The 124,944-nt window shown below is 39.3% G+C and overlaps 2 protein-coding genes across 10 annotated transcripts; one reads left to right on the forward strand and one right to left on the reverse strand.

Annotated features, from left to right (window-relative positions):
• Positions 1–2,200: 2,200 nt before the first annotated feature.
• gabrd (gamma-aminobutyric acid type A receptor subunit delta) lies at positions 2,201–25,745 on the reverse strand. The gene is made up of 9 exons (XM_067394118.1): positions 25,496–25,745; positions 23,439–23,554; positions 16,426–16,493; positions 14,146–14,366; positions 13,606–13,688; positions 12,988–13,125; positions 12,675–12,830; positions 11,876–12,084; positions 2,201–3,248 (listed from the first exon to the last, which is right to left on the reverse strand). Exons 1-9 carry the CDS (start codon positions 25,561–25,563, stop codon positions 2,937–2,939), a joined length of 1,371 nt encoding a protein of 456 aa, XP_067250219.1. The 5' UTR covers positions 25,564–25,745; the 3' UTR covers positions 2,201–2,936.
• A 4,316-nt stretch (positions 25,746–30,061) lies between these two features.
• Positions 30,062–116,252, forward strand: cfap74 (cilia and flagella associated protein 74). 9 transcript variants are annotated; one of them, XM_067394121.1, is made up of 40 exons: positions 30,062–30,151; positions 31,911–32,022; positions 32,858–32,949; positions 35,350–35,428; positions 35,946–36,089; positions 39,140–39,238; positions 39,321–39,425; positions 41,525–41,698; positions 42,393–42,503; positions 42,637–42,739; positions 45,287–45,444; positions 45,526–45,697; positions 48,843–49,037; positions 50,752–50,901; positions 50,984–51,102; positions 56,965–57,031; positions 57,521–57,610; positions 57,728–57,886; positions 60,530–60,617; positions 61,143–61,258; positions 62,144–62,266; positions 62,376–62,497; positions 64,481–64,609; positions 77,743–77,830; positions 92,338–92,511; positions 93,677–93,810; positions 94,749–94,965; positions 99,616–99,744; positions 99,832–99,938; positions 100,024–100,143; positions 103,103–103,206; positions 103,281–103,336; positions 106,257–106,376; positions 107,004–107,156; positions 108,324–108,414; positions 111,072–111,226; positions 111,938–112,067; positions 115,122–115,237; positions 115,323–115,457; positions 115,985–116,252. In XM_067394121.1, exons 1-40 carry the CDS (start codon positions 30,148–30,150, stop codon positions 116,102–116,104), a joined length of 4,860 nt encoding a protein of 1,619 aa, XP_067250222.1. In that variant the 5' UTR covers positions 30,062–30,147; the 3' UTR covers positions 116,105–116,252. The 9 variants fall into 9 exon arrangements, with proteins under 9 accessions (XP_067250222.1, XP_067250223.1, XP_067250220.1 ...); XM_067394122.1 differs by having other exon boundaries at positions 116,009–116,252; XM_067394119.1 differs by having other exon boundaries at positions 99,616–99,938.
• Positions 116,253–124,944: the final 8,692 nt, after the last annotated feature.

The following is a 124,944-nucleotide window of genomic DNA, read 5'->3' on the forward strand; positions in this document are numbered from 1 at the left end:
CAGTGCAGCTTCAAAGAGCTCTACATGATCCCAGACGAGGAATAAGAATCTTATCTAGAGAAACCATTGGTCATTTTCTAAAAAAATGTAAATGTATATGCTTTATAAACACAAATGATTGCATTGCATGTGCTTCCGCCAAAACCGCATTTTCGTATTCTCCAAAAAAGCTTACGCTGTATGTCCTACCCCTTTCCTATTCTACTTATGGAACGAACGCAGCGCTACTTAAATTTTTTCCGTAAGTAGAAGAGGGAAGGCGTAGGACATACAGCGTAAGCTTTTTGGAGAATACGAAAGTGTGTTTTTGGCGGAATCACTTGGAAGATGATCATTTGTTTATAAAAAGTATATATACATTTACATTTTTTTCGAAAATGATAATCATGTTTGTGGCATGATCCAGGGGATTAAAACTTGCAATGTATTTTTAGACATAGTGGAGTAATAATTGTGGAGTACATTAATCCACTAGGCCTGAAATATACGTTTTAATCTCCTGGATCACGCTAAACATAATGATCTTATAGAACATGATGCATTGCTGTGTCTGTTATACTTTTGGACACAGTGTCTGTGTATTTTTGTTGACATAGTCTTGCTTTAACGGACATTAGACAACACTGCATAAACAGTTTACTGTCAAGCTGTTATTTTTGTGTCATATATTTATTGTCCAACATTCCCAATTTTTCTGATGCATGTCCTTAATTTAATTTCATATGTTGGTATTAATTCAGTGTTTATAATGCTAATACTTGAACTTCAAAGAATTTTAACCCAAACTGACTGGGTTTCTAGAGAGCAAATATTTTGTGAAAAAAAGTGGAAGACTTAAACACAAAAAAATTGTGTAAAATTAACTGTTAAAAGGATTTAATGATCACTAGTGATAGTATTTTATTCTGTTGTCATCATTCAGGTTGGATTTTAGCTTTAGTGTACATTTTTGTTTTTTAACAAAGCAGCTGATATCACCAACTGGTGGACTGCTGAGTCGCTGGTGTTGCAATGGAACGTTCTATTGAGTTTCGCTTCTTGACAGTATAAGTTCTTTGATCCAGTTTAGCACCACATATTAGGCCTGTTATTTACCTATTACATGTCACAAGCCACTCGGTGGGCGGGGCTAAACAGGCAGTGATGAAGTAGGCGTTCATCTTCTACTGCAGAGACGGTGCTTGCTGCCCTTTGACGTCATCCCACTTTGAAAAACCTGTCATTCGCTGGATCTGGTGTCAATAAAAGCTTTTATTGGACCAACAAGGAAGTTTTCAGTTCTGAAACTTACAGGATATGCTTATAGTATGATGACCTGTTATATGTCAAAATTTGATTTCTTAGTTCATCACCCCTTTAAAACTTGCCATTTCATCTTTGGACAATGCATTACTCAACACATTTGAAAACGTATTATAACATAACATTATAAAAATGTGTGAAACATATCATGAAAAAAACTTGAATTGCTATGTTTGTATGTTAACTGGAACTCTCCCGCCATCTACTTTTAAAAAGAATGAATCTTGAGTATATTCACTGGGTGACGACCATAAATAATAAAATTACTTCCTTGAAGTGACCATCGCATGTTCCCTTAGCTAACGGCCTCGTGGAAGGGCCCTTCGTGAAGGGATTCAGTTTCGTTTGGAAAACCCCTACAAATGACGTCCCCTTCAAGGGTGCAAAAATGTCATTTGGAATTTGCCCTTTATTGAATGGCTTAAAATCACTTGACAAGACTTAAAAACATGTGAAAACAATAAACTTTATTAAGCAGGCAGCATTAGCCCGATTATTATGATTATTTTAGGAGGGCTGAGACGACATATTGGGGGGCTAAATGGCCTCGAACAGCCCCTGGATCCAATCAATTTCTGAAGGATGAAATCAAATCCTGCCCTACATTTCTAGAATCTGTTAGAATGATCATTAAAATATTGTTGAATTTTCCAATAAAATGTGCATTTCTTCATACAATATCAAGACATTTGGTGGCAAGAACAGTTTTATTTATCAACTTTGTCCCTAAGGACATTAATCATGTCATTATCCTACCCTACGGTACAGAGGCCCTCCTCTCAGACTTGGTTACACCACATATTAGTGGCATTAATGTATTTACAAAGAAATTAAAATGTCAGAAAACAATAAATCACATGCTAATGTATGTTTGTTTTAATGCACAAAAACTGCTGACTGATAAGTTTTGCGTAATTTCAGAAGAAAGGTAGCTTTAGAGCTGCCTCTAACAAAAGAAAAGGCGAAATAAAGAGAAGTTTCAAAAGAGGGATAACATCGCTATCTTCATCAGCGATACTGATACGAACTCTCATGCATAACAACATTACTTGTAGGCCGGATTCCCATGAATCAGGTAGTATTTTTCAACAACACAAAGTAGTAATTGCTCATATTTATATGCTGAGGATGATAAACAGAATGCATACTGAAACATTTCTGTTCATTTAGACTGCTCAGTTTTATTTGAGCACATTTTTAACAGCAATGTCTGCAACAACAACAACAACAATAAAAAAACTTTTCAGCCAGGAAAGATTTAAAGATGGAGAAGATAAGATAGAAGACAATAATCATTCAATAAAGTTGTGCTTTAGTTCCTTCATACCAGAAGGCTATTCTGGTGCAAATATGATTAAAAAGCAAACAATGCAACTTCATTGTAAAGCATCAAAGACTTAACTGTAAAAATGCAGAGGTATGTATCAGTCTTCTTCAAATGCAACGCACCGCTCTCCTTCCGAACAATTTAATTCAAGATAATGCATTTAACACATTCTAAAAGCCTGCCTTATCATTATATTGATAAGCATACAATAAATGATTCTTAGCTTAATAATCCAGATATTCTAATAATAATCTTATAATTACATCGATCAGTTTATTGATTTATATACATGCAGAACTCAAATCATTTACATTGTGTATGCCACCCAGTAGATGACATTGACCACGGCGAAGGTGAAAGGGAAGACAGCGCGAGCGTAGATATCGATGGTGTCGGCGTCAATGGGTTTACACTTGCAGCATTTCTTCTCTTCACCGCTTTCCTTCTGCGCCCGACGGGATTGAGTGCCACGAACCTCTGTCTCTTCGCGCGGATCTCCAGAAGGGTCGGTGGTCCGCTGGGACCTGCTTTGCCTGTTTGAGATGAGCAGGCCCTGGTTCATGCCAGTCACAGAGAGCGAAAAGAGAACCATGGCCTGCTTCCCATTTTTCACCATGGTCTAAAAAAGATGAGAGGAAAATGTCACGTTGTTTAAAACAATTTAATCATTCATAAAAAGTCATTAATTTTGAACTGTATTCCACTCTAAACTTGTGAAGTTGAATACGGCCTGTTGTGGCCTTTCACCTTGACTCCAGACCTACATAGGTCATCTGACATTTCATACAGATGATTGATGACGAACATGATGCAGGGTAACAACTCCCTGCATGATGGAGCCTATAGAATGCAGTTAGAATGACCCTAAAAGTCAAGATATCAGGGGGAAAAAGCCTGAGGATTTGTCTCATATTTATATCATATGATATAGTTAAAGGTGTCGTAGAACGTGTTTTCAAAACATGTAATATAAGTAAATGTGTCTGTGAAGTTTCAGCTCATTAATTTTTTTTAAATTCATTTTTTTAACTGCCTATTTTGGGGCATCATTAAATATGCGCCGATTTAGGCTGCGGCCCCTTTAAATTCTCGTGCTCCCCGCCCCCCGAGCTCTCGACTGCCTTAAACAGCATAAACAAAGTTCACCCAGCTAATATAACCCTCAAAATGGATCTTTACAAAGTGTTTGTCATGCAGCATGTCTAATCGCGCAAGTATGGTATTTATTTGGATGTTTACATTTGATTCTGAATGAGTTTGATAGTGCTAAAGCTAACATTACACACTGTTGAAGAGATTTATAAAGATTGAAGTTGTGTTTATGAATTATACACACTGCAAGTGTTTAATAATGAAAATAGTGACGGCTCTTGTCTCCGTGAATACAGTAAGAAACGATGGTAACTTTAACCACATTTAACAGTACATTAGCAACATGCTAATGAAACATTTAGAAAGACAATTCACTAAAAATATCATGTAATCATGGATCATGTCAGTTATTATTGCTCCATCTGCCGTTTTTCACTATTGTTCTTGCTTGCTTACCTAGTCTGATGATTCAGCTGTGCACAGATCCAGACGTTAATACTGGCTGCCCTTGTCTAATGCCTTGAACATGGGCTGGCATATGCAAATATTGGGGTCGTACATATTAATGATCCTGACTGTTACGTAACAGTCAGTGTTATGTTGAGATTCGCCTGTTTTCCGGAGGTCTTTTAAACAAATGAGATTTACATAAGGAGGAGGAAACGATGGAGTTTGAGACTCACTGTATGTAATTTCCATGTACTGAACTCTTGTTATTCAACTATGCCGAGGTAAATTCAATTTTCCATTCTACGACACCTTTAAGTAATATCACACGAGTAACGACTGCAATATCACACGAGTGCTTTTTTTGTCCCGAATAACTTGAGTACAAATGTGATATTGATTTTAAGTTAATATTGTGTTTTTACTCAATTTTGCCCATTAAAACAGAACTTTTGTGCGAGCAACACACAATGGTGTTTCTTTTCTGTTTTGAGCAAATGAATTCAGTGAACCAATGATTCAATAGTCCATTCATAAAGAGAGCCATTTACTTAATTCCTTAATGAATCAGCCATTTGACTCAATGATTTACTCATTTAGACATTTACCGCCACCTACTGGCAGTTTTAGTTTCTTATTTAGAGTATCATTTCATTAAAAAAATTATTTCATATTTTGGGTGAAGTTTTCAGAAAAATGAAAATTCGGTGGAATGGGGAACACGTTCACTATTAACTACGACTTTTGCGTAAATAAACTCTTAATTTACTGCTTATTAATAGTTAGTAAAGGTATTTGTTGTAGCTGTTAAGTTCAGGTATTGTGTAGGATTAAGGGATGTAGAATAAGGTCATGCAGAATAAGGCATTAATATGTGCTTTATAAGTACTAATAAACAGCCAATATGCAAGCTAATAAGCAACTAGTTAAAAGTGAGAATTGTTCCCCATACTAAAGTGTTACTGAAAATTCAGCTTATTTACATTTACTCGTGCTCATGTCGTTTCAGACCTGTATGACTTTGTTTCTTTTGCGGAACATAAAATAAGATATTTTGAAGAATGTTGGTAACCAAACTATTTTGAAAAAAGAAAAAAGAAAAAAATCATGGCCATTGTAACAAGCATTAATGTGTAATAAATTTTATATTGAATCAAATACAATATTTTATTCTTTCTAAAGCTACTTTTTTTAATGTCTATTTGATGTTCCCTTTCAGTCGGTCACGTTCGACGTACGTCAGTAGTGACCGACGAATTGGGATATCGCTTAGAGAGCCCTATCATCTTCGTGTAAACTAAAACAAGCCAATGGAATTGGCGTGCGATATTTGCATAATGCGCACCGCCCCCGACAGGTGTATATAAATAGGAAGCAGATGCAATCGCACTCTGTCTTTCGCTTCGGAGCCATTCACTGGTGTCCTATTTAGAAGACTCCTTTCTTCGTGTGTTTTTCTCACTAAAACACTGCCTCAGAAGAGGATCTGCAGCGAGCTTTGGTGCTGGTGAAGAGGGCACGTGCAGCGAGGTCGCGAGTGTCTGAGGAGCCGAGCTATAAGCTCTAAACTGCTGTTTTCACAGCAACACAAAAAAGAGTGTGTGTGAGGCAGCGATTTGGGCCGGTTCCTCGGTGTGTCAGGGAGTGGTGTACCTGACACATCGCGTCGCTCCCTGGGTGCTTCAGCACGAGTGAGTTGACTTCCCCTTCTAAAAGAGCTTTACAGACGAACCCTGACAGTATGTCATTTCGTCTGTGCGTTACTGGGTGCGGTCGTTCCCTGGTCCCTGCTGATGGGCACAATCGCTGCATCTCGTGTTTGGGGAGGATAACGGTCAGGGCTCCCCCGTCGAGCGGAAACGCTCCGCGGGCCCCTGCCCCCTCATCAGCACCGCAACCCATCCTGCCGCCGTTGGTTTCCGCTGGGCCCTCTTCGGACTGTCCAGCCGTTACCTTTGGTGCGCCGGCGGAGGATCAGATGTCGATCGCTGCGTCGGAAGGCGAGTTTGAGTGTTCGGGGGAGGAAGATCCGGACGCGCTGCCGCCCTCCGGGTCGGCAGCGTTGCCCGAATCGGATCCCGAACTCTCGGCTGTGCTCTCCCGGGCCGCCTTGTGTGTCGGGCTCGAGTGGAACCCTCCACCCTGTCCCGGCCCATCGCGGCTGGATGATTGGTATTTGGGGGCGGGTCGCGCTGGCCAGCCCCAGCGTCCCGCCCCAATGCCTTTCTTCCCGGAGGTGCACGATGAGGTGACCAGGTCTTGGCAGACACCGTATAGTGTTCGTTCGAGGCCTGGCCCCCCGTCCGCCTTCACCTCCCTGGACGGCGGGGCAGCCAGGGGGTACGCGAGGATCCCGCCAGTCGAGCGGTCTGTTGCGATGCAACTGTGTCCAACGGCCGCTGGCTGGCGTGGTGAGCCGCGTCTCCCGTCCCGGGCCTGTAAATTCTCAGCCGGTCTGACTGAGAAAGCTTACAGTTCCTGTGGGCAGGCTGCCTCTGCCCTGCATGCGATGGCGCTTTTGCAGGTCTACCAGGCAAAAGCGCTGTCGGAAATGCCCCAGGAAGGTCCTGACCAACAGCTGCTGGGGGAGCTGCGCGCTGCCACCGACCTCGCCCTCCGAGCGACGAAGGTGACAGCACGCGCTGTTGGTCATGCGATGTCTACCTTGGTAGTCCAGCAACGCCATCTCTGGCTGACCCTGGCGGACATGCGGGATGCCGACAAGCAGAGGTTCCTAAATTCCCCCGTGTCCCCGGTCGGCCTATTCGGCGACGCGGTGGAGAGCTTCGCCCATCAGTTCTCCGCTGCACAGAAGCAGGCTGAGGCTATCAGTCACGTTATGCCACGGCGGTCCGCTGCTGCCTCCACCCAGCCGCCCGTGGCTCAGCCTCAGCCCGCTCGTCGCCGAGGGCGCCCGCCTGCATCGTCCTCCGCCCCTGCTAAGACGGCAAAGCAGCAGCCTACACCAGCCAGACAGCAGGGTGCCGGTCGCGGGCGTGGTGCCCAGCCCGTCTCCGCTAAGCCCGGTGGTAAGCGTAAGAGCAAAACACGGCACTGAGACGGGCAACCTGGAGGGGAAGGATCTTGCTCTTCGGGAGAGTTTTCCACCATCTCTCCCACCCCCGGAGGAGGGCCGGGGGGAATTTGTGTTTGTCTGTCTACCGCCGCTGGCTCTCCGGAGTCCAGCGGTACCCACTTTTTCACAAAAAGAGCAGTTTCCTCAAACTCCAGGTCACAACAAGGGGTGTCTGTCAGTGCGCCAGGCTCCGCCTCGCCGCTGACAGCTCCCCCCCCATTCGCCAGCAGGTGGCAGTGTGACGGTGCAGACCGCGTCCCGTGCGCGGTCTCCCATGCACACTGCTGCCTCGCAGAGTCTGACCCCACTCCGGGCCGCCCCCAAGCTGTCCGGGTCGGGTCCCTCTCTGCCTTGCTGCCCCACCCCCGGTGCGTCTGTGGTGCCTTTGGTCCTGCTGGCTCAGTGTCTGGAAGCGTGGAGCACGCTCCCCAGCCTGTCCAGTTGGCTCATTCGTACTATCAGACTCGGCTATGCGATTCAGTTCGCCCGGCGTCCCCCGGTCTTCAGGGCTGTCCACTTCACTCCGGTGTCGTTGGACAGTGCTCCTGTTCTCCGGGTGGAGATTGCTGTCCTCCTGGCGAAGGGTACAATCAAGCCGGTCCCTCCAGCCGATATGAAGTCGGGGTTTCACAGCCCCTACTTCATTGTACCATAAAAGGGCGGTGGGCTACGGCCAATCCTGGACCGTCCCCAGGATTGGTTTGCAGCAATAGACCTGAAGGACGCATACTTTCATGTCTCGATTCTGCCTCGACGCAGACCCTTCCTAGGTCGGTCTGCGTTCGAGGGTCGGGCATGTCAGTACAAAGTCCTACCCGACATGGTTGTTGCTCCCAACCGGTTGGGTCTTCAGGTCAACTGGGACAAGAGCAAACTCGCCCCCGGGTAGAGGATCTCTTGTTTCGGTCTCGAGCTAGACTCGGTCGCACGGACTGCGCGTCTCACCGAGGTGCGCGTCCAGTCGGTGTTGAACTGCCTGAGCTCGCTCAAGTGCAGGACAGCGGCTCCACTGAAAGGTTTTCAGAGGCTCCTGGGGCATATGGCATCTGCAGCCGCGGTAACGCCGCTCGGATTGCTTCATATGAGACCGCTTCAACACTGGCTCCGCGGCCGGGTCCCGAGATGGGCGTGGCAGTGCGGCACGCTCCGTGTCCCCGTGACACCGAGCTGCCGTCGCACCCTTATCCGGTGGTTGGACCCTTCGTTTCTGTGGGCCGGAGTACCCCTCGAACGAGTGTCCAGGCACGCTGTGGTCTCCACAGATGTCTCTGCCACGGGATGGGGGGCCACGTACAACGGGCATGCAGTGACAGGTCTTTGGACGGGGCCTCAGCTGCATTGGCATACCAATTGCCTCGAGTTGCTAGCGGTTCGTCTTGCGCTGGCCCGCTTCAAGGAGCTGTTGTCAGGCAAGCACGTTCTAGTCCGCTCACTAAGCATTGCGGCCGTTGCGTACACCTACCGTCAAGGTGGTCTACGCTTCCGTCGCATGTTGCAACTCGCCCGCCATCTCTTGTTGTGGAGTCAGAAGGATCTGAGGTCCCTTCGGGCCACTCGTGTCTCAGGTGTGCTCAACCGTGCAGCCGACGAGCTGTCACGGCAGCATCTACTTGCGGGCGAGTGGCGGCTCCACCCCCAGGCGGTCCAGCTGATTTGGCAGCGGTTCGGCGAGGCCCAGGTAGTCCTGCTTGCCTCCCCGGAAACTGCCCTCCGCCAGTGGTTTTATTCCCTGACCGGCGGCACGCTCGGCACGGATGCCCTGGCACACAGCTGGCCCCCGGGTCTGCGCAAACATGCGCTTCCCCCAGTGAGCCTTCTCGCACTATTCATGTGCAAGGTCAGGGAGGACGGGGAGCAGGTTCTGTTAGTGGCTCCGTACTGGCCCACTCGGACCTGATTCTCAGACCTCATTCTCCTCGTGACAGCACCTCCCTGGCCGATTCCTCTGAGGAAGGACACCCTGACTCAGAGACGGGGCACCCTGTGGCACCCGCCTCCCGATCTGTGGAACCTCCACGTGTGGTCCCTGGACGGGATGCGGAGGTTCTGAGTGATCTCCCGCAAGCGGTCGTAGACACCATCACTTCCGCTAGAGCTCCTTCTACTAGGAATCTCTACGCGCTGAAGTGGAACCTGTTCGTCGAATGGTGCGCCTCTCGCCGAGAGGACCCCCGATCATGTTCGGTCGGATCCGTGCTTTCCTTTCTGCAAGATGGGTTGGAGCGAAGGCTGTCTCCCTCCACCCTCAAGGTGTATGTTGCCGCCATTGCCGCACATCACCATGCAGTTGAGGGTAAGTCCCTGGGGAAACACGATCTGATCGTCAGATTCCTGAGGGGGGCCAGGAGACTGAATCCTCCTCGCCCTTCCTCCGTACCCTCTTGGGATTTGACCCTGGTTCTCACAGCTCTCCGGGGTCATCCCTTCGAACCTTTGCAATCAGTCGACCTGAAACTAATGTCTCTTAAGACGGTTCTTCTGGTTGCATTGGCTTCCCTGAAGAGGGTAGGGGATCTGCATGCATTTTCGGTCGACGAAACGTGCCTAGAATTCGGGCCCGGTGCTTCTCACGTCATCCTGAGACCCCGGCCTGGATACGTGCCCAAGGTTCCTACCACTCCCTTCAGAGATCAGGTAGTGAACCTGCAAGCGCTGCCCTCGGAGGAGGCAGACCCAGCCCTAGCTTTGCTCTGTCCCGTCCGCGCTCTGCGCGTTTACGTGGACAGAACGCGAAGCTTTAGGACCTCAGATCAGCTCTTCATCTGTTACGGAGGCCAGCAGAAGGGAAAGGCTGTCTCCAAGCAGAGGATGGCCCACTGGATAGTGGATGCCATCGCCTTGGCGTACGAATCCCAGGGCGTGCCTTGCCCGCTCGGGTTGAGAGCCCACTCCACCAGAGGGGTGGCCTCTTCCTGGGCGCTGGCTCATGGCGCCTCGCTGACAGATATCTGTAGAGCTGCGGGCTGGGCGACACCTAACACGTTCGCTAGGTTTTATAGCCTACGTGTAGAGCCGGTATCCTCGCGTGTACTCGCATCCACTAGTCGGTAGACGTGTTGTACCCACTCTAAGTGTCGGCTTGCAATGCCATTCCCGCCTCTGGCCGGATACGTGCATACTTTCACTCCAGTCGCGTTCCCCGCTTGGCGAACCCTGTCGAGTTCCTCCGCCTCCCCCTTCGGCTCGGACATTGCGGAGTGTCTGATGCCAGGCCTACATCCGTCGCTGACGCTGTCTGTTGGCTGGGGCCCATATGTCGTGACCCCTCTACGTGAGCGGTCCCATATGTGTATTTTCCACGGTTTAAAACTCCCTACGGGCCGAGTCCGTGTCTTTCCCTTAGCAGAGCCAGCTCTGCTGTCACCTGTCAGATGAGTCTCCCCCTAACCAGGTGGAGCCATCCCAGGGACTCCATATGCGTACTGCCCCGGGGCCAGTCCATATGTGTATTCCCACGTAAACTCCTCCCCCGTTGGGTAGGTAGTGGTCTCCGCAGCGTCCCTTCGGGTTCGCTTTCCCAGTGTGTCTAGTTTACTTAGTGGGTAGTGGTAGACAGCAGTAGACTCTCTCGGTGTAAGCTCGCCCCCTTCACCGCCAGCCGGTGCTATGGGCGGCTGAGCTTGCGCTGGGCACTGGAAGGGGTTTCGTAACTGTGGCGCTTTAGTTGGGATCCCAATTCGTCGGTCACTACTGACGTACGTCGAACGTGACCGACTGAAAGGGAACGTCTCGGTTACGTATGTAACCCTCGTTCCCTGAAGGAGGGAACGGAGACGTACGTCCCGTCGCCACAGTTTCTGTACCCTCGCTGTAGTGCGGACACCAGTTGTCTCCTCAGCGAAAAACAGAGTGCGATTGCATCTGCTTCCTATTTATATACACCTGTCGGGGGCGGTGCGCATTATGCAAATATCGCACGCCAATTCCATTGGCTTGTTTTAGTTTACACGAAGATGATAGGGCTCTCTAAGCGATATCCCAATTCGTCGGTCACTACTGACGTACGTCTCCGTTCCCTCCTTCAGGGAACGAGGGTTACATACGTAACCGAGACGTTTTTCCTCATTTAACACAATCATGACTTTAAATTATTTTAGGGTAATTTCTTAGCCAAATTTGATGCACAATTAATATGTGATTAATTTGATTAATTAATCGGCACATCATGTAATTAACTGGATTAAAATTTTAATTGCTTGAAAGCCCTATTTCAAATACTTGCTCGAAACTTGGGGCCAGATTTACTAAACAATGCCATAAAAGCGCAGACGGGAGTGGACGTTTTTTTTTTTTTGCATTAAATAATGGCACAAATACCAGTAAATTGACTAACGCAAACCATAGTAAATAATGTTGCGTGATTTATTTAAATACTCTCCTCACATGAATTTGTGTCTGAAAGGGAAACTCCTACAAATGCATATGCAATAAGTTCAGCTACAAATATAACTTATTTTCATCGCTACTTTTTCACTTCATGTCTTCAGTAAATCCTGACAGTAGGTTTTTTTTTAATGCCAAAAGAGGGTTGTTAGTAAATCTGGCCCTTAGTGTTCTGAAATGAGTCAATAATAGCACAGACTTAGTACACAGTTTCACCCTTCTAAGCAAAATTAATCTTCTTCTTGTACCTCTGTGTTTTTATTCGTCTTGACTTTGGCTTTCTCCTTTTTGCTGTAGTCTGCATTATAGTGAGCAAAAGCGTATTCGATCAAGGCAGCGAAGACAAAGACGTAGCAGATCCAGAAATACACGTCCAGAGCTTTAATGGCAGAAGCGCGAGGCAATGATGAACGAGCGCTGACCATCAGCGTTGTCATGGTGAGCACCGTTGTGATTCCTAAGTTGAATGGACACACAGAACACAATATTCATTTCACTAATCAGGTTCATTTGTGTGTGTGTGTGATTGTGTTAAATGTTCTCATTTAATTTGACTGATTTTTAAAAAATACTTTAGTGAAGTTTACATTTTATAAACTGTAAATGTTATAAAATTCCCAGCTAACAAAAATATGTTCTAAGAATGTTTTGCTAACGTCCCTATTAAGTTCTTTATGTTCTCTGAATGTTTAAAACATCAAATTTTTTAATTTTTAATGTTCTAAAAATGTTTTTTCTTGGTAATGAGAACGTTAAGGGACCATTCCATTTGATCATTCTTCAAACGTTATCGGAACGTTACATTTTAGAATGTTCTGAAACAAGTAGTAACATTTAAAAAATGTTACACGAACGTTCTACTTTTAAATGTTTTAAAAAAAAAACATTCCATGGACGACGTATAAATAATGTTTTTGTGTACATTATTAAAGATCAGATATTGTCATTGAATGAATATTCTATTAATGGAAGAATGTTTGTTTAACATTAAGAGAATTAATTAGCTAAAGTTCTGAGAACATTCCCCGTTAACACTTCAACACAGACCTAAAGACACTCTTGCAGGCACAGCTGATTGGCTGATCCAGAATGAAACCCATGACATGGCAACCAGTAGGATGGAGGGCATGTAGGACTGGATGATGTAAACTCCTCGGTTTCGCCTTAGTTGGAATCGTAAGCTGAGACGTGGAAATCTCCCGGCTGTTTCAAGAATGACAAAACTTGGCTTTTAAATATTAGATCACTTTTGAGTTAACAAAACTGATTAAAACCATTCAAAACAACAGTTGCCACAGCATTAGCAAATAATATTTTGGTAGAGTTTAGTTATATCAGATGAAAAGCCTCAAAGCCTCACCGGATTTAAAGTTCAGCAGCTCCGTGACAAAGCGATAATCTGTGATGGTGAACTGGGACAGCTCCAGTTTGTCCAGCCCATGAATGATTTTCTGACTCTCTGACCAGTGATACACAATGTCCTCTGAAGAGTAGCCGTCTGCAAACCCAACAACAGGAAAAAAACATCTCAGTTTGCCTACAGCGGTACATGACATTTCAAACATGCTGCTCTTATAAGGTTATGTTCATATGAGAACAGGAATGAAAGAAATATGTAAGAAATCACTAGTAGAAAATATACAATTTTAGTCAAAAGCATCATTATCACAGTTTGTTTTTGTGCAGGGATATCTTTTGCTGTTGTGGACACTTGCATGATCATTGTAAATGTAGATTTTGAGGTCAAAATGTAATTGTATCGTGTGGGACAAGAAAAGGCAGGCGGAGATGAGGATCTAAATGTCGTTAAGTTTTAATGAAAAGAGCAAAACAATATATAATAATATTATATAATAATATAAAAAATGATATATGGGAGTTTTTGTAAAATTGACGTGTTTTCAATTCACAATTTCAATTTGCGTAATTTCTGGCCACTGATGATAAACATAAATACTATAAATTAAGATGAACTCACAGCTTTCCAAGTCCAGCATGCATTCCTGTTCATCCATGGGGTATTTGGTGAGGTCCATATCACATGCAACTGTAGATGTAATTCTGAAAGCGAAAACATCATGATAATCATTTCGAACATGGAGAGGGTCACAGAGGAGAAATATACCATCTGTTAAGACACTGGAAAGCTTATAAAATAAATGATCCTTTTAAATCCTCTCTCTTCGAGGGAATTGTTGGATAAATTCAATTTTTATCAATGTATTTTTACATATTTTGTCATGCAGTTAATACACAGCTCTTAGAAATACCTGATTGTGATTGGCCAATGGTGGCCTTTATTTAAATATTTATTAAGTAGATAGGTAGATTTATTTGGTAATAAAATAATGAAAAGACCACTTTGCACATTATAACTTTAATAATAACCATTAGTGTTGTGAATGTGATTGTTTTGCTTGAATTTTCTTCCCTTTTACAGTAAACTGTCAACATTCTAGCTTCGCTGTTCTGCCCATTATTGCCAGTACAAAAACACAAACTAATCTGAAACACGAACCGACTGCTGTAGAGAATGACTCCATCAGGCTGCAGACGTATGAGTTTGTTCTCCACAGTAACATCATGAAACCAGGCTGATTTGGCGTTAACAATGAATGTGTCTGGCACCCAGAGTTTGTCTACGAAGCGGCTGTCCAGGCCCAGCGTTTTGTTCGTGTGGTTGTAGGACAGACGGTCATCTCTCCAACTCTGCCGCAGAAATACTGTCATGGTGTATTCCTGTCAACACAAATGCACACAAACAAAACATCTGCGGTTTTATGTTGTTGACTTATTGTTGTGCATTGTCCAAGTTTACTTTAAATCAAAAGATAAATAAGCCACTATGCATTACAATGATTTTACCATGAGTATGTGGTGTACTTGTTCTTCCTAAAAGAATTATCAGGGCATGCACACCAACTGCAGAAATAAACAATTAAAGAAATTTGGAGATGATTTTGCGCCAAATGGTTGAAAAACTATAAATACAATAGCTTATTACTTTTAAAAAATGGCGTAGACAAAATTGATGTGGTCTCACAGAGTTTGGTGTCAATATGCCAGAACACTGCAGAGATACAGCCTCAGATTCAGTTTAGTATCATGACATCAATTTAGCTGATGCATTAAATGATAATGGTTTGATCTAGGAACACAAAATATTGCTGGCATGATCTGAAGATGGATTGACTAAGCAACTTGAATTCTTTATCTTTTTAACAGTGTAGACATGTGCCGATATTCGGTAATGCAATATATCACGATAATGAATATACACTATATTGTTATCATGGGCACCTTGAAATACCGTGAATAATTATTTATTACGAATTCTTCGAATTCAGCCATATAAAATCCACAACATCGCTGTATGCTGCGTCAAAGAGGCACGAGCACTATGTAAACAAGCCCAACGAGAAGCACATGGTGGAACGAGTGAAGGAGACGCGCTGAATGAAAGTGCACGTTCACTCTCTGACAGCAGAGGGCGCTGATGGAACAGCAGAAATGCAGCGGTTACCCCGGAAACTTTGCAAACAAATGTATTGTAGCTGCGCTACTACAGTTTTTAAAATGCTTCAAACAGCCATCCAATTTTTTTTTGTAATCTCAATGTTGTTCATCACAGCACCAAAAACTTAATATTTAAAGACTTAATAGGCTATTTATTTTCACACTTAAACATTTTATATTTTAATCTGGACTACAACATGCCCTTTAATGATTGAAAATTTTCTGATTATTTGTTATTGTTCAGTAACACTTGATGACATAAGGCTTCATTAGTTAACATGTTAATTCATTATTACAAAACTGACAATGAAAAAATACATTTATTATAGCATTTATTAGCATTTAAAACAGCATTTATTAATCTTAGTTAATTTCTAGTTCATGTTTATTAACATTACTAAAATCAAAAGTTGCAATTATTATTTAATGGAACTAAAACTAACAATGATCAGTTGCATTTTTAACTAATATTAACAAAAATAATATTAAAATAAATAATTCTGTATCAAATGTATCTATTGCTCATTCTTAATCTTAGTTAATGCATTAACTAACGTTAAATAGTGTTACCTGTTTTAAACAGTTTTAAACATTTTCCTTTACAATTTGTGTACTGCGTTATTGTATTGAAATGTTCAGAGATTGTTTTTTTTTTCTTAAACCTGTTATCTGACAACACTTTTTTTGCAACTTATGTCAATATCGTGATAATGCCGTATACCGTGATAAAAGCTTCAGCAATTATCGCAACATGAATATTTGATACTGTCACATGCCTATAACAGTGTGATTTTAAGTTTGTGTTTTGTATTTTTTTTGTATATTTTTGTTGTTGTTGTTATAATTAAAAGGAAATGTCACATTTTAATCACATGTGCACACATTTTTGTGTCAGTGATCACAGGTGTATTCATTTTTGATGCTTTGAGTTTCTATCTTAGGGTCTGTATTTTCATTATAGTCTGAAGTATTTGCTTTTAACTGTTCAGGAGAAATGCTGTACTTGTCATCTAGAAATAATGCAATTAATAAGAAGTGATTAAATGTTGACATTTTTATTATATTGCACCGGATTCGCTCCTACTGTTAATTTTACTTTTCTTTCTGGAATTGAATCCACTCCATTTGGAAAAGAAAATATATATTCAAAGGATAATTTTAGCAAATGCAAAACTTGAGATTTGTTACATTAATGACAGAAATATAATTGTCCAATATAATAACCATACAAATCCAATATAATAAAACATAAATGTGAAATAGGGTGAATTTCAAACATTACCATGTTGGCTTCTGAGATATGGTCGATACTGGCTACTTCAATAGCCATGGAGACATTCACTGGGGGTCCTGTGAAGAGACGTGTGAGGAAATCAAATAAATTATCCATCTTCATCTAAATCAGTGGTATCAAATTTTTCTCAAAAACGTCCCCCTCTACCCCTAAAAAAAAAAAAACAACCAGTCTGGACGGGACTGTGTGAGAGGAGAGAAGATGCAAGAGCTGAACAGGGTCAGGAAAGGACCTTCAGTCAGGACTCGAACTCAGATCACCTCAAGCAATATATGGCTCTGACATGAACGTCATGACTGAAAGTGCCTCAATATACAAATTTGGTAAGCGACAGAGGAACTTTAATGCCTGGATTTTGCTTGACGCACATGGACTTTTAATTGCATATTAATATTTCATATTCATTGTTCTGGTTTGACTGATGAGCTGTTGCGATATTAAACTAGTCTTCAGTTTGAACGATATTGCATAGGCAATATCAAGTGCTAATTCGAATCTTTTATAATTATAGTTTAATAATAAATAGCCAACAAAATAAAGGCTAAAAGGCCATGTTGAGTATATTGTGAAGAGTCTGTCTGCTTTCTGGAGCACAGCCCTAGAAGTCACACTAATCTTTTCAAGTACATTCTTTTATGGGTTATGTATGAAATGTTTGTAAGGCAAAATCACATTAATGTTATGAAATAACAGCTATTAGTGACACATACAATATATCATACAATCAAATACAAACCTATTGTATGGTACAGAGCCCCGCACATGACATGCAAGGAAAAAAAAATTAATCGTGCACACAATTTACTATGCGCATGATTTATAAATCGAGGGAACTGAATAGTAAATCATTTGAATGATTTAGTAAATTGAGGGAACGAATTAATAAATCATGCGCACGATTTAGCCTACTATTTTTTTCCTGCATGTCATGTCCAGGGCTCCGTACTCAGTAGTATGATAAATATACCTACAAAACCTGCCCCAACCCTAAATATAACTATTCCCCTTCAATAAAATTAAAAATGACTGTATACACTTTAAAAAATAAACGTTCCAAAAAGAGTTTTCAAAGCAATGCAATAAAATAATTTTGGAATCTTTCCGTAAACACATTTTTATCTTCATGTAAAGAACATTTTAATAATCTAAAGAACCTTTTCCCACTATAATGAACCTTTTCCATGGATTTTAAAGGTTCTTCATGTCATGTAAGAGTGTAGTTTCATGCGTAAAATACGTTAGGGTTAAGATTAAGGTTCAAATCCCTGGCTCAAAACAAACTAAGACAGACCGGCAGGCAGTTGTTGTTGATAAGACTGTGTCTTCAGAACTAGTCTGACCAACTAGCAGTTAAAGGTACAATATGTAAAATTTTTGCAGTAAAATATCCAAAAACCACTAAGCTAGTGTTATATATTTTGTCCAGCTGATTACAAACAATATCTCTAATGTTTTCAACTACTTTAAATTCCCATTCTAAACAGTGACACGGGGCAGTTGTTACGGGTGGCTGGTAGAGAGATGAGGCAGATACGGATTTCCACGATAATAGAGACTTTACTTCAAACAATGGCAATGAACAACAGACAGACACCTTAACAAAACAGAGAACGGACGAGGAGTGAAGGGAGTGAGTGCAATATATGGGGAGTGCTGACAATAGAGTCCAGGTGCAGGTGATGAGTGACGATGAGGAGCTGACGAGGGAAGTGAGTGCAGGTGTGGAGAACAGGAGGATACTGGGAAATGGAGTCCAGGGAAACAAGGGATCTTTAACAGTACCTCCCCCTCCCGGTAGGCGCGTCCTCGCGCCGTAGATGTAACAACCGGGAGGGGGGCGGGCGCCCTGGAGACCTCAAACCGGAGCAGGGGGAGGAGCAAACTGGAGTGGAGGTCTCCAGGGCAGGTTCAAAAGCCATGGCAGGTCAAGGGCTGAAGGCAGCCATGGCGGGTCAGGGGCTGAAGGCATCCATGGCGGGTCAGGGGCTGAAGGCATCCATGGCGGGTCAGGGGCTGAAGGCAGCCATGGCGGGTCAGGGGCTGAAGGCAGCCATGGCGGGTCAGGGGCTGAAGGCAGCCATGGCGGGTCAGGTGCAGCGGGCAGCCATGGCGGGTCAGGTGCAGCGGGCAGCCATGGCGGGTCAGGAGCCGAAGCCTTCGAGGCGTTGAGCCCAGGCGTCGCTGAAGGACTGGCGGGTGATGGCGGAACCGAAGGCTCCGCCGACCGAAGCGCAGCCGGGGCTCCAGAAGGCCGCAGTGAAAGCAGAAGGACAGCCAACAAAACGAACACCGGGGGGAGTGAGGAGGCCAACTGAATCCGAGGGACGGAGTGACGGAGCGGAGACGGAGGAGTGAAGTCCAGAGGGGAGGGCAGGCTGATGAATGACCAAGGTGTGAGTGGAGGCAGGATGGAGACTGGTGAAGCTGGAGGACTGATGGGCAACGGTGGAGCAGAGGGAGGTTGGAGCCGGGGTGAAGGTAATCGCCCAGAGGTCCGAGGTGGAGATCTGGGCGAGGGGGCTTGAGGTGGAGGTGCAGTATAGACATGACTTGGAGGAGGCGGGAGAGGGAGGCAGGGAGGGAAAACAGTCTTTGGGCTGGAGGGTTCAAAAACACAGTTCATAGGAGCAGTAGGTTCGGCGGCGGCGGCTGGAGCGGCTGGCTCGGCGGCGGCGGCTGGAGCGGCTGGCTCGGCGGCGGCGGCTGGAGTTGAGGGCTCGGCGGCGGCGGCTGGAGCTGAGGGCTCGTAGGCGGCGGCTGGAGCTGAGGGCTCGTAGGCGGCGGCTGGCGCTGAGGGCTCGTAGGCGTCGGAGACTGGAGAACTTTGCTTGGCGGCGGAGACTGGAGAATTTTGCTCGGCGGCGGAGACTGGAGAACTTTGCTCGGCGGCGGAGACTGGAGAACTTTGCTCGGCGGCGGAGACTGGAGAACTTTGCTCGGCGGCGGAGACTGGAGAACTTTGCTCGGCGGCGGAGACTGGAGAACTTTGCTCGGCGGCGGAGACTGGCGCTGCTTGCTCGGCGGAGACTGGCGCTGCTTGCTCGGCGGAGACTGGAGAACTTGGCTCGGAGGAGACTGGAGAACTTGGCTCGGAGGAGACTGGAGAACTTGGCTCGGAGGAGACTGGAGAACTTGGCTCGGAGGAGACTGGAGAACTTGGCTCGGAGGAGACTGGAGAACTTGGCTCGGAGGAGACTGGAGAACTTGGCTCGGAGGAGACTGGAGAACTTGGCTCGGAGGAGACTGGAGAACTTGGCTCGGAGGAGACTGGGGTTGAGGGCCATTTCATCCCCTCAAATACAATTAAAATCCCCACAGGCACTGGAGCTGGCTCTGTGGGGACTGGAGCTGGCTCTGGAGATACTGGAGCTGGCTCTGGAGATACTGGAGCTGGCTCTGGAGATACTGGAGCTGGCTCTGGAGATACTGGAGCGGGCTCTGGAGATACTGGAGCGGGCTCTGGAGATACTGGAGCGGGCTCTGGAGATACTGGAGCGGGCTCTGGAGACACTGGAGCGGGCTCTGGAGACACTGGAGCGGGCTCTGGAGATACTGGAGCGGGCTCTGGAGATACTGGAGCGGGCTCTGGAGATACTGGAGCGGGCTCTGGAGATACTGGAGCGGGCTCTGGAGATACTGGAGCGGGCTCTGGAGACACTGGAGCGGGCTCTGGAGATACTGGAGCGGGCTCTGGAGATACTGGAGCGGGCTCTGGAGATACTGGAGCGGGCTCTGGAGATACTGGAGCGGGCTCTGGAGATACTGGAGCGGGCTCTGGAGACATTGGGGCCGCTTTCTTCCTCCTCCTCCGCTTACTGGGCCCAGTAGCGGAATATGGGTCAAGCCTGGGGCAGGCAGGGAGTTCGCTGGAGCGGTATGCGGAGGAAGCCGGAGGTTGACTGACTGGCCCGGCCAACCGTGTTTCTGGATGGACCGGACGACAACACTGATCCTGAACCTCTTCTACTAAGAAATTGGAGCCATTCAACCACAAAATTAAATTGATAGTGTCGCTTAAGGAGAAACAAAAAACAGGTTCATCAAAACGGATAGTGTCGTCATCCAATCCATCCAAAAACAAGGAGATCAACTGAGCATCAGGCCAGTCAGACAAGTAAGCAAGCTCAACGAACTCCTCCACATACCTCTCCAGCGAACGTCCTACCTGCAGGAGCCCGATAATGCGTTCGCTGGCTGTTAGGGTGAGAGGCGATGGAGGAGCTGGATCCAGGGAGCTGGGGAAAGTCTCCATTTTTTTTTTCATGGAAAATCCGGTCGGTTTAGGTCCGTTCTTCTGTTACGGGTGGCTGGTAGAGAGATGAGGCAGATACGGATTTCCACGATAATAGAGACTTTACTTCAAACAATGGCAATGAACAACAGACAGACACCTTAACAAAACAGAGAACGGACGAGGAGTGAAGGGAGTGAGTGCAATATATGGGGAGTGCTGACAATAGAGTCCAGGTGCAGGTGATGAGTGACGATGAGGAGCTGACGAGGGAAGTGAGTGCAGGTGTGGAGAACAGGAGGATACTGGGAAATGGAGTCCAGGGAAACAAGGGATCTTTAACAGCAGTGCAGTCGCCTGTCAATGACGTCAGTTACCTTTGTTACCGCCTTTATTGACGTAGAAACCACATGACAACAGTGCCGTGGACAAATGCGGAAGTAGAGTCTAGCGTCCAGCAAACCACTAGCTCGCTTCAAGCAGTTCCTTATTTACTTCTTGCACGTTTTATGGTGGATTGTGTAACTTATTTATGGAACATAATTACTGTTTACCATCTGCCGCTGGTTCTGTCGACAAGGACAGTTCCTGTAAACTCATGACCGGAAAAGCGGAAGCGGCGCTGGCGACTGTGTCATAATAAAAGTCCCGCTGCTCATGAGGCGTGTGTTGATCAATCGCTCCAGCTCCTCGTTCAGCTCCCGCAACACTCGGTCCTGCTCTGCTTCATACTACAGTAACGTTAATAATCACATCCATGAACATGAGTTCTTCCAGACTCCAATCCCTATTCTTTTGCACCGTTGAGATGGAGACCACATGTCCCAAGTTTCCGCTCTAAAACTTGGCGTCATCAAACTAACGTTACGCCTTTGTTTTGAATAGGCTTCTAGCGACCTCTAGAATTGTACCTTTAACCAGCATTTTGGATTCAAATTGGACCAATCTATCTTTTTACGTTACCGACTTTAAAAAGTTGTGACCAGTCTTGAAGAAAAAAAAAGACTTGTAACTTGTAAGACTAGTCTAAGCAGTTTTTGCAGCTGGTCACGGATGAGTTCGGCCATCTGTGATCTCTTGCACCGGTTATCATCCGACACACTCATGCCCTGTCCAAATACCCACATTTGCAGTCTTGGCCACTTGAGAGACAGGAAGTAAGTGTGCAAGACTGTTGGCACTGCCCCAGTGCAGTGCCCTTAATGTGCCCTTAATCTTGAATACCACTTCTGAGCAGTATTTTAGGCTAACCATATCCCATCATGCATTATGTTCGGGAACTTACATGCCTTGAAATTGCGAGATGTCAAGGAAAACATTCGACTGTAGGTTAAATCAATTATATTTTACATATAATTTGGTAGTAAAATATAAAGTGTTGCACATTTTATTGATGCAAAGATGAGTAGGTTATGTTGTACATCATTTGCAACTGCTTTTTATCACTTTAAAGGTGCAGTATGTAAGATTTCTGTCCGCTAGAGGCCTATTCAAAACAAAGGCATAGCTTGATGAAAGCATGAAATCTTGGGACATGTGGTCTTCACCTCACATGACACAGTCGCCGGCGCCGCTTCCACTTTTCCGGTCATGAGTATGAGGTAACGCAGCTCTGTTTATCATATTAGATACATTTGAGTGTGTTGAAAATGATGTTATAACGTTACTCTGTGCGTTCGCTCGGCGGCTGCTGTGAGACACTGTTACACACTGCAGTAAGATAGATCCATTTTACAATATCATATTAAATACTGGATGATTGTGTTGATAAATGACATGCAATTCATTTTAAAACGTATTGTATGATGGAGAAAATGCTGCATTACTGTTACTAAAAATAAAGCTGCATCTGATTATGTTATATTAGCTACTTCACACAATAGTGTTTTTCTCTGAGGCATGGTAAAGCATGAGACTCGCAAAAAATCAAGAAAATTAGATTTAAACAATAAGACTACAATAATTAGTTTCTGTCTATAAATTTATCAAAACAGTTGTCTATTAAAACATGTAAATATCAAAGCGTCTTGGTGTTTCCATGGTTTCTACAAAATAAACCGGAAACCGAGGGTAACGCGGGTATGACGCCATTGACAGGCGACTCCTCACACGTCCCGCAGCCTTGCTTAAAATTGCAATTTTCTCATGATTTACAAATAGTTGCAAACATTTGGGATATTGTAAGTACTCAAGTGAACAAAATATATTTGGCCTAGTGGTTTTTGGATATTTTACTGCAAAAATATTACATATTGCACCTTTAAAGAAGCACAACAATTTTAAAATTGTGTCTTCTGTTAGTTACATAGCGACTACAGAACAGACATTTAGAAGTGTATTTTAAAATGCAAAGTATTGAAAATAATATTTTTTTAAAAAAAGAAGAAGCTGTAAACACATTTTTTGCAAGACTATAAGTGTGATCAAAAGTTCTACACACACTTGTGGTCTTCACGCCCACTTGAACACTTGAGCTATATACAGGAAGTACGTCATGCAAGTAGACAAGTGATCAAGTGAAAGACTGCAAGTGTGAGTATTTGGACAGAGCATCAGTTTAGTTCAAAGAGCTGATGATCTGAATCAGATGTGAAGAGCGCAGCTGAGAACCACTCATCTATTTAATATGACGCTTTCACTAAAAATAGACTGTAGAAATTAGGGCGCTGTTTTGGCAGGAACACTTAGCGTGAGGTTTGTTCTGCAGAGAACCAAAAAGGCTAAATCCTGATGGTTGAGCAGTGTAGTGATCTGAAGATGTCAAACTCACCTCCGATCCCTGGCCGAAAGTTTCGAGCATAACCTTTCATCAGATCATCCAGATTAGGCAACCAGGATATTTCAATGTCTGTGCCAACATAGTCACCGATATCACTCAGCATGGCCCTGTGGGACAAAACATAAACACATGATCTTCACTTTCTCTTGAAAACAGGTACAAATTTCTTTCAGGATTCTTTGATGAATAGCCTTCGCTCCCCACATGCATCAATGATCTCGGCCGCCCATGATCCTTCCTTGAATCCCTTTCGATAGATACTGACCACTGCAGACCGGGAACACCCCACAAGAGCTGCAGTTTTGGAGATGCTCTGACCCAGTCGTCTAGCATCACAATTTTTAGTCCTTGTCAAACTCACTCAAATCCTTACGTTTGCCCATTTCTCCTGCTTCTAAAACATCAACTTTGAGGACAAAATGTTCATTTGCTGCCTAATATATCCACCCACTAACAGGTGCCGTGATGAAGAGATATTAAACAAGATTAAACATACTAAATTTGAAAAAGAAAGCTGCACCAACACACTCAAATAAGAAGGATGCAATGAAACATTTGGAGCCAAGTGTAATTCTCCCTGAAAAATTTAATAAATAATGATATCATATATTTAAACAAAGAACATCATATGTATTGCTTGCCCAACACTATGTAAAGTATGCATATATATAAACTATACATCAGAGAAAGTAGATATGTTATACCGTACTACAAGCTGCATTATTAATTTATTTGATTGTGCAAAACATTAAAAATAGTAAAGCTGTAATCTGTTCAAATATGATTAAAAATTCAATTATTGTGTAAATCTTATTGTGTTTTTATTATTTCTTGGATGAAACAGCAATGTAAGAGATCATCAAAGATTAATTACCAGCATTGAGAACATAAAGCTGTCGCTGCGGCGCGATATTCACACTTATTTGCAGCATATTCATTTGGTTAAACTTGAAAAAAAGAAGATGTGAAACCCTGTGAAGTTAGATTAAAGGCAATGACTCCTGCTGTATCAGTAAGCCTGTAGTTATTCATAGGAAAACATTCAATTTATTTTTTATTTTCAATAATCATTTTATGTTACATTTTTGGTGTGTTTTATGGTAATTATTTTGAATCGCAGCATATTGATAAAATGCCAAAATGAAGTTGAAAGGGATTTTTTTTATTATATTTTAAGTGTAAAGGTTCCTTCAGAAGCCAGATCACATCATGTTTGAGTGTTTTGATGACAGCGTACAGTCGTGTGATGCACAAATATATAAACAATCTGTCTCATTAGGTACACTAAATTAAAACGTAAACATAATTTCTTTACAACATAGTTGTGTTTGTTGGGATGGTCCTAAAACAGGCATGTATAGATTAGGCCTAAATCACATTTTTGATTTGAAGATGTGAACTACAGTCATGTTTTCGTTAGATTCATCCCAAAAAAAGAACAGAAAAGCTAACAAGTGAACTGAACACAAGGGGGCAAAAGACCCTAATGTGTTGACATGCATCTAAGTGAGATGAACTGAACTGATAAATAATAAATAAATACATGCACACTGTAAAAGAGCACCTCACTGAAATGTATTAATATTAAATATATGCATAACAACAACGATCTATTAATAAACCAGGACGCGCACGTGAACAACTGCCCCATTTCCAAGCAACAACGAGAATATGAGACAAGCTTACTGTGTGTGAATATATAATAATGATAAGATACAATAATCTAGCTGCTCAGTATTTTTTATGATGTCCACGAGAATTAAGACTTTAAGCTAAAATCTACATGTTTAACATCATTTAACAGCGGGTATGCTCGTTTCTGTGTCAAGTTGGAGGCTTGTGCACATGATGATCTCTGAGCCTCACTGTAAAAGATGGATGTTCACAGATCAGATGCGTTTATTCACTGCTTGAAGCAGATTTTACTCAATGAGCAATATATTGAAAATCAATTAAGCTGCACTCAGAGATATGTGTGTGTGCGCGTGCATGGATGTGTCTGCAGCATCCTCATCCTCATCCTGACGTGAAGGACACGCGCATCTCACCTGCTCATTCTGTTCCCCCCGATGAACACAAACCAGAAGATCGTCACGGAGAAACTCAATCCATCCATTTTGCGCAAAGATGGTTCGGACTGAAAGCAGATCAGACAGATTCAAACAGGTTTTCACCGCCTCCTGGGAGAATCGCATGATCCAAAATATTATCCATATTTTAGCCTGTGTCTTATCCCGACTGCGGAGAAAACGACACGCAAATCTCGCTCTCAGAGATCTCTCTCACCCTCTCTAAAGTCTGAACCATCACGAGGTCCGTTAAACCATCGACCGAATCGTTCTAATGAGTCGGTTCGTTTGAATGATTCTGTCGATTCGCCAAGCGTTCGTGAATCTCTCAACTGCTTAGTACTTACTGAATGCTGTACAGCTACGGTAAACTGGCTACTATATATAAAAACTCCCCTTACAGTGTATGGAAGGCCATTTCAGCATAAAAACGTTCCAGCGTTACTCGTCGTAATTATATTTACTTGTAACAATTAAATTAAAGAGCTCTATAATTTAATTTTTACTAGTAACAATTATAATTGTAGAGCTCTCTAATTGAATTCTTACTAGTAACAATTACAATTATAGAGCTCTATAATTCAATTTTTACTAGTAACAATTATGATTATAGAGCTCTCTAATTGAATTCTTACTAGTAACAATTACAATTAGAGAGCTCTACAATTAATTTATTACTAGTCATATGTCTCCATTGACTTCCATTCATTTTTAATTATAGAGCTTTGTAATTCAATTTTTACTAGTAACAATTACAATTATAGAGCTCTCTAATTCAGTTCTTACTAGTAACAATTACAATTATAGAGCTCTCTAATTCAATTTTTACTAGTAACAATTACAATTATAGAGCTCTCTAATTCAATTTTTACTAGTAACAACAATTATAGAGCTCTCTAATTCAATTTTTACTAGTAACAATTACAATTATAGAGCTCTCTAATTCAATTCTTACTAGTAACAATTACAATTATAGAGCTCTCTAATTCAATTTTTACTAGTAACAATTACAATTATAGAGCTCTGTAATTCAATTCTTACTAGTAACAATTACAATTATAGAGCTATCTAATTCAATTTTTACTAGTAACAATTACAATTATAGAGCTCTCTAATTCAATTTTTACTAGTAACAATTACAATTATAGAGCTCTCTAATTCAATTTTTACTAGTAACAATTACAATTATAGAGCTCTCTAATTCAATTCTTACTAGTAACAATTACAATTATAGAGCTCTCTAATTCAATTCTTATTAGTAACAATTACAATTATAGAGCTATCTAATTCAATTTTTACTAGTAACAATTACAATTATAGAGCTCTCTAATTCAATTTTTACTAGTAACAATTACAATTATAGAGCTCTCTAATTCAATTTTTACTAGTAACAATTACAATTATAGAGCTCTATAATTCAATTCTTACTAGTAACAATTACAATTATAGAGCTATCTAATTCAATTTTTACTAGTAACAATTACAATTATAGAGCTCTCTAATTCAATTTTTACTAGTAACAATTACAATTATAGAGCTCTCTAATTCAATTTTTACTAGTAACAATTACAATTATAGAGCTCTCTAATTCAATTTTTACTAGTAACAATTACAATTATAGAGCTCTCTAATTAAATTCTTACTAGTAACAATTACAATTATAGAGCTCTCTAATTTAATTCTTACTAGTAACAATTACAATTATAGAGCTCTCTAATTGATTTATTACTAGTAAAAATACACATTAAAGATATGTGTAATTGCAGAGCTCTAATTGAATTACAGAGCTCTCTAATTCAATTTTTACTAGTAACAATTACAATTATAGAGCTCTCTAATTCAATTCTTACTAGTAACAATTACAATTATAGAGCTCTCTAATTCAATTTTTACTAGTAACAATTACAATTATAGAGCTCTGTAATTCAATTCTTACTAGTAACAATTACAATTATAGAGCTATCTAATTCAATTTTTACTAGTAACAATTACAATTATAGAGCTCTCTAATTCAATTTTTACTAGTAACAATTACAATTATAGAGCTCTCTAATTCAATTTTTACTAGTAACAATTACAATTATAGAGCTCTCTAATTCAATTCTTACTAGTAACAATTACAATTATAGAGCTCTCTAATTCAATTCTTATTAGTAACAATTACAATTATAGAGCTATCTAATTCAATTTTTACTAGTAACAATTACAATTATAGAGCTCTCTAATTCAATTTTTACTAGTAACAATTACAATTATAGAGCTCTCTAATTCAATTTTTACTAGTAACAATTACAATTATAGAGCTCTATAATTCAATTCTTACTAGTAACAATTACAATTATAGAGCTATCTAATTCAATTTTTACTAGTAACAATTACAATTATAGAGCTCTCTAATTCAATTTTTACTAGTAACAATTACAATTATAGAGCTCTCTAATTCAATTTTTACTAGTAACAATTACAATTATAGAGCTCTCTAATTCAATTTTTACTAGTAACAATTACAATTATAGAGCTCTCTAATTAAATTCTTACTAGTAACAATTACAATTATAGAGCTCTCTAATTTAATTCTTACTAGTAACAATTACAATTATAGAGCTCTCTAATTGATTTATTACTAGTAAAAATACACATTAAAGATATGTGTAATTGCAGAGCTCTAATTGAATTACAGAGCTCTCTAATTCAATTGTTACTAGTAAGAATTCAATTGTAGAGCTCTCTAATTGCAATTCTTACTAGTAAGAATTAAGTTACAGAGCTCCATAATTCAGTTCTTACTAGTAACAATTAGAATTAGAGAAAAGTGAAGTTATTAAAAAAAATATTATTTTATATTTTATTTTTAAATCATGTAACTATATTTAAACAAATGTGTTCATGTCATTTACCGAAAGAGAGTGTGTTTGAGTCATTGTCTGAGATTGTCTGAGTGATTGTCTGTCTCTTTCACAGCAGATAAATCATCATTCTGAGTTAAATGTGTTCAAAAGTCTGAAAATCTGAGTGCAACTTTAAGGAACGTCACTAACAAACACCTTTTTCTGCAATTAAGCAAACCTTTTTGGGTGTTATTCCATTAAATGTAGTTTTAATGTGTGTGTAAAACTGTTCAGAACTGTGCTAGATAACCATGTGCTGATTAGCATCTTTTGAAAAATATCAAAAATTGTCACTACCGAAACAGTCACGACTGAAACATGTGGTGAAGTTTTGGTAGTGACATCATTGTTTAGTTGGTGACAAAAGGAAACACATAATCATTTATTTGGGGGAAATAAACTAAATTTTAGTACAGTAATTGAAATCATTAGTATTTTAGTATGTTTTATTATGCAAATCATTAATGTTTTAGTATGTGAGTTAAATTGTGTCATGTTTTGTGGTCACTACCAACACATTACTGTCAAAAATGTGCAGTCATGACCGAAACATGGGATGATTTGTCAAAAATGAAGTATATTGAATGATCAACTAAAAGATGTTATTGTAGTGTTTGGTTCATTGCTTATTCAAACTAATGAATCCTTCACTTTCAAATGATAAACTTTGACTTTTACAACAAAAGATTGGATTCAAAATACAACAAATCTCATAAATTACACTTGAAATATTGGTAAAATTGTAATTGTTATTGATTTACTATGGTGAAAACTTTTTTTTTTTTTTTAAATAGCAAAATATATATTTACAAAGTAAACAAAATCTTAAGAAGTCAATGTAACTCTTCTTATTAAATTATTTATTATTGTGTTTCGGTAGTGACAAATTCTGGAAGAGGAAAAATATTTCAAAACTTTCTGAAAATACAATATGAGAATTAAATATACATTCTACTAGAAATGTATGGAAATTATACAATTTGCATACATACAACATTTGTGGGAAAAGACTTTTTTTCAAGACATTTCAACTCGTGAGTTTGAACCAATTCTGTAGTAAAGGATATAAAAATATAGGATATAAAATACACGACAAAGACAAATGTCAATGTACCAGCAAAAGAACGGAAATAACATGCAGTGCCAGTCCAACAGTTCTGATCCTTGCAAAACTAACCGTTCGAACGAACCGATTCATCTGAATGAATCAGATTCCCCAACATCACACTATAGCCGCGACTCCCTCCTCTTCTTCACATCAGATTAAATCCCCCGCACTCGCATGATAAAACAATGTTCTTATGTAACATCAACCCTGCTCTACAGTCATCTGTATCACTGTGAATGCTCTTATGAGGAGGTTTGTAAGGCATCAAACACGCATACACCCACGTTTATAGTCTTTGTTCAGTCATTTGCACTCTGTTTAACTGTTTGTTTGTTAATATCCTGTCAGATGAGTTTTTCTGTGTTGTCTGACATATATAAAGGCCATGAGCTCACAGGACTGAAGTGATGTAATGGTGTGTTCAGTGACGGTGACTGCATAAGCTCTTCTAGTAAATGACTTACATGACTAAAGCTGAATCACCATAAGAAACCCTTCATGCTAAACATGTTCAGTCTGATTAAGAACAATATAGTCAGCTGTAAACAGGCCAAGTGTTGAATAAGCTGTTGTTCTGGGAGTTTGTGATGCCGAGGGAAGAGAGAGGGAAGACAGCAGAATAGAGATGGATTGAGATGGGTTAGTTAATGACACACACACACACACACACACACACACACACACACACACACACACACACACACACACACACACACACACACACACACACACACACACACACACACACACACACACACACACACACACACACACACACACTCACGCACAGGGTTTCCATGTTTAATGGGGACTTTCCATAGACATAATTGTTTGTATACTGTACAAACTGAATATACACTACCAGCCAAAAGTTTGGAAACATTACTTTTTTTAATGTTTTTGAACAAAGTCTCTTCTGCTCATAAAGGCTGTATTTATTTCATAATAAATACAGAAAAAACAGTAATATTGTGAAATATTATTACAATTTAAAATGATGTTTTTCTATTTTAATATACTTTAAAATGTAATTTATTCCTGTGATCAAAGCTGAATTTTCAGCATCATTACTCCAGCCTTCAGTGTCACATGATCCTTCAGAAATCATGATGATTTATTATCAATGTTGAAAACACATATTAATTTATAACCTGTGATACTTTTTTCAATAGATTGTTAAAAAGAACAGCATTTGTTCAAAATAGAAATGTTTTCTAACAATATAAATCTTTACTATCACTTTTTATCAATTTAACACATCCGTGCTGAATAAAAGTATTAATTTCTTTAAAAAAGAAAGAAAGAAAAAAAAATCACTGACCCCAAACTTTTGAACAGTATATATTGTTACAAAAGATTTCTATTTTAAATAAATGCTGATATTTTTACACTTTTTATTCATCAATGAATCCTGAAAAAGTATCACAGGTTATAAAATAATTTTAAGCAGCACAACTGTTTCCAACATTTATTATAATTCATCATATCAGAATGATTTCTGAAGGATCATGTGACACTGAAGACTGGAGTAATGATGCTGAAAATTCAGCTTTGATCACAGGAATAAATTATATTTTAAAGTATATTAAAATAGAAAAACATCATTTTAAATTGTAATAATATTGTTTTTTTTTTTTCCTTAATCCTTAATGAGCAGAAGAGACTTCGTTCAAAAACATTAAAAATAGTAATGTTTCCACACTTTTGACTGGTAGTGTATTATATCCCCTAAATCTACCCATCACAGAAAAAATTCTGCATTTTTACATTTTCAAAAAACATTGCTTAGCTGTTTTCCTCATGAGGACTAAATAAACGTGGGATTTCGGATATTGCCATCTATTGCTATCTTACCTGAACCACACATTTGTTCTCTATGTACCCCGTCCTACAGTTGTTCTTTTTCCAGAAGCGTTTCACTCAGATATATGTCAGAATAGGGAAGAAAAATTTCTGTTTTATTGTCGACTTTAAGCAACAGGCACAAGAGGCTGTGCTATATTACTAATATAGTCACAGCAGACAGTCTTTTCCCTGTTATGAACTAGATCCAGGTGAAGCGCTTCTCAAACAAGAACAAATGTAGGGCGGGGCTTGGTTTTGCCCATGGGGAATTGATTGTGGTTTGCTATTGGTGGATCTCATGTGAGTGACAGGTTGCCTCGCCCTCGTCATCAGAGAAGAGCTGCAGTTATCTGTTTCAAGATTACGATCCACATAAATTTAAAACAATAAAGATGTGCACCGATAAATCATTTATAATAGACACTGCAATATTACATAAAAAAACAAGTATTATCTAATTTGATGTCATGATGACTTTAAGGAAACAGCTGTTTGACTCATAAAATGATTTAATTTGTGAGTCGGATAACACAGGCATGTTGTTTACTTGCAGCCACTACATTTCCCAGGGTACAGCGCGAATCTGTCGCCATGGAAACGCAACAACAGAAGGCTCGCGCTGGTTTGACACGCTGCGACTCCAGACAGAAAGTTGACAGGAAAAAGTAGGTAATGTTTGCAAATTCTGTAACACGAATATCTCTTCAGGCAGTGGATATGACTCGTGTGCATCGAATACTTTATTATATGACAGAGAAGCAGCCAAACAAATACTAACAAACACGGGAAAGTTTAGTATCAAATACGACGGCTAATACAGCCCGTTTTAATATTTTTTATTTTCTGATCTGCATATGGCGATTGATTATTAGGCCTAATGAATATTAGTATATTCACAGCTAACAGGAACGTTTTAGGAAGGTTCTCTCAAAGTTATGAACGTTCTTCTAATAACGTTAATAGAACGTTCTTTTTATGTTATGTTCTAAAAACATAAACAAAAACACTATTTATAATATACGTTTTTTTCCTGAAATATTTTAGTTGGACGTTCATCTATTTTCCGAAACGTTCACATGATGTTTGCAAAATGGTCATTTTGTTCCTTTAAAGGGATAGTTCACCCAAAAATGAAAATTATCCCATGATTTACTCACCCTCAAGCCATCCTAGATGTATATGACTTTCTTCTTTCAGACGAACACAATCTGAGATATATTAAAAAATATCCTGGCTCTTCCAGGGTTTATAATGGCAGTGAATGGGGCTCGAGAATTTGAAGCCCAAAAAAGCACATCCATCCATCATAAAAATAATCCATACGACTCCAGCGGGTTAATAAAAGCCTTCTGAAGTGAAGCAATGTGTTTTTGTAAGAAAAATATCCATATTTAAAACTTTATGAACTATAATAACGGTCGTATACATCGAGTTACAGCAGAATAGAAGGTTAGCAAAACATTCATAGATCATATTTTTGTTATCTGGATTCTCCTGCAGCTCACGTGGAGACATGGAGATGGCGAACAGTGCTGATCTCTCAACACCTACAACTGAACATGAGCCTCATAGTATTGGCACACACACAGAAGGTAAAGACACACACACACATTAAGACCACCACAAGTTATTATTAGCGGGCCATAACCACCATAGACCCCTAATAATTAGAAATGGATAAATTGTCCCCGTAAACATTTGATATAGAGGGTATGCACGGGACGTCACCGTCGACCATTATGACTGCGGTTTCGGCCACCGAGTGGCACTGAGCGGCACCATTGGTTGTCAGTGTGAATGCCGCGCAAAACACACAAAACACATTCAAAACGGGAAAAAGCTTTGTGATTGACTGTACAAATAGCTTTGACACAAACCCTGAGGTATATATTTAAACACTGCCGAAAGCTACAGAAAAAAGAAGCAAATGTATCGCTGCAATCCACAGAAACAGCTGGACTCCAGCAGAGAAACATGTTTTGCAGTTATCATTTTGTGACAAAATGTTGGATTTTGAGGTAAAATCATACCGTATATATTGTATTGTTATATATTATGTTGACAAATCATCGATTAAATATTTACCATTAGGGTTGCAAAATTCTGTGAATTTTCAAAGCTGGAAACTTTCCATGGGAATTAACGGCAATATATGGGAATTAACAGGAATTAATGGGAATAAACAGGGAATTTGCAAAATTAGCCTATGACAGGGTACTTAATTGTAGTTGAAAAGAACATCTTGCAACATAATTTTTGCAATAACAACCATATTTAATGCAATTTTAGTTTATTTTTTACCCTGACATTCACACAGCACATGACTTACTGCAGGGATATTGAGGATATTGAGTCATTTCTCCAGTCTTCAGTGTCACATGATCCTTCAGAAATCATTCTGATATGCTGATTTGATACTCCGTTATCAATGTTGGAAACAGTTGTGCTGCTTAATATTTTTTATAACCTGTGATACTTGTTTCAGGATTCATTGATGAATAAAAATTTAAAGAACAGCATTTATTTAAAATAGAAATATTTTGTAACAATATACACTACCGTTCAAAATTTGGGGGTCAGTAATTATTTTTTTTCAGCAAGGATGTGTGAAATTGTTAAATAAAAGTGATATTCAAGTGATATTGAGTGATATATAAAGATTTCTATTTTGAATAAATTCTATTCTTTTTAACATTTTATTAATAAGTGAATCCTGAAAATAGTATTACAGGTTCCAAAAAATATTAAGCAGCACAACCGTTTCCAACATTGATGATAACGGAGTATCAAATCAGCATATTAGAATGATTTCTGAAGGATCATGTGACACTGAAATAAATAACACATAACAATTGTTGCAATAAATTTTTTTTTTTTTTTTTTTACATATTTACGAAATTAGAATGAATTATATGTAAAAATAAATAACTGTTATTTTATGTTATGACCAAACAAAATGTTTATATTTGTTTTTATATGATATTTTTTATGTAAATATTATACATTTATATAAATTTCCCCAAATTTCCAATTAATTCTCATAAATTCCCATAAATGCCTGTTAAGTTTCCAAATTGGTATATTTCCAAAATTCCCCAGGTTAAGTTCCCGTGGAAAGTTTCCGGAAATTTACCGCAAACTTTCCGCCCCTTTGCAACCCTATTTAACATCTTATATTCTGCATAATTGGGTGTTTTTCAAAAAACACTGACAAAAGTTTTAGGGCTGGACGATATAAAATATTCACAGGCAGATTTTCCCTGGCGTCAAATCAGGCACATATAAATGTCAGGAAACACGACTCCTGGCTGCATGTCAATATCCATGGATTAGGTTTATTTGACAAGTTGTAAGGAACACTTTCTAGCCCAACCTTTAGTGTAATTAGTTTGTTTTACTCGCGTTTTCTCAGTTTCCTCTATTAAATCCAGTCATGCTGCAGGTTCTTCTGCCACTCGGTCCAGCTGATGGAGCGTGTTTCGGCGGGAAAGTGACGTCAATGCACCCTTTTGCAATAGCCAATCAAACCAATACTTACTGTTGATAGAAGACGAGGGTGAATTACAACGCGATGCTTTAGTTTTACCTGTGAGAGAGTGCATGGTAAGATGTAAGTAGCTAAACATGTATATTTGACAACATGATTATGACAGAAATGTCAAACCACCGATACTGATGCAAACTACTTAACTTTTTTTAAATAAAATTTACCTTTTTTGAATGGAAAATTTACATTGTACATGTATGTTTATTCATAAATGAATGTGACGAGACAAGATATTTTACATATTTTAAAATAAACTATTATTAGTAAATAGTTTACATTGATTAGCTTCTTCTCACCCAAAAAAATGGTCCCCAAAAATTTGGGCCCCCTCATGTTCAGAACATGGTTACTGCCTTGATTATTAGCAGTAGTATATCATAACTCAAATATCAAATGTTTACTGTATTTTACAAGTTTTGTATGCCTGATGTTATATTTCCTCTAGAGGAAGGCACTATGGATGACATCTTCAGGTTTGAGGATGACTTCCCTGATTGGTCCACAGGGTTTGACAGCTCTGAGTGGTAGGTGTTAAAATGCATGTTTGTTATTTAATTTGACGTCTTTTTCATCACAGAAGCTACAACTGGACATGGAGACATAAATGCATGTTTAAATTAATGAATTGAATCTAATGCATCCGTCAACTTGATTTCATCTTATTTGTTTTACATTGATTTTTAAACACATTTTATCCCAAATTAATTTTCACCACAAAGATGAATGCTATAAAATATGGCAATATCAGGTTAACTGATACAAGGTGACATCCCTAAAGTAAATATGACATACACAATTACTCAAATGTTTGGGGTTGGTAAGAATTTTTAATATTATTTAAAAAAAATCTCTTCTGCTGACCAAGGCTGCACTTTTTTTGAGTAAAAATACAGGTCCTCTTTAATGTTAATTTTGCTATTTAATGCATGTTTGATGAATAAAATAATAAATTCTTTCTTTAAAAAAAACCCTTACTTTTAATAAATATACAAACCTTTGAACAGTAGTGTCTATCCATTACTGGCTCTTGTCTACTTTAAGGGAAGTGAGTGACGGTGAAGATGGAACTGACACAGGTGAGGAGAAGCCATACACCGACAAGAAACGCATGTTCAAACTAAAAGGGTTTCTGGGCCAACTGGACACCTTTTACCAGCAGAAGAAACTGAATTTGCTAGAAGCCAGGTCTGTATCCTCATTTAATGTTATAACGTGGCTCTTCTCATAACCGTTAGCAGATAAATCTGTGTCAGCCTCTCAGGGTGTGAAGGTTTTTACACTGAATCTCTGCCTCCCACTGTGTTTTCAAATGTACATCATGGTGTGAGCACATGCCATAGGAAAGCTGTTGGGTAGGTGAACTGAGCAGTTCAGAGCTGTAAACACAGGCTGAACGCCTTCTCCACTGAAAACAGTGCAATGTATAACTTTACAATTCTAAGTGCACATCATGATTATGAGATTTTTTTTTTTGTAATTCAGGGATGCAAACCGCTCACTCCTTTCAAAATTCAAAATTAAAAAACTTTCAAATTAAAAAATTAGCTCAAGCTTTACTCACCCTCAAGCCATCCTAGGTGTATATGACTTTCTTCTTTCTGATGAACACAATCAGTTATATTAATGAATATCCATATTCATATTTAACAATTTATGAAGTAAAATATCTAGCTTCCACCAGACCCGCCTTCCGTATTCAACTTACGAAGAAAATGTAAAACTCTCGCAGTTCAAAACGGCCATTTCACACTGGAGGTGTTTGTACAGCGTCACAGCAGCGGCTCCAAGCTACATATAAAGTGACCATTTCTTTACAAAGACAAATATAAATTTGTTTTTATAAGTTGGTTATTTATAAACTTGATAGTCTGGGAAGTTTGTTAACATAGGGAGGTATACAACTTTCACATGTAAATGGTAAACAAACAAACAAACAAAAAAACTTCAAAAAAATTGTTGGAAACGAATGAGGTGTGTTTACATCATCTGCCGTGTGTACAGGAAACGACTGCAAGCTCTGGTTTGATTTGGGTAGTGCAAGAGCCTGTCTGTGTAGTAACTAACAGAATATTTATATTATATTTTCTGGCTAGTTTACTTTAGTGTTTTATAATACACCATACTTTCACCCAAACTGAATAATTAAAAACAAGTTTAAATGGGTCAATCTTCTATAAATATTTTGGATTCTTAATTTTCTTTTCTGACATACTCCAATTCTTGTTAAAACACACTAGAAATGCTTATTTTGTGCATTTTGAGCACTTTTTGTGTGAAATCATATTTATTTTGTCCATCAAAAGTGTGCTTTCACTTTAAAGGTGCCCTAGAATCAAAAATTGAATTTACCTTTGGCATAGTCGAATAGCAAGAGTTCAGTATATGGAAATGACATACAGTGAGTCTCAAACTCCATTGTTTCCTCCTTCTTATATAAATCTCATTTGTTTAAAAGACCTCAGAAGAACAGGCGAATCTCAACATAACACCGACTGTGACGTAACAGTCAGGATCATTAATATGTACGCCCCCAATATTTGCATATGCCAGCTCATGTTCAAGGCATTACACAAGGGCAGAACGTCTGGATCTGTGCACAGACAAGGTAAGCAAGCAAGAACAATAGGGAAAAATGGCAGATGGAGCGATAATAACTGACATGATCCATGATTACATGATATTTTTAGTGATATTTGTAAATTGTCTTTCTAAATGTTTCGTTAGCATGTTGCTAATGTACTGTTAAATGTGGTTAAAGTTACCATAGTTTCTTACTGTATTCACGGAGACAAGAGAGCAGTCGCTATTTTCATTATTAAACACTTGCAGTCTGTATAATTCATAAACACAACTTCATTCTTTATAAATCTCTCCAACAGTGTGTAATGTTAGCTTTAGCCACGGAGCACTATCAAACTCATTCAGAATCAAATGTAAACATCCAAATAAATACTATACTCACATGATCCGAAGCATGCATGCAGTATGCATGACGAACACTTTGTAAAGATCCATTTTGAGGGTTATATTAGCTGTGTGAACTTTGTTTATGCACTGTATAACTGCACTTATAGTCGAGAGCTCAGGGGTGGGGAGCGAGAGATTTAAAGGGGCCGCAGCCTGAATCGGTGCATAGTTAATGATGCCCCAAAATAGGCAGTTAAAAATATTACATAAAAAAAACCTATGGGGTATTTTGAGCTGAAACTTCACAGACACATTCAGGAGACACCTTAGACTTATATTACATCTTGTAAAAACTGGTTCTAGGACACCTTTAATTGAGCATAAGCAGCGCAGCAAAAATAGACTCGGCGGCAAACCCCCGCTTCACTGCTGCTCATGCGCTGCTCCTGCTCCCGGTGTGAATGCAGTCATTGGTTAACATGTACAGCGAAAAAAAATATGTGCTGCTCACACGCCGCTGACGCTTGGGTGTGAAACGGCCGTTAAACTACGTCCTACGCCTTTCGTATTCAACTTACAAAAAAAGCGTAACTGACGCGACAGGAAGAGGTGGTCTGGTGGAAGCTAGATATTTTACTTCATAACTTGTTAAATATGGATATTTTTCTTACACATATGCATCGCTTCCCTTCAGAAGACCTTTATGACACTTTCTTCAGCTCATACTCGGTATCGCTCACTGCCATTATAAAGCTCAGGATATTTATTAATATAACTCAGATTGTGTTCATCAGAAAGAAGAAAGTCATATAGGATGGCTTGAGGTGTGAGTAAAGCTTATGCTAATTTTCATTTGAAAGTGAACTAATCCTTTAATACAACGGACATAACAATATAAAGCTGAATGTTAACTGCAGTTGGTTACATGAAGCAAAAAACTGTGGAAAAAGCAAAATGTCAGTTCTTTAAACATTAATGTTATGATAAAAATATTATGTAATGCTATTATAAATGTCATTTAATGTTACACTTGATATGTGAATTACTTTGAAAACTTTCAGTTCAATAAATAGTTCTTTAAATTCAAAGACCTCTGCTTGTCCTGCTGGATTAAGCTGGTCTGACCAGCCTGACCAGCTGAAAAGTGTTGCAAACCCCTCTAAACTTGACCAACAGATTCAGCCTGTTCAATTAGAGAAAAAAAGTTTGTATGAATACATTATTTTCATTGACTTGTTAAATGAAGATAGTATTTCATTTTTTATCTTCTGAAATAACACAAAAATGTATTGGAAATCTGAATTTGTACAAAATGTATTTTCTTCAAGGGAGGAACTAAAAGCATTTCACCTTCATGTGACTGAGCTGGAGGAAAATAGAGACAAGATTGAGTTGGATATAGAAAGAGAGAAACAAGCTGAGAACAGGTAAATCAAATTCAAAATTCAAATTTTGTGGATGAAGGTCCCTGAAGAAGAGAAGTCTCAAATTGTGCATTGTCGCGTGCAGCGTGGCTCTGCTCCGGCTACGTGCTCAGCACAAGCGTGTGTGCGCCGAACTGCTGGCGGAAGAAGATCTGGGCGCCCATTTAGCCATGATCGTGAAAGAGCATGAGTGAGTTTCATATCTGCAATAATGTTACACTTAATACTTGTTGATTTTATCTTGATACTGTAACTTGCATTCTTGTCTTGATATTTGTTTTTATTGTAATCTTTTTTATTTGTTTATTTTCTTTAACTCTGCTTTAAACTTCTGCAGATATAGTGGTTGTTTTGCTCATCAGCAAGCAATAGTGGAAATTCTCCAGGGGCCTGTACCATGATGGTAGATGAACAAACTCAGGGTTATAGGATTAGTTTCAAGTTGACAAAACTAAACCACTCCAATCCGGCTTTGTTGGTACCATGATGCTGATCATCAACTTTCTCTGTCAACTCAGGCTTTGATCCTGAGTTTGTGGAGCGCGTGCACATGAATCCGTGACATCAGTGGCAAACAGCCAATCACATGCCTTGCAACAGAGATAAACTGTGATTCACTTCTCGCGAGAGAGCCAGCATGATTCAAAACTCTTTCGCTGAAAATGAAGAATTTAAATGCATTTACACTGATGGAAAATACTTGTCTGTGAAAGAGGACAAATAAAAGAAATGATCTTTCTCTATCAGTGCAAGTGAAAGTTGTGAAGTTAGTTTATATAGTTGATAATGTATAGCGATAGAGAATTAAACATACAAGGTCACATGTAGTAATTTTTAAGGAGTATATTTACTCCTTATTTAGGCCTATATTACATATGATCTATATATATTAATATTCATTGAAACTAAGTGCTTAATAACTACTGTTACACTAAACTTGCGTGTGTGTGTAATGGATTAATAAAAATATAGATCATATAATTATACAAATCATATATAAATAATAAAATAATAATTAAAAATAATAGTAATTATCATTAAAACCAGACAATTTCATCATTAAATATTTGTTTTTACTATATAATAAGCTTTAATTTGGAGGAAGAGAAACTGGGGGGGTGACTTTATTGCATTGGGTGTGTCAGTGTCACTTTGCTCACATCTGATTGGTCCAATTTCAGTTTGAGATCTGAGCCAGAACATAACCTGCCCTGGAGCAGGTTAGCCGTGGAGCGTAGGTTACCATGGTGATGAACACCGCTAAAAGTCAAGTTACTTTCATGGTGCCTAAAACCCAGGATTGGCGCAAACTAATCTGAAACTTACCTGGCTAGCCAGCTAATCCAGCTTCATGGTACAGGCCCCTGTTCATTGTGTAATTTCTAAATTGTTTACAATTTTACATTCTTTTAAAGTGCCTCTATTTTAAAGTTTTTTTTTTGTTTTGTTTTATAGTCTCTTACAATAGGTTCACATGCATCCAAGGTCAAAAAACACTTTAATTTTCTCATAATATACATTGCACATCACCTCGTTTCTCAGAGTCTGAAAATGGTTTGTTTGAAGATTCGTGGTCAGACGGCCCAGTCTGTTGTGATTGGTCGACCGCTTACAGCGCCTGTCAGAAACGAAACGCCCATTACCATATATGAATTTCAGCTCCGGATCTTCCTCAATGCTTGATACACAGTGATACGAACAGTAATGATGGCATCGGTCTTACTTTATCACTTCCAGCACGAGTCCTCATCCTTTGGAAGTTCAGCAGAGTGGATTTGCAGCGTCTTCTCATCACAAACTAAACTCTTCCAGTCTCAGCTACAGTGTTTGAGGGCGGGGAAAAGTAGACGTTGTTCGCAGGTAGCCAATGAAGACCATAGGCTGGCATTATGCAAATTCGTAACAAACCTGTATGCCACCCCTGCACAATACTTGCCAGTTTGTTTTGCAAGAGTCCCTCATGACATTTTTAATCATTTGTCTCCTTGACTCTTTTTTTAGTCAAGTGGCTCTAAAACTTACTACACCTCAGTATGGTAGTTCATGTTGTTCATCCTGACGCGTTGAATACTGAATATTTGATATGTTTGTGTGGTCATGATTTGATGTTTTGTTTCAGTAAATGTTCTGGATGGATTGAAGAGGAAGTCTTGAGTTTTTATGCAATGTTCATCAAACTCTCTTATTTAATTCAAACAAGAAATCCTGTTTTACCCAGCATGATTTAATCTAATAATATCTAATATGTTGTTGTTGGGGATGTAGAGTGTAATTGGCCCTTCTTTTCAGGCTGGAGCTGTGTCAGGTGGAGGTCGAGCTGGGTCACTTCTTGGCTCTGCGTCAGGAGCTTGAGCTGGAGGAGAAGAACATCCAGTCTCAGGACAAGAAGAAACAAAAGCTCAGATTCCAGAGAGAGAAGAGCATTATCAAACAACGTAGACACAAAGCACAACACGACAAAATGTACGAGCTTCATGTGAAATGTGTCACACAATTGCACAACGCTTTTATCACATCCACTGCAGTTTTCTTGGAACAGAGAGCCATTTAATGGTGCAGCTTTCTGGTAAATGCTTTTGAAAACTGAAATCAACATCCAAACATACTACTTTGGGAATATTTTTAGATGTCTGTTCTGTGTGTGTGCTGAAAAAAATTGTGTTTGATAATTGACAGGGAAGGCCTGAAGGTCTTGCTTTGATTATGCTTGATACTTGATATTTGTGATATTATATATACGTGATTTGCTGTTGTATGCTGTTCAGCCATTTTTGGGCTTCCTGTTAGAGCTTGCTTGTGTTGCATAGCGTGTTCTTTATATTGGGGGTGGAGCAGTGAAGGGAAGGGTGCGCATGTTTGGGTATTGATTTCAAATAACATTGTTTCTCAGAAATTGCATGCACATTTAACAGTCTAAATCATGTCATAATTAGACTTAGGATGGTAAAATGGGTAAAAAAATCTGATTTTCAAATGAAGAAATGCAACACATTTGAACATATTTAAATTTAGTTGACGTTTTTTCCATAGTGACTTGCAATGGAGTAGAAGCTATTATTATTTCTTGCCAAAAGAACAATTTAAGTAAAATCTTAAATGATTTATTGAATGTTTATTCAAATTTTTCAGACAACAGTGTTATTTGTGTATGTGACAGTGAACGTGAAAAGGTTTTGCAACAGCAGGCAGAAGTTCACAGGAAACAACAGGAACAGGCTCTTGCTAGCCATCTCAAAGCAGCTGTCTACCTCAAACAGACTCTACAGAGGTGACATACACACATGCACGTTCTAGTTGAATTGCAACTTTCAATTTTCTGCTTTCATAATAGCTCCCAGTCTAATAAACTGTATTTAAAAGAAGATAATAAAGAACTTATTCTTAGAGCTCTTGTGTTTTAGGATGAAACAGAAAGAGGCTGAGGCTGAAGAGAGGAGGAAGGAGCTAATGAAGAAGAGGCAGACAGCAGCGATGACACTTAAAGCCAGTTTTGCTGCCAGTCAGGTACAGTTAATCAAACGTAAGGTTTATGAGTTCAGTTGGGAGGCGTGACATGTGGAATTCTGCATTATGAATAAAGTGTAATATGTGTGTGTCATGAGGCCTAGTCAGGCTCAGCCCAAACAATCAACATGGGGACACCTCTCTGTGGGCTCACCACCTGCAAGGAGAAGCTTAGGTGACTGATGCAATGCACAACTAACAGATGTAGAGAGAGGCTCATGCGGACAGGACCTTGGTTGAGGAAACAAGTTTTTTTGATGCATAGAATGAGGGGAAGGAGCCAGAGTTGGTGTGAGAGGTTGAGAGATACTTGCTATAGTTTGCTTCACTTTCACACACATCTCAGGTTCTAGAACCAAACTCCTGGATAACGGAAAAGGCTCTGATTATATTACTCATATGTTATGAGTATTCAGACTTATTCTAAAGTCCAAATGGTCAGCAGCACGAGAGATATCCGAGATCAGTGAATTCTGGAGAGGAACAGGAAACCGCAGCACAACTGGGCAGAGAAAAAAATAAGATAAAAAAAAGAAACAAACCAAATTAAATCACAAAACTAAACAAGGAAAAACAGGCAGCTGAACAGCAAAACAGCACAGAACACACTAGCAGGAAACAAAGGAAAAGGAAGGATAGATATAGCAGAGAAATAAAGGGAGACAGGTGAGTGCTAACGAGTGCGAATGCGCTGATTGCGAAACACAGCCGTGCGTAAATGCACATGAAAAAGATAGAAACACACAAAGAAAAATAAGAAAACAAGAAAGATCAAACACTTTTGGATGGAAGTCGGGATGGAAACTTACTGAGTTTGGAGGTGGAAGGAAAACTTTGAGGATCTTCTGAACCTGGAGGGCACACCCCTCTTCACAAGAAGATGCAGATTTAGTGGATTTGAGGAAGTCATCGCTCATTTTATTGGCGGAAGTCACTGGGTAGTTAAAAAGCTCAGAAACAGCAAGGCGTCGGGGTGGATGAAATTCACACTGAGATACTGAAGACCCTGGATGTAGTCAGGCTGTCTTGACTGACATGCCAACATTGCATGGGAATCAAGGACAGCGCCTGGTGATTGGCAGATGGGTGTGGTGGTTCCCTTTTATATTTATATTAAATTACAATTCTGACATTATTTTCTCAGTCGCATATCATTGCACCTCAAATGATTTCTTTCTTTTGAAGAACAAAGTAGAAAATATGTAAAGAATGTTTCGGCTGCTTGTGTTGTGCGGACCCCAGTGTTCTCCAGAATATTTTCTTTTATGTTCTGTAAAAAAAAATGTAATTCAGGATGACAGATTTTTCTTTTTTTGGATGAAATATCCCTTTAGTAAGAAAGAATTTAAAGGAGAATAAGATTTAAATAATGCTGTAGTGAAAGAATGTTGATGGAGCAAACGTAAATATGTACAGAATAAAGACAAAAAAATATTGATGGTGATAATTGTATGTCTCAGACAGGGCAAACGTTTGATATGTGTATCCGCTGCAGCACTGGAGAAGTGACCCGAAGAACTTTATTGCTATGCTAATTAGGGCTGGGTATTGACACAATTTTCATGTGATTACTATTCACATGCTTTCAATTCGATTTGATTATTTTGGATGTAGTATTTCAGTTTTAGTACATGGCAAATTTTCTACAGGACAAAAATCTCTCAACTAATGCTGTAAACTACACATGAGAGTCAGCTGGTACTACTATAATAATACTGAAGGTTAAATTAACTTATTTATATACAAACACTTAAATGACACTCAGTGATGTTTTTATTATAAATAACGTTTAGAATTACATAATCATATTTCTACTCCAATTCGTTTTTTGAAATCTAAACATTTAAATCGCGGCTGTCATAACTGATTTATTCAAACATGCATTAAATATTGAAGAACATTATAATGAATATGTAACGGTGCATAGCTATATTTATCTTTTTAGAGCACTTTTCTAGCTGACTAATGAGTTTATGGTCACTGAATGTGTTTTTCTGAGGTAAATGTGACGTCACGTGACATTGTTTACTGTTTTATTGACGTCTTTCCGAGGTTGAAGCACTGATTGAGCGATTACACGAGACATGATACGGATTTCAGTAAGTTGTACTGTATATTTTAACATACCTTCAGATGTTCATGTTTATTTCGCTGTAACTGGTATTAAAGCGGAGGAGAGGATGATCACATGCTTCTCTTTAACTGAGGCGCTAAAGCGATCCGTCACGCCACATTAAACAGCGCCAAAACGGTGTTTGTTTTTTGAATCTCATAATAAGATGGACGTCATTTGAAATCTGAGACTTTGCTTCATATCAAAAGTAACAAAGATTATTGTGATTTATTGGATGGGAGGCGCTACATATTCTGCTCATTCATCAACTGAAAACAGACTAGACTAATCAATTTTTGGGATTTAAGAATCGATATCAGTTCGTAAAAATGAGAATCCATTAAAATTGAGAAATCAATATTTTTTTACCCAGCCCTAATGCTAATGTTTGCATCTGTGTATAAGCCATTGATGGATCTTCTCCATGTACGTAGGAAACTATGTTCACTAGAAAACAACGACAGAAAGCGTATGAACAGAAACAGAGAGAGCAAGAGCAACACATGAAAGAGTCTCTGGAGGCCAAAGGATTGAATAGCATTGAATACATCCACAGACTGAGACTGCAGGAGCGCTTCAACAAGAAAAAAGCGTGAGAATTTCCCATAAATATTTATTGTGAATGCTCAAAAGGTTTGAGGACAGCTATTATACTGTATCTTTTTTATTGAAGGGAATTTGAAGATACACAGAGAGTTGGGAAAATGAAGATTGTGGCTAAATTGCTCTCGGAAAGCAACATGAAGGAGAGGCGTAGAAAATCTCCTGTACTGAGCCGTGAGAAAAAACGTGATGAGAAACTCTTGCAGAACATACTGCCTCCAAATGCACACACAAGGAGAGAGGTACGAGAGATTGCTTAGCGTGACACTCACATTTATCATTAAAACAATGAATGAAATGATTGTATGTTCTGCGCTCCTCAAAGAGAAAGTGCAGTAAGCTTGTCACATTATCACATTGCATCATGCCATGATAAACCATAATGTGTCTGCAGCATATTAAAAGGGTCTTATCAAGAGACATCACAATACACAATTTCAATTCAGTTCAATTTACATTTAATTGTATAGTGTTTTTTTACAAAACAGATGTTGAGCTTTGTTTCAAAAAATCTTTCAGTGTTAGTGTTATTTGGCCCTAATGAACAGGGAAAATAGCATGAAATAAAAAAATTTCCTTAAGAGTTGAATCTAGATTTAAACTGAAAGAGTGTGTCGGAGCCCAGAACATTTTCAAGAAGGCTACATCTTTGTATTTCACCGGTCATGTATCACGATACAGTCCATCATGCTCATTCAGATCATAAAAATCTACTATTGATATTACCTGAGATAACAAATTCCACAAAAAGAGTTAAAGCTTTTTTTCTGTTTGGCTCCTAAACTCTGATGTACCCTTCCTGAAAATGTTCTGGGCTCAGAAATGATGAAGGCTGTTCCAATTCCAAGGCTTCTTCAAATGTGGCCTACAAATGCGTCCTTCGTTTCTTAAGCCACAAAGGATAGAATCAATGGATCCTTCGCAGTCTAGCCTATCCCAAGATTCACTGCTCGCTGGTGACGACTGGATTTTTTGAAGAGAAAATGCTTGATTACCCTTTTAACTTACTCAAATATCTAATGATACAAATGTAAAAATGAACAAACAAAAAAAAATGTTTTAAACCAGTTCAAATGTTTTCTTGTATCTTACTAAGATGTGATGTGAACCCTGTTTTGTTTTTAGACAGTTGAATATAACTTTCAAAAGTCAAAAGTAACTCTTCAAATCAATGGGACAAACACAGTAAATTAAGTTTATTCAATTTTAATGAATTAAAGTTAATTTAGTTTGCTAAAATCAAAAATGTTTTTTTATATCCCACTAAACATTGGACGTTGGATAGACGTGCAGATCATGTCTATATTAGGTCCGTCGGTCCATGACCATTTCTGAACATCTATTCGACGTCCAAACTAGGTCCACTATTTGGACGTCCAACCATGACCCAACTAGACGTTCAACATTTGACCTTGAACTGGGTAATTTTTTTGGACGTCATTTGGACGTCTATAACAGGTGCAGGAAATTTACATGATTAATATGTAATATTTGTTTATAGGGCCGATCAACATGATTAATACATGAAGAGTTCAGATGCAAAAGCCTCTGAAAGTGCCATCTGAAATTTTCTTATAGAATGATCATTTTTATCAAGCTTGTATATTTAAGCTCAATAATTTCACTTAAATGGCAATGCAAATTACCTATTAATTGTCATTTAAGTGAAAGTACTTAATTATACAGGCTTTATAAAAATGATCATTCTAGAAGAATTTCAGATGGCACTTAGAGGCTTTTGCATCTGAACTCTTCACATACAGATTATTTAGAAACAAACACGATTTATTATGTTTGTTTTTTTTGTTTTTTTTACATTTTCCTGTTTTTCTTTAACTGGTTTATTTAAAATAGCCTAATCAAGTTATTTCTTTATGCATACATGTATTTTTGCATGTATCTGTTTATTTATTTGGAAATGCAATTTGTGGGAAATTATAGTTCAGAAAATAATTTCATGGTAGCGTATATTAGGCCTATCCTCCTTATTTCTAATTTAAAAAGAACGAACAGCAGCTAAAGGACAGGTGAGGACAACTCTCTATCAAGGGCTTTGGATTTCAACCAAAGAGACAAAAACCAGTCAACATCACTCTGATTGGTCGAGGCTGCACATCATCATAACCCAGCCAGTAAACGCCACTTTGATTGGCCGAGGCAACACGACAGGCATTTCGCACGAGTGTTCAACCATTGCAAAATGACGGCACAGCTTTTCAGCATTTATTTTTGAATAAAGATGAAATTGGTGATATTGAATTGTAATTTATTTGTATTTGTATAAGTATAAGAGGGTGGAGGACATGTTTTCTGTGCCAGTTAATTTTCCTGTAGCTTTGTTTGGCTCAACAGCTAGTTGTTATCCTCCACCCTCTGGAAACATGGAAACACAGTTATAGAAGTTATAAAAATGACGTCCAAAATAAGTCTAAATTTGATGTTGAAAAGACGTCCACAAACGACCACATTTGGACTATAAATAGCCCTTACACGGAGGTCCCAACATTAGACGTGCGGAAGACGTCGAAAAAAGACGTCACCTGGTGTTACAAAACAACCTCTTCAATGGACTGAATTTGGACATCCAAAAATTACATGAAAAAGACGTCACTCCGATGTCACATTGCGCAGTGGGATAGTGTATGAGTGCATTCCACTCTTGAGGTCATGAATGCAGATTTTCTACATCAGAAACAGGTCAAATATTTCGTAACTTGGAATTGTTTCTAAGGTGGAAGAATGCATTTATTGTAACATACAAAATATGATTTTCAAGAGATTTTCAAGTTGCTGTCTAATAAACACCCAGGTCTTTAATTGTAGAGGCTGGAGTAACAGAACATAGATGCAAAATGTATTGTTAAGACGTTACGTGAACAGGTTTTTGGTCAAATTAATAAAATCATTGTTTCATCAGGATTTAATAGAAGGAAAGAAAGGAATGAATTAGTAAAACATACTTGTGATTGATATCTTTTTACTCTTATGTCATGGACGGGTTGTATCGTAACCCTTGTACTGTGAAACACATTTAGCTCTGGTTTTGATTTTATGCTAATCAGCCATAAACAGCATACTAACTGAACAGAGATTTGTCGTCAGTTTCTCTGTGATGTGCTATTTTGTGTACATCTAGACGATGTCCACATGCAACTGGTTAAATAAAGTTCCACAGCTGAATGTTCCTTGTGCTGTTCTCAAGCCTACCTACACTATTTGAAGTTTTGAAAGCCATCCTTAATGAACACTATTTCTGTGTGCATAACATCATAGAGCCATATTGTTTATAACTAAATATACAACTGACCCCAAATCAAAAGATGTCGATGGAAGCAACATACTGGTTCACTAACAATCACTTTTTTCCACTTGTTGTGTTTAATTCAGGAAAAGCATGTAATGTCAAGTCCCAGAGCATCTTGCGTCAGGTCCTACAGTGACAGTGATGTCAGTTCCTCTTCAGACTCTGCAGAGCTGAAGTTGGGCGAGTGTGTAGAAATGGAGGTTGAAGATAAAAGAGAGATGAGCCTGGCCCAGCCCGAGTTCACCGGCCTTTGGGAACACAAACACAAAGATGATATGGTAACAATTTCAGTAAAATACATAAGCATGTGACACTTATAGAGCACGTTTTTTCATCTCTTTGCACTGCTTTTCCATTGTTTCTCTATGCTAGATGGACGTGCTTGACCATTGTGCTCGAGTGTTTTGCAACACCTTGTTCATGACACTTTGTTCTAAAAATGGGCCACTAAAGTTAAAAGAAGTTAAAATTTTATACAACACAAAAAAAAATGTTCATTCCACTGACCTGCATCTCACATTTTTAACATATTCTGTGTGAATGACCCCTGATGAATTCATTTTCTTCAGAACTCATTTTACTATATGTAACCCTTAAATGCATGACTGTTTCACCAATCATTCTTACATATTCGGGTCTTTATCGACCCGGAACTATATCTAACATGGAAGGATCTCTACCTGTCGCGATAATATAAAACTCCTCTGATATTAGAGTAACAATTACAGAAGAATAAAATAAATCGTATTTTGTTACCTTTTGAAGCTTGAAAGGGCTCATTCTGAGCAGATGTTTTATGCCATCATCACTGTCCTCATCAGAGCTCATTTCCCAGTACATTCAGCAAATAATAGGCTAGTTTTATGTTTCTGGTCACGAATATGAGCCCATTCACGATCTCAAACGTATTCTCAAAACTATTTCATTTTCAACATCTTCAAAATCAATATTTCTATCACTAACAGCTTCACCAGATTCATCCTGTAACAGTTACAGTCATATTTCATTGCGTTCAGTACTTACTCTGCAGTAAATCACTGAGCCATTTCATGTTGTTATTATTATTTCGTTTTCTGTCTGAATGAGTCCTCACTTCAGCATTGTGTATCAGACACTGCCACCTTGTGGAATAAAGGTGAATCGCACTTATTCCGTCATCTAACATTCAATTATTGTTGTGCAGAAAAATATATGTACACTCATACACACCTCGGGTCGTTTGCGACCCTATACAATTTTTACAAAAAATGAATACAAAAATAGGTATTCTTTTATAATTTTTTTCTTGTTATATTCTTTATAATGAATTGATTGAGGAATACCAAGAAAGTTGATGTCTAACTTTAAAAAATGAATGAAGAGGAGGGTAGTGAATGACGTCCCGGGTCACTAACGACCCGAGGTATGCATTTAAGGGTTAAGACTGATGTGAGTTATTTTTTCAGTATGTAATGCTTTTGCCCAGTTCATCACACAATGGCTCAACCAATGGAGTGAGCTTTGGTCGGGACTATCTGTTAAGACGAGAAGAGACAGCCACTCAATGCTGAGTGTTGCAGTTTCTACCATTGGCGTATCTCAAAAGCACACTGTTTTTGCTCCAAGATTGCAACAGTGATCTACTGCAGACTACATTTGAAAACAGTTGAACAAAAGCAGTAGGTATGCAGGAGTGGAGCAAGGGCGGTCTGGTAATAACAATCAGTAGTAGTTGCATAAACTGAAAAATCTGAAATCTGAAAAAGTAAGACAGATGACCTCTTGGCTAACTGCTAGCTGGTCAGACTAGTTCTTAGGACATGATCTTAACATAGTAGCTATGTTTACGCTACTGCCCATAGTTTGCTACACATAGTAATCACTCATTTTTATTTTACTCTTCCCTCAATGCTGCTTTTATTACGCTATAGTAAAATAAATATTCTTTCATTTACAGCTACAAATCGTTGTTGTTTGTGTTTGTTTTAATATCTGTCATATCTGTTCCCCTAGGCCACATCAGAAGATCTTGAAACATCTTACACCACCATGAAGACTGACATGAACAAAGGTTTGGTTTCAAAAGCAGCAAAAAAGACTATAAAGGGTAGAGAATCAAAAGGACCACCATTCATCAGCAAACCAGAGATTATTCTGTTTAAGGTACCGAATGCAGATTTTTTTCCAAATCAGAAGAACGATAAGAATGAATAAATTGCATGTTGCTTCTGAACTGTGTTTGCAGGATTGCGATGTTGGGAAGGTCTACAAGAAGAAAGTCACACTCACCAATGTCACATACACGACTAATTACTGTAAGCTGTTGGGAGTGTCACAGAATCTTAAAGATCATGTGACAGTGAGGTAGGCTGATTTTTTAGCATGTCACATAAACATCTTACATTTAGGGGTTTGCTTATCAGTCTCAATTTGATAGAAGGGATGTTCTTTTGAAGCCAGAGCAGTTTGGCACATGGTACTGGCATCCTTTGCTGGCTCTCTCTGTTTGTCTTGAAAAGACTGAAAAATTTCTATCATCATTTCCAAACCTGAATGGCTTTATTCTGTGGAACAGAAAATGTTCTCCTTTTTGATCTTTTCTCTTGGGTCCATTGATGTTTGGGCTCCAGTGTTCTTCAAAATAATTTATTTTGTGTTCCACAGAAAAAAAGAAACACATGCAGGTTTCGAATGACCTGTGAGTGAGTAAATAATGACAGAATTTTTTAGTTTTGGACAGAATATTCCTGAGTATGACTGTGGGAGTGAGTTTTCTTTTGCCTAAGCCAGATTTGAGCCACATTGACTACGTTTACATGTGCACCAATAATGCGATTTATTTCTCATAATCAGAGTAAGGATCCAGAGCGGGAATAATGCGATTAAGGTGTTTACATGCCTATTTATCGGCTTACACCACCTAGTTTAATGTGATTATGGTTACTACGATTATGAGCTTAATCGCATTACTTTAATCGAAGATATGAGGTAAAATTTAATCTCAATATTGTGATTATGAGGGTTCGTGTAAACAAATACACACGTATACATTTGTTTTTCTATCATGATGGGGACTTAACAGTGACTGTTTTTTATCCCCTAACCCTCCCAGAAACATTTAAAAATTTTTACTGAATTAATTTGAATATAAAAAATGACGATATAATTGCACAGCTTTCTGTAATTAGTTCTAATCGCAATTAATTGCACCTAGCATTAAAATGTGCAATCATAAATATCATTTCACATTGAGGGCCCTATTTTAACGATCTGAAACGCAAGTGTCAAAGCGCGAAGCGCAAGTAACTTTGTGGGCGGGTCTCGGCGCTGTTGCTATTTTCCCGGCGGGATAAATGGCTCTTGCGCCCGGCGCAAATCTAAAATGGGTTGGTCTGAAGTAGCTTCATTATTCATAGGTGTGGTTTAGGCGTAACGTGAAATAAACCAATCAGAGCGTCATCCAACATTCCCTTTAAAAGCAGGTGCGCAAGTTCCATTATGGATTGCTATTATTATGGCGTATTTACCAGGCGCACGCCAGGAGCGGTTCACAGCCGAGGAGACTGATGTTCTTGTAAGAGCAGTGAAAGACAGAGAAGTTGTGTTGTATGGGGATGGGAGAAACCCACCCAAAAAAGCGTCGGTTAAACAGGTTTTTTCACATCTTCGTGGCACACCACAATGATTTCCGTCATCTCATGTGTTAATATTTTTTTAGTGTAACATATGATTTGCAAAAATAACTGTTGAATCTGTGTAGATTACATGAGCAAAGTGTATGCGCGTTGTGCACGCTATACATTATGGTCAAGCATGCACCCTTAAAATAGCATAATGAACAACGCGCAACGCGCCACTGACTTTAGACTAGGTTTTTTCTGGTCAGTGGAGCAAGTGTTTAATGGAACAGCAAAAAAGCACCAGGGATTGTTTGCGCCGGAACACGCCTCCTTTTTTGCGCTGAACCGCCCAGGGAGCGCAAGTTCATTCACTAGTTTAGCGACGTGCTTCTGTGGAGGGAAAAGCGCGCTTTGCGCGGGTGGAAAATAGGAATGACACATGCGTCTGTGTACAAAGTCAATTGCGCTCGGTGCAAGATAGGGCCCAAAATCTGCAAATGAAAAATACTGTATTTGTTATTTTATATTTGTTTAATGACATCTTTTACTAAGTATTGTGAATGAATGTAAGTGTCACTTGTTATTTATCAGTTCTTAAAGGGTTAGTTCATCCAAAAATTAAATTCTGTCATTAAAAGTGAAAAATTAGCGTTTTGAAATCGCCCATCACTAGATATTGTTGAATAAAGACGTTATTTATTTTTGTTTTTTTTGGCGCACAAAATGCTCGATGAGATTCTGCTCTTTTGGAGCCTGTCCCTAGCGGCCAGTCGATGAATCACAGTTTAAGTCACTTCCGTATTTGCTTCAAGAGAAACTGGGGGAGGTTTCCGCTTGGTCATGACACATTGGGAACATACAGAATCTCTATAGACTATAGAATCAAGCCAGTTCATTGGCTGATGCCACAAAAGCCCAAAAGCAAAGTCCATATTCACAGGACTGACTTACAAGGCATGCAAGTCACCAACCCTCTTAAATGCCTAGAGTAGGGCAACATTAAGACATCTTCAGATAGAAATAAAACAGGCTCAAACAGGATCAACATGTTTTTTCTGAGAACCATTTGTGAGACGGCCACTATGAAGACACCTGCTGAATTTGCACACAACCACGTATATGCAACTTCCGGTTCACATGAGCTGTGTCCCAGTTCAGATGCTGCATACTTTGAAGTCAGTTAAGGTCGAACCAAGCATTGTTAAATGGGTTGTCTAGCCTACGGGGATTGCTGTTGTGGCCTAGCAACTGTTACAGCTGTCGTTGACGAGTGGCAGAAACATTTGTACTGGTCTTTTTAAAAAACAAAACGGGGTTCACAACCTGTATAAATACAGTGGGTACGGAAAGTATTCAGACCCCCTTAAATTTTTCACTCTTTGTTATATTGCAGCCATTTGCTAAAATCATTTAAGTTAATATTTTTCCTTATTAATGTACACACAGCACCCCATATTGACAGAAAAACACAGAATTGTTGACATTTTTGCAGATTTATTAAAAAAGAAAAACTGAAATATCACATGGTCTTAAGTATTCAGACCCTTTGCTCAGTATTTAGTAGAAGCACCCTTTGATCTAATACAGCCATGAGTCTTTTTGGGAAAGATGCAACAAGTTTTTCACACCTGGATTTGGGGATCCTCTGCCATTCCTCCTTGCAGATCCTCTCCAGTTCTGTCAGGTTGGATGGTAAACGTTGGTGGACAGCCATTTTTATGTCTCTCCAGAGATGCTCAATTGGGTTTAAGTCAGGGCTCTGGCTGGGCCATTAAAGAACAGTCACAGAGTTGTTGTGAAGCCACTCCTTCGTTATTTTAGCTGTGTGCTTAGGGTCATTGTCTTGTTGGAAGGTAAACCTTCGGCCCAGTCTGAGGTCCTGAGCACTCTGGAGAAGGTTTTCGTCCAGGATATCCCTGTAGTTGGCCGCATTCATCTTTACCTCGATTGCAACCAGTCGTCCTGTCCCTGCAGCTGAAAAACACCCCCACAGCATGATGCTGCCACCACCATGTTTCACTGTTGGGACTGTATTGGACAGGTGATGAGCAGTGCCTGGTTTTCTCCACACATACCGCTTAGAATTAAGGTCAAAAAGTTCTATCTTGGTCTCATCAGAGCAGAGAATCTTATTTCTCACCATCTTGGCAAACTCCATGCAGGCTTTCATGTGTCTTGCACTGAGGAGAGGCTTCCGTCGGGCCACTCTGCCATAAAGCCCAGACTGGTGGAGGGCTGCAGTGACTTTCTACAACTTTCTCCCATCTCCCGACTGCATCTCTGGAGCTCAGCCACAGTGATCTTTGGGTTCTTCTTTACCTCTCTCACCAAGGCTCTTCTCCCCCGATAGCTCAGTTTGGCCGGACGGCCAGCTCTAGGAAGGGTTCTGGTCGTCCCAAAGTCTTCCATTTAAGGATTATGGAGGCCACTGTGCTCTTAGGAACCTTAAGTGCAGCAGAAATTTTTTTGTAACCTTGGCCAGATCTGTGCCTTGCCACAATTCTGTCTCTGAGCTCTTCAGGCAGTTCCTTTGACCTCATGATTCTCATTTGCTCTAACATGCACTGTGAGCTGTAAGGTCTTATATAGACAGGTGTGTGGCTTTCCTAATCAAGTCCAATCAGTATAATCAAACACAGTTGGACTCAAATGAAGGTGTAGAACCATCTCAAGGATGATCAGAAGAAATGGACAGCACCTGAGTTAAATATATGAGTGTCACAGCAAAGGGTCAGTGCCCGGTTGCATAAAGCACCTTAAGTTTTTCCCTTAAGTATGACACTTAAGGCGTGATTTCCCCTTAACTAAGGGAATGACTTAAGGGTGTTGCATATAATCTCTTAAACTGTTCTCTTAGGTAAGGGAAACCGTTAAGTGTTTAACGACAGCATCCCAGGTTTTGCCGTTAAAAAATTCTACTGTTGCCATGGACACGTTATTTGTTAATACGTATCGTGGTAAGTTTTCACAGAAAACAACATAATATGGATAAGGAAAACAAAAAAGAAAACCAAATATGAAAGAGACGAGAAACTCAAATTGATTGTTTACTCAAAATTGAGATTTCTGCCGTCATTCACTCACCCTGACACCCTCATGTCGTTCCAAACCCATAAGACTTTCATTCATCTTTGGATAACAAATAAAGATATTTTTAATATTCTCTCATCATTTATGTCCATTTATTGAAAGATATCCATATGATTACGGCTGTGTCGGAAGCTCAAATGTGCACGCAAGAACCAATGAGGTTTGTTTTTGCGTGTGATGCACACACGTTTGCGCTTCCGTTGACCATATAAGATATGTTATAAGATATGTTATATTTCATCAATGTTTATGTGAATAAACCGCTAAAGTACAATTTGTCTATCATATAAAGCGGCCGATCGTGGCACGTTATACGACTTGGATTGAACCTGCTCATTCTGTGTAACACTTAAGGTGAAGTTTTACGAACCTTACGATATACTTAGGGAAATGAAGGTTAAGGGGCTTTATGCAACACTTACGCATTGCTTAAATGAAAAATATATACTTAAGGGAAATTCTTAGGGGTTTACGACGTTTCGCCTAAAGAAACCCTTAAGTAACACTTAACGGTTATTTTCTGCAACACCCTTAAGTTTAAGGGAAACATAAGGGCGATCTTAAGGGAAAATTACACTTAAGGTGCTTTATGCAACCGGGCACTGAATACTTAGGACCATGTGATATTTCAGTTTTTCTTTTTTAATAAATCTGCAAAAAATGTCAACAATTCTGTATTTTTCTTTCAATATGGGGTGCTGTGTGTACATTAATGAGGAAAAAAATGAACTTAAATGATTTTATTAAATGGCTGCAATATAACAAAGAGTGAAAAATTTAAGGGGGTCTGAATACTTTCTGTACCAACTGTATGTTCAGCTTGCTCCATTTATGTACATAATAAAGTGTATAAACTATTTGTAAAATCGCATCTTAGTAAGATATGTCAACATTTGAACCTTTAAAAGGTTTATTTGTACATTTGTTTCGTTCAAGTAAGATGAAATCTAATACTTACATTCAAAAGTGTAATTGGCATTTTCTCTGAAAAAAATCCAGTTGTCACTGGCGTGCAGTGAAGCTTGGTATAGGCTAGGCTGTGAAGGATCCAGTCATTCAATTCTTCGCGGCTCAGAGAAAGGAGGCTGTATATGAAGGTGCCTTTGAATTAAGACAACCTTAGTCGTACCGCTGTGATGCTTTCGCCCTTTGAGCGCAGCTTTCGCAGGATGCAGCCTCTGAATTGGGACGCAGCTATAGACTTTAAACTGTTCTTCTAATTTGAACATTGGCTGCTTCCCACAGTGTAGTTGATTTTAGCTTTTACTCTCATTTGGTTCCCAAAATCACACAAACACACCATAGTTTACCAAAACCAGAAAACAGACTACTTAGCTTTTGTCTCTTAATAGGAATTATTTTTTATTTCAATATTATCAACCTTTTAGCATACGCTAACTACAAAGTTTGATGCAAATGCAATCTGTAGTTGTTGCAAAGAATTTCAAATTAGTCACTATCAAGCCGTGTCCTTTTATTTACTAATTTAATAAGTGTGTGACCTCTTTTCTTGCAGTTTCGAGCCACCAGGGCCCATGTCTGCAGGCATGGCTTGTGAACTGGAGGCTATATTTAGACCTTTGGTAAGGTTTTTCCCTACTCCATACTTGTATCACATCTGGTGTTTGTCACAGGAATAATATATCTTTGCTTCACTCTGTAGGTCCCATGAGATGCTTTGGCAGAAAAAATAAGATGAATTCTGTTTTAACATGTTTTTATTATATCCCTGCATGTGGGTAGAGATAAACCATAGAGAACAGTGAAATTGCTCACAGCAACATGAGACGGATCACATGAGCGCAGCTAATTTTACTCTCATTGGTAGTTGCTTTGTCACAAACAGTTATTTGTTTGGCACTTTTCACAATATACATCATTTCAGAAAATCATAGTATTATGTCTATAGTGCCTTACTGCTAAACACAGAGCAGATTTAGGGCTAAGAAGTTTAATCAGTAATTTAAAAAAAGAAAAAGAAATGCAATACAATGTTTTTTTTACCCTCTTTAAATATAATGAAAATTATCAGTGAATGCTCCATAGTAATAAATATTCAATATTTATCATAGCTGGATGTGGATTTGGATGGTGAGATTCACTTTCAGTCGGCTACTGGACCTTTTTCTGTGGCCATAAAGTGCTCCAAGAAAAAGTGTGAGGTAGGAGTTTTTGTATAGTAATTTATGACATGATTAATTTCACAACAAATAAGCATTTTTGAGGTGTTGGTGGGTTGTTATTGTGTTTTCTCAAATCTTATATCCCTTTTTTCCCAGATGGTTGTTGATCACTGTCTTGTGGACTTTGGCACTCATGTGGTCGGACAGACAGTTTCACGAGTAATCACCATGACCAACAGAGGGGCTCTAGGCACTCGTTACACGCTGACACCCGCCTCCACCCGTCCCCTGCAGCAAACCTTCACGAGCACACTGGTGAATATCACTGATACGTCTACAGACAGTTTCCTCACCTCTGTGGTCATAAATGAACTGAGTGAGGGAGATAGTCCTGTTATTTATATCTAGTTATTCTGGTTATGTTAACTCTTCTAAAAGGGTGAATCTCACAAAGGGTTGCCATCTTTGCACCCACAAAATATGCTACAGGAGGTGAATAATGCTTTCATCGTGATTTCAGCCTACATCTAATGTCATGCATGATATGAGTTTAGTAATCTAAAAAACACCATCTGTAACGGAGGCTTATCTGATTGCAATTTATTTGTTGTTTTTATGGAACGAAAGATGAATCACAGGAGACAGCGGTCCATGCCTTCATGTAACAAACAGTAATCAGTGTATGGAAAATGCATGAGCTTTTTTAGCAAATATAAAGAGAGATCATACAAACACAAATTTTGGGGGTGTTGAGATGAAATGTAGAGGGACTGAAGCCCACCTAAATAGGGTCTAACAATATGTATGCTTGGTACTCATATTGTATGCTCAAGTGTTACATATTTGACTTTGAAAAAAGAAAACAAGACGTTCACTGATTGTCATGACAAGTACATTTTACACAGGATTTAATTTACACATAATGGGGGATATGAGACTCCAACTATGATAAAATCATTTCGGCCAAAAAAAATCCCAGCTAACACAAGACAGTTGGCAACCCTATGATCAGGTCCCATTTTACTAAGAAACCAAGGGCCAGAAACAGCTAGCACCAGCGTAAACCCTCTTTTGGTGTTAAAAAACTACTGACGGAATTTATTAAAGACACGCTGTTTTTGCAGCTGACCTTATTGCATATGCATTTGTAGGAGTTTCCCTTTCAGATGCAAAATTTATGGGAGGAGAGTATTTAAAGAAATCATGCAACGTAATTTACTAATGTTTGTGCTTGTCAGTTTACTGGTATATGTGCCATTATTTAACCCCCCCCAGAAAAGCATGTCTTAGCCCATTTTGTGACATGTCTGCAATTGTTGCTGTTAGGAGGAGACACATATTTTCCACTCTTTTGAATGCCAGAGAAAGACGTTATCCATATATTACACGCGACAAGTTGAGCATCAGATCTGCTTATTTGTGACCCAACGCTAATTTGTACTGCTCTTGGTAGATTGTGTTGGTCATTTTGTAAATGATTTGACTGCGTCTGTGTTCTTTAATTTGCGTGTCAACAGTAGATCAAGCGCAAACGTGCCACTCCCATCGGCGCATCTGTGGACTTGCGCTCTCACACTAATTTGCTCCGTTTAGTAAATCTGGCTCCAAAAGTAAAAATAAGAAATTATATTACGTTACATTGTGACATTACTTTCATGAGAGTTAATGTGATATAATACAGAAAAATATGTGTCATTACTGTAACTGACCAGGCGTTTTATTGTAATTCTCATTTTTAATTGTGATTCTGATTAGATTTTCATTATTGTAATGCAATCTTATTTACTGCCTAAAGGCCAATTCAAACCTCACTGACGGACGGCAACAGGCGTCGGGTTTTGTTGCATCAGTGTGTTTCTCCTGTTGGCAACTTTTGGTGTTTGTCTGTGAAAATTGATGTTTATCTGCTTACCCCCAGCGCATCCAAGATGAAGGTGACTTTGTTTCTTCAGTAGAACACAAATGATGATTTTTAACTCCAACCGTTGCCGTCTGTCAGTCGTATAATGCATGTCAATGGGAACTTTGTCTATAAGAGTTAAAAAAACTTGCACAGACAAAATCCAGATTAAGACTAAGACACGAAACGATCGGTTTGTGCGAGAAACCGAACAGTATTTATATAATTTTTTATCTCTAATACACAACTATGTCCAACTGCCCTCCAAATCCGGTTGGTGAGGTCAGAAAACATGTTCTGATGACGGAAGTGATCGCTCGCGCTTTGCTTCAATGAGAGCGAGAGATCATTTCCATTGTCAGAGCGCGATCAGACCTCACTAACCGGATGCTGAACGCAGATGGACATAGTGGTGTATTAGAGGTAAAAAATTATATAAATACGGTTCGGTTTCTCACACAAACCGATCGTTTCATGTTTTAGGACATCAATGTGTCGTCACAAGATGCAGGGTTTAATTTGGATTTGTCTGAACAAGTTTTTTCGACTCTTATTGTTCGAGTTCCCATCCACTCCCATTATTTGACTGACTGACGGCAACGGTTGGAGTTAAAAATCATCATTTGTGTTCTACTGAAGAAACAAAGTCACCTACATCTTGGATGCGCTGGGGGTAAGCAGATAAACATGAAATTTTTGGGTGAACTATCCCTTTAATAGTGATAGTTCACCCAAAAATGAAAATTCTGTCATCATTTAATCTCCCTTGTGTCGTTTCAAACCTGTATGACTTTCTTTCTTCTGTGGAACACAAAAGATAATTTGAGAAATGTCTCAGTTTTTTGTTTTTTCATACATTGGAAGTCAGTGGTAACCAAACAGGTTAACAACTTTCTATCAACATTCTTCAAAATATCTTCTTTCATGTTCTGCAAAATAAAGTAAGTCATAAAAGTTTGAAACGACACATTTTTAGGTGAACTATTCCTTTGATACTGATTAACAGTTGTGCAAAGTGCAGGTAAGATTTTGAGCTGTTAAGATCTCTCTCTGCCCAGGATTCTGGTAAAACCGGTAGTTTAGAGATGCCCAGTCTGAATGCAGAAAACACAGCAGACATCCCATCAGGCATAGATCTCGGACCAGGTAAGACAATGCTTCTCATGTGGTACAGTGCTTTTTCTATAATACATTTTTAGTTGCAGACATGTAAAAACAATAACCATGCCAACATGTACTCAGTGTTGACGTGACCTGTTTCATTTCAAATAGGACCTGGGTTTTTACTAGGCTCTTTGAACAATGACTTCATGGCATCCAAAACATAATCAGCATAATTACACTGCCTTTTAACACGCCGTTTTGACAGAGAAGACAATTACAGAATCCATTGTGAAAACTTGACGAGTCTATAGAAATGGCGAATATGAAAGCATTCTTGTATTTTATTAAATTTTAAAAGTACTGATAGAAAAAGTTTAGTCTCAACTTTTTTATGCTTCTTAGCTTTAACAATTGACTTATTTCTATAAAAAGAAACAGAATTGTATCTTAATTGGACATAATTGTATATATATATATATATATAGTATGTATGTATGTATCATGTATGTGTATGTAACATACATGTGTATATTTTATACAATTTTTTGTCCTTGTCTGTAATGTCAGGTGCGTCTCCAGTCAGCAGTCACAGTCCTGATGAGGTTTTGACCGCTGATCTAGGATCAGTGGCTACTAAAGCGGAGCAGAGCACCTATGAGCCTGCTGAGTTTAGTATTGAGGAGGTATGAACACACTGATTTGTTTACACACATTTAAGAAATCAAATCTAGAAAGGAAAAAATCAAGTCTGGTTCTCAAAGTTAGAATTTATTTATTGTGCAGACACATTTATGCAAATTGACTTAGTGTAACGTTCAGGTCCAGTAGAGAGAGAAGCTAGAGTAACAATCTCTGTCTGTTTAGTTTCATTGTATTTTGGTTTCGTTTGCTACTTAGTTCCCTTAGTTACTGATTACATTCACCTGTTGTTCATTTAGTTCCCTCGTTATCTCTGTATATTTAAGTCCTCAGTTTCCTCTGTTCTGGGTTCAGTGTCATATGAGTTTATTTGGTTGTTATTCTCCTGATGAATCTCCTACGTTGTATCTGTCATCTACTCTTTTTCATACATTTCATCACAGCTACCAACTGTTACAGACAGAAAACACAAATAAACCAAGGAGTATAAATACACAGGATAATAATGAATCAAACTAGAAACAGGTGGAGAACATAATCAGTAACTACAGTAACAAACAAGGGAATATTTGGTAACTTTGGTTGTGCCCGAAATTGCATACCATCTTGAGTAGGTACTAGTACTTACTTTGCGACTGCTGAAAAAGTACATTTTATATAGTATGGCTGTGTGTAGTATGAAAGTAATCCACCTGAACTGTCAGCGTCAGTTGCATCGCTTCAGTGCCAAATCCTCTCTCGTTTAATGAGTTCTGAGTACTAAACACAGGAACTGTGAAATTAAAATCAAAATAAGAGTCCTTCAACAGAAATAGTTGTGACGCTTACAATTGAGTAATACAACAAAGAGCTTTACCTGAATGGGGGCAGAACCATGAGAAGTGTTTCACGTTAAATGGAAATGTGACATACAGGTCTTCTCTTTGCAGGCTTATGAAGGTGATGTCGGCCCATTTATGAGTGTTAAAATACCCATCATCTTCACACCAACCATTCCAGGAGAGGCAAAACTGGATTTCCAAATCATGTTTTCTCAACCTGGTTGTGAACCGGTAGAGTTTTCACATAATTATAAACAATGTTTTACATTTACATACTTTATATTTGCTTTAACAGCACAAAATATTAACTTGACTTTCTCCTTGTTTTCTGAATGCATAGATTGCGGTTTCAGTTTGTGGGGTGGCAGAGAGCGCACCTGTGTGGGTGACCAAGCCAAATATTGACCTGAAAATCTGCATGTATGATCGCCTTTATCAGGACAGCATCGAAGTTCAAAGCAGGTGAAATGCATCAGTTAGATTTTTATCAAAGACAAGATCCACATTAGCCACTGAATTCTATATATCACTGGATTACTGACTGGATACTAAATTCCTGTGGGAGGTGGAGTTGTGACCTGTTGTGCTGCCTATCAGTAGGATGACATTACTTTGCAGGACATAATGCCTGTGTAAAGTAATTGTTACTGTTCATGCCAGTAATATTTATCGTCAGTTCAAGCAGGATAAATGATATAAAGCTAGAGTTTCTGTCAGGACCACTACTGTCAATGATTGACAACAGGAGTAGGGAGCGCAGTGATAACCCCCTTTGGGTTAAAGGAACAGAACCATCATAAATTTATTGCAAATATCATTGACGTTCTTAATGACAATAAATTGATGTAACAGAATAAATCACTTCAATTCAATCCACATTTATTTGTATAGCGCTTTTCATGATACATATCGTTTCAAAGCAGCTTTACAGAGAATGCATGTCAACATTACAATTTAAAGAATGCAATTAGCAAATAATGTAATAATTTAGGCAATAAATTTACAATCACTGTTAGCAGTTTAACTGAAGATAGAAGCAATGAGCTTCTGGTAAAATGAATTACATATTAACAATAATTAGGATATATAGAAATTTGGGAATGTGCATGTTGATACAGATGATTGCGTCTTCTGAAGTCCTCGCAGGAGTTGGCGCCAAAATCAAAATAAATGACAGCGTGATTCGAAGAGGAATATCAAAGGGCCAAGTCCTGACTGTGGACGAGAGGAGGAGCTATGGATAGAGGAGGGTATTTAGCTCCTGAGCAGTGATAAAGCTGAAGGAAAGGAGTGAGACACAGGTCATTCTATAGGGAATTGTGCAACGTAACCTTGGTTCCCTGAGAAGAAGGAATGAGATATTGTGTACTTTGCCATGTATCTTAGCTCAGAGTCTTTCTCGAGCTTCGCTCTACTTCAGTCGAAAGATTCTCAGGCAGTGTCGTTCAATGTCGCATTATATATCGGATCCAGCCTATATTTCACGCTACTCAATAAGGCTTGATTCAATAAGGCTTCAGTATTTCTGGAGAAAGGTGGTTTCCTCGTAGTGTCAGCAACTGATGCGGGTATGTGGCGAGCAGGACGGGGCCAAGAGCTGTGGGAACGGAGCGAAGCCCATGGCATGAGTGCTAATGAGCATCACCTGCGCACCACACCAGTCTCGAGTCTCAAAGAGGAGCTCCAGAAGGATAAAAGGAGGAGGGACGACAGTGAAGGGCGAGAGAGGACCAAGCCTGGAATTTATGTTGTTGATTTATGTTTATATGTGCCGCTTTACTTTTGTTTTGTTGTTTGTTTTGTCGGTTCCCTCCTCCTTCCCTGAACACAAACCTTGCTACAAACATAAATATTTCTTTGATGCTTGATGGCTTGGGCATTTATTAATTGATCAGTTGATCTGAAGCTGCTTCACCAAATGTAGAACCTCCTCAAAACACCAGCCCACATCTTGTAAGCGTCAGTTGAATGGTCTGATGCGCTCAGTGTAGCTCTGCATAGTCTGATTATTTAAAGAATTCCCAGGATGGACTTCCATTATATCTGCTGCTCTGGAAGCTTCTTGCTGCAGGCAACATTGGGGAAAATGGGTCATCTGTTCTAGATCCATATACATAGTGGGGTACTGCATATTTTACAGCCCTGCTGAATGAGTGGCATACACAGATCTCATCTGCTTCCCCTATTTTATGTTTTTATTTTGTTGGTTGTGCTTTTATGCTTTGTGTTGCTGAGAATGTTTGTTTGTGATTACACATACACCATGGATATTGCATTGTACAATGCTGACAATGCTGTGTAATTGTGTTTGACTTCAAATTGAGAATGAGTCCACTTTTAGATATAAATATATTGGTTCTTTCTGTTAACCCAATGTCTTCTTTCAGCCTGTTTTCTTGACTATTGAGAATTTTAATATTTGGTGGTGTTTTTTTCTTTTTCCAGGGCCAGCTCAGCTCTCAGATTGACATTCAAGGTGTGTAAAGAGATGAGGAACCACATGTCTGTCCTGCCTAAAACAGGATTTATACAGGCCAAATCCAGCTTCAGTGCTCAGCTGAAATTTCTGCCCAGGTAGACCTCAATAACACTTAATTTGATAAATAATACTATACTTAAATCTTTGCTTGATGGGGTGGATTTCATGCTGGTTTTTTTCTGTTAATTTCTCATTATTTAAACAAAGTTGGGAAGAGGTTGGTGCGCACTGCGCATGGTCTAATAGGGTTGTCCCTATTCTCTTAATTAGTAATGGGTGTGTTTTGGCTGTAACCAACCAGAGTCTCATCTCCCATTCCCTTTAAAAGCCAGTTGCGCTCACGCCATGGCAGATTCACTATTTACAAGGTGGAATTTGCAAGCGGAAAAACTGAACGCGTCGGATCTGCTCGTGCCCGAGGTTAAAGAGTGCAAGCAGACCATCTACGGGAAAAGCCAGATTCCACCAAAGCATTTTTATCTTTATGCACCCAATAATAATCTTTTAAATTGTAATCCTTTTATTCTGAATATTTGGCATGTTTGTGTGCTTCTGCGCATCCCTGTGTGTGTAACAAGCAGAATGTGCGCACGTTGTTACATATTACAAACACGCTCTTTAAATAATAAAAAAATACTGCGCCATAGACATTAGACCAGGTTTCAGTTAGTCAATGGCGCAGTTGTTTTCAGTTGCCTCAAAATAGTAACGCGCCTGAACAAACCTCGTTTTCAGACCAGCATGCAGATGGGCGCAAATGCATTTGCTATTTAAACAACATGGCACAGGACGTGAAAATGACAACTGCGTCGGGCTGAAACTAGCAAAAAACACTTGAGTCGCGCATTGCGCCGGGTGAATAATAGGGCCTGAAGTGAATTTACAGGCTCTGGACAAAAATCTGGAACAATTCCACCAGGTGGCGGCATTCTGCAGGTATAAATGCATTGCAATCGCATGCACCACCTGTGGAACCAATGTACATCCCCTGGCCGCCCTACCGTCAAGGGTAGTGAGGGTGGAAGAGCTCATGAAATGGGCCCTGGCAGTAAAAGGTGCCTTCCACGACTTCACAAGCTCCTTATGCACTTCCTGAAAGAAGGGCACTGGTGTACGGTGCAGCTGTGAGTCACGCTTCGAACCCAAATACCAATTAATCAGCCGCAAATTCTCGGGACAGGGCGGAAGATTCCACTCCAGCCCGCTGTTTGCGGTGGCCCGGGCAAACATGGCTGCCAGCTCTTCATCAGACTCACCCAAGGGTGGGAGTCCAGTCTTCAGCATCGGAAGGCAAAAGCCTGCCCTCGGGTGTTGCAATCAAAAGTTCATCCTCTTCTCAAGCCCCCAATGAGAAATTATGTTTTCACTGAAAAGAACCACGCAACTCATCCAAGGGCTCAACCAGGCGCAGCGGCCGAGAGGTCTGTGGAGATTGACCCAGTGGAAAGGCTCCATAAATGAACCATCCATAAACGCTGTCTCAGCATGGGTATGACCCAAACACGTGAGGCAGCAATTGTGGCCTTCTAAGGACGAGATATATTGACCACACCCAGAAACACACAGGTGGAAAGAAAGCTTTTAAAAAGACACTCTCTGCCAGTGCTTTGCTCTTTTAGATCACTGAAACGCCCAGGGGAAGCTCTCTGCACTTATCTGTGCAAGGTGTGGAGAGAGACTACTGAACTGCTCTGTAACACCAGCAATCCGTCAGTCGAGGCGAATGAAATGAGCTTGTGTATAGGTGACACTTGCTCGGCTCCAAAGAACAAATCTGAATCTGAAAAATCTCCTGTTCATACCCATATGTCCGCATGCAAATTCCACTCGCCAGTTTTCATTGGTCATTATTGTGTATATCTAACATGTACACTGTTACTTTATTACATATTATGTCAATAAGGCCTGTTATTTGTAACATAATACCCCCAACCCTGTTTAATTTCAAATTTCTGCTGATTACCACTAAATGCTTCATAAATCATAAAATTATGCTTGCCTCAAACATTACTATGATGGATTAAGGATGGATCTAGTGATATACACAGAGAAAGTTACAAACAACAAACATCAAACATGACGGTTGTGAAAAATGAATCATTCCCTTCCTTGAAAAATGTAACTTGTGTCATAGGAACATCTCGAACCATCAATAAAAGCTCCCGAGAGAAGCTTGTGGACATTTAGGAGGAGCTGAATTTGAATGAGGCAGCTGAGATATTTTTAAACCTGAACTGTAACGTGCTGTGCTGCAGTGCCGTCGGATCCTGAGAGCGAGGCTGAGAAGCGTGTGTGTGGTGCCCTTCTCCTCGCCCACATTTATCATCTGACAGAGCGTCATATTGATAGCTAAGCTGATTTGAGGTCAGATGAAGCTGCATTACATGATAAAAGTTAATGGAACATTTCGTGGGCCTGACGTGCTGCAGTGAAGGAAGTGAAACTGCATTAATCTGCTTTAGAGGGCTTAAAATGCAGATTAAAACTGCATTAATAGCGTCCGCACCATTTCACTCATCTCTCTCTCTCTCTCCTGTGATCCAAACCCACAGATCTGTCTTGACTCCTGCTTATGTAATGCTCTTCACATGGCTCATTCTCAGTGGAGCCTTTTGTGGGCCGTTGTTGTTGGATATTATTGCACAATCAGTACTGAATGGCAGGATCCTGTGGTCAAATAAATAAGGGATAACATGCAGTCATGCCATTTTTGCTAATTAAACCCTGACAGAGTGATTGGGATCTTTTATCTCTCTAAAGAGGTTTATTTTGCGATAATCATTTTTGATCTCTATCATTCTATATTATTTCATGAAATACGTCCATTCATCCATCCATGTATCAGAGGTTTTATATATTATATATATTAAAATAAATTGTGTCTTTTGAGGCCTATTTTTATTACAATCATTTGCAGTAGTACAGACAACATATGAGATATAAGAAAATAATATGTTGGTAAAAAGTTCAATACCAAGACTGACCAATCAGAATCAAGTGGAGTTGTGTAATAATAATGTAAAATAATATTTTTTGTTGTTGTTGTTTTAAGCATAACTCAAGCATAACACTAATTTGTTAACACAAGTTATTGCATCAGCTAATATAAACTAACAATAAGCAATAGATTTTTTTCACAACTGAACAATCTTTGTTAAAGGGGTCATGAACTGTGTTTTATTGTTTTATAATGTTTCCTGGGGTGCACTTATAATGTTAGTATGCTTTTTTACATCCCAAATTGTCATAATTTAGAAATAAAAGGCATTTTTCCTACCCTGATTTTAGCCTCTGGTTTGAATACTCTGTTTTAAGGGGCGTGTCTGCTGCGAGACTTCAGTGGAAACGCCCACTGCTGTGATTGGCTGACATCTTTTCATTTGAAATAGCCACGTATTACTCTCTCTTTTAGTGCGTTTTTACCTTTACAGTTTAGATCTATGGCATTATATTTTGATCGTGGCATGAAAGGTTGCAGTGATGAACATGTAGTTGATCACAGACATGTTGTTGAGCTCATGAAAGCAGTGATCTCGTCATTATAAACTCAATTTCTGCACACTAACAAATGCTTTCATCTTCACTAACAGAGCAAACGCGATATAACTAAGAGATTCGTTGAATTTAATGGTAGTTTTACGCGTCAGTCACTGATAAACTCATCATCGGTGTTTGATTGACAGCTTCAGCGTGCACCAGTGTTAATTTCGTTGACGAATAATTTTCGTCATAATTTTCGTCAACTACATTTTTTCACAGACGGAAACGAGATGATGACTAAATAAAAATAAGTTTTGAATGACTAAAACTATGACTAAAATCTGCTCTAATTTTCGTCAACGAATAAAAACGAGACAGACTGCTGTCCTGTGTGGAAGATGCGCACATTTGAATTGTAATGTGCTGATCTGTTGCGCCCTCTACAGGCGCGTCCAGCAGCACATCTGACTGCTGCGCAATTAATGAATAGCACACATTTATGCCAAACAACTGCTTATGAGCTGATGTTGATGAATTATGACAACATTTACTAAACAATGTTTATATGGTAGCATGTTTTAGACAATTGTAAGAATGCATATTTATCTCCCTCATGAGCTGCTTGCTACAGTGCAGACTGCAGACATTTCAGAATAAGAGTCATGGTGTATTTCGGGATGGTTTATAATTATTTTTTTTCCTGGTCATTATTGTTATTTTGTTTAAACAATAAACTGTATTTAATTTAATTTCTGTTTAATTCATAGTAAACTACTGTATCTTCTGTCATAGGAAGGAAAGACTAAGAACATTGTTTGACACATTATTCAATATATTTTACAAGTATAAGGGTTATTATTAACTAAACCTAAAACCAAAGAAATCTTCATTACTTGAAATAAACATTAACTGAAATAAAAGATAAATATATAAAAATGTAAACTTAATAGTTTCTAAGCTTTAGCTTAACCTAAGGTATTAAAATAAACAAAAAAATAAAAAAGTTATAGACATTTAAAAGCAAAAACTAAAAGACAAAACACAAAAAATTACTAAAACTTTTAACTAAAATTACAATGAAAGCAGGAAAAACTAAAAATCAAATCTAATACAATTTTTTAAATGAAATCTATAATAGTAGCCTACCTCAATGATAAGTGTGTCAATCCCTGAAAAGAACTGAATTTTGCTCTTTAGCGTGTTTTTGCACTTGAACGGTCAAAAACCGTCTGCTTTGGTGAGCAAAGTACAGTTGGGTGAACATAAACAGTTTGGGGAATATCAGATGTATATCAGTTTATAGGATCTGTGTATTGTTAGAGAAATGCTTAATGCATTACAATTTAAACTAAATTAGATTTTAGTCAACTAATTCTACTGTAGATTTAGTCGACTAAAATCTTATGATATTTAGTCGACTAAAACTAGACTAAAACTAAAACAATTTCCAATGACTAAAATATGACTAAAACTAAATGGTATTTTAGTCAAGACTATGACTAAAACTAAATCAAAATTTGCTGTCAAAATTAACACTGGCGTGCACTGCTCCAACGATTGCAAAGGGAGCTTTCTTTGATCGTTTTCTTTATATAATTTAATCACATTTAAATAACAGATTAGTTTTATCCTACTAAGAGAAACAACGCAAGTTGACATTTAGTCACAGGTTTGATTTACTGACACACAGAAAAAGATCACCTGACTGAACATAAATCATTAATATCAGATCAGGCATTAGAATGAACACAGTTACTCACATGTTGTTGCATTACTGTCGAATCCAGGCACTGCCCAATATTTTGTAATCCTCAATGGCATGTTTATTGCTTGGTAGCTCGATCCGGTTTAGCACCACATAGGCCTATGTTACTATTGCATGTCATGTGTGAATCGGTGGGCGGGGCTAAACAGGCAGTGATGAGGCGTTGATCTTCTTGTGCAGAGGCGGTGCTTGCTGCCCTTTGACGTCATAGATCCCCACTTTGTAAATCCTGTCATTTTCTGGGTCTGGTGTCAATTAAAGCTTTTATTGGACAAACAAAGAAGTTTTCAGCTCTGAAACTTACAGGATATTCTTATAGTACGATGACCTCTTATATGTCAAAAGCTCAAGGACAATTTGATACCTCAGTTAGTTGCAATTGTTCTTTGTTCATTTAAGTTCACAGTGCATTAACTAATGTTAACAGATACAAATATGATTTTGAAATTGATTTATCAGTAATTGTTGATATTAACTGAGATTAATAAATGCTGCAGAAGTATTGTTCATTGTTGGTTCATGTTACTGTCAGTGGCTGTGAGTGTTAACACTCCCCCGCTGAGAGACACACACACCGACTCACTCCGATTCCCCAGCGTCTGTGTAAACAAGCCTTAAGACTGAACATTCAGCTTGCAAGACAGACATTTCTTAACACAGTGTACATTAAAATGATAGTTACTTTATGTTTCTTATTCTCTTAGTGCGGATAACTGTGTGATAGCACTTCATTCTGAAATCTCACTATGATTTCTACTGTCAGTCTGAAGGCAAATATAATATAATTTTATAATAACAATATAATTTGTTGGTTCCTTCTTTTGTTTTGGTTTTTAAAGGGATAGTTCACTCGAAAATACAAATTTGATGTTTATCTGCTTACCCCAGCGCATTCAAGATGTAGGTGACTTTGTTTCTTCAGTAGAACACAAATGATGATTTTTAACTCCAACCGTTGCCGTCTGTCAGTCGTATAATGCATGTCAATGGGAACTTCGTCTATAAGAGTAAATAAAACATGCACAGACAAATCCAAATTAAACCCTGCGGCTTGTGACGACACATTGATGTCCTAAAACACAAAACAATCGGTTTGTGCGAGAAACAGTATTTATATAATTTTTTACCTCTAAAACACCACTATGTCCAACTGCGTTCAGCACTCGCTTAGTGAGGTCTGATCGCGCTCTGACAACGGCAGTGATGTCTCGCGCTTACACTTCAATCAGAGCACGATCAGACCTCACTAACCGAGTGCTGAACGCAGACAAACCGATCGTTTCGTGTGTTAGGACATCAATGTGCCGTCACGAGCCGCAGGGTTTAATTTGGATTTGTCTATGCATGTTCCCATTCAGTCGGTCACGTTCGACGTACGTCGGACAGACCAACGAATAGGAATCTCGCTAGAGAGCCAATGCACATTGGCATGCAATCATATGCATCAGCTGCTTACCTCGCAGCGCAGATATATAATGAGCAGCAGGTGCGTTGCATCTTCAGCTTTTCGCTTTGGAGCCAAACCTTCCATGAAGACAGCTACTGAAAGCGAGTGTGGTGAACGAGTCTCTCTTCAAGACGTCTCTTTGTTGCGAGGTGCAGGCGGACAGCGCAGCAGCGGGGCCGATTCTCCTTTTGTTTTTGTTTTTGCCTTTTGTTTGATTGAGCAAAGCTGTAATCAGCGTGAAGGCCGTTCTCACGGCTGGTGAAACGGTGCGCCTAGAGCGCTAAAAAGCTGTTGTTACAGCTGGTAAGAGGAGCGCCTTCAAGGAGAGTGCACACGACAGGCTGCACATTCCCTGTCTGTGCTGCAGCGGCTATTCCCCTGCGTGCTTCAGCACCTAAAAGAGTCAGTCCTTGAAAGAGCTAACACGAGTAGACCGCTTCAGCACTGGCTTCACGGCCGAGTCCCGAGATGGGCGTGGCAACGCGGCACGTTCCGGGTGCCAATCACTCAGGAGTGCCGCCATACCTTCAGCCCGTGGTCGGACCCCTTGTTTCTTCGGGCAGGAGTCCCTCTAGAACAGGTGTCCCGGCATGCTGTGGTCTTCACAGATGCTTCTACCACCGGCTGGGGTGCCACGTACAACGGGCATGCAGTCTCAGGGGTTTGGACGGGACCCCATCTGCATTGGCACATCAATTGCCTCGAGTTGCTGGCAGTACACCTTGCTCTGAGCCGCCTCAAAGGCCTGCTTCAGGGCAAGCATGTACTGGTCCGTACGGACAACACTGCGACCGTTGCGTACATCAACCGTCAAGGTGGTCTACGCTCCCGTCGCATGTCGCAACTTGCCCGCCATCTCCTCCTGTGGAGTCGGAAGCATCTGAGGTCGCTTCGCGCCATTCATGTCCCCGGTGTGATCAACCGTGTGGCCGACGAGCTATCACGAGCTGCGCTGCCAGGAGAATGGCGACTCCACCCCCAGGTGGTTCAGCTGATCTGGAGAGAGTTCGGAGAGGCTCAGGTAGACCTGTTTGCCTCACCAGAAACCTCCCACTGCCAGTTGTTTTACTCTCTGACCGAGGGAACACTCGGGACAGATGCACTGGCTCACAGCTGGCCCCGGGGCCTGCGCAAATATGCGTTTCCCCCAGTGAGTCTTGTTAGTTGCGCCTTACTGGCCCAACCGGACCTGTTTCCCAGAACTCTCACTCCTCGCGACAGCCCCTCCCTGGCCCATCCCTCTGATGAAGGACCTCCTCTCTCAGAGACGGGGCACTCTTTGGCACCCGCGTCCAGACCTCTGGAAACTCCATGTCTGGTCCCTGGACGGGACGCGGAGGTTCTAGGTGACTTACCCCCTGAGGTACTTAACACCATCACTTCGGCACGTGCACTGTCTATGAGACGTGCTTACGCCTCGAAGTGGAACCTGTTCTGGTGCACTCAGAGCACTCCAGATTGCTCCCTTTGAGCCTTTGCCATCAGCAGACTTAAAGATTCTCTCTATGAAGACTTTGCTGCTGGTGGCATTGGCCTCCATCAAGAGGGTAGGGGACCTGCAGTCATTTTCGGTCGACGAATCGTGCCTAGAGTTCGGGCCGGGTGACAGCCACGTGGTACTGAGACCCCGGCCTGGCTACGTGCCCAAGGTTCCTACCACTCCCTTCAGGGACCAGGTAGTGAGCCTGCAAGCGCTGCCCTCGGAGGAGGCAGACCCAGCCCCGGCTTTGCTCTGTCCAGTTCGCGCCTTGCGACTGTACTTAGACAGAACTCGAAGCTTCAGGACCTCAGACCAGCTCTTTGTCTGTTACGGAGGCCAGCAGAAGGGAAAGGCTGTCTCCAAGCAGAGGATGGCCCACTGGATAGTGGATGCCATCGCCCTGGCTTACCAAGCTCAGGGCGTGCCCTGTCCGCTCAGGTTGCATGCCCACTCCACGAGAGGTGTGGCATCCTCCTGGGCGCTGGCTCGTGGCGCCTCGCTAACAGACATTTGTAGAGCTGCGGGCTGGGCGACACCTAACACGTTCGCTAGATACTATAGCCTTCGTGTCGAGCCGGTCTCCTCCCGTGTTCTCGCCTCAGGTCAGAGGCACGAAGAGGCCCCGGCTTAGTGTCGGCTTGCTGCGCTACATGCGCATTCTATTCTCCAGAGAGTCCCTACGGGCAGACCCTGTTGAGTCATCCGGTTACCCTTCGGCAGCCGACGTGGCGGAGCGTCTGGTGCCAGGCCTATACTCCGTTGTATCCTTGAGAACCGGATTTAGGGCTGGGTTCCATATGTGTGACCCTACGGGGATCCCATATGGCTTTTTCCACGGCTGCTCCTAAACGAAGCCTGTGTCTTTCCCTCTGGGAGAACCCATCTCTCATCGAGTGGAGTCACCCCAGTTCTTTCATATGTTGTACAACCTACAAGGTTAGTCCATATGTACTTATCCATATAACTCCTTCGGGGAAGGATATGGCTTCTGCAGCGTTCCTTATTGCATGTAAGGCTACGCTTCCCAGCATTATCCAATTGTCGCACTGAGTGGGTTTTGGGAACAACAGTGATCAACCTTCTCTGTGTGAGCCTGGTCCCACCGTCCTTAGGCAAGGGGGTTCAGGTGGCTCACATCAGAGCGCTGGAAGGGGGCAGCTCCTGTGGCGCTTTGGTAGGGATTCCTATTCGTCGGTCTGTCCGACGTACGTCGAACGTGACCGACTGAATGGGAACGTCTCGGTTACATAGGTAACCCTCGTTCCCCGAAGGAGGGAACGGAGATGTACGTCCCGTCGGCCCAGGCGTTGTCCTGCTGATGCTGCCGCCTGCTGGGTTCGGCTCCTCAGCGAAAACCTGAAGATGCAACGCACCTGCTGCTCATTATATATCCGCGCTGCGAGGTAAGCAGCTGATGCATATGATTGCATGCCAATGTGCATTGGCTCGTTTAGTTACACTCGAAGTAGATTGGCCTCTCTAGCGAGATTCCTATTCGTCGGTCTGTCCGACGTACGTCTCCGTTCCCTCCTTCAGGGAACGAGGGTTACCTATGTAACCGAGACGTTTTTTTGACTCTTATAGATGAAGTTCCCATTTACATGCATTATACGACAGACAGATGGCAACAGTTGGAGTTAAAAATCATAATTTGTGTTCTACTGAAGAAACAAAGTCACCTACATCTTGGATGCACTGGGGGTAAGCAGATAAACATCACATTTTCATTTTTGGGTGAACTATCCCTTTAAATAAGAGCCATTGTGTTCTTGACAGGTTTCTTGAGATTCACTCCATAGTTTTTCATAGCGTCGTCATATGTTTTTTTTCTCAAATCTCTGAGAATGTGTTTGTGCCAATGCAGCTTTGCAAAATGCAAAAACAGCTTTGCTGAGCGCTCTACTCATGCCTCTCATCTGCACTGTGATAGATAGCATGTAAACCGCTAGACTGTGTTTGTGGAGGAGTGCACACCAACATTTGTGTGTGGATGCTTAATCCTTGTGTTGCACAAATTATGTGTAAAAGAAAACAAAGTTCATTGACAGATGTCATTTGTTCATTTGAGATGCGGATGGTAAATCCTCTTTATTGTTGTAGTAATCCTTCACACACAAACATAGGTTTGATATAAGAGCTTTATGACATTTCAGTGCACAGGGAGCCACAGTTTCAACAGAATAACCAAATAAGAACTTTTCTTTTTCTCATTGTTTAATTCCCAACACATTCCTCGTAATTTCGACTAAAGACATGAATCAGTTAATTAAATCGCACTGGACTGTATTTCCCAATAACAATGCTCTTTAGCGTGTTCTCTTTTGTGCAAGATTATAAATGTTCCAAAGTGATATAACAGCCCATTTTCAACACGCTTTGTAATGTTACGATGTTGGTGGTATATGTAAATGAACAATGTTCACTCTTTCTTCGTATTACCTCATGACACAAAACACGCAGGCAGACTTGACAGATTCAGGGCTTTCATGAGACTACAGCTTATTTTTTATGCTCGCCCACGAACAGTCGGATCGACAGAGGGTTATTAACAAAGCAACTATTGTAATCACTGAAAATTGTATCGTGCTCTTTAAACAGCATTATGATAAAAAATACTATGCAACAGCTTTCTTACCTGTATGAGAAGGTGTTTTGCTTTGGGCCGAACTGACGGATCAGCTTTTTCCCCTTTTAAAACACTGTACTCATGGACATCCAGTTTGAAATGTTGACTACAAACACAGAGGTTTTTCACATTGTGAGTAAAAGTTTGCTAAGAAGTATTTCTTGGACTGGGAGTGGCCCACCTTGGACTAGTTTTTCTACCTATTTAGCAAAAGGGTTTCTTTAGTATAGCACCAATCTTTTTTCACCTTTCTACCACATAGGCAGTCATGTTTTATTGAAAGCCTGAAAGTCTGTTAATGAAGCATTGAATGTCAATCATTCAGCCTATAGCTTTTTCCTTAACAGTGCAGATTGATCTATGTCTTATATAAAATTACCGCATTGTTCATCTAATTGCAATTTGCAATGTTTTATTTTTGCAAATTCACCTGCGGATGGAGGCACAAGCTTTCAGGATCAGTGAAGACAGCGCTTCACTGAGCGATTGCCCTGTGGCTGATCTTGGCAATGACAAGAATACTGAATAATGAGGTTCACAGTGCTGCCAGTATTGCAGAGCGCAAAGTGGAAGCTGTGCTTTAGTGACATTTACCAATGAAGTGGTGGTCTACTCTTTACCGCACAAAAGGGATAATGTTGATATCGGTGCTTAACAACATTGCAGAGCAGGTGGTAGCATACATAGGTGTCAGAGAGTAAGATAAAGTGGGTGTTAATGAGGAAGATGTCACTGGCAAGTCATTTTGGTGAGCCAAGGTGTACAATATATGGCCTGTTTTAATGCGTGGCAGCAAGTCATTGACATGTTTCCCCCTGTTTTGTTTTTAGTTTGTTCTGGCGTGAGGGCGGGGCAACCTGTCACTCACATGAGATCCACCAATAGCAAACCACAACCATCCAATCAATTCCCCACAGACAAAATCAAGCCCCGCCCCACATTTGTTCTTGTTCCTTAAGCCGTTTCATTAACAATCAATTACTTTTGTACATTTATTTAAATAAAATTGAATAGTAGTACTTTTACTACAGTTATATATATTATTTCTATATTATATTATAAGCATATGTACTTTTACTCAAGTACTTCGTCTACCACTGTGTGGAGTAGTGTGTTTTAGTTTGGCTTAAGTCGGCTAAAAATAGCTTTTTAGAGCAGGGGATGTGTCAGGATGTGTTCACAAGCAGGATCCAATCAGATTCCCGTTAGGGGTGTTTGTTCCATCGACAGATGGGCCGTGTGGCATCCCACAAAGCTGTTCCACAGTGCTGTGCCAAGCCAATTCTAGAGCACCGCTCCCACTGATTCCATTAACTCGGAAGAAGCCATTCCTGAACGTCTCTGCTGGAATGAGATAAAAGTCTTGATTGCATAGATCAGAACATTTACATTGATATTGAAAAGATGGAGATGTAAATGACAGTATCCTGCCCTACAATATGAATCCACCTGATTTTATTAAAACCACATCAGCCCATAGAACTTGATTTATCATACAGAAGAACAAATATCTACACTTTTGTGGTTACTGCCCATTTTAGGGTGATCACACCCTGAGCGAATGGCCATCAGGTATAGAATGGGTTCAGGTGTGTCTGAGCTTTATTAACATACAGCACACAACTGTTACAGCAGGAGCAACTTCATTTACATTAGGGACACTAAACTGGCTTATAATTTTTGAGATTAGGATGTTCTGTGTTCATTCTGACTCTTAAATCTTGTTTCACGTACTTTGTCAATAATGCACAGCAAGTGTAGAGCACATGCATCAGCAGCCAAGACACATCTCCAACATGGCATCCTTTTTTGCTTTGCATTTATGTTTAATCTAAATGTATAAATGTCATTATGCAATAAATAATACAGTATTTATTTACTTCAAGCATCAGTTTTATCAGGTGCATTTTGCGGCAATTATCATTGCAACAGCAGTCCTCGTCATTAAGCACTACCACAGATTATTTTCCATCATGCAGGTGTCTCTCATAAGCATTTGCTCCTCATTTCACTCTCGGCTCCGTCCTGCTTCATACCACAGCAACGTTAGTAAAACTTTAAAACATGAGCTCATACATGAGTCCCGGCAGATTGTTTTCCATTAGCTGTGGAGATGAAGATGACAACTCCCATGATTCCACACTCATTCACGGCATCATCAAGCTACTCCTTTGTTATTGTTTTGAATATGCGACCTATTGCGGCGAAACTTACATACTGTGCCTTAAAATGATTTCTTTTGAAATTTCAGTTCAGTTGATCAGGCTTTTTTAGGTGTAAATCATTATGTGTATCACTCTGAAATATCCAAATAAATTTTAATATAGCAATCAAAAATATGCTCATAGAAGAGTTGTGTTCAGGTCAAAGATCATGACATTTCATATTTAATATTAATAAAAAGGTTGTTTTTTTCCCTTCTCTTCATAGACAGAGCTTGTTTGCGGATGCCAAAAGCTTCTTCAATAAGGACACGGGAGTTCTGGAGGTTCCCCTGACTGTACAGGTGGCAGATCAGGTAGGAAGTCTCATTCTCAATGTAAGGTTTCGGATCCACACATTTCTTTGTCCAGTGGCTCATTGTCAGTCAGCATTCTATATTCGTGTGTGCTCATTAAGCCTGAATGCACATGTAATAACTCTCACTCTTTGAAAGGTTATAATTATTCTAATATATATGTGTGTGTGTGTGTGTGTGTGTGTGTGTGTGTGTATATATATATATATATATATATATATATATATATATATATATAGAGAGAGAGAGAGAGAGAGAGAGAGAATATGTTTGAAAGCCTGAAAAGGGAATGGAATGTGTATATGGATTGTTTGTAACACTTTAATTCTCACTATTAACTAGTTGCTTATTAGCATGCATATTACTAAGATATTGGCTGTTTATTAGTACTTATAAAGCACATAGTAATATCTTATTCTGCATGATCATATTATACTTCCCTTAAAGGATTAGTTCACTTCAAAATGAATATTACCCCAAGCTATACTCACCCTCAAGCCATCCTAGGTGTAAATGACTTTCTTCTTTCTGATGAACACAATCAGAGTTATATTCATAAATATCCTGAAGCATCCAAGCTTTATAATGGCAGTGAATGGCATCAACGAGTTTGAAGCTCAAGAAAGTGCATCCATCCATCATAAATGTGCTCCACACGGCTCCAGGGGGTTAACACTCTTGGGTCGGCGGTAACGCCGGCGTGATCACCGCGTTTTTTTTCTAACCAGTGTGAAAGAGACTCAAAATACTCTGTCAATGTTGCACATACAATTAAGAGTTATACACCATTTTAATCTGTGGAATATCTTCTTTCATTTGTGTACACTCAGAGTAAAAACAAAATGTTGTGCTTTTTGTAAAATAAAGAAAACTAACATGATGCGTGATCTCTCATCTCCCTCTGAACAAAGTCCAATCTGATAGTTCTCAGAAAATGAACTGTAACTTAGTGAATACGAATGACAAAAAAATTAGACTTGTGTCTAAAGAAACGTTGAAATGTCAGGTTTTAAATCATGCAAGTCAAATCAAAAACAACATTCTGTATTTATGTAATCTGTATGAAAAGAGAGCCATGTCAGAAGTCCGAGATTCAGCTCATTATCCGCTAATGCGGCCACGCCCACGGAGCCAGCGCTATTCAGACGCAAATTCAGAGTCAATGCATGCATTCATCGTCTCAATCGTGTATTTATTGTCTTGAAAAGTGTTTTGAATAGCCATAGTTAGTGATCTCTGGCCTCTGTTAGTTCGGCTATTTCCTAGATTGTCTATTCTTCTTTAGCAGGCATTTGTGGACTAAAGATGTACAGAGCGCCCTCCGGCTGCAAGTATGAATTCAAAACACATTATCCAGCACTCACAGTAATGACTATAAATCCTGAATAAATATTACTCCTCTGTATAGAAAATTGACAAACATATGAGAATCCATCAGTATTTCTCCAAATGTGCATGCTTTTAAGCTAAAAGCCTACATGAAATGCCATAGAGGTAACATAATTGTTCAGACACTTTGCATCACAGAAATACATTATATTTTAAAGAATATAATGGAATACCATTATTTTAAATTGTAATATTTCACAGTATTGCTATTTTTTCTGTATGTTTGATTTACACCATGATGAGATTTGAGACATGATCAACAGAGGGTTTTTTCACAGCCTACCTGTCTGAAAGAGCTCATTATTTATGCAGCTCATTAGAGCTCTTTATGCGATTCTTTTGTCTTCTCAGGTGAGAATCACCCATTATTCATGATTATTCACGCCTCCACGCATACTGTGTTTCTTGACCAAAGATGTTTTAGAAAATTTAAATCTCTCTATTGTTTTATATGAACAAGCAGGCAGCATATTTTTTACCTCATTTTGAAGCAAAAACTCTAGTTTACAACCTCAAATACCCAGAAGTCTTGTGAACATAGATTTAATATATTTTTTTTGGCTTTATTTCAGTGACTTAAGTTTTTTGTTTTTTCAATAACCACGCATAAACGTTATTCCTTCAAAAACACAAACATGTACATACATGTTCCTCACATATTATTGTAGCCTAGTATGTGCTGAATACAGTGTAATGACCAAGCGGCAACCTCCCCCTTTCTCTCGTGAAGCCAATACGGAAGTAACTTAAACTGCGATTCATCGACTGGCCGCCAGGGACAGGCTCCAAAAGAGAGCAGAATCTCATAGAGTCCCATGTTAAATTGGCCAAGTTTATAGCAGAAAAAAACATGTTTACAAGTTGGTTCAAATTGTGGTTTTGGTCTATACTGCTATTTTTGCCCTTCATGACAACTCTGAGGGGGGTGAATTTTTTTATAACTTATCCGTTTAAATTATATTAAGCCTTAAAGTTCTGCATAATTAAGGGCGTGGTCACTTGAGTGACAGGTAGAGGGCGCTGCTGTCTGTGAGCTGTCACGTTACCTCAGCTGCCGCTGAATTTGGCATCTCAGCCGTTTTTGTGCTTTTTTTCGATTATTTTATACAATTATAAAATATGGCTTGCTGCATAATATTCGAGATGTGCATGCATGCGGAAGAGACACACACGTTGTTGGATCGTGGCATTGGCTGAAAGTTTTGGTTGTGAGATTTACAACAATGACAATGCCAGGAGGATATACAACTCTGACAGCACTACTTGGATATTATAACTAAAACTGCTGCACTATTTTGAAAAAAATATACTTTGGACACAGGCTCATTTGTTTGTTAGATACGATCGCTGCTCAGATTGCATCCTTTCTTGAAGAACGATGACAGAGAGCAGATCATTCAGAAGAAATGTGAAATGTTTTTTTTTGTTTTGCAATGGACATTTATATTTTACCCAAGTGCCACAGATTGGATTCATCTCGCGATCTCTATTATAAAGGTATGAAGTCCCATTTGATTTTCCATGTTGTTATTTGCTCACCCAACACTACTGGTGTTGGAGCATCTATATCTTAAAAAAACACCGTAAATTGACAGTAAACCTTTAGAACTTTCTGATGTTAAAACTTATCTTTATTAATAATTTAGATAGTATCTAGATAGATAGCTCCTTTGCTTGCTAACGTGGTCACGTCGAGCTAGGCGGACGTGGTTTCAGCAACCAATCACATCAGCTCAAACCACCTCCCCGCCTCTTTGCCCATTTTCAGTTATCCGGGAGTGACGTGCGGTGACGCGCAGCTAAGATGGCCGCGGCCTCATTTACGCGTCAAAACTGCTGTTCAGAACTCTATGGGTGACGTCACGGACGCTACATCCATATTTTTTTACAGTCTATGGTAATGACACTTTTTCCATTAATATGTTTATGAACAACTGATAAAAGCACAAATGTCAGGGCATGTCAAAACTTCTCCAAGGCCCCAAAAATCCTCAGACCCCTGAGGGTTAATAAAGGCCTTCTGAAGTGAAGCAATGCATTTGTGTTAGTAAAATATCCATATTTAACTAATTTTCATTTGAAAGTGAACTAATCCTTTAATCCTACCCAATATCTAAACTTAATAACTACTTTACTAACTATTAATAAGCAGTAATTAGGGGTTTATTGAGGAAGAAGTCGTAGTTAATAGTTAGTTAATAATAAGAATTGGACCTTAAAATAAAGTGTGACTGGACTGTTAAATTTATAATGAAAATGTAAGTTGCCTTTGCTCATGCATAAATCGCTGTAATGATGCAAAGGTATTGTGGGTGGGTGTCAGGGCATTGTTATGCAGTTGCTAGTGTAGATACAAAAGAAATGTTTATGAAAAGTTAATGAAACCTCCTATGTTCTGGATTTTGAAAACATCAAACATCAGCTGAGCAAACTGAGCATAGTGTCTGTAGTCTTTTTTACAATTATAAGAGCTGGATAAAAATAAAAAGGAAATAACCCACAACGCTGTGCTTAAACGGCTCTGTCTGTCAATGCGACGAATATGATCATTTGCAGCATAACTCAAAACGTCACAAAACGTGATCCTGTCTCCAAAAGCATGTTAATGTCAGGTGTTAATGAGGCCTGTGATGTTCTGGTCTTTAGGTTTGGCTCAGCCCCTCCTTTTAGGATTTATTTCACCCATTTTATCAGCACTAGATTTTATTCATAAAATCTGTGCTATTTGAAAATACACGCAAAGCAACATGCTCAGCTGAACACAAGCTCACAACACATTTGCCATTTACTTTGTTTATAATAACACGCTGTGATGACAGCACTGGTTGAACTCCCATAATCCTCAGAACTGGACTCAGGTTATCATCCCTCTATTTCCGCACACTAAAGCAGGATCTCATCCTCTTCCTCTTCCTCAGCCAGACTCTTTATTCACGCCAGGACTCTTACTGATCTCAAACCTGTGCCCGGTCCAGAGTGCTGGCACATATCCATGGCCTCTCTGCGGCCCCAGCAGCCTCACCTCACTATCAGATGCTTCAAATAACTTCAGTCGTATCTGTAACTAATTATAGTCATTGCATACAAATCAACATACAGATTTTTTGAGAATATGAGCACAACTGTGGAGATCAATCGGCTGTTTTTCATTTACACTTGAATTATTTCAGAAATGTTTCCTCCTTCGACAAAAACATGCCCAAGCATCCCAGCTAACAAAATGTTGATTTTAAGTTATGAAAACGTTATTTCTGAATGTTCATAATGTCTTTTTTAATGTTTTAAAAACGTTTGTTCTTGGTTACGCAAATGTAAGGAAACATTCCATTTTATCATTTTGCAAACATTATCGGAATGTTACTTTTGAATGTTCTTTGAACATTCTGAAACTAAGAGTAACATTTAAACAACATTAGATGTGACGTCACCAGTGTTATTCAAAAAAGTAATCCACTATAAATTACAAATTACTACATTAAAATTGTAATTTGATTACATTACTGATTACTGCATGTAAAAAGTAATCAGATTAATAATTACTTTACATTCAAGTTACTTTGAAAACCTATAAAACCTACAAAAATACACCACAAACTGAAACTCATAGTTCTTTCCGTAATTTAATATTGACTGAAAAATATTACAGAAGTATGAAAACAGCAACTTGACTTAAAAATATTCGTTAATCATCTGTAGGTAGCTTATTCATTCTAATATAATCGTAACGGTCGCCTGTGGGTGCTCAACGACCACGTCATCTGTGAGCATGAGCAGGGTTGGGCAAAAATACATCAAAATGTGTTGTGGCGGGAGAAAAGAGGGCCAGACTCAATGCGTGGTGAAATTACCCCGAAGGGGCCTTTATTGAGTGACAAAACTTGAAATTAGTGCGGGTGTTCCCAGGAGCCGGGAAACTGGTGCTTCAGTGCAGAAGTGAACGTGTGGCAATTTGTTGACGAACTGCAGTCGGGTTTCCTTAACAGTAACAGTCCTCCCGAGAGAGGAACACAGACCTGACCATCTTGTACACATTCGGGACAGAGCATCCGCATTACCGTGTGCTGACCCTTTTCGATGTTGGACTGTAAAGTGGTAGTCCTGGAGTGCCAAGAACCATCTGGTCACTCGGGCATTGGAATCTTTAGCACGAGCCATCCACTGCAGCGGAGCGTGATCTGTGACCAAAGTGAAAATACGACCTGTCAAGTAATACCTCAGCTCCAGGACTGCCCACTTTATGGCCAGGGCTTCCTTTTCCACTGCAGCATACCGGGACTCAGCGGGGGAGAGCTTACGGCTAATGTAAACGATGGGGTGCTCCTCTCCTTCCAGGACTTGAGACAGTACTGCCCCCATTCCTATGTCGGATGCGTCTGTCTGTAAGTTAAAGGGGCATCTGTAGTCCGGGGCGTGCAGCACTGGCGAAGCGGTGAGTGCTGTCTTGAGTTCCTGGAATGCTTGTTCTGCCTCTTTTGTCCATTGTACCTTCTCTGGCTTCCCCTTCTTCGTCAGGTCTGTGAGAGGACAAGCTATAGAGGAGAAGTTAGGAATGAAGCACCGGTAATAGCCCGCCAACCCGAGAAAAGCACGTACCTGGGTCTTGGTAGTAGGTGGTTTGTACTGCCTTACTGCTTCCACCTTTTGTTCTTGTGGTTTGATAAGGCCTCTGCCGATCCTATATCCCAGGTACTGTGCCTCTGATAGGCCCAGGTGACACTTCTTTGGGTTAGCAGTAAGCCCCGCTTTCCGTAGTTCCCTTAAGACTTTCTCCAGCCGTTCAAGGTGGTCCTCCCAACGCTCCGAGTGAATTACCACATCGTCGATGTAGGCTGCAGCATAAGCCCGGTGTGGCCGTAGTACGATGTCCATGAGCCTTTGGAACGTTGCTGCGGCCCCATGCAGGCCGAAGGGTAGAACCCGGTAATGCCAGTGCCCCCCAGGGGTGCTAAAGGCAGTCTTTTCTCTGGCATCCTTAGACAATGGCACTTGCCAATAACCTTTAGTGAGGTCGAGTGTTGAAATGTAGCGGGCTCTGCCAAGGCGTTCGACCAGCTCGTCCACTCGGGGCATGGGGTAGCTATCGAATTGGGACACCTCGTTCAGTTTTCTTGGGCACCATAACTATAGGGCTGGACCACGGACTTCGGGATTCCTCAATTACCCCAAAATAAAGCATTTTCTGCACTTCCTCCTCTATAGCCTGTCGGCGTGCTTCTGGTACCCGGTAAGGCCGCTGCCTAATGATGGTTCCAGGAGGGGTGCGAATCTCATGGCATAGGATGTTGGTCCGGCCCGGGGTCTCTGAAAACACATCTGAAAAGCTGCTTACCAGGGCCTCCAGTTCTTTCTTCTGGGCTGCTGAAAGCTGGGTTCCCAGATCCACCACAGCCCGTTCCTTTATGACCAGTGCCGCCACTTGGTTGGCTGACTCAATCCACCTCTTCAGCAAGTTAATGTGGTAGATCTGTTCACCACGTCGTCGTCCCGGCTGGCGAACTCGATAATTTACCGGTCCCACTCTCTCAGACACAGTATACGGCCCCTGCCAGGATGCAAGAAATTTACAAGCAGCATTTGGGATTAGCACCAATACTTTGTCACCTGGATGAAACTCACGAGCTTGAGTGGGGCGGTTGTATACTCGCTGCTGGGCGCGTTGGGACTCTATTAGATGCTCTTTTACCAGGGGCATCACTCTGTCTATCCTCTCCTTCATCTCCTGTACATGTTCAATCAGAGTTCGATGTGGGGATGGTTGGCCCTCCCAGGCTTCTTTGGCCACATCTAACAGCCCTCGTGGTTGGCGCCCAAAGAGCAGCTCGAAGGGGGTGAATCCGGTAGAGGCCTGTGGTACCTCGCGGACCCCAAACAGCACATAGGGAATCATGAGGTCCCAATCGCGCCCATCTTCAGCTACCACTCGTTTCAGCATTCTTTTGAGAGTCTGATTGAAACGTTCAACCAATCCATCTGTCTGGGGGTGATAGACTGAGGTATGGAGTTGTTTTACCTTTAACAACTTGCACAAGTCCGCCATAAGCCGGGAGACAAATGGAGTACCCTGGTCAGTCAATATTTCCTTGGGGATGCCCACCCGGCTAAACAGAAGGAACAACTCCTTGGCGATGTTCTTGGAGGTGGCTTTCCGGAGTGGAACTGCCTCCGGGTACCGGGTGGCATAATCCAGTATGACCAAGATGTGTTCATGACCCCGAGCTGATTTCCCTCACCCCTCCTGATCGCCACGCAGTAGAGCAGACCATTTTCCACAATGAAGTGTGGTGTTGGATGAGGTTGGGGTAGGCACTCTTCTCCATTAACCACTCTGACCTGATCCCAACAGTTCTTAAGGCGCTCATCTTCTCTCTGTTCTCTGCCAAATGAACCTCCTGCTGTTACCTGCTGAAACAGATCAGAGTACACATTTAACTGGGAGGCATGGGACTCACCCTCTCGTTCGCTGTCAGTGGCGAGCATCACTGTCTGTCGTGAGGCATCCTTCTTTGCTGTTCCTCTGTCAGGCCGGCGCCGTCTGGCAGACTGCATTGTGGTTGACAGCAGGCGGTCGAATCCAGGCCAGTCGCGACCAAGCAGGAGGGGTACTGGTAAATCCTGTACTACTCCCACATCTATCCTCCAGCTTCCAGGGTCTGCGGCAACGGTAACCATACAAGCTGGCACGTATCGTGTGTCCCCATGCACACAGGTGATGGGCATCACTGTTCTACTTCCGTTTTTCGTTTGTAGCACATCTGGACGGGCCAGGCTTACTGAACTGCCAGAATCCAATAATGCCGTCACTGGGCGCCCATTAATCCTCACTCTCCTTTCTGGTGCCCCAGAGGGTATAGCACGGTGCACAATGCAACCTGCCAGCCACGCCCGCACTTCTGGTGGGTTGGGATCGGTGGGCATGGGCTCATCACGGGGCCCTGTCATGACTGGTCTACTCACTGGCCTAGAGGTGCCCTCTGGTGGTCGTCGGTCACTCGGCCCCCTCCGGGGAAATCCTCCGGCTCTCTCTCCAATGTCCCGGGCTTGAGTGGCCTCCGCTAATTCCACTGCTTGCATCAACTCACTCAGCGATTCTGGATTCCGCATCCCCACAGCCTTCCGGTGTACTCGGGGAAGAGATCGAAGCAGCTTGTCTACCACCACTTTCTCAGCGACTTGCAATGCAGTGGGCTGGCCGGTAAGAAGCCATAGATGGGCTAACCTGGAGAGTTGGGCTGCCTGTACTCGAACCGGGACACGAGGGTCATATGCCCACTCGAAGAAACGTTGACCTGCGCACATAGGTGAAAGCCCCACCCGAGCCAATATCTCTTGCTTTAAAACTGCATAATCAGTGGCCGAAGCGGGGGATAATGAATAATAGGCACGCTGCGCTTCCCCAGTTAGAAAGGGCGCAACAATGCCAGCCCACTCTGTATCCCATCCCTCCCGCTCGGCCACAACTTCAAATGTGTGGAGGTAGGCCTCCACATCATCAAGATCTGACAATTTGGTGAGTAGTTGGCTAGCTGTGGCTCATGGACTGGGTAGTGGAGTTTGCATGGCCGCCCCTAGGCGGAGCTGCTCAAACGCATTCTCTGCCCTTTCCTGACGTGCAGCTAACTCCTCTGAAAACCTCTGCTGGCGGAGTGAGACTTCAGCCAGTCGGCGCAAGATGTCTTCCATGTTGTGTCAGGGAGAAATGAGAGAGAGCCGGATCTGTAGAGAGAGGGGGGAAATTTTTAATCAAAGTCTGTCCTCAATTCTCACTTGCCCGCATTCTCCACCAGTTGTGGCGGGAGAAAAGAGGGCCAGACTCAATGTGTGGTGAAATTACCCCGAAGGGGCCTTTATTGAGTGACAAAACTTGAAATTAGTGCGGGTGTTCCCAGGAGCCGGGAAACTGGTGCTTCAGTGCAGAAGTGAACGTGTGGCAATTTGTTGACGAACTGCAGTCGGGTTTCCTTAACAGTCACTGGAGCCTGCAGGAGAAAGGAACCAGAGAAAGGGTTAGTCTGGTCTTGGGAGATCTAGTCTCCCCCTAAGCTTCTTTCTGCTGTGCTTATATCCTCCTCTAGTGATGGCTCTCAGGTGGCTCTCATTTCCCAACTCCGCCTCCTGGCAATTGGATCCACTCCGTTTCCATGACAATGCTGACGAGTGCTTTAGGAGCTTGCCACAGTATTTTAAAATAAAATATCAAATACCTTAATTTTAAGTGTATCAAAATAAACTACTGTATTTTTGTATTTTAAAAATACTAAAAAATACTTTTACAAGGGAGCACGATCTATCCCTTCACCATTACACTGACTCAGTTGATTAAGTAAACAATGTTTGATAGCATTTTAACCAGGACACGTCACCTATCAATGACATCATTTCCAGTTTTATTTGGTAGAAACCATGGAAACACCAAATATTTTCCTCATCTGTCTAATAAAACATATTATATGATTCCACAAAATCAAGGATAAGCGACTGAATAAACGACTGAATAAGCGACCTCTTGCGGCGAAAATTTACATATTGTGGATTTAACAGATCAAATATTCACATATCCCTGTGATCTTCCAGATGAAGGTTAGTTTTAAAGTAACCAGAAGTTTAATTTTTAACAGTTTGCTAATGACTTATAATTGTATCCTAGTTTAGTTACTTGATGTTTGGTAACAAAGGGCCTACTTTGCATCAGCAACACTGACTCAATGACAAACAAGTCATTCATAAGAAGACACTGATGGCTCCTGTATTCATAGCAACTAGTTTATAGCTAATTAATCAACTGAATGTTAATCATAAACATAGGGGGCTGCTGCTCGGTATAATAGTTTTCAAGAACATTATGTAAATTGGTAAACCATTTAACCTATAGACTACTAAAACGAACACCAAAACTTAACATCTGTTCTGAACTCAACAAGTCTGGGCAAATTATTGAGTAAGCACCAATCAGAGGTTGCATTTTTGTAATGTCATCATGTAGACTTCTTACAAAGTATTTTACTGTATTTTAAAACTACAAAAATACAAAACACTAAAGTATTTTGATACAAAATACAAAGCCATTTTCATCAACCCTATCAACCCTACCTATATTTTGTATTTGAAATACGTATTTGAAATACATGTATCATAAATACTGCCCATCCTTGAGTGTGAGATTCTAACAAACTAAAAATAACTTTATTAAAACTAATAAATATATGAAATATTGTATGATTACAAAATAAAGTCATTAAGATTGTTATTAATATTATTTTATAAAGCAACCTGTAGGATAAAATCACGTGTTGAGCCGTTTCTGTGACAGCTCCAGCTCTCCGACACACAGTTATACATCAGTAACTGTAATCAAGTTACATAAATTTAAAATGTAATGCATTACATTACTGCGTTATCAGGAAAAGTAATTAGAATACAGTAAACTTTGTTACTTTGTAACGCGCTTTACCTAACTCTGGACATCACAGGCTGTAGTGCTGCAAGATGGCGGCACCCTTGCTACAAAAACAATCGTTTTTTCTTTTAAATGTTTACATTTATCATGTTTGTTATATAATTTTTGGTTAGAGTGGAAATCTATTAACTAAATAATGTTAACTTGACTGACTGCTTCATTTCCACTTTAATATATTACAAAGCAAAGCAGATGAGAACATCAACAGCATAGAAAATAACAACAGCACATCAGTTATGTCGTGAATATAATAGACCTCTTTCTGTGTCAGTGCAAACACAGCCTGTCAGGGAACAGTGCAGAAGACCCAAATTCAGAGTTGCAGAACAGAAACTTTATTTAGACAATAACATTTAGAGGACAAACAAAGGGAAACAGCCAGCTGGTCACTGAGTCTTGGGGCAATCTCCAACCGGTAGGGCAGCAGGCAGAGAGAGAAGATCCAGTCAGTCTGGAGGGCAAACACAAGGACGAAGTCAGAGCCAGGCAGAAGGTCAGAAACTGGGAATCAGTCCAGAATGGTGACCATTATGGAAGGGACTGATTACCAGTAACCAGAGACGTGTGAAGAGGTTGGAAACTAGTATTTATTTTCTTTATTTTCATGACACAAGACGCACTCCTTGCTCAGCACTGAATGAGCCAATGAGCATGTCCAGACGAGTTATTAAACCAACGAACCCTTTAATTCAGTTCTTTTTGAGTCAGACATGACCGAAAGCTGACTTTCAACTCTACCTATAGGTAGATTTGTTCATTTTGAACCGGTCATTGAACTATCAGTTCAGTTCTGTAAACCAACTCAACCAGTTACTGGCTTAAAAGAACGATTTGTTCAAGAATCGAATGTCACTAGTAGACACTGGGTAGGACAGTCCACAGTAGATAGACAGTAGATATTTGATAATGCGATATGTCACGATAATGAATATACACGATACACGATATTCTTCGAATTCGTAATACCTATCAGCCATATAAAATCCACAACATCGCTGTATGCTGCGTCAAAGAGGCACGAGCACTATGTAAACAAGCCCAATGAGAAGCACATGGTGGAACGAGTGAAGGAGACGCGCCAAATGAAAGTGCACGTTCACTCTCTGACAGCAGAGGGCGCTGATGGAACAGCAGAAATGCAGCGGTTACCCCGGAAACTCTGCAAACAAATGTATTGTAGCTGCGCTACTACAGTTTTTAAAATGCTTCAAACAGCCATCCAATTTTTTTTTGTAATCTCAATGTTGTTCATCACAGCACCAAAAACTTAATATTTAAAGACTTAATAGGCTATTTATTTTCAAACTTAAACATTTTATATTTTAATCTGGACTACAACATGCCCTTTAATGATTGAACATTTTCTGATTATTTGTTATTGTTCAGTAACACTTGATGACATAAGGCTTCATTAGTTAACATGTTAATTCATTATTACAAAACTGACAATGAAAAAATACATTTATTATAGCATTTATTAGCATTTAAAACAGCATTTATTAATCTTAGTTAATGTTAATTTCTAGTTAATGTTTATTCATCAAAAGTTGCAATTATTATTTAATGGACCTAAAACTAACAATGATCAGTTGCATTTTTAACTAATATTAACAAAAAATAATAATATTAAAATAAATAATTCTGTAACAAATGTATCTATTGCTCATTCTTAATCTTAGTTAATGCATTAACTAACGTTAAATAGTGTTACCTGTTTTAAACAGTTTTAAACATTTTCCTTTACAATTTGTGTACTGCGTTATTGTATTGAAATGTTTAGAAGTTGTTTTTGTTATAAGAAAAAGAGTTCTTAAACCTGTTATCTGACAACACTTTTTTTGCAACTTATGTCAATATCGTGATAATGCCGTATACCGTGATAAAAGCTTCAGCAATTATCGCAACATGAAAATTTGATACCGTCACATGCCTAGTCCACAGGAATGAAGAAGAAACGGGTTAGGTTGGGCTGAGATGAACCAGACAGAGAACTGCAGAAACAGAGAGCATCTTTAGTAAGATTAAGATACAGGAGTTAGAGTTGCAGATCACTCTGGCGTTCAACACAAATGCATGTGGCACAAAACAACAAGAAAGAGAAGCAGAAAGCTTAGAAAGGAATGCAAACAAGAAACGGGTGCGAACAATTCATAGGTGAATTCAGGTGACTGAAGAGGAGACCTAAAGGGCAAAACATCCACAGAACTGCAGTATAGGCCAGTCAATTCTACATCTCAAAAGAAGAAAAACAAAAATATGTGAAAAATGGGCACTTGTGATCCGTATGCAGCACCTGCTGCAGTATTTTAATCACAAAAAACAGCGGATATTCTAAAATGCTTAACGTGAAAAACTTAAAGTGCCTTAATGTACTAAAACAGTGATCTTAAAAGATCAAATTCAGTAAACAGATTATTAATGATGCATATATACAGGCAAGCAGATGAGCCCAGAATATGAACTCAGTACACTATGTTTTCTATGGAAAGACACTTAAAGGGTCATAAAAAAAATCAAAGCTTCCCACAGAAGCACGCTGCAATTCACTATTACACACAACACAATATACGTATATTATACATGGTTTTGTAAGCTCACTGTGCATTACACAAATATGTACAATAAATGCACAGCCGTTTGCATTTGTACTCTGCATCGAAAATATGAACACGCTGTTGCAGTTACTTTTGCGGCCTTTATAAGCCATTTGATTGGTTATTAGGCCGTAAAGACTGGTTACACTCGCAGTGTGAATGAATCGCATTTGTGTCGAAGACTCAGGGTCAGACTTATGTGACACAGAAACTCCTACAAAGCAAAAACAAACACAAATTTTTGACCCATTAATGCACCTCTCACTTACGTGATCTCAATGTTTGAAGCGCCTTTCAGAGGAAATCAACACGTGCTGTCACGAATAATAATTAAGCGAAGTGTCTTCTCATAGGATAAGGACATGCAGTCTCATGAATAATTATGAGACAACGATAAGTCATCGATATTCTGTTGTGCACGAAAATTATGACACAATGAAGATTTTAAACCTGAAAGATGAAAATAGTGCAAAAAATCAACTAGTTCAACTAGCAACATTGTCTTCTATGATGTTCAACACACAAAACACTGATAAAATCTCAGAAAATTTAGAGTTTCATGACCCTTTAACAAGAAACTGCACATATTCTAGGTTTATCTGCTTGCCTGTATATAGTGTGCTCCATCAATAATGTGTATATTGATTTTGGTCACCGTTTTACTACATCAGCAAACCTGGAAGGAAATGTAGGAAAGCCTTGTTTGACCCTTCACGTGGGCATTCCTATAAGGGTGTGACGTCACGTGAAAGCTATGAATTATCAAAATGAGGACTAGACAAGGGCTAAACGATGGGGCGTGGTAAAAGAAAACAAGGAGATGGGACAAGGTGAGCACATGGCAGACGCAGAGAAAGAAAGCCATGTGCATGCTGACAGGATCAAAAACAGGTAGCCAGGCAGAACTTGCAATGTGAGACTCGCACGTCGCGCCCATCTGCCATGGGACTGAGTGTTTGAATCCTGGGAATACTGGAGATAAGATGAATAAATGTCACATGCTTCATCATTGTACAGTCATGATTAGAGTGGAGACATGATTTAATGATGAATTACATTGATTTAACTAGGTGAGGCCTGTCCTGTTTACGGTCCATGCAGTGGTCACCAGCTCCGACCTGCTGTTTGACCGCACTGAGGTGGACTTTGGACACTGCTCCGTTTATGAGTCCTCCCAGACTTCAGTGCGTCTCACTAACTGTTCCTTATTGCTGCAGGAGTTTGGCTTTGTGGGTATTCCCAAGGTGAGCACAATATCCAGTGCACATGCTTCACAAAACTCACACTAAAGATTTGCCACACAAACCATGACCTCATTTGGTGTAGTGCATCTACATTAAACTCTACAACAGCTCTTAAAGGGTTTGTTCACCCAAAAATGTCATTAATTACTCACCCTCATGTCGTTCCACACCCGTAAGACCTTCATTCATCTTCAGAACACAAATTAAGATATTTTTGATGAAATCCGATGGCTCAGTGAGGCCTGAGCAATGACATTTCCTCTCTCAAGATCCATTAATGTACTTAAAAACATATTTAAATCAGTTCATGTGAGTACAGTGGTTCAATATTAATATTATAAAGCGACAAGAATAAAAACCCAAAATAACGACTTATATAGTGATGGCCGATTTCAAAACACTGCTTCAGGAAGCTTCGGAGCGCTATGAATCTTTTGTGTCGAATCATGATTCGAATCGCGTGTCAAATCACCAAACTGCGCAAACAACCGCTGATTCATAACGCTCTGAAGCTTCCTGAAGCAGTGTTTTAAAATCGGCCATCATTATATAAGTCGTTATTTTGGGGTCTTTTTGGCACTCCAAAAATATTCTTGTGCCTTTATAATATTAATATTGAACCACTGTACTCACATGAACTGATTTAAATATGTTTTTAGTAAATTAATGGATCTTGAGAGAGGAAATGTCATTGCTCAGGCCTCACTGAGCCATCGGATTTCATCAAAAATATCTTAAGTTGTGTTCTGAGGGTGAGTAATTAATGACAGAATTAAAAATGTTTTCTTTAACTATATTTAAAATGGCACAAACACACAGCTGAGTGTGTACGTATTTTGCCCAACCAATAAAAATGCATTTAGGCTTTTACAAACATTTTGTGTATTTGAAGTTTGATGTTTCAGTGTACCAATATAAAATTAATAAAAATGATGAATGCAAACACATTTAATCAGAAATGAGTTTTGTGCAAAATCTGTTCTCTGCGATCAGTCCTGTGACAGAAAATGTGTAGAAATGATTTAAAATCAGTTCATGCGAAACACTTTGAAAACACTGTAGTTACTGAGAGAGAAAATGAGAGAGAAAAGGAAAAACTTTTTAATCATGAGGCCTTGAAGATATAAACATACATGTACAAATATATATTTTTCTTTCTCTCTAGTTTATTGATGTCCAGCCTAATGACGGTTTTGGCACCTTGCTGCCTTCACAAAGCATGGACATTTACTTGATCTTCAGCGCGTCAAAGGCAGGGAAATACAACTTCACACTCACCTGTAAAACAGGCATTAACAGGTAGGAGAATGAGAAGCAGTTTACCAGAAGATCTGCTACACATCGACTGAATCTTTGAAGATAGCATACTGTTGCGTTATTATTTTTCATTAAAGGAATAATTCACCCAAAAATTATCCCATGATTTACCCTCAAGCCATCCTAGGTGTGTGTTTAGATGAGTTATATTTAAAAATATCCTTTGTCCTCCAAGGGTTATAATGGTTATGAATGGTATGCCAAATTCTGAAGACAGAAAAAATGCATCCATCCATAAAAAAAATTAATCCATACGACTCCAGAGGTTTAAAAAAGGCCGTTTGAAGCAAAGGGATGCGTTTTTGTAAGAAAAATATCCATATTTAAACCATTATAAATTCAAATAACGAGCTTTTTGGGTGAACTATCCCTTTAAGAATATTCAGACATTAAACAATGCCACATTTAATCCATGTAAGTATCTATAAAGAGCACAAAAGCAGTTTACTATAAAAAGCAGTCCAGTGTTGACTGTGCCAGAACACAAGGCTTTAACTTCAATGGCTCCATCTAGTGGCCAACAGTCCAAACCAATAGAGTTCTGTCCTTTAATCATTTCAGTGGCAGTTGCTCAATTGACAGTACCTAAAATACTAAGTACTAAGTACCTAAATAGAAATGTTCGCTCATAGGCGCTCGGCTCTAGACGCAGTTGTTTTTGTGTCAGTCACCTGTGAGCCATAAATGTCATGTGACTAATTACTCTACAGCAGCAAGTGGCCAGAAGGTGTTTGGATCTGCTGGGTCACATCTGTCTTTCCTGACACCATCAGCTGTTGCTAGGCCTGATACTGTCATGCAAAATGGATTATTGTATCAGTGTTTCTGAACTCCTGAAGAATAAAGGTTTCTTGACTCTTGAATTTATTGGTGATATTATTCACTCTTCTAACTCGTATGTCTCTCTATTCTTTACTCAGAGACTTCCTGTTATCTTGTCACGCGACTGGCGTCCAGCCCTCTCTGAAACTCTCTGATTGTTTGGTTGAGTTTGGAGGGACGGCGCTGGGCGACCGGACCACTGCAGTACTGTATGTGGAGAACCAGATCAGCTCAGCCCGACTCTTCGCCTTCTCTGTTCCTGAAAACTCTGACATCACCATCACACCTGCTTCAGGGCGTGTACTGCCTGGACAGGTACTGCTAACCTCTGAGGCAATTCACAATCATTCACATCTTCTCTGCTTTATTATCCTGTTTCATTACTACATTTTTGATTTTGCCTTTGATCCATCAACTAGGGGAGATCGGGGCTAGTTGTCACATTAGTTTTGACAGTCAAATTATGTATAGACACATACCTTAAAGTTTGGGCCACAAAACGACTATTGAATATTTCTTACCTTATTGGGGGAAAAAAATAAAAAAATCAGTGAGGCATGTTGTCACACTATATATAACAAAATATATGATACAATATGTAACAGATAACAATAAAACAGGGTAATTCATTGTTTGGGACAACAAATATTGTAATTAGTGAATTGTATAAAATTATACAGGATGCTTACTTATTTACAGAGAACACATGCTCTTAATTTAGGAGTGCATTAATAAACTTTAGGACATTGAAAATATATCAAAAAATGTGTTTTTCCTTTATAAATCAATACAAGGAGACATTTACAAGCAAATTGATTTAATTTATTAGAATACATGAAGTACACTGGGATTTTAAATATTCCTGCTTCAATTTGTATTTAATAATTATGTAATTATTTATAGGCTTTAATTTTTGTGTATGTATATAAACTGTAATAAACAGCTTATTGTGCTGATACTAATAAAATCTAGTAATATATATTTGAAGCATGAAGCACGGACATTTTACTATGCGAGACCCACTGTATTTCAGGCTTTTTTTCATAATTAAAAGTCCAATTTTATGCATATTTTTTTTATTTTATTTCCCCCCATAATATATATATGAAGCATGAAGCACAGACATTTTATAAATGTCTGTGAGTATAAAATAAAAAATTATGCATACAATTGGACTTTTAATTATGAAAAAAGCCTGAAATACAGTGGGTCTCTCATAGTAAAATGTCTGTGCTTCATGCCTTTTTATTCGCACACATGCTCCTACATCCATTTTACAGTTTGCACACATCTATTTTTAATTATGACAACTTTATCCAACCTGATATTTATGAAAAATACCCTAAGAACACAAGTTAACTTTACAAATCCTTCATTATATGGTGAATACAATGCTTTCCTTTTATATTAAAGGTGGCCTAGAATCAAAAATTGAATTTGCCTTGGCATAGTTGAATAACAAGAGTTCAGTACATGGAAATGACATACAGTGTGTCTCAAACTCCATTGTTTCCTCCTCCTTATGTAAATCTCATTTGTTGGCGAATCTTAGCATAACACTAACGTAACTGTCATGATCACCAGTGAGAGTGCCCTTTCAGCCACTAGAGGGCACTCCATCCTGGACTCTGTTCACCCATTTCATGGACTACATTCCCATACACACTCCCTGGACTAATCACTATTCATCATTGCACTCAGCTGTTTTGTGTTTGTTCATTAGAGTCTGTCTATTTAATCTCAGTTGTTTCTGTCCTCAGTTGTGGTTTGTTGTATTGTTACGTTCACCGTTTGTTTCTCTGGCCTTTTGTTTTGTGGACTATCTGGATTTTGACCCCTTGCCTGCTTTTGGACTTACGTTTCTGGATTTCCCATTAAATACTTATGCTGCAAGTGGATCTCTACATCTTGTTCTTGTGTGTCCGTGACAGAACAAACCACCAGACAACAGATCCAGCAGCATGAGCTTCCGGATTCCTCCGCCAGCCACCACGAGGGAGCGGATGGCTCAAGTTCGGGCTTTGACGGCCCAACGTCAGGACGGCTGGGAGGTAGGATGCTTCGCCAAGGTCTTTTGGACGATGGCGGTGGGGCTGGGGTACAATGATGCAGCTTTAAAGGATTTCTTTAATTGCTGCCTTGACGATCCTCTGCCTCAATGTGAGATGGAAGGGCTACGGATTTTAGACTTCTGGAGATTCGCCGCATATCTCCGCCATCGGAGAGAATGGACCTCACCGAGTCAACCAGGCAGTCTGCATGCTCCAGCCCAGGAATCCGTTTCAGAAGGCACAGGGGAGGTGGGCGCTGAGCCTCAGCTTCACTCCGGTAAAGGGAGGAGGAGGAGAAGGAAGAAGGCTTCTTCCATCCTTCAAGGCCCGGAGGCCGCTTCAGTCAGTGAGTCCATTCCAGAGTCCGCTCCAGCCAGTGAGTCTACTACAGAGCCCGCTCCAGCCAGTGGGTCCACTCCAGCCAGTGAGTCCACTCCAGAGCCCGCTCCAGCCAGTGAGTCCACTACAGAGCCCGCTCCAGCCAGTGAGTCCACTACAGAGCCCGCTCCAGCCAGTGAGTCCACTACAGAGCCCGCTCCAGCCAGTGAGTCCACTACAGAGCCCGCTCCAGCCAGTGAGCCCACTCCAGCTTATGAGCCCGTTCCAGCCAGTGAGTCCGCTCTAGCCATTGAATCCTTGTTGGGTGAGCCACCGCCTCACCCTCATAAGCGGAGGAGAAGGAGGAAAAGGGCTTCCTCCGTCCGACAAGGCCTGTAGACCACTCTAGAGGTTGTCTGTGGGTTCTCCAAGCGCCTTGCCCTGCCGGCGCCAACGAAGCGCCTTGCCCTGCCGGCGCCAACGAAGCGCCTTGCCCGGCCGCCGCCAACGAAGCGCCTTGCCCTGCCGGCGCCAACGAAGCGCCTTGCCCGGCCGCCGTCGCCAGAGCAGCCCGAGCCCGCTGCCGTCCCAGAGCAGCCCCAGTCTGAGCATGCTGCCGTCCCTGAGTCCTCCGCTCTCCCTGATATGGCCATGAAGCACCCTTGGCCTACTGCCCTGACGCCGTCCAAGCCTTCTGCCCTGCCGCCACCGCCCAGATCTTCTGTCCTGCCGCCATCATCCAAGCCTTCTGCCCTGGCGCCGCCGCCCAGGCTTTCTGCCCTGCCGCCACTGCCCAGGCCGTCTGAACCGTTGGAACCAGCCTGGTCAGTTCCTCCGGCACCACCCTGGCAATCAGCCAGGATTCCAGACCCGCTGGAACCAGCCTGGTCAGTTCCTCCGGCGCCACCCTGGCAATCAGCCAGGATTCCAGACCCTCTGGAACCAGCCTGGTCAGTTCCTCCAGCGCCACCCTGGCACTCAGCCAGGACTCCAGAACAACTGGAACCAGCCTGGTCAGTTCCTCCAGCACCGCCCTGGCTATCAGTTGGGCACCCTGGATCTGGCCCACCATCCCTCCCCCTGATCCTCCTCCTGTCCACCTCCCTCCTGATTTTTTTGTGTGTTTGTGTTTTGTCTGGTGGAGCGTCTGGTAGCCGCTCCTTTGAGGGGGGGTAATGTCATGATCACCAGTGAGAGTGCCCTTTCAGCCACTAGAGGGCACTCCATCCTGGACTCTGTTCACCCATTTCATGGACTACATTCCCATACACACTCCCTGGACTAATCACTATTCATCATTGCACTCAGCTGTTTTGTGTTTGTTCATTAGAGTCTGTCTATTTAATCTCAGTTGTTTCTGTCCTCAGTTGTGGTTTGTTGTATTGTTACGTTCACCGTTTGTTTCTCTGGCCTTTTGTTTTGTGGACTATCTGGATTTTGACCCCTTGCCTGCTTTTGGACTTACGTTTCTGGATTTCCCATTAAATACTTATGCTGCAACTGGATCTCTACATCTTGTTCTTGTGTGTCCGTGACAGTAACGTGACGTAACAGTCGGGATCATTAGTATGTACGCCCCCAATATTTGCATATGCCAGCTCATGTTCAAGGCATTACACAAGGGCAGCCAGTATTAACGTCTGGATCTGTGCACAGCTGAATCATCAGACTAGGTAAGCAAGCAAGAACAATAGTGAAAAATGGCAGATGGAGCAATAATAACTGACATGATCCATGATAGCATGATATTTTTAGTGATATTTGTGAATTGTCTTTCTAAATGTTTCGTTAGCATGTTGCTAATGTACTGTTAAATGTGATTAAAGTTACCATTGTTTCTTACTGTATTCACGGAGACAAGAGCCGTCGCTATTTTCATTATTAAACACTTGCAGTCTTTATAATTCATAAACACAACTTCATTCTTTATAAATCTCTCCAACAGTGTGTAATGTTAGCTTTAGCCACGGAGCGCTATCAAACTCATTCAGAATCAAATGTAAACACCCAAATAAATACTGTACTCACATGATCCGGTGCATGCATGCAGTATGCTTGACGAACATCTTGTAAAGATCCATTTGAGGGTTATATTAGCTGTGTGAACTTTGTTTATGCACTGTGTAACTGCACTTATAGTTGAAAGCTTGGGGGTGGGGAGCGCAAGATTTAAAGGGGCCGCAGCCTGAATCGGTGCATAGTTAATGATGCCCCAAAATAGGCAGTTAAAAAAATTAATAATAAAAAAAATCTATGGGGTATTTTGAGCTGAAACTTCACAAACACATACAGGAGACACCTTAGACTTATATTACATCTTCTGAAAGAACGTTCTACGGCACCTTTAATGTATGTCAAGAGCGGTTTTATCATGTTCACTTGAATTTTAGTTTGGCAGATAAAACATCTTCATTTACTAGATATTTAAAACAACATGAAAATTTGCATTTGTGTAAATAGATAGGCATTTGAAAAAGTCCATATACTTGTAGTTAGTGAGATTTAGTCCTTGTGACAACCTGCTCATCTCCCTCTTTTGTTTGGCCTGAAGTTTCTGTGTGATAGCAGTCTCAGGTCTGTTCATTGTTGTCCACAGAGGTGTCTGATCCAGGTTACGTTCAGCCCAACACTGACCGATGATGTGATCAAAGCAGAGGCTGTTCACCGGAGGAAGGAGTTTCACACTGACACCAGCAGCTGCCAACATACACAACCTGACAGCAAAGTAAGGAGCATCAATCATATCACTTCTCACACAACATACAGTATTGCCAGCTGTTGTAACGTCCCTGCTATCTTCGTTCATCTACAGAGCAAAATTGAAACTCCGTTGCCTTTGGTAAAAGATCAAGGCAGCAAAGTGACGCCTGCAAACAGCAGCCCTGTCCGCTCCCCGAGCCCAGCGGACGTTCAAGCAGGGTAAAAACGGTCTGCGTTTCATGCCATCATTTTCAGGGGACACTTGAAAATATACAGTAATTATATTTCTATCATTTCTTCACAGCTCTTTTGAATATTTGGCGGCGAAGGCCTCACTCCTGCGCTCTTTTACTGAGCGTCGCACTCGCCATGTCATATCCTGCTTCACCTCTACATCAGACACGTCAGAGGAGCCCAGATACAGGTGATGTGGATACATAAAACTGATGAAATGTTTCCTTCAAAACATCTTTCAAATGTTCAAAAAGAAGTTTAAGCTTCACCAGGTAATTTTTTGTATAAAGTGTGTCCAAAGTCCCTTTCACTCTGTGGCCAAATTTGTTTGGACCAAGTCATATCTATTTGAATGGGGGAATCCTGAAATCTCAAAAACTACTTCCTGAACTCACAATTAAATAATATATTTCAAATCAGCACCAAAATTCTGACATGAACTGTCACATAAATGGTGCTACAGAGAAAGTAGTGCAGTTCATTACTTAAACAGGCATGTGACTGACAAAAAGACAAAAAGGTAATATTCCATACAGAGCACACAAAATACAACCCTTAACCAGAAATTTGTTTAAAAAATGTGAAAACATTTTCTTTATTTACCAGAAATGGCAGACTGTGGGAATGTAGCCCTTATTGCTTAACACTGTCAGTTTTGTATATATTAGCTCAATATCTCTGATCACAAAACAAACTCCAACATCCCTTAAACCTCACAAGTAAAATTCAATTTAGAGAGCTACATTTCTCATTTTCATTAACATTAATAACATGGAAAATGTGCCACACATAGTGGATGATTTCTGCCACCTGGTGGAAAACAAGCACTTTTAAAATGAAAATGCCATGAAATTATTATTATAACCAGTAGATGGCTGCAGTGGACCACTCATGAGCTCATTTGCCATAATTATTATCACGTTTTGACTATTAAAACAAACTTTAGCACTTTTATTGTATCGTAGTATGAAGTATAGCAAGTGCAGGAAAATTCACAAAGTCTCATACCATTTAGATGAAGGGAACTGTTTTCTTTTTTTTTAATAAGCCCAGACCCCAAACAAAACTTCATACGGCGCCTATTTCATACATAGAATGAGCTGCACGTCAAATACATCACACATAAAAAACAAGTAAAAATAACAAAATAATGTAATACATAGAATACCGTAAAACCACAGCATAATGCAAGCTAGGGAAAAAGATATGTTTTTAACTTTGTTTTAAAAAGAAAATCTAAAGAATTTTATCTATTGGTAATGAATTGCATAACTTTGGAGCATAATTAACAAATCTGCATCCCCAGTTTTCTTTCTTCTGTTGCTGGGAACCTCCAGTGAACCAGCAGATGATCTTAATGTTCTTGGTGGAATATAATTAACGAGAATTGGCAATATAGTTTGGTCCTTGTCCATTACAGGCTATGCATGTATGGAGGAGGACCTTAAAAATGATTCTAAATTTTATAGGAATCCAGTGAAATATGTTATATGTGCATTGTGGATATGCTGAAGTCTTATCAATTGTTTTTTTGTGGAAGACGGGTAAAAAGTGCATTATAAAGTTATAAAATAACTTTTCAGGAACAGAAAACTTAAACGAGATACACAGTTTTTCTATTAATGAAAGAGTGTAATGCTGTCCATACACTACACTACTTTCAAAATCGTTGGATTGTTGTTCTTTTTACAATACACACCTGTCCGTCAACATCAACATTTTCATTAGACTTGATGATGGATCACAGGCAAGTCTACTAAACCAGGGAAGAAATACAGTTTCACACAATATTAGTTGTTTTCATGCCTTTTGCACAACATTGCACCATTTCATGCTTTTCATCTTCAGAAAGATCTTTCTCCCTTCCCATATTGCATGAGAACTGTGACTTTCTTAATAATGTGGAACAACCTCTAAGTAAGGTTTCCATAGACTTAAATAGACCTGGCAAATTATTTTGTCTGAGAAAAAACATGGATAAATAACATGGATAAAAAAAACATGGATAAATAAACAAACAAACACTTTCTTAGAAAAACTAAAATTTGAAATTTTATTTTACTGAAATCTTACTGATATGACACTTGCATAATAATTTGCAACCTAAGAAAACCAAAACTAAACTAAATTTTGCGTCTGAATGAGAAACTCCTACAAATGCATATGCAATAAGGTCAGTCTCAAAAAATAACTGTCACACCTTTTTAGCACAAGATGCTGCCGAAAATCAGGGCTTAAAGTAGCATGTGAGTGGCATAAAAGGTTATCGCTCCTCCATTAGCAGCAATACCTGTGAGCAAACACTTCCTGAGGTTTTGACCTGCTCCTCCTCGCAGAACCACTTCTGCTCAGTGACGTTTGTAGGCTTTCTTTCGAGCATGAACTGCACATTCAGCTTTAAGTCTGGACTTTGACATGGACATTCCAAAAGAAAAAATCTTGTTTTTCAACCATTCTGAGGTTGACTTTGTTGAATGTTTCAATTATTTTCTTGCCGCATAACCCGACTGTGCTTCAGCTTCAGTTTATGGACATTCTCTTGAATGGATCTCTGATACAGAGCAGAATTCATAGTTCCTTTAATAGTGGCAAAATGTCGAGCAAAACATCCCCAAATCATCACACTACTGCTGTGAGGTTCTTTTTATGAAATGCAGGTTGTCATGAAACACAAACAGTTTCTACCATCAAAAATAACAGTTTTAATTCATCTGTCCATAAGACATTGTTGTCAAGTGCTTTGCGAATGTGAGGCAAGCTTTTGATTTTTACTTTTCCATGAATCCCATTATGTGCCCAATGTCTTTCATAGGGCAAGAGACACGCAAAGATATTTCCATGTTGCTCTGAGTTTCTTTAACATCTGGGTAATTTCAGGTCTTGCTCTGGGAAAGGCCAGTTTGCCACTCTTTGAAAGATCAAAGTATTCTTGAATCATTTATTCAGTGGACGAAAGTGTCACACTCATCTGGTCATGTTAATCTTTATCTCATATGTGTTATCATCAATAGAAATAGATCTGACAAAAATATTATTTACTTCTTTAGAAGTAAAACTTTTTAAAGGAAAGAAATACTGCATGAACTTAACTTTTTTTGACAAAATATTTAAATAAAGACAAAGCTGACTGATCTCAGTGTGTTTTGCAGCCCACATGAGACGCTGAATCTGGAGTTACGCTGTCCAGCCGTCAGACCAGCTCTACTGCTCATCTCTGACAGCCACACCATCCACTTCAGTCAGGTGGCAGTAGGTGAGACACGTTTGACTATCAACTGTTACTGCTGGTGTTTTACCTGTACACTTGTAATGGTTTTTACCTTGTAGGTCAGAAGGTGTTGAAAAAGGTGATAATCCAAAACATTTCCTCAGAGTTTGTAAAGGTATCTTTTCCAATCCTTTATCCTTTCTTAATTTCTTTAATAAGTCAAATAATGTGTCTGTCTGGAATAATTAGGATTTTTTAAAATGCATTTTGAAAGAATATTGTGAAATATTATCACAATTTAAAATAGCTGTTTTCTATGTGAATATATAGTAACGTATAATTTATTCCTGTGATCAAAGCTGAATTTTCAGCATCATTACTCCAGTCTTCAGTGTCACATGATCCTTCAGAAATCATTCTAATATGATGATTTGATGCTCAAGAGACATTTATGATTTCTGAATTCCACACACAGGAATATATATCAGTAACACACACTGACCTACAAAATGGTCCCATTTCAAAAATGACCATTCAAGCCGATTTACAGCTCAAATAACACAGAATTAATTAAGGCTCTTGTTTACTAAAATACAAGCATCACATTTCTGCTGTTAATCCACAGAATTCCATTGTAAGTATATAAACAGGTGCACCTCGATAACTTAGAATGTCGTGGAAACGTTCATTTATTTCAGTAATTCAAATCAGATTGTGGAACTCGTGTATTAAATAAATTCAGTGCACACAGACTGAAGTACTTTAAGTGTTTGGTTCTTTTAATTGTGATGATTTTGGCTCACATTTAACAAAAACCCACCAATTCTCTATCTCAATAAATTAGAATACTTCATAAGATCAATAAAAAAAGGATATTTTAAACATAAATGTCAGGCTTCTGAAAAGTATATTCATTTCTATGCACTCAATACTTGGGCCTCCTTTTGCATGAATTACTGCAGCAGTGCGGCGTGGCATGGAGGCGATCAGTCTGTGGCACTGCTCAGGTGAAATGAGAGCCCAGGTTGCTCTTATAGCGGCCTTCAGCTCTTCTGCATTGTTGGGTCTGGTGTCTCTCATCTTCCTCTTGACAGTACTCCATAGATTCTCTATGGGCTTCAGGTCAGGCGAGATTGCTGGCCAATCAAGCACAGTAACACCATGGTCATTGAACCAGCTTTCGGTAGCTTTGGCAGTGTGGGCAGGTGCCAGATCCTGCTGTAAAATGAAATCAGCATCTCCATAAAGCTTGTCAGCAAAAGGAAGCATGAAGTGCTCTAAAATGTCCTGGTAGATTTCAGACTTCAGAAAACACAGTGGACCAACACCAGCAGATGACATGGCAGCCCAAATCATCACTGACTGTGGAAACGTCACACTGGATTTCCAGCAACATGGTTTCAGTGCCTCTCCACTCTTCCTCCAGACTCTGGGACCTTGATTTCCAAAGGAAATGCAAAATTGAGCAACAGTCCAGTTCTTCTTCTCCTTAGCCAAGGTAAGACGCTTCTGACGTTGTCTTTGGTTCAGAAGTGGCTTGGTACGTGGACTGTGACAGTTGTAGCCCATTTCCTGAAGACGTCTGTGTGCGTGGCTCTTGATGCACTGACTCCAGCTTCAGTACACTCCTTTTGAAGCTCTCCTAAGTTCTTAAACTGCCATCATTCCTTTCACTTGTAAAACTTTTCCTACCACACTTTTTCCTTACAGTCAACTTTCCATGAATATGCTTTGGCACAACACTCTGCGAACAGCTCTTTCAGCAGTGACCCTCTGTGGCTTACCCTCACTGTAGAGGGCCTTGATGATCATCTTCTGGACAACTGTCAAGTCAGCAGACTTCCCCATGACAGCTGTTGGGATTACTGATCTAAACCCAGTATTTATACCCTGAGAATGGTCATTTAATACAACTTGAAATTAAATATTCTAATAATTTTAGATACTTATTTTTTGATTTTGATGAATCATCAAAATGACAATTTCATTGTTATCATCAAAATGTAAACAAAAAAGTCTGGAAATATTTTACTTTGTCCAATAAATCTAGAATATATTTAAGTTTTAGTTTTTGAATTAAATTACAGAAAAAAATAACTTTTTCACGATATTCTAATTTATTGAGATGCACCTGTGTGTGTGTGTGTGTGTGTGTGTGTGTGTGTGTGTGTGTGTGTGTGTGTGTGTATATATAATTTACAATTTAAAATTTTTCAGCATCGTTACTCCAGTCTTCAGTGTCACATGACCCTTCAGAAATCATTCTAATATGCTGATTTGCTGCTCAAGAAACATTTATGATTATTTTCAATGTTGAAAACAGTTGTGTACTTTTTTTTCAGGATTCCTTGATGAATAGAAAGTTGAAAAGAACAGCATTTATCTGAAATACAAAGCTTCTGTAGCATTATACACTACCGTTCAAAAGTTTGGGGTCAGTAAGAATTTTTATTTTTATTTTTTTGAAAAGAAATTAAAGAAATTAATACTTTTATTCAGCAAGGATGCATTAAATCAATCAAAAGTGGCAGTAAAGACATTTATAATGTTACAAAAGATTAGATTTCAGATAAACACTGTTCTTTTGAACTTTCTATTCATCAAATAATCCTGAAAAAAAATATTGTACACAAATATTTTGTACAATTGTACACATTAAATGTTTCTTGAGCAGCAGATCAGAATATTAGAATGATTTCTGAAGGATCATGTGACACTGAAGACTGGAGTAATGATGCTGAAAATTCAGCTTTGATCACAGGAATAAATTACTTTGTCAAATATATTCAAATAGAAAACAGTTATTTTAAATTGTAATAATATTTCACAATATGACTGTTTTTACTGTATTTTTAATTAAATAAATGTAGCCTTGGTGAGCAGACGAAACTTCTTTTAAAAACATTAAAAATCTTAGTGGTTCCAAACTTTTGGACTGTACTGTATTATATACAGTCAATAGAACTGTATTGAAGCTAAACCATTTCTTAAATGTTGTTAATGGCAGGTATTATGAAGTTCTTGAGGTAGAAATGCTGCTGTTCGTTCTTGTCCAGTTATGTATTGTTTGACATCAGCTCCAACCTGACTTTCAGCTGACATCATCCCTGCTGGATGTGAATGGGCCATTTTCTGTGCTGAACGCCATGCGTCCCATCGGTCCTGAAGAGACACACGTGCTCCTGATCGCATTTACACCCTCTGTGGCCAAGAAGGTGAGCGCTGCTGCCACCCATACACAAATCATAGCTTCATATTATTCTCAGTATCTGAACGTAAGGGCCTCGCTACACCAGCTGATTGTAGGATAGAGATAACTAAATGTTTAATATTAAACAGTGTATTAATTGCTACAGAGAAATTGATTTAAATAGATTAAATTTCCCCTATCATGCTAATGATATTTTGGAGTTTCCTACAACAGGTTTACATGCATCAAAAAAACACTTTAATTTTCTCATATCACTGCAGCATCAGCTCTTTTCTCTCTGAAACGCTTCAATCAAGGATTTGGTCTTTCTAAACCCCGCCTTTCTGAGAGCTGCTCTGCTCTGATTGGTCAGATCCTAAAGATCCCCAAAAAAGTTATAAAAATGTTGTAAAACAAATCCATATGAATTGAGCAGTTTAATCCAAGGCCATGTTTACACCTGGTATAAAGAAGATCTTTGGTCGCCTGGATCACAAGTGGACGGCGCTAAATATGTTTTGAGCTTGTGCACTTGTGACCACAGTCAGATGAAATGCTTTCAACCGGATTGTTTTCATAGTGAATGTGTTCGAATCTGCCATTGAGCCGATGCTGGTATTCATAACGGGAAAATGTTGTGTTGTTTTGTCAGTATTATGAAACTCTGGAGGTGAGCTGCAGTCAGATGTCGCTGGAGATCGCTCTATGTGCTGAAGCTGTCGATCCCATCATCACCTGCTCACATGAAGGACACGTTGACTTTGACTACGTTCCTGAAAACGAGAGCGCCTCACAAGTGTTCAGGGTATCGGCTCTATGTTGCATTCATAACATTAGCAGATGCCTTCACTTTTGACAGAATGATGTTCTTCCTCAGTATTTCTGTTCATTCTGTTATTTCTAAGTACAGATCAAGATACATTTACTGAAGAAGCAAAATGACTTTTTTCTTGTTTTAAGCAAAAGCTCACTTAATTTGGATACATTACTCAGTATGTAATGTCTTGTTTTGGGTGTTATGGTTTATGTTCATGTTTCATGGTTTAGGCTTTCATTGCTTTAAGTTTGCCATGTGCTCCCATGTTATGTGATTCCCTGCTCCTCATGTGATCATGTCATGTGCTTCCCTAGTCTCATGTCTTATGTTAAGGCAGGAACACCAAGACGACCGTCGGCCCACTAATTTTTTTCTCAGTGTGTTTCGCACCGTCGGCTGAAGTTGGTCCTCGATGTTTTTTTTTTCGGCCGATTCGACATGTTGAATTGGCATCAGAGCTCATCAGTCCATCTGATAATTCTGATAATACTGCCACCTGCTGGTACGGAAAGGCATTTCATCTTACGCAGACACAATTTTTTCAGAATGAACCAGCCGGCTGCTCTCGCGGTACTTTGAAATCATACGTCACAGTCACATGGTGTTGGCGCTGTCTGAAGTCAGACAAAATTTCTTACCAGCATGCACTGCTTCAAGGCAGCCAGCGATCAGTCTGTGCAGCGCTGCATCAAGTCGAACAAGCCTATCGTCATTGGTTGATTTAGTCATGTGCTTTATCTGTTCTGTTTTGTGATTGGGTCATTGTCTTGATTGTTCACAGGTGTTCTTATTTCACCTGATTACTTTAAATAGTACTAAAGATACTATTTTATATATTTTTTCTGACTGTAAAATGAGTTGTGATGGGCTGAATAGTGTCATGCTGCAGTTCAACACTAGAGGTCACTGTCACCTTAGGATCAGGTCTGTTGACTGTGTTTCTGTGCAGGCTTGCATACTGTTTTTTGTTTATTGTAATGGACTCCTCATTTTAATCCCCCTGTAGTATATATTACTGGTTGTGTAGTGAAAAAATAAATGGCAAAGCTGAATTTTCAGCATCATTACTCCAGTGTCACATGATCCTTCAGAAATCACTGTAAGGTAATATGAGTTTGTTAATGGACTGATGGCCTCTCTCTCTGGTGTCTGTAGCTGCAGAACCTGTCCTCACTGGATGTGCGCTTCAGTGTGCTGTTAGACAGCCAGCGTCTCACAGACGTCATGGACTCCACAGCACATGTGGGTGAGTTACAGGCACACACACATCTCCTGTGGAATAGAAGCATGTGACTAGAGATTCTGCCGATACAACACATGCCTTTTAGAGAAATGTTCCCCCAAAAACATACATTTTGTCATCATTTAATCAACCCGTTCTGTGCAACACATGTTTAGCAGAATGTTGATGCTTCTCTCTTTAATGAAAGCTGTCAAAATGTCAAGCTCCCCCAAAAAAACAGGGAACATGATCAGAACATTCTGGCAAGGTTCTCTTAAAGTTATACACTCTTAAAATGTGTATATACACTATCGCTCAAAAGTTTGGAACCACTAAGATTTTTAATGTTTTTAAAAGAAGTTTCGTCTGCTCACCAAGGCTACATTTATTTAATTAAAAAAACAGTAAAAACAGTAATATTGTGAAATATTATTACAATTTAAAATAACTGTTTTCTATTTGAATATATTTCACAAAGTAATTTATTCCTGTGATCAAAGCTGAATTTTCAGCATCGTTACTCCAGTCTTCAGTGTCACATGATCCTTCAGAAATCATTCTAATATGCTGATCTGCTGTTCAAGAAACATTTATGATTAATTTCAATGTTGAAAACAGTTGTGTATTTTTTTTCAGGATTCCTTGACGAATAGAAAGTTGAAAAGAACAGCGTTTATCTGAAACACAAAGCTTCTGTAGCATTATACACTACCGTTCAAAAGTTTGGGGTCAGTAAGAATTTTTATTTTTTTTGAAAAGAAATTAAAGAAATTAATACTTTTATTCAGCAAGGATGCATTAAATCAATCAAAAGTGGCAGTAAAGACATTTATAATGTTACAAAAGATTAGATTTCAGATAAACACTGTTCATTTGAACTTTCTATTCATCAAATAATCCTGAAAAAAAATATTGTACACAAATATTTTGTACATCTGTGCACAATAAATGTTTCTTGAGCAGCAGATCAGCATATTAGATTGATTTCTGAAGGATCATGTGACACTGAAGACTGGAGTAATGATGCTGAAAATTCAGCTTTGATCACAGGAATAAATTACTTTTTAAAATATTTTGAAATAGAAAACAGTTATTTTAAATTGTAATAATATTTCACAATATTACTGTTTTTACTGTATACTATATATTTAATTAAGTAAATGCACCCTTGGTGAGCAGATGAAACTTCTTTTAAAAACATTAAAAATCTTACCGATCCCAAACTTTTGAGCGCTGGTGTATAGTCTCATTTCAAGACATTTTTAGCAAGTTTTTAAAACCAACCACAAATAAAACAAGAAAAAAGGTTTCAATAGTTCAATGGTTTCTAGACATTTGTACTGCTTGAATGTAGTTAAAATATCTAAATGTACTTCCTTTTTTTCTTGTTTTAAGATTTTAAGAACTTTATCACAAGTTTTTTGTCTTGTTTTAAGATGTCTTTTCTCACCCCATTGGCAGATAATTTTGCTTGATTTGAGTTTTTCTTTTCTTAATTTGTTTTCTTTTCTTATTTTTGCATGTTGATTTTTTGCAGTGTATGAACAAACATTCTTTCAGTAACGTTAATAGAACATTTGTTTAAAGTTATCTGGTCTTCTTAATGTTCGAAAAATGCAAATAATGTTTGCAAAGTAACATTTATATAACCAAGAAAAAACATTTTTAAAACATGAAAAAAACACATTTTGAATGTTCATGGAACATTCAGATAAAACCTAATCTGAAAGTGAGCAGAACGTTCTTGGAAGTTCTTGTTAGCTTGGATAACAGTGGTCCATATCACTCATGCCCTGTATTATATATGTCTTCTGAAGTCATATAATAGTTTTGCAGTACTAGTGGAAAAACATGAGGGTCATGTGTAAATGAATGTTCATTTTTGGGTGAGCTGTCCCTTTAAGAACTCTTAACAACTTTAAGATGAACAGCACACACTCATTTACTTGCGTATACAGTACCTGTCAGAAGTTTGGAAACATTAGTTTTTTAATGTTATAAAAGAAGAAAATGAAGAAAGAAGAAAGTGGCATTTATTCCTGTGATCAAAGCTGAATTTTCACATGATCCTTCAGAAATCATTCTAATATGCTGATTTTATTGCTGATTATTATCAATGTTGAAAACAGTTATGCTGCTTCATGTTTTAAAAAATCTTACAGATCCCAAACTTTTGACAGGTACAGTACAGTAGTACCCAAAAATTTAAAATTTTCACCCTTTATTTAAATATTATTAAACAAGATTTTTATAAGCATATTGCATAGTTGTGCTTTGAGTTAGTTTTATTTGTGATAACACAGTGAAACATGCCAAATTATGTGACACAATTTTTGTCTAGGCTGTCATACAAAGAAATTATGAATACACACAGACACAAAAAGAGAACCAATAAAATATTTGATTTACTGATTATGTTGTAGTCAATGTTTTCTTTTTCCTGCCAGCGTTTTTGTTTTTCTATGCATTTGTTTTTGCATAGTAAAATCAATCCTATAACTGTAGTCAACTATAATACCTTGAAAGTTTAGTGTTTTGTTCTTCCCCTCATACTTAAAATAGTTAAAAATATAAAATATTTCCCTCATATTTTGATGGTTTAATCGAACTTGTACATGACAATTCTGCTCAAATCTATGATATCATTATTAATATCATTGTGCGTCCGTCCTTCCTTTCAGGGACTCAGAACCACAGCGGGTTGAGCGTGTTCCGCGTGTCTCCATCAGGTGGAGCCATTTCTCCTGCCGCCGCTGCTGACATTACTGTGACCTTCCATCCCGATCATGAGAGTCTCCATTACAGAGACGTTCTGAGAGTGAAACTCCTCGACAAAGTGAGACAGCTTCATCTTCACATCAATACAAACTACAGTCAGGATGGGAAATGGACTTTTTATATATATTTATATGCATATTCTGCATTATTTTAGATATTTTGTTTCTTGAAACAAAACAAAATAATTTTGCAACTTGAATTACATTTATTTTTCTTACTCTATTGGAAATTTTTAATGGCCTAAAACAAAAACTTTGTTACATTTTGTTCGATTGGTGAATAAATAGTAACACTTTACAATGAGGTCTCATTTGTTAACATTATTTACTGCATTAGCTTACATGAACTGACGATATATTCTTACAGCATTTATTTATCTTTGTTGATGTTAGTTAATATCTAATTCATTGTTCATTGTTTGTTCTTGTTATTTCACAGTGCATTAACAATTGTTGACAAATGCAACTTTGGGTTTTAAAAATGTATTAATAAATGTTGAAATAAACATTAAATAAGATTGATAAATGCTGTAGAAGTATTTTTCATTGTTAGTTAATGTTAAATAATGTAGTTAACTAATATTGATATATATAATCTTTTTGTAAAGTGTTACTTTTTTGACTAGTGGGGTGTGTTTATTTCCTTCCCTGTTGGCAATATAATTATGGAATATGATTCTTACAGCCTGTTCAGTTATGTAGTGTGCATCATACGCAGCAGTGCTGATGTTCTGACAAAAATAATTGTGTGTTTGTGAATGTGCCGATAGCAAACGGTGTGTGTGCTGGAGCTCAGGGGCTCTTCATGTCGACACAACATGTTTGTCTGTGGTGGGGATCCAGTAGAGGACTGTTCTGAATCACTCATCCCATCGCATATATACACATCAGGGCATCAAGGTACTTCATTCCTTTCATGTAGTCATGCTAAGGCTGTATTTCCTTCTGCAACCCATCTAGCTATATTTAATATGTTTAAATTATATGAAACCTATAGGTGATTTGTGTACTTTCTGCATTGTGTTCTGTAGTCAGACTTTTGAATAAGGGCACAAAGTCTGGTCCACATTCCAGCTATGCATGCCTGTCGGAAATATGTATCAAAAAAACATCTGTTTTGAATTTAAGGCCATAAAAAGTCCTAAATATCTTAAATGGTATGAGAGAAATCTTAATTATCATTTCAAGAGGTCTTAAATTTGGAGAAAGAAAAATAGGAATCACACTGTTGCTTAATGTGATTATTAAACCTCAGAAGTAAATTTGCAGTAAAGTATATTTCACAGTAAAAATGCGTCACTGTTGCTTGTTCTACAGGCTCGTGCTTTCAGAGCGATTGCTTATTGATCTACTGTTTCTGAATTATGAGAGTGTTCAGCTTACAGTGTTTATGTCATACCTGAAAACTCGTCGCCTTTTCTAAAAAGCACAGCTGTGCTGTATACAGGGGTTACCAGGGTAACCGCTATATTTCTGCTGCTCCATAAGCACCACATGATGTCAGAGAATGAAGTTGCATTTTCATTCAGCTGGTTTATTTCATTCATCCTAATTTAACAATTAGGATATTTAAAGCTGCAGTCTGCGATTTTTTTCCTCTTTGTCGCCATCTCTTGTTTGAAACCTGCAATGGACTATATGCACGGGTTACTTCCTGGTTGTCGTTAAGCCAGCTCGGGCACTGCCGGTGAACTGTTATCTGTTCATTCTGTAGTCGTTGTACATCGACACAAGTGGTTGACTTTTTAATGTTGTATTTATATTTTAATGCAGTTATTACATTTACCTAATTTGCCAATAAACCAGTTTTATTGATTGCAATAAAGACGAAGCTATTGGGACGTGTAAAAACGCTGTGTCTGTAATTAGACACACACACACATTTTTTTCCCCAGCACTTTAAATGTTATTTTTAATGTGATGACCACAAACATTATTTGTTCATCCTTCTGAGATTGTCCCCATTGTAAACCCGAATGTTTAAAAATGTAGGAAATTTAACATTTAATAAAAAAAACTTATTTAAAAATAAAAAAGACAATAATTAGCACTTTAACCAGCAGGTGGCGGCAAAGTAGCATTTATTTGCGCACATATCAGCCATTTCCACTAAACGTTTTTCACTTCGTTTTTGACTAAATATTAAACTTTATAAAATAACTAGGTTTGAAAAAATAATTTGTCAATGTGAAGTATGAAATACGCACAAAATCTTATGAAAAACAATAACTTTTCTTGTGAATGACAGAAAGCGAGCGCCGCTCTCTCTTTGTAATCACAGCAGCTGTCAGTCAGTGCAGCACAAGATCAATGATTTCAGCACACTTGTAAAAACTCACATTTTATTCAATGAATCAAACTAAAGTGCACAATAAATATTTAATTTTTGAAGCTTTTTTTCACATAAAAGTGTGAAAACTGATGGTCGAATTGAATTTAGCTGAGGAGGAACACTGAGGTACGTCTTTATTTATTTATTTTCTAAAATGTCTTACGTTTGAATAAGTAAATTAATGCTATGCCTGACTATTTAAGTGACTATATTCTGATTATAAACTAAGTATTACACTATTGATGCTCAACACACCAGCACATGACTCTCACCAGAAGTTATCGAGCTGGCTTATATTAATGCGAAAGTTCTAAAGAACGTTCCGTACATATAGTCCATTGCACTCATATGCGGAACAGTTATCTGTATGTGCGTCGGCACAGCTCGTCAGCGCGGATGAATCTAATGTTTGCTGTCAGTCACCGCACCGGTGTGGATACTGTACTTCAGAATCACAGATTCTACATCTTGAAAGTATGACCAATATAAGAATTTTCACTGGAAAATATCATCTGAACAAGTAAGTAACATTTCTGCCACTTTTGTTTTGACCAACTGAGGAAAAAAGCATTAGGCCTACAATAAATCACGCTGCCAATGATGATTAAATCTAACGATCGCTTAGCTCGGATCATGCCAAACCATGCAAATTTTTATTACTGTTATACTTTGTTCTCAAATTGTTAATGTTAACAACATCAGCATTGCGTGACTATGTGTATTTAGTGTATATTAGAGTTACCTGTAGATTTCAATTTCTGTATCCACTCCACAGTCCGAAGTCTTTTGCTTTTTGACTACGGGTGAATCTCCAGTTGTCAATGATGATTGTCATTTGGATCTTTCTGGATTACAATCCGCCATCAAAATGATAAGTTTAATTATTTCAGCAGCTGTGAGAACAGGCTATAAATGATCCGCTACCAGCAGCATCCTCACGTGATAAAACTGACTAGCCGGGACTCCTTCCTTTCTGTTTACGGACGTGACGTAATGACGCAAAGACGAACTGCTGCATGCTCGAATTTCCCACGGAAATCCACCAGGTCGCTCTTATTTTAAAATTTGAACACTGCCTGGTCATGTACTTGCTAAAAAATTGATTTTGGATAATTTTTAACCAAAAAAAGTTACGGACTGCAGCTTTAAATAAACATAAATATAATAATTTAGAATTTTCACTCATCCCTTTTCTTGAAAAAGGTTTGAAGCCTGAAATGTGTGGTTTATCATTTAATGAAACTTTTTTGTTTTGTCAAAACCTGTATTATTTGAACTGTAAAGTTGTTTTAATGCTCATTTTATGGTTTGGATGTTACTCTACCTCACACATATGGTATAATTTTACTTGTGCAGATTTTAAAGGTCTCAAAAGGCCTTAAATTGAATGTTATAATGCACTGCAGATTCCTGGTGAAATGCTTGACTGAAAAAAAATAATGTTTGTCAGAGTGATTATAAACCTGTGAACTCTGACTCTGTGAAGTTGTGTAGTAGCCTGCCAATCAAACTGGATCTGAGCCAGCTTGTGCCATTTTTGTTTTCAATATGCATCAAATGGTCAGTGAACAGACCATTTACAACAGTCTTTGACATCTTTGTCATTTTTTACACGTATGTAGACAGCAGGAGTTTGCTGCTGACTTTTAGGAGTGAATATCAAGAGGGCAAAGCAATCGCAACCACACGCAAACTCCATGTGGGATGTGTCCTCGGCTCAAAACCGGCCACAAAAAAAGTAAACAGTTCAACGCCATATCGTCTGAAGACATAATTCATGTCTGAAGTGGTTCATGCTGAGAAACCCTCTCTTCTGCTCTCAGACGGTTGAGTTTGTCTGGGAGAGTCTCTCTCCGGTGGAGCAGCAGGGCTTCAGAGTGGCACCGATGCAAGGAAGTGTGGATGCAGGAAACAGACGTCTCATCACCATCACCTGGATGCCATCTAGTGGCCTCGCTGTGAGTATTGAAACCAGAATTTAATCAAAGTAGTCCATGTGACATCAGAGGATTAGTTAGAAGTTTTTGAAGCATTGGAAATACATTTTGGTCCAAAAATAACAAAAACTACGACTTTATTCAGCATTGTCTTCTCTTCCGGAATCCTTTCCATTGAACTGATTCCATTGAATTGATTCCATTGAACTGATTCCATTGAATTGATTCCATTGAACTGATTCAATTGAATTGATTCCATTGAACTGATTCCATTGAATCCTTTCATCTGTCGGCGTTGGTAATGCACTTTTATGTTGTTGTTTTTGGCGATTAGGACATCTGCGACATGCACACTTACAAACTAACCCTTTTTTTATGAACTAACCCATGTTTTAAGTCTGATTTGTCATATTTTGTCAGCCACACATTAAGTGTGAATATGTCATAAATTCAAGAAAACATTAAATAATCAAGAGTCACATGGTAATAAAACAAGTTGTATTCACAGAACTGGAATTGCACTGTAGGTTACAATATAAGTGGTGTAGTTTGTGTGTGTTTCTGTCTTCCAGCCGAATGCAGTGGTTCAAGCGTGTGCTCTGCTGACCGTCAGAGGAGATGAGACTGTCGTTTACCGCGTCATTATGACGGCCCATACAGCAACTTAGAATAACATTCAAAATTTGTGCCATTATTTATTGATATATAATTCACTGTTACTGATATTTGAGTCTAGTTCAAGACATCTTTTCGATCATTATTGATTTGATATGAGTTCATGCTCTGTGTAAAAGGTGTAAATGTTTTCTGAATTGCAATACGCTGTGCAACAATAAATAATGATGTACAAAACATTTACAAGGATGCTTTTTTTATCAAAGGAGGGAAGATCACTCTCCATCAACATTAGGGCACCAATAACATAGACTAAAGGAGGAGCACATATGAAATTTCATCATCTTGCAGGATCAGCTAGTAAGCCTTGTTACTGCTGGTGTCAACAATTAACAGCTAAAGGAGACCGAACACAAAAATAGATATCCATAAGATGTTTAGTGAGAACTAGACTCGGCTGGGAAGGTCTTTCCTCTTCTGCCTCGTGACTGGCTGATTGTTTCTGATGTGCACAAAGATTTTTTGTTTTTTCAAATGTATTGTAAGTACAACAGACATTTCCTACATTATTTTTAAAACGCAGAGCACCATATGAAAGATATTTGAACAAATCAATGTTTTCAGATCTTTTTGTGAAAAAACAAATGAGAAAGTAGTTTTCATGTGATTGTGAAGTGCAGGTGTGAGATTGTGTTGATGCACAGAGATTCTTAATAGATACTAATTAGGCAGACACAATTTCTTTTAAATATTCTGACATAAACAACATTGTTTTTGTTTAAACAAACAAAACTAGTAAATCCATGCACAGGGAAATGTAGACAAAAGTAAATCCAAAGAACAGAGAAAGGCAGAACACATGATACATCCACATTGGACAACACCAGAAACACTTGGGTATAAATACACAGGATAACAAAAGACTCACTTGGATCAATCACTAAAGCCACATTTCCACCGCAGGAACATTCCCCAGGAACCAAGGGTGGTAATCTGTGTGTTTCGACCACAGGAAACAGGGCCTAAATGAAGTTCCGGGTAAAAATTCCCCCCTCAGAAAGTCCCTGCTCATGAGGTAGTACTTTTCAAAGTTCACAGGGGTGGGACTTGGGAGCTGAACATGCTGATTGGTTGAGTCCACGCAACATTTTATTTCAACCACCATTTTTAAAAGTCTGTTATGGTATGTGCAGTAAGAGTTGTTTACTATTCGATTTAACAATGGAGTTTAAAAAATACGACTGATGGACCGACTATGAGGTTCAGGCTTATATACGGAGGACGAAATCCAGTGAAAACTGGAAAGTCGTGTGCAGTCCTACGTCAACGGACTAATATTCAAAGTACTTCAGACCGCGATGTAAATGCAGACCAACAGGTTTGAGGGGGAAAAAGTTCCTGGGACAAATTGTTCTGTGTAATTTTGGTGGAAAAGCAGCTTAAGGCAACAAACAAGGGTATCTACAGAAACAAACACTGAACACTGGGGCAAAAGTGAACACTGGAAACAGAAAATACACTTCAAAATGGCAAAAACAAGAAACGCAAACAAGGGAACATATTACAGAACCCCCTTTAAAGGAGGCCCCTTTTCACAAGATGTAATATCAGTCTCTGGTGTCTCCTGAATGTGTGTGTGAAGTTTCAGCTCAAAATCCCCCACAGATCATTTATTATAGCTTGTCAAATTTGCCTCTATTTGGGTGTGAGCAAAAACACGCCGTTTTTGTGTGTGTCCCTTTAAATGCAAATGAGCTGCCGCTTTCCAGAAGAGGGCGGAGCTTTAACAGCTCAACAACAACAAAGCTGGAGAATCTCACGCAGCCAAAATGAGGAAAGTGTTCAGCCTTACATTGTTCAAACCGGAGTCGACACTGATGGAGAGACTCAGGAAGAAGTTACAACTTTTAGATGTTTCTGAATGGTTAGTGGATAAATTGATGTAGTTGCTGTGGAGTTGATTCAACTCATCCACTAGCATGTGTCGTCATGTTCATCTTAATCCTGTATGGACGCCCACTATACATAGCGTACCTGTTTGTCAAACAGAGCCATACGCACCAGGCTAATGTTTATGATTGCTGTCAAATGCTGTTAATGGTCTAATATTTTTTCCAAAATATCGCTCGGACAGAAACGTTTCTTTTTAACACTAAATAGTGTTCAGTGCTCGTCTGCGCAGCAACGACAGAACAGTTAACATGCTTTGATCCAACTTTTGCCATGGCGTTAGAACTGGTACACCTTTTTCGCTTACGAAAACAAAATGGTGACACCGTGGGTGGAAACGTGCAGATTAAGGGGCAGTAATATTGTAATAAGTTCCCCTTTCTATGTCACAAAGGGAGCGAAATCTGAGTGGCTCGTTTTTTCACATGCTTGCAGAGAAAGACTTACCAAAACAAAGTTACTGGGTTGATCTTTTTCACATTTTCTGGGTTGGTAGATGCACCGGAGACCTGATTATAGCACTTAAACATGGAAAAAGTCAGATTTTCATGATATGTCCCCTTTAAGGAGTGGATATGAGTCCTGGAGGGCGACCCAGGCCCGTGTGGAGGAAGTGGGCCTTGAGACAGAAGCAGAGCCAGCAAAGAGAAGAACCAGCGGAGCAGGGAGCCAAGGTGGAGCAGAAGGATCGGGAGACCATTGTGGAGCTGAGAGAGAGTTTAAAAAAATCTCCATGGCTGTAACAGAGCCAACGGGGGCACAGAGAGTTCAGGGACGGCTTCCCTATCATGTCGATATGGACCAAGATCTCTGAGGAAAGTTTCCAGCATCTTGTTGAATTTATGACATGAAGAATTACATCAGTTGGTGGCGCTATCAGTGAGTGTCCGGTGAGTGTTTGTGCATTGATCATATGTGAATAAAATCAAACCTAAATGAAATCTCTTCATCATAAAGTGAGAAAAGGTTTACACCGCTCGATTTGTATGGATGTCTTCAAGAGCTTTTTGAAGCTTGAACATTCAATGGATGGACAAAAATAATGAGAGAAAATTACAAATATCTTCAGTTGTGTTCATGAAGTCCTATGGGTTTGGAAAGACATTAAATCACAAGACTATCCCTGTAACAATTTCACAGTTCTCAGCTTCTTCTTGAGACATGCTCCAACACTGGTAGTTGAAGAAGAGCTGAGGACATGGTAAAATAGGTTCCCACAAATAGCTAAACAGCTATCATCTGGGTCTTAGACCGGTACGTATCAGTGGAGCTATAGCTGGAATATTGCCTTGAGACTGATCTAATGCTGAATGTCAATATGACATGTTCCAATTTCACAGTACGTAAGAGTAATGATGCGGCTCAGCCAATAGGAGCAGTCCATTTGGAGAGAGGCATACGGTCAGCATTTATGCCAGATTTGAGCAGATTACTCCAAATCAGATTACTGCATCCCAACCCTGCTATAAAAAGCAAGGTTATTAGAAGCTTAGCTGCATATAATGCCATTCTCTTTTATGAAATGCAGTATGTTAGATTTGTAGTTCCACGGTATTTTAAAGCACTAATCTCATCTCTTCCCTGATCATTCTTAAATGCCAAATGATACCACCACTCAAAGACATCCATATGGAAAATCGCTTATTAGAAAATGTATGGCTGTATGTTGGAATAACTTTCATTCTAAATGTTCTGTGTGACACATTTGTGATTATTAATGAAAATAAAGTTTATAATTGTCTTCACTAGAATGAACCCACAATTGCACATTATTAAAATCCAGTTTCAGGAAATGAACACAAATGGTTAAAATAATTACAAACACTACTGAACGAGGGTTTACCTTCAGGAAAGAAGTTTACTTTCAAGGCAGAAAATGGGTTGACGGTGTAATGACTGGTAAAAGTGAAGCACCTGTGATGCAGCTCTCACGGGATGTTTTATGTAGCAGCACAACACATGCAGAGAACGTATCCAGGACAACAGATTCTCTAAAGGATCCACATCCACCGTGGGCAATTTCACACCTGCAGCACCTGAGTCCAAATCACAACAGTTTAGAAAGTTGTCAAAGCCCTCCAAGAATGGGGTCAAATGCAAATACATAAAGCATTGTGTTGGTTCATCTACAAACCGAACATGAATAGTTGCACTATTTACAGAACAACCTGTACATTTTGCAATTAAAAATGGTAATTTACCAAATAAATAAATAAATACATACATTTTAAACCAGTAAATGCAACAGCTCTTTTCTGCTGAATTAGCAAGGCCATGCTGTTATTAAAATCTGTTTTGTACAATTAACAACGATTGATTGGCTATTCACCATAATAACCACATGATGAATCGATGTTCATCACATGCAGCTTTTCCACAAGCCGAGGGAAATGCTGATATATAGAAGATGCTCACACAAACACAAAACGTTGTCACATGCGTGACATTAAAATGATGCAATACACATTCATTCAACAACATAAGATGTAAGATAAAACCCCAATGCACATACCTAACAACAACAACACTGTAAAAAAGAATTGTTTGTTTAACTTAAACAAGTAAGTTACCTGGTTAAATTTGAGTTAATACAATGAAGTCGATTGGTTTAATCAACAGAAACTCAAAATATTATCTTATCTGAACTATATTATCTAAGTTGATTTGACAAACAAAAAAAAAATGTGATAACAAATCAGGAAAATATTTTTTTACAGTGTAAGAAGAAACATGATTATTAAAATTCAAAACACACAGGGAATTGAATATCAGATGACATGTTTTCATTGTAGTGTGTTCTTTTTTACTGCCAAAACAGGACATTTAACAGTATTTTACTGTAAAATTACATACATTTTTTTTTTACTGTATAAAGAGAACTTACACTGTAAAAAATGACCGTGATTTTAACAGTAAAAGACTGTAAAAATGCTGCAGTGAAAAACTGTTGATTGGTTTACAGAAAGTTTCCGTACTATATACGGTGAATAACTGTAATAGATCTAACGGTACATTTAATGTAATTTTACGGTAAAATACCGTTAAATTCACAGTTTTTGAAAGTGAAAAATAACAATTCATTGTAAAATTTACAGTGAAAAACCATAAATTGACATTCCCACAATTCACTGCGTGACACTTCACATTTGATATATTTTTGTTGAAATAACTCTGTTTCTTCTTAGTTTTTCTCATTTTTTTCTAATCAGTTTTGTACATTAGGGTTTTATGTTACATCTAATGTTGTTAAATTAATGTTTATTGCATTATTAAAATTTAATTTGTGTGTGTGAATGACACTGTGTGCATCTTCTATATATTAGTATTGTCCTTCTCAGCTTGTGGAAAATCTGCTTGTGATGAACTTTGATTCATCATGTGACTCTTATCACCACTGTGATTGGTGACTGTCAGTGTATTATAAAGGTACAAAACAGATATTAGTACTTCATTAGGTTGGTAAATTAACATTATTTCAGTTAATGAAATATGTTATTTTACCGTAAATTTTACTGGGATTTTTTTTACAGTGTACTGTAAACTGAGCATTTACAGTTTGTTTTACAGTGTGGTTATTCTAATTCGATGCAGATTATTAATTCAACAACATTGAGCTGACTCCACATTCAGCTTCTGTTGTGGTAAATCTTGAGCTTCATGAACACAAAAGAGCAAACAGAATACACTCTAAAACATGCTGGGTTAAAAACAGCAGCTGGGTCAAAACAACCCGATCGCTGGGTTTGTGCATATTTAACCCAACTTGGGTTATTTTTAACCCAGCATGATAAATGTTCACCTTCTGATTATTATTGTTGCCTCTAGTGATTATGTGTCTGAGTTTAATTTTCCAACCTATTTTGGGTTCAATGGTTGAGTTAAATAAAACTGCCCAGCAGGTTGAGCAAACATTTAACCCAACTGCTGGGTTTGTCCATTTTTAACCCAACTTTGGTTGTTTTTAACCCAGCATTCACTCAAAAAATAACTTGTTGGTCTAACTTAATTCAATTATGACACCTATTTCCACACATTTGAACTGATTTATTTGAACTTAAGCTAGGTTAATTAATAATTCATCCTAATTGAATGAGATCACACCAGTTTCATTTGACGTATTCTGTGAATGTTTCCTGAACATAATTCACTCTTGCTGATCCACCCAGTGCTATTGCAATTTAGACCGGTGCCCTTGTTCAGAGTTGCTCAAGTTTTCTGCAAAACATTTATAGCATGCAAGTCATGATCAGATAATGAACTTCTCATCACTGGCTTTAGCACAGTTAAAGCTTGTTGAGAACAACATAAACGTAATTCATGTAGCCACCCATAGCCTAACCACAAGGTCTACACTTCAGCATAATGGTAACCTCATAAAAATCAACATAAACTCTTTTAAATGTCAAATATAACTGAACATCAAACTTTAAAAGGTATTTCCCTTTCCTAAAAAACACATTAAACAGCACTTAAGTTCAACATTTACTGTCCCGATCTATCTCTACGCAAAGCATGCTGGGAACTAGAAATCCACTGCCCAGTTACAATCAATGCAACATAAATGATTCGTGTAGTCCCAACACAAATGGTTTAGGTTAACCTAACATTTTGCAAATTTAATTTCATTTAACATAATACAATTGAGTGCAAATGCCAATTAAGTAAAAAACTAAAGATTTGTGTTGGTTCAGCTTATTTTATTTAAATAAACTGAGCAAGCAGCTAGAATCATTTTTTTGAGTGAGTGTATGCTGCATCTGTTCATGTCAAAAACGATACTTGGCTAAAGCTGCTTTTCATCAGCTGAAACTGAACTCCTCAAATGCACACTTTAAAATAAAGGTTCCCAAAGGGGATTTTCCCAGTTATACCACAGAAGAACCATTGTTTAAATAAAATGAAGAACATTTAAAATTCTAAAGAACATGTTTCCACTGTAAAGAACCTTTTGAGCAATGGAAAGGTTCCATGAAGTTCTTTATTGAACCATAAGGAACGTTTATGTTTTATTTTTTTCCTCTCTGGATCTCCTGGGTCAGTTGCCCCACCCTGACTGGTAGTTCTTGTACCTCCTAGAGAGATGGATCTGTTGAGGCCACAGTCTCCTTGGTAAAGCCTGAGTTAGGGATACAAGGGCCCAATAGAGCCTGTGGGTAATTGATCAGGGTATATTGTGTTCCTAGTCTCTAAGTAACAGAGCTACCCAGTGTGCCTCTGAATCTCCATGGAGTAACATCTCAGTCAAGCTGCCGGTGATAATTAGCTGTGGGTTTGAGACTGCCTCCCTCAACCCCTCCCTCAGATGTTTTGCAGGTCCCTTGTCTACTTGCCTTTCATTTGTTCCCCCTTTTTTTTCTTTGTGACAGGCCTCACATGCTTTGCTAGACTCAGTCCAGAGGGATTTGCTCTCAGCGAGTGTTGAGAGTACATGTAGTAAACGAAAACAAGTGTTGTTTCAGCTGCTTATGAGACAAAGTGTATGATGCAACTAACATCCTGAGATCTGAGTCATTGTCTGATTTAACGTCATTTCTTTCAGCAGTCTTAAATATTCTTAATGACACCCAAAGATTTTCAAAAGTAATTTCACTGCTGTACTAAACTTTATGCCAAGAAAACAAATATTGTAGTTTTACATTAATGATTTCATCCCAGCCATTTTATATTTGTCTTTGAAACTTTTACCATGCTTTATCATTTATTTTTGCTGCTTTAACTGTAGATTTTAATGTTTCACCCCAAACTTTTGAGCTTAAATAATACAACTCACCATAAAATTATTATTTATTTAAAAGTATTTAATCTGAATTAATAATTAAATAAATAAACTATATTTATAAATTAATAAATTATATATATATTTTTTTTAGCAAAAATTACAGCATTTCCACTACACCGATCAATTCCACTCCAATTAAGGTTTTTGTAGTTACTGTACTTGAGATGAAATGTGTGAAAAAAATTGAGTTAAATATCACTCATGAACAGAATCTAATCAAGCTGAAAATTGGTAAGTGTGAAACTATTACTTATTCTCGTAAATGTCATTTCCACAATCACAAACTGCTATTAAAAACAACAGATATCATTTGAAAAGATTTTTCATTGCTTCAAAGAAAACGATCAAATTGACAGATTTCTGTCTATATAGTGTTAATGGACAAATTAGTAGTAGTAATTAATAGTTAAGTGTTAAGTAACGTGTGTTTTAAGAGACCACGGGTCAAAAGTGCTCATAGTTGAACATTCAGTTATGAAATATGTGGTTAAATAGTGATGTTTATCACTTTTAAAAATGCTACGACATATATACACTCTAAAAAATGCTGGGTTGTTTTAACCCAAATATGGACAAACCCAACCGTTGGGTTAAAAAATGCATTTAAAAATTTAACCCAATGGTTGGGTTTGTCCATTTTTGACCCAAACTTGGGTTGATACAACCCAGCATTTTTTAGAGTGTATCCATATTTAACAAGTTATGAAGTAAAATATCTAGATTCCCCCAGACCGCCTTGTTTTGTGGAAGCTAAATATTTTACTTCATAACTTGTTAAATATGGATATTTTTCTCACACAAACGCATCACTTCTCTTCAGAAGGTCTTTATTAACCCCCTGGAGCCGTGTGGAGTACGATTATGATGGATGGAGACACTTTCTTCTGCTTATACTCTTGACCCTTGTTCACTGCATTTATAAAGCTTGGACACGTCAGGATATTTATTAATATAACTCTGATTGTGTTCATCAGAAAGAATAAAGTCATGTAAGATGGCTTGAGGATGAGTAAAGCTTGGGCTAATTTTCATTTGAAAGTGAACTAATCCTTTAATAATCATTCTCTGTAAGGGAGATCTGTTATGTTTTGAGGATAACCTGGGTTAGGTGATTTTAAGGATAAGTTATGGGTAGGGTTAGGTTTAGGGGTTGGGAAAAGGTTA

This window comes from Chanodichthys erythropterus, chromosome 9 (assembly GCF_024489055.1).
Source record: "Chanodichthys erythropterus isolate Z2021 chromosome 9, ASM2448905v1, whole genome shotgun sequence".
Classification (NCBI taxonomy): Eukaryota; Metazoa; Chordata; class Actinopteri; order Cypriniformes; family Xenocyprididae; genus Chanodichthys; species Chanodichthys erythropterus.

Coding starts and splice junctions, on each gene's coding strand:
- cfap74 (XM_067394119.1), top strand. Junction 32,023..32,857: donor CAGAAAGTTGACAGGAAAAA/GTAGGTAATGTT, acceptor ATTCTCCTGCAG/CTCACGTGGAGACATGGAGA. Junction 45,698..48,842: donor ATGCACACACAAGGAGAGAG/GTACGAGAGATT, acceptor TGTTTAATTCAG/GAAAAGCATGTAATGTCAAG.
- gabrd (XM_067394118.1), bottom strand. CDS start 25,563: ATGGATGGATTGAGTTTCTCCGTGACGATCTTCTGGTTTGTGTTCATC. Junction 23,555..25,495: donor GGGGGGAACAGAATGAGCAG/GTGAGATGCGCG, acceptor TTTGTCCCACAG/GGCCATGCTGAGTGATATCG. Junction 3,249..11,875: donor AGACGAATAAAAACACAGAG/GTACAAGAAGAA, acceptor CATCTTTTTTAG/ACCATGGTGAAAAATGGGAA.